The 144179-nt window shown below is 40.3% G+C and overlaps 1 protein-coding gene across 5 annotated transcripts; it reads left to right on the top strand.

Annotated features, from left to right (window-relative positions):
• Window positions 1–58624: 58624 nt before the first annotated feature.
• On the top strand, window positions 58625–138902 carry LOC126183672 (protein N-terminal glutamine amidohydrolase). 5 transcript variants are annotated; one of them, XM_049925831.1, is made up of 6 exons: window positions 58625–58901; window positions 82174–82327; window positions 104141–104286; window positions 123412–123536; window positions 123654–123760; window positions 138767–138902. In XM_049925831.1, the coding sequence occupies exons 1-5, from the start codon at window positions 58771–58773 to the stop codon at window positions 123758–123760; spliced, it is 663 nt and encodes a 220-aa protein (XP_049781788.1). In that variant the 5' UTR covers window positions 58625–58770; the 3' UTR covers window positions 138767–138902. The 5 variants fall into 5 exon arrangements, with proteins under 5 accessions (XP_049781788.1, XP_049781789.1, XP_049781787.1 ...); XM_049925832.1 differs by lacking the exon at window positions 138767–138902 and adding an exon at window positions 126449–132693; XM_049925830.1 differs by lacking the exon at window positions 138767–138902 and adding an exon at window positions 124951–132693.
• Window positions 138903–144179: the final 5277 nt, after the last annotated feature.

Below are 144179 nucleotides of genomic sequence, written 5' to 3'. Positions count from 1 at the left end.
AAAAGTAGTTTTTCATCTCATCATTTCAGCAAATGTTTGTGATCTTTGGTTCAAGGGGAGCAGGAAATGTCAGAATAAGCCTTACAAAATAAAAACAAAAAGTATTTTACTCTCAAAGACAAAATAATCAAAATAAAAGTTCATTCAAAAAAGGATGTCTTTGCACCTCTGTGAAATAAAAATCCACAGCTGGATAACATTCAATACAGTGTTGCCCCAACCCATGCACCATAACTTGATTGTCTCTTCCTTGACAAGCTGTTGACAAGGTGGTTAACACATTAATTTTAAAGCTCATCCATTCTTTGATGGCAGCCCTCCTGTAATCATTCACTGTGTTAAAAGGGTTCCTCCAACAGCACATATTGAATTTCAACTGGTCCTAAATATGCTCATTTGAGTTTGTATCAGCACATATCAAAGGAAGTGCCATTTGACTAATTTCTGCCTCCTGGATGAAGGTGTTAATGAGATGGTCATCATGTGCTTATGCATTATCATCTTGAAAAGTAAACCCATCAGTTGGGCTGTAAGGTTGGAAAACAGTTTGGAGCATTGTGTTCAGATATTGTACAGCCCTTTACAGCAATGAGAGGTGTCCAACATTCATGCATGGTACCAGCTGAAGCAAGACTTGACCCATTTCCCTTCTAAATACATAGGACTGTTTTTCTAAGACATGCATTGGAACCTGGAAGCCAGCACATTCTGTTAAGACAGCAATCAAGCATGAAACAAACATGAAACAAACAATACACTTGTTGGTGAAGAGAATGTGACACCACTGAACCAGGTTCCACTCCATGAACTCCCTTGCACATCTTCTTTGTGAGCTAGTGATAAGGGTTTGTATACTTTTTGTCATAGATGCCTAGATTCCAAATTCATCATGTGGAATGGTTGCATTCTTTCTATGACATGACCCTCTGATTCTTCCAAAAGGGCTGAACACAGTCTTTTTCACCTCAGGATACCTGTGAACCACAATTTGTAGGTAGTGGTTGTCAGCCAGTATTGTTTAGTGCAGGCAACCACTTCACAACTAAATGGTAATGCATGCATGGGCTATCCTTGAAATGACCTTTTGAAGCATTTTGACAGATACACTGTGTGCAAACTGGGTTATCTCATATGTGATAGGAGATGCAGTGTGTTCCACTGAACTGAAATGAACTAAAAATGCAAGTTTACTTGAACCACCATTATACTGTGCAGCTGTACCTAATGATTTCCCTTGGTTAAAGGTACTGAAAAAGAGCTTTCTGATTAAAAAGATGGAAACCATGAAAATATTTTTGATCATGCAAAACTTCTCTTTGGGAAGTTATTTTTTTTAAGTTGTTGTTGTGGTCTTCAGTCCTGAGACTGGTTTGATGCAGCTCTCCATGCTACTCTATCCTGTGCAAGCTTCTTCATCTCCCAGTACCTACTGCAACCTACATCCTTCTGAATCTACTTAGTGTATTCATCTCTTGGTCTCCCTCTATGATTTTTACCCTCCATGCTGCCCTCCAATGCTAAATTTGTGATCCCTTGATGCCTCAGAACATGTCCTACCAACCAATCCCTTCTTCTAGTCAAGTTGTGCCACAAACTTCTCTTCTCCCCAATTCTATTCAATACCTCCTCATTAGTTAGGTGATCTGCCCATCTAATCTTCAGCATTCTTCTGTAGCACCACATTTCGAAAGCTTCTATTCTCTTCTTGTCCAAACAATTTATCATCCATGTTTCACTTCCATACATGGCTACACTCCATACAAATACTTTCAGAAACAACTTCCTGACACTTAAATCTATACTCGATGTTAACAAATTTCTCTTCTTCAGAAACGCTTTCCTTGCCATTGCCAGTCTACATTTTATATCCCCTCTACTTCGACCATCACCTGCTATTTTGCTTGCCAAATAGCAAAACTCCTTCACTACTTTAAGTGTCTCATTTCCTAATCTAATTCCCTCGGCATTATCCAACTTAATTTGACTACATTCCATTATCCTTGTTTTGCATTTGTTGATGTTCATCTTATATCCTCCTTTCAAGACACTGTCCATTCCGTTCATCTGCTCTTCCAAGTCCTTTGCTGTCTCTGACAGAATTACAATGTCATCGGCGAACCACAAAGTTTTTATTTCTTCTCCATGGATTTTAACACCTATTCTGAATTTTTCTTTTGTTTCCTTTACTGCTTGCTTAAAATACAGATTGAATAACATCAGGGAGAGGCTACAACCATGTCTCACTCCCTTCCCAATCACTGCTTCCCTTCATGCCCCTTGACTCATATAACTGCCATCTGGTTTCTTTACAAATTGTAAATAGCCTTTCACTCCTTTTGTTGTACCCCTGCCACCTTTAGAATTTGAAAGAGTATTCCAGTCAACATTGTCAAAAGCTTTCTCTGTGTCTATGAATGCTAGAAACGTAGGTTTGCCTTTCCTTAATCTTTCTTCTAAGATAACTCGTAAGGTCAGTATTGCCTCACGTGTTCCAACATTTCTACGGAATCCAAACTGATCTTCCCCAAGGTTGGCTTCTACCAGTTTTTCCATTCATCTGTAAGGAATTCGTGTTAGTATTTTTGCAGCTGTGACATTAAACTGACAGTTCTGTAATTTTCACATCTGTCAACACCCGCTTTCTTTGAGATTGGAATTATTATATTCTTCTTGAAGTCTGGGGGAATTTCACCTGTCTCATACATCTTGCTCACCAGATGGCAGAGTTTTGTCAGGACTGGCTCTCCCAAGGCTGTCAGTAGTTCTAATGGAATGTTGTCTACTCCAGAGGCCTTGTTTCAACTCAGGTCTTTCAGTGCTCTGTCAAACTCTTCATGCAGTATCGTATCTCCCATTTCATCTTCATCTACATCCTCTTCCATTTCCATAATATTGTCCTCAAGTACATCGCCCTTGTATAGACCCTCTATATACTCCTTCAGCTTTCTGCTTTCCCTTCTTCGCTTAGAACTGGGTTTCCATCTGAGCTGTTGATATTCATACAAGTGGTTATCTTTTCTCCAAAGTTCTCTTTAATTTTCCTGTAGGCAGTATCTGTCTTACCCCTAGTGAGATAAGCCTCTACATCCTTACATTTGTCCTGTAGCCATCCCTGCTTAGCCATTTTGCACTTCCTGTCAATCTCATTTTTGAGACATTTGAATTCCTTTTTGCCTGCTTCATTTACTGCATTTTATTATTTTCTCCTTTCATCTATTAAATTCAATATTTCTTGTGTTACCCAAGGATTTCTACTAACCCTCATCTTTTTACCTACTTGATCCTCTGCTGCCTTCACTACTTCATCCCTCAAAGCTACCCATTTTTCTTCTACTGTATTTCTTTCCCCCATTCCTGTCAATTGTTCCCTTATGTTCTCCCTGAAACTCTGTACAACCTCTGGTTTAGTCAGTTTATCCAGGTCTTATCTCCTTAAATTCTCACCTTTTTGCAATTTCTTCAGTTTTAATCTACAGTTCATAACCAATAGATTGTGGTCAGAGTCCACATCTGCCCCTGGAAATGTCTTACAATTTAAAACCTGGTTCCTAAATATCTGTCTTACCATTATACAGGGTGTTACAAAAAGGTATGGCCAAACTTTCAGGAAACATCCCTCACACATAAAGAAAGAAAATATGTTATGTGGACATGTGTCTGTAAACGCTTACTTTCCATGTTAGAGCTCATTTTATTACTTCTCTTCAAATCACATTAATCATGGAATGGAAACAAACATCAACAGAACGTACCAGCGTGACTTCAAACACTTTGTTACAGGAAATGTTCAAAATGTCCTCCGTTAGCGAGGATACATGCATCCACCCTCCGTCACATGGAATCCCTGATGCGCTGATGCAGCCCTGGAGAATGGCGTATTGTATCACAGCCGTCCACAATATGAGCACGAAGAGTCTCTACATTTGGTACCGGGGTTGTGTAGACAAGAGCTTTCAAATGCCCCCATAAATGAAAGTCAAGAGGGTTGAGGTCAGGAGAGCGTGGAGGCCATGGAATTGGTCCGCCTCTACCAATCCATTGGTCATCAAATCTGTTGTTGAGAAGCGTACGAACACTTTGACTGAAATGTGCAGGAGCTCCATCGTGTATGAACCAGATGTGGTGTCGTACTTGTAAAGGCATATGTTCTAGCAGCACAGGTAGAGTATCCCGTATGAAATCATGATAACGTGCTCCATTGAGCGTAGGTGGAAGAACAAACTAAAATGAGCTCTAACATGGAAATTAAGCATTTCCGGACACATATCCACAAACATCTTTTCTTTATTTGTGTGTGAGGAATGTTTCCTGTAAGTTTGGCCATACCTTTTTGTAACACCCTGTATAAACTGTCTGATACCTTCTTTAATGATTCTTGAACCAAGTGTTAGCTATGATGAAGTTATGCTCTGTGCAAAATTCTGCCAGACGGCTTCCTCTTTCACTTCTTAGCCCCAGTCCATATTCACCTACTATGTTTCCTTCTCTCCCTTTTCCTACTACCGAATTTCAGCCACCCATGACTATTAAATGTACATCTCCCTTCAATACCTAAACAATATCTTTTATCTCATCATACATTTCATCAATTTCTTCATCATCTGCAGAGCTAGTTGGCATATAAACTGTAGTAGGTGTGGGCTTCGTGTCTATCTTGGCCACAATAATGCGTTCATTATGCTGTTTGCAGTAGCTTACTCGCACTCCTATTTTTTTTATTCATTATTAAACCTACTCCTGCATTACCACTATTTGATTTTGTATTTATAACCCTGTATTCACCTGACCAAAAGTCTTGTTCCTCCTGCCACTGAACATCACTAATTCCTGTTATATCTAACTTTAACCTATCCATTTCCCTTTTTAAATTTTGTAACCTACCTGCCCGACTAAGGGATCTGACATTCCACACTCCGATCCGTAGAATGCGAGTTTTCTTTCTCCTGATAACGATGTCCTCTTGAGTAGTCCCCACCCGGAGATCGAAATGGGGGACTATTTTACCTCCAGAATATTTTACCTAAGAGGACACCATCATTCAACCACACAGTAAAGCTGCATGCCCTCGGAAAAAATTTCAGCTGTACTTTCCCCTTGCTTTCAGCCGTTCACAGTACCAGCATAGCGAGGCCGTTTTGGTTAGTGTTACAAGGCCAGATCAGTCAATCATCCAGACAGGTGCCCCTGCAACTATTGAAAAGGCTGTTGCCCCTTTTCAGGAACCACACGTTTGTCTGGCCTCTCAACAGATACCCCTCTGTTGCGGTTGCACCTATGGTAGGGCTGTCTGTATCGCTGAGACAGGCAAGCCTCCCCACCAATGGCAAGTTCCATGGTTCATGTGATAGTATTCTGTGTTCCATTCAAATGGATAAATTGGAATACTGTGATGTCAAAAAATTATTTATTTGGCACATGTTATCACTTAAGGAAATTCATCCAAAGTTGAAGGTTTTTATGGAAACTGCACATAACTTTTTAACAGTTAAGAAAGCTAAATTCAGTATGGCAATCACATAAAAGATGCTCCAAAACTGCCATCACAGTTCAAAACACCAAAGAAGTGTAGAATATGGTATTTGAAGATAGAAAATGGTGGGAGAAGGAAATGATGTAATTCAAATACTGATAAACTGATTAAAAAAGAAAGTTAAATTTTACATGAACACATTCTGCAATGCAAGACTAAATGCTTTCACTGAAGACTGTAGTTATAACAAATAGTTAGGAAGAACATGCATGACCGGAAAGTATTGTATGCAATGACAACAAAGAGAACTGAACTTCTTGAGGCTGCCTACATTGAAACTAATACCTGTATCAGTGATCATGAAGCCATAACAGCAACAATGATTACCAAAGTACAAAAGTTATCAAAACAAGTAGAAAGGTTTAAATGTTCACTAAAGCAGATGTAGGCAGTAATATCATACTGTTAGGAGGAAATCAAAATTTTTAGTTATGGGCAAGAGGATGTAAACAAATTGTGGCTGAAATTTAGAAAAAAAGTTGACAAGGCACTAGATATGTATGTAGCCATAGATAATGGAATAGTTAATAGTGGGAGGGACCATTCATGGTAGTGTTTCTTTACAGACACTATTAAAGAAACAGCTACTATTGCACACTCGGTGAGAAACAAAGCATAGGGCCATGTGTAGAGAGGGCTTACTACATAAAATGAGTTTTGCTGGCAAAAGGGGGAGAAGACTTCAAAGATGGCCATAATAGAACCTCATAAAAAAGACCTCATGCAGAACCCAAAGAAATTTTGGTCTCACATAGTATGTAATGACATCAAAGTTAGTGTTCAGGAACTTGTACATGACACAGAAAGTGGAAACTGATTAAAGCAAAAATGCTCAATGCCATTTTCAAATGTTCCTGTACAAGGTAAGATACAAGACTGCAATCTAATTTGTCACATGACTGCAGAGATGAGGGCAATATATATTACTGCCAGACATGTTAAACAGCTGAAATAACTAAAATTGGACAAGCCCCCAGGGGCTGGCAGAACCACTTTCAGATTCTATACAGAATTTTTGACTCAAGTAATCTCCTTTAACTATAACATACACTAGATCCCTCTGATAAAAAGCTGTAAATAATAGTTGCAATAAAGCCAACCCTCGAGCCAGAACCTTCGAATACGGTTGGAAGTGACCCACATGAAGAGGTCCCCGTCGACCCACCACACGAGCCCAGGACAGAAAGGCGACAAGCCATTGAACTCCAGATCCCGGTCCACCTTGGGAGGGGCAACACCCAGTGGTGGGGACAATGGGGAAGGGATGACCACAGGTCAACCAGCCTCCTGAGAAACCGGGCCTGCGAGGGGGACCGGCTCTCGCCGGTGCATCTCTAATGATGGCGATGCTGGTGCTGGAGCTACTGGAGGCCGCCAAGACAAAGAACCATCGCAGTGTGGTGGAGTCACAGGTGGGAGGGGCGGTAGCATCCCCTGAGAAAACAACACAGGTGCTGGCAATGGGGAGGCCGGCGCCCGAGGGGTCGGAGGGTGGGTGCCCAAACATGGACATAGCTGATTTTCGTGACGACGTACCTCCCGGTCCCCTGCCTGCAAGGTATAGAGCCAGTGGCCATTGTGGCGCAGGACCACCGCCGGTATCCAACGTGTATTGTGACCAAACCCACGTGCCCAGACCGACATACCCGGTGGAAAGCCGGGTATCCCGTTTTGTGAAGACTGGCAAGGACCAGGCCGGAGGAGGTGCAGCAGAGTCCTAGGTTGGCGCCCATGGAGGAGCTCAGCGGGGCTGCGTTCTCCCATCGGTGTAGTCCGGTATGCTGTCAGGAAAAACGTCAATGCCTCCACCACAGGAAATTCATGCACATACTTTTTCATCTGCATCTTAAATGTGTGCACCATGCGCTCGGCTTCCCCATTCGATTGTGGATTAAAGGGGGGAGAGCAAACGTGCCGTATACCGAAGCACCTACAAAAATCCTGGGAGGTCTGCGAAATAAACTGAGGTCCATTGTCCGATACCAGGGTGACTGGCAGACCTTCCACAGGAAAGATTCTTGCTAGTGCCTGGATTGCAACTTCTGAAGTGATTGAGGAGCAGCGAACCACATATGGGAGTCAGAAATAAGCATCAATGACAATAAACCAAAATCCATTGAGAAACGGGCCCGCAAAATCTATGTGAACATGTTCCCATGCCTGGGTTGCAGGCGGCCATGAAGAGAATGCTGACCTGGGAGACGCCTGTTGGCTCGCACACTGGGAACAGGCGGCCATCAAGTGCTCAATTTCTCTGTCAATACCGGGCCAGTACACATGTCTGCGACCCAAGGTTTTAGTACGGGAAACACCCATGTCCCTCATGTAATAACATGAGGACCTCCCTTCGAAAACTTGCAGGAACAACCACACGAGGAGCCGTATCATCGGTAGCCAGAAGGAGAACTCCTTCCAAGACTGAGAGGCGGTCTCGTAGAACAAAATAATTACGAAGAGGTTCCGAGGCCCAACCTGGAGGTCGGGACGACCACCTCTGCTGAACGAGGCAAACTACTTGCCGGAGAACTGGGTCAGCTGCCGTTTCCCTGGTGACTCTAGAACTAGTAATCAGGAAGCCATCAACCACTTGGCGGGACACCACATCCAACTGAAAACACATAATCTCCTCCCAATCGAACTTAAGATCCGGGCCCACCAGAAGACAGGAAAGAGCACCAGCGTTGGCATGCTGTCTGGTAGGGCGAAAATGAATGTCATAATGGTACTTAGAGAGGAACAAGGCCCAGCGTTGCAGTCTGTGGGCCGCCCTATCCAGGATCTGAGAGGCGGAGCCAAATAATGATATTAATGGCTTATGATCAGTGAATAACTGAAACTTTGTGCCATACAAGAAAGGGTGAAACTTGGTAACAGCGTAGAAAATGGTCAAAGCCTCTTTTTCCACCTGGGAGTAATGGGCCTGCACGGGACTAAGAGTTTTAGATGCAAACGCCAGTGGCTGCTCGGAGCCATCCGCGTTGCGATGGGCCAGGACCACCCCCACCCCATACTGCGAATCATCTGTAGCCAGGACCAATGGCTTATTGGGGTCAAAAGTAGCCAAACAAGGCACTGGCGTGAGGAGGCCCTTCAATGAGGTGAACGCTCGCTCTCATGCAGGACCAATCAAAAGGAACACCCTTGGCAGAAGGCAGTACAGGGGGCGGGCTATGGTGGAAGCCCTGGGAATGAACCAGTGGTAATAGGCAATCTTGCCTAAAAAAGCTTGTAACTCCTTCAGTGAACCAGGCTGCGGAAGGTCGATGATACCTTGGACCAAACTTCCTAGCGGCTGGACGCTTTGCCGAGAGATGATGTAGCCCACGTACTCAATGGACGGTTGGAAGAAGTTCGACTTACGCAGGTTGCAAAGCAAGGCCCACGGACCTGATTTTGAGAAAGAGGGTGCGAAGGTTGTGCAAGTGTTCCTCCATGCTATGGCCTGTGACAATTGTGTCGCCCAGGTAATTAATACAATGAGGGATTGTCGACGTGACATGCTCAAGATAACGCTGAAATATCGCAGGGGCACTGGATATTCTGAAGGCCAACCACTGGTATTGATAAAGGCCAAACGGGGTGTTGCCGACCGCCAGCCGTTTGGAGTCCTAATCAAGTGTAATCTGATGATAAGCCTCTGAAAGATCTATTTTCGAAAAATATTGGCCTCCTGCCACTGCGGAGAACAATTCATCAGAACGAGGCAAGGGATAGGTGTCTACCACAAACTGGGAATTAATGGTGGCCTTGAAATCGCCACAAAGACGTAATTTTCCCAAGGGTTTCCTGGCAATAGCGAGGGGCGAAGCCCACTCACTAGAAGAAATGGGAGGAATGACACCGAGGGCTGTCAGCCGATCTAGCTCTGCTTTTACCTGAGGGCGGAGAGCCAATGGGATCTGCCTCATCCATAGAAAACGCAGGCAAGCCGACGCCTTCAACGCTAAGTGAGCTTCATAGTTGGAAACACGCCTCAGGCCTTCCTCAAAGACATCCTTAAAGTCAGAGGTCAAAGATTCCAATGACTGATAGGGAACGTCTTCAGAGACCAACTGTATGGTGTCTGTGATAGGAAAACCGAAAGCTTGAAAGGCATCCAATCCAAAAAGGTTAGTGGAGCTCGCAACACTGACAACAACAAAAGTAAGAGGCCAAGTGACTGATTTGTAAGTGACGTCGGTAGTGAATTGACCCAGTAGGGGAATGAACTGTTTACCATAACCGCGGAGACGCCGGTAAACTGGCGCCAACGGGGGCGACCGAAGGTCGGAGTAAGTTTCTGCATTCAACAAGGAAACTGCCGTGCCCATATCTACCTGCAGTTGTAGTCGGCACAACCAAACCAACACCTTGATAAAGAGCTTGTGTGGGCGGGTACCTGGCCCGATGATACTTCCTGATTGTCCAGATCCACATCCATATCCATGTCCTCTGTACCTGCTTCCTTCGATTCTTTTGGGCTGAGCAGCAAACTTTAGCAATGTGTCCTTTTTTATTAGATTTGCAACAAACAGCCCAATGCTGGGGGCACTCTGACTGATCATGATGTACATAGCATGACGCACAGGACAGTAACAGGGGCTGGTGGCCGGAACTCTGTTTACGCACCGTGCGGGAGCAGCCGTGACGGCCGGATTGTACCGCTCTCACATCATCCACCCCGGACGCAGTTGGTGCGGCCGCGCCGCCCTGAACCGCTGCGACGTCACACCACACCTCCAACTGTTGACATGCGGCATGAGAGACTTCATACGATTGAGCAGTGGACAGGACTTCCTCAAGGGAAGGGTGTTCCAACTGCAGGGCCCGTTGCCGGACCTCCCTATCAGGGGCCGAACGAACAAAAACGTCTTGCACCATAACGTGGGCTCGCGATTCTCGCGACTGCTCCGTAACAAAATGACACTTTCGACCAAGGCCATGCAGGGTAGTGGCCCACGCCCACTAAGACTGATGGGGCTGTTTCTTGCATTGATAGAACTCGACCCTAGCCGCCACAACATGCTTGCGGCGGCGATGATAGGAAGACAGTAATGAACACAATGCATCAAAAGACAAGGACGAGGGTTCCTGCAACAGCACTAGCTGCCGCAAAACTTCATACAGCGAGGGAGATATCCAAGACAAGAAAAGAGCATGACATGCCTCTACATCGGCAACATGAAACACCTGGAAATGCTGCCGAAGGCGATGTTCATATGCGTCCCAATCCTCCACCGTCTCGTCGTACGAGGGAAAAGGAGGGGAACGGCGCTGGAGCAGACCGCGTGACGAGCACCGCCGGAAGCGCTTATGTCATGGTTGCCATGAGCTGCTTCTGCTGCTCAACCAAAACCCACACTAAATCCTCCATGCCGCGGATAAGCTGCGAAACTGGAACGACGACGCAACATGCGAAAGAATGACCCTACTCATCACCAATTATGTAGTAACACGAGTTACGATGTCCGTCGCACTTCACATGTTGTAGACTGGGAACTGTCCGCTAGGCATGCCCGATGTAAACTGACTGGGCATGGCCCGTGCTGCTTGAGTTGTTGTTCCGCCGGCAGAGGGCGGTGGCCAAATTCTCGCGGGTCCTCTGGTGGACGGGACATCACTTGCGGCAACTACTGTCCTTGATGCGCTGTGCCGATGTGCGCCTCCCACAATCTTCCTGGTGGCTACTGCAAAAGGTTTGTTCCACCAATAGGATATAGTCATGGAAAGGCTGAGAAACTTAAGCATGGGAGATACTTGTAGAAAGACTTCAGGTGTCTGGTGAAAGCCAGCTTACAAAGATCCAAGACCCAGTACGAACTGAAGACCCTGCCAACATATTACATCCTCCTACATATAACACCCATAAGGACTGTGAAGATAAGATCTGATTAATTATGTGTACAGAGGCATTTAACTGGTTGTTCTTCCCATGCTTAGGATGTGAATAAGACTGGGAATTACCCTTGCCACGCATATGATCTGCGGGGTTTGCAGAATATGAATGTAGATGAAGACAGAAGTGCTCTGATAAAGCAGTAAGGAAGATGGGTGTGCATTTATTGAATAGTGTCAAATGCCATTGTGAATTTGTCGAGAGTGAATGGAAAAAATTAATGAGTCCAACTGATTTTGTGCAGTGGTTTATTTCTGTGAATGGGTCCACTGTTCAGGCAAGAATCAAAGCACTGACAGGAAGTCTATATTTCTTCAAAAAAAGGCAATATTGATTCCATCTTCCATAAACATTATGGCTAGTGTCATATGGTATGAAAGAGGTATTCATTTTTTTCATTACCCCACAGAGGATAGAACAATAACTGGCAAATACTGTGAATGTTGTCTGGATAACAGGAATTTAACATTGTGACAAGAATTGTAAATTACAAAAGAAAAACAATTGTCTTTCATCCTGAGAATATACCTATCCACAAATGTGCTTTTCCAATAAGAGTACTGAGGAAACTGAAGTATGAAATGATGAACGTCCTCCTCAGCAAGTAGATTTAACACCCTGTGACTTTCACCTATTCTTAGATGTAAAAAAAATTAGTCATTATTGATTTCAGTTTAATTGGTCAAATTGTTCACACACTATAAAAGACTTACAGGTATTTTTAGATTTCATCCCGCCCCCTTGCTCCCCCCCCCCCCCCCAATAATCTGAATACAAAATAACACTTTAATGGACTTCAGCATTTGTTACAAGATGTTTTACTGTTCAGCTAGCTAGCTCTCGTGCACTCTCCCTTCAGTTTCATTCAAACGTGTGCCCATTCTTTATACTGAGTGAATGACAAATGGAGTTATATACATGTACATTTCTTTTATAGTGTGCTACAGAAATTGACAATTTAAGAAATGGAAATGCTATTCTATGATCAAAGGTCATTATATAGAATGTTTCATAAGCTAAATTTCTATTATTCTTAAACTCTCTCATGTTTGCTTTGCAGTTCTCAAATAGACACACTTCTGTATTCCATAATCATACTCCACTTTCATTTCATGTTGTGACTGTGATTTTTATTGATTCTGTAAACTACATTTTGTACAGCTATGTACTTGTAATACAGGAGACACTATTGCGCTCACAGTCTAATCAACATATACATACACTGAAGTGACAAAAGTCATGGGATAGTGATATGCACATATACAGATGGCAGTAGTATCATGTACATAAGGTGTAAAAGGACAGTGCACTGGCAGAGCTGTCATTTGTAATCAGGTGATTCATGTGAATAGGTTTCTGGCATGATTATGGTCACACAACAGGAATTAGACTTGGAATGCAGAATGGTAGTTGGAGGTAGATGCATAGGACATTCCATTTTGCAAATTGTTAGAGAATTCAATATTGTGAGATCCACAGTGTCAAGGATGTGCCGAGAACACCAAATTTCAGCCATTGCTGCTCACCATGGGCAACATAGTGACCAAAGGCCCTCACTTAATGACTGAGAGCAGTGGCATTTTTGTAATGTTGTCAGTGCTAACAGAAAGGCTACACAGTCTGAAATAACTACAGAAATCAATGGAGAATGAACAAAACATATCCATTAAGAAAGTACAGCAAAATTTAGCATTAATGGGCTATGGCAGCAGACAACTGATGCAAGTGACTTTGCTAACAGCTTGAAATCACCTGCAGTACTTCTCCTGGCCTTGTGACCATATCAATTGGACCCTAGATGACTGGAAAACTGTGGCTTGGTCACACAAGTCTCAATTTCAGTTGGTAAGATCTGATGCTGGTGTTCAAGTATGATGTAGACCCTATGAAGCCGTGGACCCAAGTTGTCAACAAGGCACTGTGCAAGCTGGTGGTGGTTCCATAATGGTGTTGGCTCTGTTTGCTTGGAATGGACTGGGTCCTTGTTGTGTTCAGTTACTTAGAGATCATTTGTAGCCATTCGTAGACTTAATGTTCCCAAACAACATATGTCGTGCCACTGGACCACAAATGTTTGTGATTGGTTTGTGGAACAGTCTGGACTGTTCGAGTGAATGATTTGGCAGCCCAGATTACCCAACATGAATCCCATTGAACATTTATGGGACATAATCGAGAGGTCAGTTCATGGACGATGTCCTGCCCTGGCAACACTTTTACAATTGTGGATGACTATAGAGGCATCATGGCTCAATATTACTGCAGGGGCTTTTCCAATGGCTTGCTGAGTCCATGCCACATTGCACTACACCTGGCAAAAGGAGGTCCGACATATTAGTGTATAGTAGCTTAAACAGTATAAACATAAAATGTAATGATTTACAATGCATAATATTTTATGAGACATAATGTTATCTAACACACAGTGATTTAATACCAGGGTTTAAACATAAAATATCATATGACATACCGGTATTATTATCTTTGAGTGGTACAATACTATAAAACAGATGGGGATAATGCTAGTTCACTTTCTAATGCTAATTCACTTCCTCTAAACATGGTACATAAATTTTATTATTTACAGGGGAACTGTAGCTCAGTGTCTGTCATTTTTTTCTGCCTAATTGTAGAATTTTTTGTTACAAATTTTTTTGGTGTTATAGTTTTGAGGATTGACAGATGTGAAGGGGTTTCTCTCATGTGCATCAAAATTGTTGATCACATTTAGCTTAGTCATATCATGTTCATGCATACAGGATCTTACTTTCATTTTCATATGTTGGTACATTGTTTACAAATTTTCCCCGTTTCTGTTCTAGTTATGAATGGTTCGCAGGAAGAATGTTTGCTGGTAAGTCACATGTGGGCTGAAATCTGCTTGATTTTATCTTCATGGTCTTTTCACAAGATATATGAAGGAGGAAGAAATAAATTTGTTAACGCTTCCAGGAACATACATTCCTTGAATTTTAGGAGCAAAGCACACCTCCCTTGCAGCAACTGACACTGAAGTTGGCTGAGCATCTCTGTGATACTTTCCTACTTACTAAATTAGGCAGTAACAAAACATGCTGCTCATTGTTTGATCTTTACTGATTCCTGTATCAGTCCTATCTGGTATCAATCTCAAAGTGATGAACACTATTAAAGTACAGGTCAAACTAGAGGTTTGTAAGCTACCTCCTTTGTAGGTAGACTGCTTTTCTTGAGGAGTCTTCCAACGAATCTGTCTGGTATAAACCTTAGCTGTGGTTAATTTTATGTGGTAATTCCACTTTAAATCACTCCTGACCTATACTCTCAGCTATTTAATGTCTAAGACAGCTACCCATGATTGTTCTGCAATTGTATAATCATACAATAATGGGTCTTTCTGCCAATTCATGTGCAATATGTTAAATTTGTTTATGTTCCTACAGATCAAAATTATCCTTCCAACCTTGTACACAAACAGATTTTCCATACTTATCTCTCCAGTCCCCTACCACCTCCCACATACCCACCATCCACCACAAAGGAACTCTCTCTATGTAACTCAGTGCCACCCAGGACTGAGCAACTGAATAAAATTCTCTGCCAATGTTTTGATTATCTCTTGTGATTCCCTGAAATGAGGAATATCCTATCCAGTATCCTTCATAACACTCCCCCAGAGGTATTTACTGCCCACCAAACCTATACAATATCTTGGTCTGTACCTACTCCACCCCTGGTCCCATCTCCTTGCTTCTGCCTCATGGCGGCTCATATCTCTGCAATAGACCTACTTGTAAGATCTGTCTCATACATTCTCCCACCACCTATTAGCCCAGTATGATTACAGGCATCTCCTATCTAGTGCTGGCGTAAGCTGTTGCCAGCACACTGGTTGGCAAAGAGGTTGTGAGAAGAATTGTAATAGGTGCTGGATCAAGCATGCATATCAGGAGGGAGGCCAAAGACAAACTTGCAAGCAATGTGCTGCCAATGCCCTCTCTACTGCAAGTATTTAGATCACTGCCATGGATCAAAGGGCTCACTCAGTCACAGTCACCTCAGTCTCAGATGGAATCAGATCAGTTACTAGCTCAATCACTATTCTAGTTGGTGTCTGTCAGTTCAGGTCACTGGCTACGAGAATGTAGTGTTTATAGTGGGACTTGTGCTTCACCAGCAGTGAGGCAAATGTGAACTGATTTCCACATGTGCTTCAAGCTTTTTTCCCACTGTAGAATAAAAATTGAACACACAGACACAAAGCTCTATGATTGCTGTGCTGTGCTGTGCTATGCTGTGATGATACTGAATATTTTCTGTTTCAACCTTAATGACTGTATTGTAACAAAATACGTCTCACAGATTTCTGTAATAATTTTCCTTGTCCTCAACTTCCTTGACTTTACAAGCTTACTACCAAGATTATGCCCATGTGTGAAATCATAGAGCTTTCTGTCTGTGTGTTCAATTTTTATTCTGCAGTGGGAAAAAAAGCTGGAGCACATGTGGAATTCAGTTCTGACCTTACTGGGAAGAAATTTTTATACTGTAACTGTGTACCTAATTTATGGTCATCCTTTTAATGATAAATGCTCAGTGGCACCATAAACACAAATAATACAGAAAATTTCATACCTGCTTATATCTTACAAACTCTGCAATTTATGTCCAATAGTAAAGTACAGGCAGTGCTGTAAATCAGCAGTCTCTTAACCAATAATTGGTGCTAACACTTTTCTCAATTAACAATTTGAAATACATTCAAAAGGTAGTGAAATTGGGGTCACCAGTAATGCATTTACCTCACACGTCCATTGACTTGGTAGGTGAGTGAAGAACAGACTAACAAAAGAATGACATTGAGCTAGCCGATAACTTGGCTGAGCCAATAATGAATGTGCCAAACCATACAAGAGGCCGACTGTGGCTAGTTGTCATTGCCAACTGCCTGTGAATTTCAAATGTCATTAATACATTCACTGTTGTTTCCACCACATCACATCATACGTAACTGCTCGTATTTGACAATTTTAGAATTACCTACCTAAAAATTATCAATCTGATGAGGCAATGATACTGATTTTTTGAAACAATTTTGTTTCAAGCTGTACTGTTATCAGTCTCTTCCTGTTTTACCCCCCCCCCCCCCCCCCACACACACACCAGAAAATTTCATTTTACCTCTCATGGGGACCACTGTCACAGGGCAACAGGCTCCATAATCTTCTATGCCACACTTAGTTACAGCAGAAGTGTGTGAGGTACAATTGTGCAGGACATCAAATGAGCAATTAAAATGAATAAAATTAAAGTTATCCATCAGGCACTTACCCATTATAAACTGGTTTCTGTTTATACGAAGAGAGGTGGAGGAGGCAGTTCAACTGAAACATCCATTGGGTAATGTCCAGAAATCTGCAATGCAAGCCATACACAAAAACAACTGTGAAGATTTTTAGGGTTACTGGTTTATTAGAAATTGGCAGATTAAAACTGTGTGCCGGACTGAGACTCAAACATTTACCTTTTGTGGGCAAGTGCTCACCAATGGAGCTACCCAAGCACAACTCATGACCCATCCTCACAGCTTTAATTCAACCAGTACCTCGTCCCCTACCTACCAAACTTCACAGGCGCTCTTCTGTGAACATAGCAGAACTAGCACTCCTGGAAGAAATGATACTGCAGAAACATGGCTTAGCCACAGCCTGGGGGATGTTTCCAGAATGAGATTTTCACTCTGCAGTTGAGTGTGCACTGATATGAAACTTCCTTGCAATTTATGTCCAATACTAAAGGAGCTGTGAGGACAGGTCATGTCTGGCTTGGGTAGCTCAGTTGGTGAGCACTGGCCCATGAAAGGCAAAGGTCCTGAGTTCAAATCTTGGTCTGGCACACAGTTTTAATCTGCCGAGAAGTTTCATTTCAGCACACATTCTGCTGCAGAGTGAAAATCTCATTCTCTTATTAGAAATTCCTTTAGAAAAGGCACCAACTCAGATATCAAAGAGTTCGCCTTTTGCTATACCACATCATAATATCCCAGGTCTTAAAACCCAGGTTACAATGTTGGAGCTACTACTCCTGCACCATGAAATGGGATTTCTGGCTGGTGACATGGCTTTGAACAGTAATTAAGAAACTTTTAAAATTCATTGCTGATAGCAAATAACTTAGTTTTTTAAACTATGTAACTTGTAAAATGATATTAGCCTGTCTACCAACTTTTAAAAAGTCCAGAAACAGAACTTATTTCTAACCTCAGAAGTAGATGTACATGAAGCAGTTCAGGTTCAAAAATTATAAATGAGCCTTTACTGACAAAGTGCACATCTAAGTTCAATTTAACTGAAAACCTGAAAAGTTTTGTTTATTCTTTGATGCCAAAAGTAAACAAAATTTCCAGATTTGTCTTTTGTGAGGTGACTTTGAACACTGATATCCTGCTTTTACATACCCTCTCAGAAAGATGGTAGATTATTACATGTGGTGTGCAGAGTTATTTTGATCTAGTTATTTATCAGGTAGTTTTAATTAATTTTATTTACTTATTTATTAAGTTATATGTAATTATGGTACATAAGTCTCAGGCCTCCTTCTAAAGTAAAAACACACTCCCAGTCACACAAGCATAACTCATTCATGACCACTGTCTGTGAACACTGTGGCTGGACTGAGTTGTAATTGTACCTGATGGGAGCAGCAGTTTGGTGTGGGTGGTGGGGGTAAAGATGAAGCATGGGACAGAGAGGGGTGGGGGAGGATAGCAGGGTGGGGTGGGGAAAGGCATACTGCTGTTTGTGGGAGCTTGTGGGCACATGGCACAGGGACAGGCTAGTGCTGTTAGGGCCAGTTGCAGGGTTTGCAAGAGGGGTGAGGGGCTGGGGGGAGGGTGGGGGGGGGGGGGGGGGAAGGGGTGGGAAAGGTGAGATGCAGAGAAACAGAAAAGGACTAGTGGGTGTGTTGGCAGCATAGAAGACTGTGCTGTACTGGAGTAGGAGAAGGGAAGGGTATTGCTAAGTGGAGGACAGGGGCTAGTGAAGGTGGAGGTCAGGGGAATTAAAGTGACATATATTATATTGCAGATAGAGTTCTCACCTGAGAAATTCGGTAAACCTGGAGCTGGTAGCAAGGATTCAGAAGGTGCAGGTTGAGAAGCAGTCATTGAAGTGATGCACATTGTGCTGAGCAGCATGTTCAGCAATGGGGTGGTCCAACTGTCTCTTGGCCATAGTTTGGCAGTGGCCATCGTGTGTATAGACAACTTGTTAGTTGTCATAACCACATGGAAAGCAGGAAAGTGGTTGCAGCTTAGTTTGTAGATCACATAACTGCTTTCACAGGTAGCCCTGCCTTGATGGGGTATTTTGTGTCGTCATGGCTACTGTAGAGTCTTGTACCATGGGAAGCAAGGAGAGTATGTTGTTTGGTGGCCGGTATCCTCTTTCCGCAATACCACTGCAAACAGATATTAACAGGGTTCTTTATTCATAAGAACAAGAAGCTACTTATCTTTAAGCAAGTTGTTGCAGAACAAGCTATTCCATAACAGTCTACGTTAGCCTCAATGCTGGTGAAACACAAGTCTCGCTGTAAACACTACATTCTCGTAGCCAGTGACCTGAACTGACAGACACCAACTAGAATAGTGACTGAGCTAATAACTGATCTGACTGTGGCTGTGACTGACTCTGTCTGAGACTGGTCTGACTGTGACTGACTGGGCCCTTTGGTCCATGGTGGTGATCTAAATACTTGCAGTAGAGAGGGCATTGGCAGCATGTTCCTTGTAAGTTTGTCTTTGGCCTGCCTCCTGATAGGCATGCTTGATCCAGCATCTATTATTATTGGTGGTGAGAGAATGTATGGGACAGGTCTTGCATGTAGGTCTACTGCAGTGGTATGAGTCATGAGGCAGAGGCAAGGAGTTGAGAGCAGGGGTAGAGTAGGTACAGACCAAGATATTGAATAGGTTTAGTGGGCAGTAAAATACCTCTGGGGGAGTGTTATGAAGGATACTGGATAGGCTATTCCTCATTTCAGGGAATCACAAGAGGTAACCAAAACCTTGGCAGAGAATTTTATTCAGTTGCTCAGTCCTGGGTGGCAATGAGTTACATAGAGTGAGTTCCTTTGCGGTGGATGGTGGGTATGTGGGAAGTAGTATGGGACTGGAGAGACAAGATATGGAAAATCTGTTTGTGTACAAGATTGGAAGGAGAATTTTGATCTGTGATGGCCTCAGTAAAAGCCTTGGTAAATATGAAGAGGGACTGCTTGCCAAACAACCCCCTGTCATTTTTCACCACCTAAAGAATGGCTACATGAGTACCTCTGTCCATATAAAACCTATCAGTCACCAGCAACACCTCTACTTCTAGAGCTGCTACTTATTCCATACCAAGAAGTCCTTTCCATATAGTCTAGTCATCCATGACAAACAGTCCCTCTCCAAATATACCATGACTCACAGTAAGACCTTCCCAAACCAAAATTATGCTTCCAAATGTGTGCACAAACAGATTTTTCATACCTTGTCATCTATCCAGTCACTTACCACTTCCCACATACCCATAATCCAACCACAAAGGTGCACTCCCCCCATGATTCAGTGCCACCCAGGACTGGAGCAACTGAATCATGTTCTCCCCCAAGGTTTCGGTTACCTCTCATGTGACCTGAAATGAGGAATATCCTATCCAGTATCCTTTCCACCCCTCCAGCAGTCATATTTTGCTGACCACCAAACCTACACAGTATCCTTGTCTATCCAGACTCCTCCCCTGCTCCCAAACTCTTGCCTCTGCCTCATAGCTCATATCTCTGCAATAGACCTACATGCAAGACCTGTCCTCTACATCCTCCCACCACCACCTTCTCTGGTATGTTCTCAGGCACCTCCTGTTCCATGAAAGCAGGGCAACCTGTGAAAGCAGTCATGTGATCTACAAACTAAGCTGCAGCCACTGTGCTACTTTCCATATGAGTATGATGACTAACAAATCGTCTGTCCACATGAATGGCCACCAGCAAACTATGGCCAATAAACAAGTGGAAACTCTCCTACCAATGTATCTTATGTTCCCTTTACACCCCTGGCCTCAAAGTTCCCTAGTCCTTAGTTCTTAGTCACTTACCTTACCCTACCCCTCTCCCTCTGCACCACAACACAGTCTTCTACTTCACCAATGAACCCACTGTTCCTTTTCCCATTCTTTGCTTCTCACCTTTTCTGCTCCCCTTCCCCAACTCCCTCTCCCAAACCTCACAACTGCACCTAACAGCTGTAGCCCTCCCCCGCCATGTACCTATAAGCTTCCACAAACAGCAGTACACCTTTCTCCGCCCCACCCTGCTACCCCCCCCCCCCTCCCCCTCACTCTGCCCCATGCCTCCTCCTTACCCCCACCACCCACACCAAACTGCTGCTCCCATCAGGTGCAATTACAACTCAATCTGACCACTGTGGTCGTGCGTGTGTGTGCGTGTGTGTGTGTGTGTGTGTGTGTGTGTTTTCTACTTCAGCCGAAAGCTAAAATGTATAGCAGTCTTTCCATTGTGCCTGTCTGTGACTCATTGTATCCTCTGTATTATGAGTAGCAATCTATCCTCTTCATAGTACTGAACATATCAATATCTTATAATTGATTACAATTATTACTTTAAATTTTGTAGGTATGGTGAGGCATACCCCGTACCATGTGCTTCATGATGGTTTCCAGAGTGTAGATGTAGATGTCGAGAATATGTTAGTGTTTCAGTTTATCAAACTTAGGGAAACTACTCGAACCCAATCTTGTGATGTTCTTATAGCTAAGTTTTACAAGGAAGAGGTTGCTACCAATGGCCCTATGAGTTTTTGAAAAATGAAAAGAGACTCTGTCTAATAAAGTAAAAAAATAAACATAAAACACTTGGCAGAAAAACAGTTTTTACTAGTGATGAAAGTGTCAACTAATTTTATGCTGTTGAAACAATACCAAATAACAGTACTCAAATATGATAAACAAGTTACTTTAAAAACTGCTTTCATGCACAACAAAATACACACTTGCGTGTGGGAGAGGTATCATCAAACAACAATAGCTAGGAATCATAGAGAGTAAAAAAATTATTCCATTTTCAAAATTCCTCCAGCTGTTATGTAAATTTGAACACTGAAAAGATAAATGAAAACAAAAAAATAGTAGATAAAAAAATATTTAATGTGCTTTGTATAATCTGTAACACCTCTATTAACTTTTAAAAAAAGGTTTATGATCAAATATTTTTGTAGTTTTGGTGTAATTTTGAAAAATGTTTTTTATTTTATCAAAGGCACTCCATTTTATCATATAAACTGAACGTTGAAATAATTTGTATGACTAGCAAGCTTCTTTAGTTGGGGATCCTACAAACATGGTTGTGCTGCTACTTTTCTGAAAGAGGTTATAAATTTCACTATGGTAAATAAACATTGTATTATCCCAGTGGAACAAGGATTTTGAACTGTATGCATCCAAACTTTCAGAACTTAACTTCATAATCATTAATATATACAGTGTGTATCATAACTCTTACTTACAGGCTTTTAGAGGTTGTAGAAGAGACTTACCCATCTGTGAAATGTAGCAGTACATTTGAAGATCAGATCACTTTCAAATCTCCTGCTTTGTGATATGTGCATGGTGAAGACAACGTGTTCTGACCTCTTCAAACTTACTTAACTACTTTAATAAAGCTTTCCCCCTGCATTCATATCCATGGCATGATTAATGTTTAGATCAAACCTATTCGGGTTCCCTTCTACATGACAAAGGATGTACTTTTCAAAGCCAGGAGTGCAGCACATCTGTGGAGCACCTCAGTCAACTCACCTAGTTGTGAACATGCTAGTTTTCCAGCTTTTGTTGGATGCATACGGTATGGTATGGGATGTCATAATTACAACGGGGACTGACAACAGCAATATTTCTCAGTTTGTGTGCATACCATGAAGCAGCAGATTTAAAAGTGATATGATCCTCAAAATTATTTTATATCCAAATAGTACATTTATGGCCATGGAGTCTTTATCAAAACTTCATCTACTAAGTCCATAGAACATCTAGAAGCCTGTGATAGGAACTGTGAAACACCCTTTATAGAGTAGCAGGTACAAACTCCTATTTTTTTTTATTAACAAATTTGGACATTCTCCTAAACAGGTGCAGGCTATTCACTATGAAAATAGTGTTTTGTTGTGCCTTTAACATTATTAAAAAAAAAACAGTAATTCTGGTGGCACTTTACTAAACATGTCAGAAGCATACTATATGATGCCTAGAATGTGCTGTCTGGCAAAGTCAACAGCACATATGAATTCCACCATTGACCGAATATCTATCTTAGATTAAAAAAACTATGCCTTCATTCACAATGTACCATGAATGAGATATAGCAGCCATTAGGCACAGTTACTATGCTCAGAGATGGAAAAAGTAGCAACTGAAACAAAAATGAACTAATATAATAATATTTCACTTCCTACAAGCTATTGTAAATTAAAAAACCATTTTAATTAAGAAAAATGTTTATGGTATGTACAATAATTCCAAAGTATCTTACTTTACTACTTTAACATAGATTTCCCTCTTCAAACCAAAATGTTATATATTAAACACAAAAAGTAAAATGCACCAAAAATACCATGAGATCATGTTAGATAGGGCACTTTCTCTTAAGGAGCACATGACATGAACATCTGCTAGGCTCCAAAGTGGAAATACATCCTTCATAAGTTCTGTGGCACTATTTGGAGATTGTCAGTAGACACTCTTCAAGTATTGGCACTGTTTGTATACTCAACAGCAGAGTATTGTGTATCTGTCTAGATTCATTGTCCATATATGTAAAATACAGATGTACAAGTTAACAAACCCATGCACATTATCAGTGGATCAATATGATTTACTCTCACATGCTCATTATCTGAATTCAGTTCAGCTGAATTAAATTGAAATTGAATACTGGTTACCTATCTTGAGTCATATTCCACTGCCTGATATCAGATGGAAGAGTGTGCTACTATATGAATACCAGAAGGTTGTTGAAAACCCTGACCTTCCAATACTGAATTACATATTCACTGTGGAGCAAAAACGGTTAAAATCAAGATATCCTACTCTTCTCACTGTCAGGATTCTTACTGAAAATGGATTCATTGTTATTGATAAATGAAAACACTGTCCTGCATGAAACTGCCCTGCATCCAGGAAAATCTCCCTGGATTTGACTAGCCTTGGAATCACATCTGAATGAGCTGTGGAAGATGTGTAGACAGTCTCCTTAAGTGTGGCAAATCTCCATCACTATCTTGTGACTGTGGTGCTGAATGACAGATAGTTACTCATGTGGCATCAACATGTCCTGCACTGGCCTACAGGGGTCCTTTTGAAGATTTCCTGAGAGTGAGGAGTGGTGTGATAAACTGCATAAAATATCCTGATATTCTATAAACTGAAGTTGGGTGGGGGGAGGGAGGGGGAGAAAGGACAGCAGAGGGAGGGAAACTAATAATATCAGCTGTATCAGGACTTCAAGGAGAGTCAGGGGCGACAAGTGAAAATATGTGCCACACAGGTACTCGAAATCAGAATCTCCTGCTTACAAGGCAGCTGCATTAACTGCTGCACCACCCAGACACACTGTTTATCACAAATGTGTGGACTAACTCAGCATGTTCCCTGGCTGACCCATGCTCCCACCTAATGCCACCTATCCACAGTCCCAGTCCAGGTCCTTCAGGCTCATTAATTTTAGATTCCCACTGGATGTTGAAACCAAATGTTCATATACACTGAAAGTAGTGGATTCATTGCCCATTGAGTTGATTAAATTATATGAATGCATGTTGATATTCACCTATATCTATTGTCATTTGTATTGTATTATGCTGAAGATCTGTGTTGAAGTACTGATATGTAGTAGTTTCATAATCTTTGTATATATATATATATATATATATATATATATATATATATATATATATATATATATATATATATATATATGGTTATAATAGAAGGAAACATTCCACGTAGGAAAAATATACCTAAAAACAAAGATGATGTGACTTACCAAATGAAAGTGCTGGCAGGTCGACAGACACACAAACATACACACAAAATTCAAGCTTTCGCAACAAACTGTTGCCTCATCAGGAAAGAGGGAAGGAGAGGGAAAGACGAAAGGATGTGGGTTTTAAGGGAGAGGGTAAGGAGTCATTCCAGTCCCGGGAGCGGAAAGACTTACCTTAGGAGGAAAAAGGGACGGGTATACACTCGCGCGCGCACACACACACACATATCCATCCACACATATACAGACACAAGCAGACATATTTGGTCTTTAAATATCCAGCATTTGGTTTGTCTGCAACAGAGTGAGCTTCACAGAATTTCATGAAATGAAATGTTTCACCACATCCTTGTGGGTAATGGCTGGTCTATCTGACTGGTGTCAGCTTAACTCCTCTGCGACAATATGGGTGGTTCCCTCTCCAGATATCAAGAGACTCAGAAACCCTCAGAGCCATTAGTTTTCACGTCTCCTCTAAGGAAGAAACATCATTCATAACTCGAGAACCAATAAAACTACATTTGAGTAAAAGACACCATTGTTTTTTCTTGTGACTGGTCGATGGCACATGACCTCCTACCCATCTGAAAATTATGATTTGCACCCAAGGCAGCATAGTCCACAAAATGATTATGTTTGTAACATAGCCTCACAATTTTTCCCTACTCTCCCATCCAACACCGCTTTAAATTTTGTTTATCCACCTGTTCTTGTTTTAGAAGTGTGGTTCCAAACCTATGAATCACCGTGTATCATATGTTTTGATTTATTGTTTTGCAGCAATAAAAGTGTGAGTGCATTTGTTAATTATCTGGTTTGAGATTACATCAATTAATATAGTTGTTCCATTCAAACAACAAGCCTAAGACTCAACATTGAGTGTTTACATATGACAGCTGCCACCCAAGAACTGAATGAAAATATTATCAGGTTAAACAGTTCTTGTATTGTAATTAATTAAAGCATTGTTATGCCCCCTTTTATTTCTTAAATATATTACAGTCTCTTAAAGCTAACCTGCATGGTTCTCAAGTAGACAAGAGTGTTGTACGTTGATACACTTTTCTGACTTTCGCCTCTAGCCAGCTCTGTAATAGACATTTAATATATTTTTTTATTCCATTTTAAAAGTTGCCATCCAATTTTCTGAAATTGCAAAAATTACTCCAGACAATTAAGATTTTTTTCAGGTTGATACAACGTAGCCATGTACCTAGGAACAAATATTCTATTGAAATTTAAAAGCATTGCAGTCAGTAAAATCTTGTCAGCACTGAATTTAACCACCTATCTGTTACATTATTAGGCTAATACACACCAATAATCAGTAAGTGAAATAAAATTAAAAGAAATATTATTAATAACCAAGTTAAATACATTTTGAAATAGAAGCTATTGGAAACTAACATAAATTTCCATTTTTAAGACAGGCAAAATTTTTAAGGCACTAGAAAAACTCAGTTCATTTGCAGGTATCACATTTCCACGGTAAAAAAATTCTGTTTCAAGGTACACAATAGCACACAACTCACTGGCATTGTGTTAGTTACATAGGATCTCATTACAGTGTCATCTTTATACTCAGTGTGCTCTGAGAGCAGCCTGAGGACAATCTGAAGTGGAGCACTCAATGCAGAAGCTAAAAAAAGATGCACAGACCAATTGCAGTTGCAAGCAGCAAGATGATGTGAATTCTGCATCCTCTGGTGGCATGTGTAGTGCCACCTGGCAGCTTCTGACGAGTCTTCTATAGTAGTAGCTCATGGTAGCTGTTTAAATGTTTCTTCTGTGGAGATATGAGTAGCAAGTGATGCACCACATGTTGTTGATGGAACACTGTTCATACCACATTCATCCCCCTTCCCACTCCTCAGATTGTGCTCTGCTGTGGCATAGCATCCGTGTTGGCAATGATGCGGGGGACGTCTTCGATTCCTGGCAGGGTCAGGGATTTTCTCTGCCTCGTGATGACTGGGTGTTGTGTGCCGTCCTTAGGTTAGTTAGGTTTAAGTAGTTCTAAGTTCTAGGGGACTGATGACCATAGATGTTAAGTCCCATAGTGCTCAGAGCCATTTGAACCAGGGGATGTCTATGCTGTAGTCCTGCTGGTGGACTTGGCTGTAGTATGATGGCTGATGGCACCGACCAACCTGCATCCCGATATTTGTGTTGCGAGCCACCAGGAACATTGCTAAAATACTGGAGGTAGGACACTGATGCAACAGGAAAGGTGGGTGCAGCGTTGGTGCTCCCGTGTATGCAGGATGCTGTATGGCTGATGCAGGCTCAATACCTGTGACTGATGTTATTGTGAATGGTGGTGAATGCTGCGGCTGTGGCAGTTTCTGTGGACGTGGCACCAGTTGTCTAGACAGGCAGAGTCAAGCTCCACGACAGTGCTGTCTGATGGTGAATATGCCCAAACGGCAGGCACTGGCGAGGGCTGCTCAGGGGAAGCAGTCTGAGATGCAGGGAGTGTTTCTAAAACATGAAAATCTATGGCAGGGTCACACTAATCACGAAAACAGAGTTGACCCTGTTGCTGTTAGTGTGCCTGTTTTGCCGCAAACGCTATAATCAGCTCGGACAGTCGCCTATGTGATGATGCCAGATTCCCACTTGTGAGACTCATTAAAGACATGATTGAAAACTTTGTCTTTCACACACCTTCGTTGCAAACTTGGCATCTGAAGCAGACTGTTGAGGGTGAAATAGATGCAACAAAGTGCAGTGACGACGACTGTGTAATAATTCTGCCAGCGAAACATTGTGAAAAGGCAGAGTGCTGTAGGTGCTGAAAACAAGAGAACAGTACTTTCCCTTGAATGTTAAGCACGAAGTTTGAACATCTGAGCATTGAAAGTGCGAATGAAACGTTCGGCTTCACCATTCGATTGAGGAGTGGGTAATGCCATTTGCATATGAGGCATCCAATTCTGTTGACAGAATTGTTCAAATTGCAAAGAATAAACTGTGGACCATTATCTGAAACGATTGTCTGTGGCAAACCTTCTAAATAAAAGACAGAGGCAAGTGGAATGAAAAACGTATATCTACAGTATGCATTGATGATAATCAGTCACCGTGTGTTTCAGAAGGGATCAGCAAGATCAATGAGGACACACCGCCAAGGCGCGTCAGGTCATGACCAACTGCGAAATTCCTGGCGTGAAGTTGCCTGGTTATGCGCACATGCGTAACAATGGCCGGTCATGTGTTCAGTCTGCTTGTCAAGCTTGAGCCACATAAAATTATCGAGCGCTAACTGGTTAGTTCTAACGGTTTCCCAATGTCCTCTTCGTAATTGTTTCAAAACATATTGCTGCAATGATGGAATCATGACTCACATTTGTTCATTAGGAGTACGCAAGCAAATCACACCATTCTGAAGAGAAAAGCTGTTGCGATGCGCATAGTATTTACGTTCTATTGTATCCGAAATTCATTTCAGATTACAAGGCCAATCCATCTGAATGTAACACTTGAGCAGTCGTAGTAACTGATCCTGTTCAGTAGTTTGTGCAATCCGTTGACAATCAACTGCAGTGCTTTCGATCAGACCGATCTATTTGGAGGCAAGAAGCTTCTGATACATGGAATTCTGGATCACGTAAGCAAGACAGAGTATCTGCGTTTGCATGCTTTGCCATAAGGTGACAAAGAATTTCATACTGATGATTTGAAAGAAGTAGTTACCTACGTTGCAACTTGTGTGCTGTACGATCAGGCACGTCTTTCAACGGATGAAAAGCACAGTCAACAGCTTATGCTCCGTTACGAGAAAAAAATTTCTGTAGTGCAGATACTGATGAAATTTCATGACACCAATGATGATGGCCAAAGCTGCCTTTTCCAACTGAGTGTAGTTGATTTGAGCATTGTGATGGTTCAGTGTTTCCAGCCTTGTGAGATAAACTGCTCCCACTAGAAATGGGACGATGCGTCAGCTGCGAGAACAAATGGTTATTGCTGATCGAAATGAATAAGCAAGAACAACTAAGCAATGCATTGACAACTTCTGAAATGATTGTTCGCATTCTTCAGTACATTGGAAAGCAACATTTTACGTTGAAGGCGATGCAAACGGGTAGCTATATGCACCGAATTCGAAATAAATCTGATATAGTAGGTCAGTCTTCCCAGAAATTCCTGTAGTTCTAGCACATTTTTAGAAGAGGGTCATCTCCAGATGGTCTCTAAAAGCTTGGTTGAGGGATGAGCGCTTTGGGCGTCAATAAAGTGTCCCAAATATTCATTTTAAGTATTGAAAAATGAACATTTCTGTAAATTTCACTTAAGCCCTGCAATGTTTCAAACTTGGAAAGGAGATGCCAAATTTTCGAGATGCTGTTCTGACGTTTGTCTGGACACAATGTCATCCAAATAAGTCGAAAATGACGGAACCTCCGTTGTCACTTGTTCAAGAAAGCGTTGAAATAATATAGGACTAGATGCACTTCCAAAGGAAAGGTGCTGGTATTAATATCGGCCGACATGCGTTTTGATCACCATTCAGGGGAAGTTGAAGGCGAGCATCGGCTAAATTAATTTTAGGAAAGAATCGTCCACCTGCTAGGTGATCCACAACCTCCTAAATACGTGGAAGTAGGAAAGAACAACAACCATTTGAGCATTAACTGTTGCTTCAATGTCAACATAAAGTCTGATTTTCCCATTCGATTTTCTTGTGATAGCCAGAGGAGATGCCACTAACTAGCAGAAGTAGGTTTCAAGACACCAGTTTGCTCTAATCTGCTGAGACATGTGTTGTAAGACTTTCGTTGAGCACTGGCTTTGAGCGTAACGTGTATTTGAATATTTCTTGCGTGTCCATAGTTTTCACACAGCTGATGAATGCTGGCATGGAAAACGTGCATGTCAATAGCGTGTACATTGTCCTGAATATCTAACCCAAATAAATCAAATGCACCCATGCCAAAAATATTGGTACTAAAACGTGACTGAAATACTGTGAATGGCACTGACACAGTGGTATTTCGATATTTTTCTCGAAAAGTGCATATCCCAAGAACAGATATACTTTCTCCATTGTAGGCTATGAGGCGTAGGCATAATTTTTTGGAGCCGAGGGTGTCCCTATTACTAGCAAGTACACTCCTGTAAATTGAAATAAGAACACCGTGAATTCATTGTCCCAGGAAGGGGAAACTTTATTGACACATTCCTGGGGTCAGATACATCACATGATCACACTGACAGAACCACAGGCACATAGGCACAGGCAACAGAGCATGCACAATGTCGGCACTAGTACAGTGTATATCCACCTTTCGCAGCAATGCAGGCTGCTATTCTCCCATGGAGACGATCGTAGAGATGCTGGATGTAGTCCTGTGGAACGGCTTTCCATGCCATTTCCACCTGGCGCCTCAGTTGGACCAGCGTTCGTGCTGGATGTGCAGACCGCGTGAGACGACGCTTCATCCAGTCCCAAACATGCTCAATGGGGGACAGATCCAGAGATCTTGCTGGCCAGGGTAGTTGACTTACACCTTCTAGAGCACGTTGGGTGGCACGGGATACATGCGGACGTGCATTGTCCTGTTGGAACAGCAAGTTCCCTTGCCGGTCTAGGAATGGTAGAACGATGGGTTCGATGACGGTTTGGATGTACCGTGCACTATTCAGTGTCCCCTCGACGATCACCAGTGGTGTACGGCCAGTGTAGGAGATCGCTCCCCACACCATGAAGCCGGGTGTTGGCCCTGAGTGCCTCGGTCGTATGCAGTTCTGATTGTGGCGCTCACCTGCACGGCGCCAAACACGCATACGACCATCATTGGCACCAAGGCAGAAGCGACTCTCATCGCTGAAGACGACACGTCTCCATTCGTCCCTCCATTCACGCCTGTCGTGACACCACTGGAGGCGGGCTGCACGATGTTGGGGCGTGAGCGGAAGACGGCCTAACGGTGTGCGGGACCGTAGCCCAGCTTCATGGAGACGGTTGCGAATGGTCCTCGCCGATACCCCAGGAGCAACAGTGTCCCTAATTTGCTGGGAAGTGGCGGTGCGGTCCCCTACGGCACTGCGTAGGATCCTGCGGTCTTGGCGTGCATCCGTGCGTCGCTGCGGTCCGGTCCCAGGTCGACGGGCACGTGCACCTTCCGCCGACCACTGGCGACAACATCGATGTACTGTGGAGACCTCACGCCCCACGTGTTGAGCAATTCGGCGGTACGTCCACCCGGCCTCCCGCATGCCCACTATACGCCCTCGCTCAAAGTCCGTCAACTGCACATACGGTTCACGTCCACGCTGTCGCGGCATGCTACCAGTGTTAAAGACTGCGATGGAGCTCCGTATGCCACGGCAAACTGGCTGACACTGACGGCGGCGGTGCACAAATGCTGCGCAGCTAGCGCCATTCGACGGCCAACACCGCGGTTCCTGGTGTGTCCGCTGTGCCGTGCGTGTGATCATTGCTTGTACAACCCTCTCGCAGTGTCCGGAGCAAGTATGATGGGTCTGACACACCGGTGTCAATGTGTTCTTTTTTCCATTTCCAGGAGTGTAGTAGTCCAATGGAGCCAAGTCTGGAGAATAGTGGGGATGTGAAACGAGTTGGAATTATATTTCCATTAATTTTGCGACCTCAACTGCTGAGGTGCATTGTCATGATTGAAAAGGACTTTTTTGTGGTCCAATCGCCGGCGTTTTTCTCGCATCTCGGATTTCAAACGGTCCAATAAAGATGAATAATATGCACCTGTAATAGTTCTACCCTTTTCCATATAGTCGATGAGGATTATCCCTCGCGAATCCCAAACGACAGTCGCCATAACCTTTCTGGCCGAAGGAATGGGCTTCGCTTTTTTGGTGCAGATTCTCCCTTGGTAACCCATTGTTTAGATTGTAGTTTGGTGTCAGGAGTACAGTAATGTATCGATGTTTCAACCACGGTGATTAAACGACGCTAAAAGTCCTGTGGATTCTTCCTGAACAGCTGCAAACCATCCTTGCAACACTTCACATGATTCCGTTTTTGGTCAAGCGTGAGCAATCATGGAACCTATCTTGCGGATAGCTTTCTCATGTCCAAATGTTTATGCAAAATATTATCTACCCGTTTATTCGAGATGCCCACAGCACTAGCAATCTCACACACCTTAACTCTTCTGTCATCCATCACCATATCATGGATTTTATCAATGATTTCTGGAGTTGTAACCTCGACAAGGCGTCCAGAACGTTCAGAATCACTTGTGCCCATTTGGCCACTCCGAAAATTTTGAAACCACTTATAAACTGTCCCATCCGAAGGTGCAGAGTCACCGTAATGTTTATCAAGCTTCTCTTTTGTCTCCAGAGGCGTTTTGCTTTCCATAAAGTAATGTTTAACCTCCACACGAAATTCTTTTTCGTCCATTTTTTGGCAATCACTCGACTTCCTTGATTCAAACCTTTTTCGTCCATTTTTTGGCAATCACTCGACTTCCTTGATTCAAACGAATGCCAAACACAAAGAAATAGACCAATATGCCTGAAACTTGGTGTGCGTTCTTTCCAAAGATGCTACTAACTAAATATGACCTCGATACGCGCTGGTGGTGCGATCTCTCGGAGTTTGCATGGACTTTTTAAACGCCTCTTGTACACCCAAAAGGCGAATATTGGAGCATATTTTTATAATGATGATTTTATCACTACTGTTTATTTTCAACACTATTTTATTCCGCTGCTGTTACCAATTTGCTCTGTTTAAATGAATTTTAAACAGAACAACTGTCCATTTTTTTGAAGTGCTTGAGGAGAACACGTTTGATTTATGCTTTACACTATCTACAGGGTGACAATTATTGAACTATATGAAATAAAATTGTCACGACTTCTGAACAGTTTGCGTCAGGACGTTGAAACAGCACAGTTGGCCGTGGGGCATAATGGAAACTAGTATGCGCATGCGCACGCTCCTTGTTATTGTCGGCCATTTGCATGTGAAACTCTCATGGTACAGTGTGTCTGAGTCCATAGCTCGTGGTCCAGTGGCGAGCGTTGCTGCCTCTGGATCACAGGGTCCCCGGTTCGATTCCCGGCTAGGTTGGGGATTTTCTCTGCCTGGGAACTGGGTGTTTGTGTTGTCCTCATCATCATCATTCGTGAGAGAGGCTATATTGGATGAGGGAAAAAATTGGACTGTGTAAAAATTGGGACTTTGTACGGGTGCTGATGACCGCGCAGTTGAGCGCCCCGCAAACCAAACATCACCAACATCACAGCATGCCTGAGCGTATAGCGTTTGTGAAGGCTAACTGAGGGAGCAACAGCAGACCAACTGCGGCTCAAAGGAAATTTGCGACTGAGTTCAAGCTGAAGACAACCAGTCCAAGTGTGCTAACAATGAAGAATTTGATTTGCAAGTTTGAGAGAATGGGTAGTGTTCGTGATGACAGTTCTGGTTATGTCGGTCGTCCAAAAAGGGTTAAACGCCTAAAAATATACAGAAGACACACGGTGTGTTTCAAACCAGATCCAGGAAATCGATCAGACGAGCTGCACAACAGGTGGGGATCAACTGGGAGACACTGTGACAAGCTGTTTTTGAAGACTTGCATCTTTTCCCATACAACGTTCAAACCCATTAGCCATTAAGCCCAAGTGCCGTGGAACAGCAGTTGTGTTCCTCCAACACTATGGTCCACAGAATTGACGAACAGGATTTTGATGTGAATATGGTGTAGTTTAGCGAAGAAGCTCACTTTCATTTGGATGGGTCTGTCAATAAGCGAAATTGGCGCATTTGGGGACTGAGAATTCGCATTTCGCGATCGAGAAGTCTCTTCACCCTCAATGGGCGAATGCCTCGTGTGCAATGTCCAGTTACAGAATCAGTGGTGCCATGTTCCTTGATGGCATGGTGACTACCGTACAGTACGTGGAGGTTTTAGAAGATGATTTCGTCCCCATTGTCCAAAGTGACCCTTATTTCGACCAGATGTGGTTGATGCAAGACAGAGCTCGACCCCATCTAAGTATAAGAGTGTTTAATGGAATCTTCAAAAGTCTGAATTTGTAAACATGATTTGGAGCTTCTTAAACAAGTCAGTCAATCCACTTTTGCACTTCATGTGATTGCAGTTTCTTGAGAGAGATACCAATAAACAATAACTAAAAAGATTTTGCTTCAGTTTCTCAAAGATTGTCCTATAAAAATATATTCTAGGATAATTTATCTGTGAAGAAGAAAGCTATCATTTCACAAAATCTTTTTGAAAGAATAGAACGCGCTGCTCACTTTAACTGTTAGACAACTGCCGGCCGGGCTGGCCGAGCGGTTCTAGGCGCCACAGTCTGGAACAGCGCGTCCGCTACGGTCGCAGGTTCGAATCCTGCCTCGGACATGGATGTGTGTGATGTCCTTAGGTTAGTTAGATTTAAGTAGTTCTAAGTTCTAGGGGACTGATGACCTCAGAAGTTAAGTCCCATAGTGCTCAGAACCATTTTTTTTTGTTAGACAACTATTGGTACTTAAAAAGTTCAGACATCTACCCACAGCATCATAGTATTCACGTTGTCTCCCGAAAAAAATCTGTAAATAATGTGTTACAGGAATAAGTGTTCCAATACCTCTGGAAACAGTACTAGACAGAAACGCCTCTTACCCTGAATTAAGATTGGCTATAGCTCAGAAAGGTGGTCGAGCAACGATGTTCCCGAAAATCTATGATCATTTACACGCAGTTAAAGATATAAAATGTACGACGGGTAGTGTAGTCGTAATTAAAAAGCAAGTTGCGAACGTTCCTTCTGTGCAGTTGCTTCTATTCCACTGGTAAATAATTTTTATTTAAAAGCTTTTAGTTCGTTTAGTGGAAACGAACTTCCAGCTGTTATTAATGAAATTTTTTCAGCTATGTGAATCTTTTTTTAAATGGTCGGTGTGTAGCCATATTAAATTTGTCAGTCTCTATATGTACTCGTCCTATAGTTTTACGACATATCATACAAGTAAGTAACGAATTAATTAGGTTTTAAAGTGAGCTAGGCAAGACGTAAACAACTGCAAAAAACTTTCAAACGGTACACGCGCTCCTGGACTAGGTGTCACATGACGACATACGGTCCACATGGAATAGCTAGAGCAGAGCCCAGCAGCTATAAATACATCCTTATTTCGAATAAACAACGCAATCATTGAACGTCTGTTAACGCAAATAGCTCCAAGAAGAGTGTTTCATTACCAGCATCGTGTAAGTACCTGTTTTCGGTTATGAGTACACGATAGGGTCTTTCAACCTTATGTTATTTTACAGCACATACACTACGTAGATATATTATTCTCATGAGCTCTGCTGTTTGACAATGAAAAATGCATGTTATAGTTATCTTCATTGCTTAATAAATGTTTTAATAGTTAGTGGGGTTCCTGCAAAGGAGAATGCAGTATGCATTGTTTTGTACCCAAACATATTCAAGCATGTCTATGAATCTTTATGGGATGCATATTCAGATAAACGTAGAATATTTATACATGTTCTACATTAGAAGTAATTTTTTTCATTTTCTGAAATTCATTTCCACTTTTCAGTACTAAGTTACATAGCTGTCTTCAGACCAATTAAATAAGGGTAACAATGCATAATCTAATGCCTGTTTAAGTAAACAGATGTAAAATTAACTTTCGAAAAAGCCCGAATGGCAGCTAACCTAACAGGCACAACCGAATACACTATTTTCTGGAGTCACGTTTTCAAACTTAAAATAAAAGTATGGTATTAATTGTTACAGCATTTGCGTGTTATCACGTGACACATTATTCATCGAACATTGGACAAAAAGTCCCACAATACAATAAAGCATGAGCTTTACTTACCACTTTGTTCCTCTTGACAAATTACATGTACATTAACACTGTTGAATACATGTTATACTTAAGCTAGCAGCACTAAAAAATTAGGAGAAAACAGTACTGTTGGAGACTTTTTGTGTTCCAAGCAACAAAATACTGTGTTCCTCCTAGAAGACATATTCCTGTAGTTATTACTTTGTGCCCTTGGGAATAGCAAGAGTAAAATTTCCACTGATCAGACACGAAAGAGAGTACAACTTACTGAAGCATTAGCGAAGTTGCTGACTCTACAGAACAGTTAAAAATCATGTAACAGGACCCTATCTTAAAGCTTGCATTGCACTATACCAAGAACTGAAGCACTGAGAATAAAGCTAAGCATCAACATAATAAGTTCCAATAACAATGACTGTATGTTTATGTATATATTTCAGGAAAGTTAATAAATAGTAAGAAATAACATTAATATGAAAGATAAGAAACTGAAAATGTATAGTGAGGTAAAATTAAATTTTAATTACATTAAATGTATAGATGAGTTTTGATTGGTCATTAGCGGCGTATGAACGAAATTGTAAAGAAACTTTCGGGACTCTAGATCTGCTTCTTCGTTGATAAGTTTAACTGGTTGACTTTTTAAATGACTGAAAATTTCAGTCTCTCCCAAAATGTTCATTTTTTTCTCTTTCGTAGCGTAATGCAAAATTGGGAGTTCTCGGTAATGTTTTTGGACGTATGCTCGTTATTTAACAAACATAGTTCAAATGCACTTTTGCATTGGTATCGTTCGATTTTATATACTCTTTAAAGCATGTCCGGAAGTTGGTTTGTGCAATATACGGTTTGTCAAAATTGCCACATCTAATTTTGTATATCCCTGACATGTAATAAGTCCATTGCTTTGGCGGTGCGTCTTATAATATTACAAATATTTTTTAAATTATGAATGTCAATTTTGATATTCATATTTTTAAAAGGTTTGGCTGTTTTATTACAAAATTTACCATAATAGGGCAGAAATATGAACTTAGTCTTTTTTTTGTCTTCCTCTCTTTCTAGAGCAGTGTTGTTTGCATCTGACTTTTGCTTAACTTTGTTTCTATCTGTACATTTCTTTAATTATTTATGGTTCAAAATTATTTACTTTGGCTAAATTTTCTGGCATCGCTGTTTATTTGTTAATTTCGTCTTCATAAAGTAGAAAATTTATTATTTACCGTATCACTGAGTGAAATTATGCTTTTTTATGGATTGTTGTGTGGTGTGATTCATTATTAATGTGTCATTAGCGGCTGCTGTTCGAAAACTTGCAAATATGTGCATTTAATTTTCTTTCTGTATTGTAATTGCTTGATACTACGTTTTAATGCAATCAAGACAGACACAGAATGGTCAACGAGTAACTGGTTGGAAGTCTTAGATCTGCTCAGCGATTTTTCGTAGGACCATACTTTTCCCCGGTTATTGGCCAGATTTTTCCCTAAGGTATAACGACGGTAGTTGTGTGCTTCGCACATAGATCTTTTCGCAGGCGCACCAATCTCTGCTACGTTTGCCTGACGTCATTTACACGTTCTCTTTTGAACCGAGAGTGCAACAGCCTTTGCTTCCTCAACATTTTCCGAATTTCGTTGTTAAATCACAGTGGATCTTTTCCGTTCTTAATCCATTTACTAGGCACATATTTCTCCAGAGCACCATTTGCAGTCCGTTTAAACTTTGCCCAGAATTCTTTTGCGTCTATCACACTGGAACTAGACGATGTCAATTCATTGTCTAAGTGAAGTGCTAACAAACTGCTTATCTGCTCTTTCGAGCAGAAACACTTTCCTAGCCTTCTTGACTGATTTATTAACTCAAAATTTTTCAAATGTGTGTGAAATCTTATGGGACATAACTGCTAAGGTCATCAGTCCCTGATCTTACACACTACTTAACCTAAATTATCCTAAGGACAAACACACACACCCATGCCCGAGGGAGGTCTCGAACCTCCGCTGGGACCAACCGCACAGTCCATGACTGCAGCGCCCTGAAACCGCTCGGCTAATCCCGCGCGGCATTTATTAACCTTCTAAGATATCTCCATTGTGTGTGGGCTACTGCACTAGCTGCTCAAGACAGTTTTTGGAAAAAGTATTCAAAAGTACTTCGGAAGACTGTCTCTGTACCCCCTCCAGTGAATCCATAGTCGTCCCAGTCTGTACTCAGTAGGTTAAAGTCACCTTCAGCTAGCATTACATGTCTTATCTTAGATGTCCCCAGCGAATCAGCTGTCTGTACAGTTGTCAGGTGTTAAGATGGGTGCAGTCGTTTTCGTAACACGATATTTCGACAGTTTACCTTGCCATCATCTTCAAGTATTACCTGGAGAATGAGCGTCTTTGCTTTTTCTCCAGCGTTTCATTCTCTTCTGTGACGAGAGGAGTGGTCTGTTCTAAGACATCCTATGTACCCTATCCAGCCAAGGGGTTTTATGGAGTTTTGTTGGTTTCATCTATTTATTTTCTCTTGCAAGAAAAAGGGGTAGCTTGTTTCTCCCGGTTCGGAGTTTATTTGCAGGAATTTTGGGGACAGTCCCGGTATTCACCTTACAGCCTAAGGAAACCCATCGTTTTCCTTTTTATAGCGCGTCCGCTTGGGATGCACTAGGTTGCTAGATGACTGGGTGTTTGTGTTGTCCTCATCATTTCATCATCATCCAGGAAAGTGGCGAAATTGGACTGAGCAAAGGTTGGGAAATTGTACGGGCGCTGATAACCACGTAGTTGAGCGCCCCACAAACCAATCATCATCATCATCATGCACTAGGTTGTGTACGTCTCGGTTCGTCTGTGCTGCCGTTGTAGATCTGCGCCACATGGCGGGTCCGCTTCCTATACCGCCGTCAACGGCGGCCAGCAGTAGTGGCGGCTATTGCTGCTGCAGTCGACGCGGCGTCGGCTTTCTTCCAACTTCTTCTCACGTTCCTTTTTTTCTTGATCTTTGTTCTTCTAGATCTCCAGCCAGCTGCGTTGGTCGTCGGCTCGCTCCTCCACCTTTGAAATCCTAAGGTCCAATAAGTCGTCGTCTGTCAGATCTCCATGCCAGGTGACAGACTCCTTGGTTTGTGCCTCGCTGTCGATGCGTGTCAGTGCATCTTCTCTGGCTACGTTCGTTGTTTGTGTAGCGCCGTTTGCCTTCATCATCTTTTTCTGCGAGTTTGTTTTGCATGTCTTGGTCCTGCATGGTGTGGTCTCCTGTTTGGGAGGCTATTGTGTTGCACAACTGCGTATTCGTTTTCGCCGCCCTCGGATTCAGTCGCGGCCGGTGGAGGTATACTTCTCGCAAGGGGCGACAGGCAAACCCCATCTCCGCGTGGAGCGCCATTCTGAAGAGGCTCTCGGCCTCCCATAGAGCTGGGTCGTTGTAGTGGTGGTTGTCTTATTTGTGGCCTGGTGCTGCGCTGGTCTCTGGTGCAGCGACATTCACTAGTGTAGTGATGATCTTTGCTTTTCGGCATGAAGACGCCCACTGCCCCTGCTTGGCGGCATGAAGCTGCCCCCCGGAAATCACTCTCACTAGTGGTGTGGGCGGTGGGCCGTGCGTGGGTGCGGACTGTTGCCGTCATGTCTATATACTCTTCTGGGGGCGAGGTTGTAGTCTTCCCATTCCTGCACCTCCGGTGCTGTCTTTTTTGTGGTTGAGAAGCGCTGGCCAGTCTCTTCGTCTTCTCACTGGTGTTTCTGCACTCTGCAAAATTCTAGCGGCCGCGACAGTTTGTGACATGTGGTCCGCCCCAGCGAGTGCAGGTCAGTCGTTCATGTCTGCCTACATTACAGGTGTGGCTGTCGTGCTACCGTGCACACTTCACGCATCTTGCGGTGTTGCGACAGTATATCGCCACATGCCCTCCTTCCTGGTATCTGTACCGTTGGACCGGTGGGTCCAGGTTGGTGGGGATTGCCTCTGCCTCGACAGGGAAGATTAGAAGCTTCCTCACCACTTATGCAGGGTGTTAGAAAAAGGTACGGCCAAACTTTCAGGAAACATTCCTCACACACAAATAAAGAAAAGATGTTATGTGGACATGTGTCTGGAAACGCTTAATTTCCATGTTAGAGCTCATTTTAGTTTCTTCAGTATGTACTGTACTTCCTCGATTCACCGCCAGTTGGCCCAATTGAAGGAAGGTAATGTTGACTTCGGTGCTTGTGTTGACATGCGACTCATTGCTCTACAGTACTAGCATCAAGCACATCAGTACTTAGCGTCAATAGGTTAGTGTTCATCACGAACGTGGTTTTGCAGTCAGTGCAATGTTTACAAATGCGGAGTTGGCAGATGCCCATTTGATACGCTTCTCAACAACAGATTCGGTGACCGATGGATTGGTAGAGGCGGACCAATTCCATGGCCTCCACGCTCTCCTGACCTCAACCCTCTTGACTTTCATTTATGGGGGCATTTGAAAGCTCTTTTCTACCCAACCCCGGTACCAAATGTAGAGACTCTTCGTGCTCGTGTTGTGTCGGCTGTGATACAATACGCCATTCTCCAGGGCTGCTTCAGCGCATCAGGGATTCCATGCGACGGAGGGTGGATGCATGTATCCTCACTAACGGAGGACATTTTGAACATTTCCTGTAACAAAGTGTTTGAAGTCACGCTGGTACGTTCTGTCGCTGTGTGTTTCAATTCCATGATTAATGTGATTTGAAGAGAAGTAATAAAATGGGCTCTAACATGGAAAGTAAGCGTTTCCGGACACATGTCCACATAACATATTTTCTTTCTTTGTGTGTGAGGAATGTTCCCTGAAAGTTTGGCCGTACCTTTTTGTAACACCCTGTATGTCATCACCGTTTGCCACTTGTACAGTGGTGATGAAGAGCTGCAACTTTATCTTGTTCGTTTGGTTGTACAGCTTGGTTGCTGCATCGTGGACTCCTGCTTCCTCAGTCCTACCTGGACAGCCTTGTTGCTGAAGATCCAAGGCAGTCCCCTCAGTAGTGCCTTGGTCGTCTTCACATGTCGAGGTTTTAGCACTGTCTTCTCGCCGGGTGCATCAGCGATGTGGGCAGCTGCAGTGCTTTTCAGTATCTTGTAGTCACCCATGTTCGTCACTTGCATCTCGATTATGGTGTCGGAGTCTACCAACTCGACGCCGTCTTCGGACTTGCAGCGCTACAATGCTCAATTGTACAACTCTATCCACTTATCTCCTCTGCACTGGATGTACAGGGGAGGAATGGTTGTACTGCACTCACCTTCCTCCTCTTGTTCTTGCATTTCTTGTCAATGCTTTTGGCAGACTGGGATACCGATTGCGTCCTGTCTGCTTCGGTGTAACAGCATTTAGCCAGGTCCTGCTTCGCCATGTTACGTGCCAGGTAACACGACAATTTGCGCTTGTTGTGAGAACAGCAGCAGTTTGGCACGCTGCATAGTCTCTACCTAGTTGCGCACTGCAGTAGCTCAGTGCTCACTAACAGTCAGGCGCGGACTATGACTGCCCCAGCGGCGGTGATGTACCCCTTTATCAGTCTGACCATTTCAGCTGGATATTCATGTTAACTAGTTTGAATAGCAAGCCCTGCTGCCAAAGTTTTTTGAATGCTCATTCGATATCCATGAACACCGAAAGGGTGCACTGTCCCTGGTTGGATCCTATGGTTATTATGTCCTTTAGTTTGAGGAGTGGCTCACTTGTTGAGAGTTGTGTCTGAAACATGCTGGCATGAAGGGGAGTAGTCCTTGGTTTTCGATGTATGTTCTTAGGCAGTTTGTTAGTACCCATTCATAGGTCTTGCCTATTAAGCTGAGAAGGGATTTTGGTTTGTAGAACTTAGGATCTGTTTTAGGATTGTCTGGTTTGCGGATCATGATAATCTTGCTCGTCTTCCAGTTGGTCAGTAACATCTTGTTACGTAAGCAGTAGTTGAAAACGAGGGACCAGATGGTAATCAGGGTCGAGGAAGGGTCCTCATGAAGATGTATGCATCTAATATTGTTTTGTCCTGGGGCTGAATTGTGTCAAGAGTATTCTGCATAGGCTTCCTGTTTTTCAGTTTCAGTAATGGGTGTATCCAGCAAGTGTGACACCTGTGTGTCTGCTTGCAGCCTAAACAGGTCATCGAATTTATTATCATTGGGGAGGGAGAAGACTTCTTGTAGGACTTTCTTAAAGGCTTCTGCCTGTTTGAGTTGGTCTGTTGTTGGTTCGTTGTTCACAATTAGGGTTTTGTAGGCTGGCTGCTGTTACCCTGTTAGGGTTTAAATCGCCTCCAGAATTTACCCCCTGTTCCTGTAGTCAAGTCTGCTGCAAGTGATGTCCCATTTTCGTTGTCTATGTTCGCAAATTATTCTTTTTATTCTGGTGTTTAGTCTGTTCCATTGTCTTTTTAAGTCAGGGTTGTCATTTCGACTCATTTGTCTTTGTAGTAGCTTCTTTTGTCATGGTCCCCAGTTTTCTGCAATTTTGGTGGGGATTGCTTCTTGTGCTGCTTTTTTTATTCCTGTTTCGAGTCTGTTGGTCGTTTGTCGCATAGTCATGGAGATGGATAGTTCTTCAGTCACTATGTCCTGGTACTTGTTCCAGTCTGCACTGGCGTGTTTTAGGATGGTTCGTCTGTTGGGATGTGGGGGATGGGAAATACAGATGGAAGGTGGTTGCTGATTATTAAGTCAGCTATTCTTGGAAGATGCTTAGTCTTGTCTAGGTTGGGACTGAATAGGACATGGTCTGGGGCTGATGTACCATTGTGACCCATTAATGTCGCTTATACAGCGGTAGTCATAAGGTCAGATCGGTAGTCAACAGATCGAATAGTCTGCACCCATTGCCATTGTCCATTCTGTTACCTAGCCTTTTACATCTAGTGTTGAAATCCCCAAGCAGTATGGTGTGATCAAATGACGTGATGTATTTGATAAACTGGGTATGCAGCGCCGTCCCAGGGAGAGATATAGGCATGCAATTTTCAGAGACCTCCTGTTCATGTCAGTTATTTGAACTGCAATGGCCTCTATGTTATCCAAGGCATCAGGAAGGGTGATCTCTTTCGTTACGATACTGTTGAAGACATAGATGGCCACACCTCAGCAGCTATCTTGTCTTTCGTTCCTGAAGGTGTTGAACTTGGGGAAATCACATTTTATTCTGGTCCTGAGTCAGGTTTCTGCAATAGTGGCTATGTGAATGTTTTCCCTGTCGAACATATACGTGAGTAGTGATTTTTTCGTTCCTGATTTCCCTTGCATTTGCGAAGAGGAGAGTTAGGTGGTTGTGTTCTGTTTCATTGTCCATGGTGCAGCTTGGTTTGGGGGAAGAGGCGTAGCCCTACTGTTGTGTGAGCACTGTGTGATGTTTTTGTTGTGTGTGTAGTGGGGAGGGTTGTGGTGTGTCGTAGGGTGATGGGGTGTGGGCGTGTTCTTCTCTCAGGGCTGATTGTGTACAGTTGGGCCTCAGGATCCCACCAATCAGTTATTGTAATATGGAGTGCATTTCTGGCTTCTGTGAAAATCATTCATCTCTCAAGGAGTCGTTTCGAAGCTCTGTCGATTGAATTTCTGACTTCAGAACAGCGATCCTGGAAGTGGTCCACCAGGACCATTGTAAGGAGCCTTACTAGATCATCTTTGAGCACAACTTCTTCGGCTAGGTGCTCGCTCGAAGGGAGGGGAGTGGGGCCATCGATGGTCTTAATTGGCGTTCTGGTCTCGATGCTGGTGGCTATTTAGGCCGCTGGGGACGCTTGTATAACAATGCTGAATTGTTTCCGCAGCAGTTTGCACATTGTTCCTTTTCCTGTTGCCTGCATTGTAAGAGGGGGGATGTCTTTGCTACATCCCACCTTCCTTATACGCTTATCGTCCCACACCCTTTTCTCCACCGCACGCCATGGTGGGTGCAGTGGTGGGGAGGACGGCGCCGCCAGAAGCTGGGAACGAATTCTGTCTCCTAAATGCTCTTGTGGTCTGTGACAGGCGGGGAAATCGTTCTTGGCTGACGGTGTGATTTTAGTTGGCTGAGTTCTGGGTCCCAAGCTTTGCTGAGAGTGAACTCAGTGTCTCTGTTGATCAGCCCATCAAATGTTCAAATGTGTGTGAAATCTTAACTGCTAAGGTCATCAGTCCCTAAGCTTACACGCTACTTAACCTAAATTATCCCAAGGACAAACAGACACACCCATGCCCGAGGGAGGACTCGAACCTCAGCCGCACAGTCCATGACTGCAGCGCCTCAGACCACTCGGCTAATCCCGCGCCGCATCATCCCATCAGCCACTCGTATTTCAATAGCCTCCTTCAAAACACAGTCCAAAATGATGAGGTCTGTCTTAGTGCTAGTTCTATGTTGTGTGTGGTCATTATAAATCTTATGTTTAGCAGAAATAGTGCTTTATAGCTCCACCTCACCAACAATTTAGCACTGCTTTGTACAATGTTAATCTCTCTTTGGAATTGTCTAATGGAAAAATGAACTCTCTTTAGAGTCCATGTTGACCTCCAAATGAACACATTCATTATCCTTAAACTCATGGCCTGATTAGCCTATTAAAATTTTGCTCTTCGACTTAGTATTGACAGCATGTAAAGTATTTCAAAACAGTCACTATAATTTACTAGTAATAACTTTGTAATTAATTATTAAATTTAATATCTGCTGTATATTAAGTCCTATTATGTTACACATTTATCTTACATGCTAATAAAATGTTTGTAGGTGATAGATGACAGATGAGATATGTTAAATAACAACTGATACTAATTTAATTGCCAGTAGAAATTACACCAGAAAAATCGACTTTTGGTACCTTGAATTCAGAATGAAAACCATACTATCATTACCAGTATAGCCGAAAGCTTACACTATTATACTCAGTGACATGATACCGCTTTTTACTTTACAATGCATATACAGGGTGGAGAAAAATTGTTTCACGAAATTTTAACCCTAGATAGCTGATGCCAGTAGGAACCAAAATTACTAATGTTGTGTAGGTCGACAACGCACAATTTTGAAACTACGTAAACTTGGCGCCACACGCTCCGATTGGCCATGGGATTGCTCTGTTACGGGATGCTCTGGGCAACGCATGACTGTGAATGCTTTTCCTGCCAGAGATCACGATGTACCCATGGTGGTCCAGACAGTCTGTGGTTGCGTGCCAGCCTTCAATTCTGGTGGCCTTGGGGGTGAATCCGCCAGGGTCCCGACACATCCATTGTAGTTTCATGATAAGACGTACCGGGAATAAACCCATCAACAGCTGTTAGTCCACGTGCAGAAAATACTTCACAAATTGTGTCGGCCCTCAAAAGGGCCTTTTTTGTTGCTAGGACATTGTTTACTTAAATCAAGCGCTCAAACTGGCGACCCTCTGACGCGACACAAGCTTGGTAACGATGTTTTGTCGAACTCTTTTAAAGATGCCTGGCGTAGCCCTGATGTGATTGGCGGCATGTTGAATGCGATCCGTTAATTCCTCTTCGTTTCTAGGTGGTTGGCGTTCAGGTGGGTGAAATGGAACCTTGAAGGATCCCCACAGGAAAAAGTGCAGTGGCATGAGGTCTGGTGATCGCAGGGGTCATGTCCTATGAGCACCTCTGCCAATTACTCGGCCATCAAAGAGTTCATTTAAATACCCATGCACAGCATGACTGTTAAGTGCTGCAACCACATGCGTAGCTGTAGGTCAAGGGGAACATCTTCCAGCAGGCCGGGTAGAGTTTCTTGAAAAAGTTAAGGTAGTTTGCCCTGGTAAGTCGAGGAGATAGACGGACCGGCCCAATCAAATGGTCACATACAGTGCCTACCCAAATGTTGAGAAAAACGTTCCTGATGTCTGTGGATGTACGTGACGTGACGATTTTCCCTTGCCCAGTAACGAACGTTTCGAGTGTTGTAAAGGCCATTCTGATGGAAGGTGCACTCATCGGTAAACAACACAATGGCGGGGAAGTCAGGATCTCGTGCAACACATTGCAGAAACCACCGGGAAACCCTAGTCTGTGTTCATAGTCCACCACAGGATTTAGGTCTTGGACAGTGTGGAAACTTCATGGATGCTGGCCATCATCCCTCAAAACCTCCCAGACTAACCGATGAGTGACCCCCATGTCGTGTCCAACCACTCAGGTACTTGCCATAGGTGCTTCCTCGAAACACTCAAGAACAGTCTCTTCAAATGCAGCATCCCTTCGTGTTCGAGGTCTTCCAGCATCACCATGATATCCCAATAACGAGCCCGTTTCGCCAAGTCGCCGGTGAATTGCTGTATACGTTTGCGTGTGTGTGTGGCGTCTTACTGGGTACCGTTCCTCATACAACCGTTAAGTTTCATGTGCATAACTGTCAAATACTCCATAAACAAAAACCATATCTCATTTTTCTTGAAACCAATACTGTGCCGCCATGCTCATTCTATGAGTAAATCGCAAGTGACGTGTGTGTGCTCTGAAGCGAAGCTTACGTGTGAATGGGAATTTTGGAAATTTGTGGTAAGATGTTATGGGACCAAACTGCTAAGGTCATCAGTCTCTAAGCTTACACATTACTTAATCTAACTTAAACTAACTTACACTAAGGACAACACACACACCCATGCCCCAGGGACAGCTCGAACCTCCGACGGGGTGAGCTGCGCGAGTCGTGACAAGGTGCCTTAGACCGCACGGCTACCCTGTGTGGTACATGTGAATGCCTCTGACGTGAGGTGGAGAAAACAGCAAAACCTATTCGACATGTGTGCGTATCACGTTGGGGCAGTTACAGGGCGAGGGACGTTTGTATGTGTGAACCGACAACCACAGCACTGCCCGTCAACTGACGAACGGCAACAGGGCAATCCCACGGCCAATCAGAGCGCGTAGCGCCAAGTTTCCATAGTTTAAAAATGGTGCATTGTCAACCTACACAACATTAGTAATTTTGGTTCCTACTGGCATCAGTTAACCAAGGTTAAAATTTCGTGACACAATTTTTCTCCACACTGTATAACTGTGGAGAAAATTTCGTTTGGAAGAAGAGCAAAGTTATTTGCAAACCAAATACAAAAACAAGATTCTGTTGCAATACACGTTCATGTAACCATTTATAAGCTTTTGCCATTATGCAGTGTCTGCATAATTAAAGTTCCAGTTTTGGAAAGCTGTTCAAAGAGTACCACTGCTCAGAATGACGTCAAATTTGTACAGCATGTTATTGACGCAGGCGGAAACGTCATGGAACAAAAAAAATGATGAATTGCAATACGATGGCTATGGTTTGAAATGAACATTACACCATCCGTACTGTTTAATGTGCATGTCTGCACAAGTTTGGTAGTCAACAGTTGTGGCACTGTTTGTTAGGAAAGCCCATCCGCCACGGCAAAGTCGTATCATATCAGATGGGAAAAATCGGTGTTTAATCCTCACGAGGCCAAAAACCACATAAGAAGCAAAATGGCATTTGTTTTTAATTGGCCTGGAGTCAAAAACCATATAAAAAGCAAAATGATATCGATTATTAAACGTAGTGAGACTGGCACAGGACATACACACTCCTGGAAATTGAAATAAGAACGCCGTGAATTCATTGTCCCAGGAAGGGGAAACTTTATTGACACATTCCTGGGGTCAGATACATCACATGATCACACTGACAGAACCACAGGCACATAGACACAGGCAACAGAGCATGCACAATGTCGGCACTAGTACAGTGTATATCCACCTTTCGCAGCAATGCAGGCTGCTATTCTCCCATGGAGACGATCGTAGAGATGCTGGATGTAGTCCTGTGGAACGGCTTGCCATGCCATTTCCACCTGGCGCCTCAGTTGGACCAGCGTTCGTGCTGGACGTGCAGACCGCGTGAGACGACGCTTCATCCAGTCCCAAACATGCTCAATGGGGGACAGATCCAGAGATCTTGCTGGCCAGGGTAGTTGACTTACACCTTCTAGAGCACGTTGGGTGGCACGGGATACATGCGGACGTGCATTGTCCTGTTGGAACAGCAAGTTCCCTTGCCGGTCTAGGAATGGTAGAGCGATGGGTTCGATGACGGTTTGGATGTACTGTGCACTGTTCAGTGTCCCCTCGACGATCACCAGTGGTGTACGGCCAGTGTAGGAGATCGCTCCCCACACAATGATGCCGGGTGTTGGCCCTGTGTGCCTCGGTCGTATGCAGTTCTGATTGTGGCGCTCACCTGCACGGCGCCAAACACGCATACGACCATCATTGGCACCAAGGCAGAAGCGACTCTCATCGCTGAAGACGACACGTCTCCATTCGTCCCTCCATTCACGCCTGTCGCGACACCACTGGAGGCGGGCTGCACGATGTTGGGGCGTGAGCGGAAGACGGCCTAACGGTGTGCGGGACCGTAGCCCAGCTTCATGGAGACGGTTGCGAATGGTCCTCGCCGATACCCCAGGAGCAACAGTGTCCCTAATTTGCTGGAAAGTGGCGGTGCGGTCCCCTACGGCACTGCGTAGGATCCTACGGTCTTGGCGTGCATCCGTGCGTCGCTGCGGTCCGGTCCCAGGTCGACGGGCACGTGCACGTTCCGCCGACCACTGGCGACAACATCGATGTACTGTGGAGACCTCACGCCCCACGTGTTGAGCAATTCGGCGGTACGTCCACCCGACCTCCCGCATGCCCACTATACGCCCTCGCTGAAAGTCCGTCAACTGCACATAGGGTTCACGTCCACGCTGTCGCGGCATGCTACCAGTGTTAAAGACTGCGATGGAGCTCCGTATGCCACGGCAAACTGGCTGACACTGACGGCGGCGGTGCACAAATGCTGCGCAGCTAGCGCCATTCGACGGCCAACACCGCGGTTCCTGGTGTGTCCGCTGTGCCGTGCGTGTGATCATTGCTTGTACAGCCCTCTCGCAGTGTCCGGAGCAAGTATGGTGGGTCTGACACACCGGTGTCAATGTGTTCTTTTTTCCATTTCCAGGAGTGTACAATATGCCCTCCACTGTTTTCTGCCAAAAGTTGAAACTGATAAACAGCATGTTCCACAACAGATCAGAGGATCTCAAGGATCATGTTCCGAATGCATTGCACAATGCGTGCCTTCAATTCAGACCCGTTCATAACCGAAACACTGACTGCAACATCTTTCAAATAACCCTAAAGCCAGAAGTCACAAACATTAAGATCGGGTGATGTAGACAGCCAGGCTGTAGGGAAATGACAGCTGATAACTGTAGAATTTCCAAAATGCCTCTGCAGCAGCCACTTAGCTGGCTGTGCAGTGTGCAGAGCAGCACCATCTTGCATTAAAATGATCCTGTCCACACATCCACGCTTTTGAAGGACTGTAATGACGTTTGTGTGCAGAAGACTCGAATAGCGTTTACCAGCTATGGTAACAGGACCCGCAGGACTTATCTCCTAGAAAAAATATGGCGCTACGATAAACGATGCCGTCAGCCTGCACTGCACAGTCACCTTTGCGACGTGAAGTGGCAGCAGTTGATGTGCGTGCGGATTGTCCGTTGCCCATATTCTACAGTTAGGGCTTCATTCTATGGGCTTCGTCTGCCCATAGAATGTTCGATGGCCATTCATTGTTCACCTCTATGGGAGCAAGAAATTCCAGAGCGGATGTTGTCTTGCAGGCAGATCTTCAGGAAGCACCTCCTGGACGTGGGTGATTTTGTATGGATAGCGTTGCAGGATGTTTCATATGAGTTTATGCACTATGCTCACAGGCATGTCCAACTTACAGGGAAGTCCCTATGTAATGCATGTTTGCACGCCACAGCTCACCTCCTGCAGTGCTGTGGCCACATCTTCAACAGACATTGAATCAACTTCTTTCCTTCCTCTCCCACACTTCAAAAGAACCAGTCTTCTCGAATTTTGTAATCATTTTCTCCAGACCCTTAGCAGACATCAGACCATTGCCTTTTCCCATACTCTTGAATGTTTGAGAATTCCACGGGGCTACTCATGTGCGGTTACCCTTCTTGTGAAAGCGTTTCGCCAGTTGTGCAGAATCCTTCATGAAGACTATCACGCTGGACCTCTCGGACACAAACTGAACAACTGTATGCCACATGTCTGTTGGTGTAGATATTCTGACGCTTACAGCGCTGTCTATTGATAAGATTTTCTCAAAATTTTCTTGGTGCCATGACGTTTCCCCTCCCTCAAAAATATGCTGTTCAAATTTGACGTCATTCTGAGCAGTGGTTCTCTTTCTACAGCGTTTTGAAACTGAAACATGAAATATGGACACCCTGTACATGATTCATCAGCTCTTTTACAGATCTTCAGGTAACTTGCCGTATCTGCTCTCATTCAAGCCTCAGTGAAAGTAGCTAACTGAAAGCTGTTCATCCTTCTGAACATGTCTTTTCTTAATACAGATCTCTTGATAATTGCACTCAAGATTCACATTCTTAAGAATGAATAAATTTTACTGAATTGGTTGGGCTGATTTCTTCTTATGAGAGACTACACTCATACTTTAGTTTGCTTCTCCTACTATGATGTTGCATCTTTGTTGTCTTTGAATACTATGTTACAAGCATCAAAGTATCCACTAACACTAACCTGTTATACTTAATTTTATTGTTATACAGATTTATCGTATTTTACTTTATTGGCTGCTTGTGTTAACAGTTCTCATCTGCTCCCCCTTTCATCCCCTTTACTTTATTACCCTGTTAAGTTGATGTTGTGTGCTTCATGAGATTTGGATACTTTCACTTGGATACATCCCACATGGGCACTTAGAAGTTTATGTTTTCATTATTATAGTCCAAAAATTTGTGACTTCTTGAAATAATTTATAACTGCACTTGGTCAGCATAGTAAACCAAGTTGTCTTCACATTATGCATCCTAGAAAAATAAATTTAATCAGGTCAGTTGCGTTCTCAGGAGAAGTGTGTCAGGGACAGCTGTGGGAATCACACATTGCCATCGGAACAAAGCGCTAGTGGAGGTAGTTGTGTTGGTCCATCCTGTTATAAACTGTCAAGCGTGTTTCTGTGGCATGTGGATGACTACAATGAATAATTGTTCTGTGTAATGCTGTGTTTGTCTTGTTATGGATGAAGTGAAGGTGAAACCCAGTGCTTTAATAGCAGTATGAGAACTTTTTTTCTCATGTACTCATGTCAGATAGTTTTATATTCTTACAGAATGTAACTTTGCAGTGTTACTTGAAAATGGCCATAAGGCAGAAATTGCAATAGTAACAATAATTATTTTATACAGTCAACGGCGACTATGATGTCTTTTAAAAGATATTATATGACTGTGAATCCCAACCATGAGAAGTTAAGTATAAGAACTGTTAGTTATCAGGCACTGTACACCACTACCTTTCCTGCCATTGCCCACCAAATACTACCAATGACAATTTCTTTCACAATTAGGATTCTAGCTGGGTGCCTCTAAACCAATTGCCACTGCACAGGTGTGCGTTAGTTATTCAGGCTATGAAGGTGGGTAAAAATGCCTTTCTAGGTAACTTAATAATTTTTTTTATATTCTTTTTGTTGTATATCATAATACAAAAGTAATTAATGTTCAAGATGACTACAGGTAGTGCAAAATGAGTTAATTCATGTGGAAACCATTGCTATTATTTGGTGACACACCAGCTGAACACAGATATTTTTCAATTTAAGGTTTTGTCAGATACTTAGAAAATAAACTATTATATCTCACTGCTCCTGGACGTAAATATCATTAAATTTTGCAGGATGAATCTTTCACTCCACAGAGGTGAATATGCCGTATGGTCTTCAAAGAATAACATGTATTGAAAAATATCTTGCTGCCAGGAACCCTAGGTAATGCCAGCTATATTAACAAATAATAGGATTTTGTAACATAATTGTCAAATAAAAGAATCAAGAGAAAATAACGGTCACTAAATGCAACATTATTACTTGCATGTAAAGAGACTTCTGGTATGCTAATGATTCAGTTTCTCATAACAAATGACATTTTTAAAGAAATATAGTTAAAAATATCAGTGAAGAAACAATTGCAACCAGCCACACATTTTAAATGAATGTTTTGTTTCACCTCACCAGTTTGGGGCACAGGCCCATCGTCCGACAGCAGGCATAATGTAAGCAATCAAATAAGAAGTTGATGTGACGTCAGATTTACACATATCGGGAGAAGCTAAAGCCTCTCCCAATTTACCCAGAAGTGACATCAAAAGGGCAAATACTTGTCAAGCACATTTGTCAGCTGCTATCTAGGTTCGTTGTCACGTAGAGTTTTACAGATGTAAATTGTGTGTGAGTGGACCCTCGGAAATCACAACATATTCGGAAAAAACAGCTAAAAAGCAAAATTATAAATGACACTGTTGTTCGTTTCAGTCCCAGCTATTTAATCTTAAGTTTTTTAATAATGCTGACGTCACAAAATCGAACGAATTCACTCATAAGAGAAAGCTCTGTTATAAGTAAATATCACAGTATTGGCAAAAATTTAGTTAATAAGAAAATCTGAGAAACTTTAACAAACACGAAGAAGTATAAAAAAATATTCACATATAGCAAAGTATGAACCTGCTTCTTTCGACTCCATAACGCCATGTTTCAACCACTGCAACACAGTGCACACATACAACTTTCAACAACAGAGTCTTTTATCTTAGTATCTCCTGAAGGCTTTTATCACCAATGTGTCATTAACTGATATTTAATTATAACAAATCTCACGGATGTGTTTATGATAAATCTTCACTATGCCATTGCCTTGAAATGGCATACTGCCATAAAATGCTAGTTATAATACGAAAACAATGGAAAAAGGTGGAATCCCGTATGACATCCACAAAGTTCTTAATTTTTTGGGCTACTATCAAGTTTAATGGTCGCATCAAGTTTTATGGAAGACAATTCATTCTGACGTCACTGCCACTGGTTCCACTGGAAATCACACTACTTCGGCCTTCACATAACTGATATCAGCCTCCTTGGCTGACTTAAACACAAGTGTCCGCCATTTTGTCTGCAGTCTTGATTGTGGAACAAAGATTGAACAAGAGATCCTCAAAAGAAGGAAACAAGGCAGGAAGGAAGGAAGAATAGGTTTAACGTCATGTCGACAGCAAAGACATTAGAGACAGAGCAAAGCTCAGATTGTGTCAAGAGTGGGGAAGGAAATCGTTTGTACCATTTCAAAGGAACCATCTTGTCATTAACCTGGAGCAATTTAGGGAAATAACGGAAAACCTAAATCTGGATGGCTGGACATGAGTTTCAACTATCGTCCTCCCGAAGAAATCCTCTCTTCCATCTGACAATTGGCCTATACCAAAAACTAGTCATGGAGGTTTGACTCAAAAATATGTGGCCTGTTGCGGTTTTTCGTCAGTGATATTTCTTACAGTAGCAAACTATTATGGACTAGTAAAATTAAAAAGTTTGTAGTTTTAAGCCATAGTGATAACAGAGTGTGATTGTTCCCTAAACTTTGAGTTTCAGTTAGTTGTGTTGTTGTTGAGTTCAAAGATTTGGAGCAATGTTTATTTTTATTTTAAAATGTGGACTTCTGGGGCATTGTAAAATGCTGTAGCTCAAATTCCTTAGAATATTCCTCATTCAATTCAGTTTTCAATTGTGAAAGCATTTACAGTCTTTGCTTTCGTTTGTATGAGAAATGAGAGTTGGCCAAAGAAAGTGCTATCCTCAGCTTAGCAAGGATTAGTTTAATCATACTATCTGCTATGTTTTCTGCTGCACTATGTTCTCATAACAACTAGTTAAATTTGCACTGCAGGAATGAATAATTATGATATCAGTTGTTTTGTATTATTGTATTTATGTCTTTGTCTTTGAATGACGCCATCAAGGGTCACCATTCCCCTCCACTGGCCACTTAAAATCAGTATTCATAAAACTGCTACTACATATGACATGCTGAGTGATTGTATAGGATTAATAATGAGCGAAATTTAAAACTATATCTGGAAATGAAAACATTGCTGTACATACATTAAACTCAGTTTAATTGTTTTACATTAAAGTCGTTCTGTGATGTAGTAGACACAAGACTGTCCCAAATAAACACATTAAAATGTTAAATAATGTTGGTACCTCGTATATAATGGCTCTGATCACTATGGGACTTAACATCGGAGGTCATCAGTCCCCTACAACTTAGAACTACTTAAACCTAACTAACCTAAGGACATCACACACATCCATGCCCGAGGCAGGATTCGAACCTGCGACCGTAGCAGTACCTCGTATAAGAAATAACAAATAATTAAAGAAAAATCATGTAAAGTAATGGACAAGCATGTGGTATAAACTGAAATTTTGGTGCCTTTCAAGTCTGTAAATTAGGCATACTTCAGGAAACGTGCAACGACAGTGTCCATTTTGCAACGCCTCTATAGCATAATTCGTTAGAACACTCTCTCGGTAATACGATAAAGTTCAGTACAAAACTTAAAAAAATAATGATGGCCATCCCTTCATTGCCTATAATTAGAAACAAAAAACTAGTGATGTTTATATTGTGACAGGTGTCATAAACAAACGAAATACACTTGCACATTGCTCTCCAGAGCTTTAAGCCAAGTTTATCCGCTATTCAAAAAGTACTGCTGAAATGCTGATGAAGTGTGCTAGCAAAATTTGCAATACTTTTGAACGGAATGTCTTCATATTACCATTTATTACCAGGTCTTCGTCGTTCATCAGCCATGGCTGGACAGACTATGTCAAAGTTACAATCATGTGATTTACAATATAATCTATTACAGAATAACATCTTAACTTTATACAGGTAATGTATATAGATCATGTCATGTTTACTGTGTCCATTCGCATTCTTCACGGTCAAAGAATTCTTGGACTGAGTATAGTGGGCATTGTTTCAGGCCTTCAGCAATACGTTTCTTGAAGTTATCCAGTGGCAGGGTCTGCAATTCAACAGGTAGTTTGTTGAACATCCTCACAGCGATCACCGGAAAACTGTCTCTTGTTTTGGACAGTCGGCAGGTTGGCAGAATTATGTCTTGTTTGCTGCGGGTATTATGTTTATAGATGTTATGCCTCTTGCTGTAGGTGTCTTGGTTTTTCCTTACCTATATGAGGCATAATAATACATAGTGGCTATAAACAGTCACTACTCCCAATGTTCTGAATATTGGTGTACAGTGTTCCTGGCTGCTGCTCGATGTAGTAATTCTTATTGCCTTCTTTTGCAGTAGCAGCACATCCTTGCAGCCTGCCAAATGACCCCATACCTTTAATCCTTACAAAATGTGGCTATCGATCAAAGCATAGTAGCCAGTAATCAGAAAATGGTCTGTAATCACTTTTTTTAATCTTTGTAGGAGGTATATTACACAAGAGAGTTTCTTGCATACATGCACAGTGTGTCCATTCCATGAGAGTTAGTGGCCTGTTGCGAAGCCTAACAGTTTCACAGATTCCATATGGTCAGAGTCTGTGTTTTTTCTAAGGCTGCATACCATGTGAAGTTTTTTTCTTTGTTTACTTTCATCTTGTTGACGATGAACCATTTTTTAGCGTTTTGGAACTGTACATCAAACTAAATGACTGCTTGGGCTGAATTTTCCCCTTTGACAATAAGAGTGGTGTCATCCGCAAATTGTAGTGTCTCACCAACTTCACTTAGATCAATTACAAAAATGAGGAAGAGGAGTGGGGCTATGACCAGACCTTGTGGCATGCCGTGTTCTACCTTTTGTTCCTGGGATCTTGCTCCATGGACTGAAACAATTTGCCTTCTATTTTCCAAGTAAGATAGAAGTGTAGCTAGGGCTATACCTCCCACACCATAGCATTTTAGTTTTTTGAGTAAGATCTTATGGGGAATGCAGTCGAAAGCTTTGCTTAGGTTGCACAATGTGAGTACGTAAACACACTCTCCTCGAACGCCTGCATTACTTTTCTTAATAAGTGTAATGCTGCAGTAGTACAGAACTTTCCCTTCCGTAACCTATATTGTGCATCTTTGAAGAGGTTTTTTTTTCAAAATAATTTAGGATCTGATCTTCCATGATGGATTCAATCACTTTTGCTAGTACAGGGATGATTGATATTGGCCTAAAACTTGACACATTATCTGGGTTTCTTTTTTTGTAAACTGGTACCATCCTTGCAAGTTTCAAGAAATCTGAGAAAACTCCTGCAGACAGACAGTTGTTTATAGCTGTTGCTAATGGCTGTGATATTTCTCCAATAATTTTCTTTAGGACAGTAAAAGTCATCCTGTAGATATCTAGACTCTCCGAAGTTTTGTAAGGTTTTACTATTTTTCAGTATGTCATTTGTTTGTACATTTTTCCATGTTTCACATTTGCTGAGAGTTTTATTTGGTAAGTAAACAGCAGGTTCTATAAGCGAGTCTGAGATTTCAGCAACAGCGTTTTCTATAACTTTGTTAATGTAGTCACTGAAGTCATCTGGAGTGCAGGCATTAGAAGAGGAAGTAGGCTTCTTTCTATGTTCATTTACTAGAGTCCAGGCTGCTTTGCACGGATTACAAGCTTCTCTTATGAATCTATCATTCCCCCTCCTTTTAACTTCTTCTACTTTTTTCCCATAAAATCTCTTGGCCTCTAAGTAATTGCTGTGTAACAATTGTTTACTATTTAGATCTGTGACTGCTTTGGCGCAGTCATTCGACATTAGGACAATGTTTTTTTTAGATTGTCTAGCTCAGGTGTGTACCATGTTCTTGCATTTACTATTTACTGTTTTCCTCGTGCTTTACCTGTGTGGCTTTTCCTTGGTATCAGTGAGAACATCTCACCAAATTTGTATTTTAGTGTCTGGAAAAGAACATTTAAGGCAACATTGGGTTTTGCTTCTTTAATTAATTGCTGCCAGTTATACTGGACACTGAGGCATTGAAAGTGTCTAGTTTTTCTTTTGGCACTACTCTTTTGTGAAACACATAATCTGATTGCCATGAATTTGTCTGTTGGTTACCCAGAGTCTTCGTTTGTAGTTTTATGACTAATGCTATCATTGCATCAACTACATTTATTTTGTAACTGCAGGTATCTAAATTTGTAATAATAATGTCGTGGCAGGCATCACCTCTAGTTTGAAGTCTGTTTGCTATAAAGAGAGCATAACTATTTACTAAATTCAAGAATGCTCTCTCTTTTGTAGTACTATTTTCACCTATGTGTACATTGAGATGGACACACACTGCAATTTTTGGTGTAAGGTGTGTTATGTGACGTAAACAACTTTCCAAGTTAGTGATAAAGTTTTCGAAATTTCCATTTGGTGAATGATACACTGAAACAGTAATCATATGCATATCTACTAGTTCGAAGCCAGCCAGTTTTAAATCCATATCCGAGCAGTAATTTCTCAAGTTCACATCCCTAATGTTGAGATTTTTATTGGCATACACAAACGCGCTTTCATGAATGGTAGTTTCTCGATAACATGAGCTCGCCATCTCTAGGTATTCAATGCATCTGCAATTTTCACCCTCTTCTTTGTCGAGACGCTGCTCACATACACATATCACATCTGGCTTTGCATCTTCTATAAATATAGGCAACTGATGACATTTTGTTCGTAGACATTGAACATTTACACTAGCTAAAACTATCGGTAGAGATTTTGATTCCAGTTTTGTTGACCTGCAACATTAGGCTCTATAGTACTGATGTCTGGATGTTCTCCGGAATAAAAAACGCCATAATACTACATTCTAAAGCCCGGTCCACACGCAACGATCTGTCTGCGCAGACATCGGCGCAGATGTCTGTACATGCAAAAGATCGCTGCAAATGTGGTGTGTTCACACGACACAAACCCCAATCTACTACTCGCCCGCCATCTGTCGGTGTAGAAATGAAATATCAGTGGCAAGCGACTACGCTCCCCGTAAACGTCAAAATTTAATTCAGTTATTTGAAATATAGAAATGGAGGAAGTTCTGTTGTGGTCTGTGTTCGCAACTTGTGTTGCAAAAAACATTCAGACCAACCGCAGGAAACAGAGAAAGCGGTCAAAATGGTGTAGACAGTGGCTGCTAAAGCGAAAGCAGTTTTCTCACGTAAATTTACTGCGAGAGTTGCAGGGCGACCAGTTTTGTTTTACATTACCTCGTGTTCCATTTCCTCGCACATTGACACTCCAATTTCATCTTCAATTGTACTCCTGCTTGGTCTTGGCGTTTCTTGATCACTAAGAAAGCCAAGCAGATCAAAATACCATAACGTTGGCTGGTATACTTGATCTACTCCTACACCAGACCACCTAGATTTCTGAACTTTGGATAACTCTTTTCGGTAAACAATTCGCTGACAGACTTAATTTACTTGACTTGCCTTCATGAACTCATCCTTCAGGAAAGCGTAAATAGCTTCACATCTGTTGGGTATTATTTCACTCAATGCTTGTTTCGATATTGCAGATGAAAATTCCAAATCCTTGTAGCTCCTTCCTGTTGCTAGGAATCTTAATGTTACCGCCAGCCGTTCACGAGGAGAAATTGCCCTTCTCATCCAAGTATTTTTTCTCATAATATGAGGGGTTACAAGCTTTAAGTGATAATTATAAGTTTCGACATCCATCCGCAAATAATTTCGCCAGTTCGCAACGAAATTATTTTTTTATTACCGTCTCTCTGCTTGCCGAGGCGTCAACTGCCCGCAATTTTTCAATTAAAGCATTGTATGCTGCTGTCTTTTTATCTCGGTCACTATATTCTTTACTTTTAATCTTCCACAAACATGGGTGGTTTCTGTATATTTCAATGAATTCACTTACAAACTCTCGAGAACACTGACGAGTATCAGCCATTTCAATGCCCTGTGCGCACAAATACAAACACTAGACTGAGCAAACAGCTGTTTCGACCCAGATTTGCGGCGATCTCCTGTCCACACGCTCCAACTTGTCTGCGCAGATGTGGTTTGAACCCACAGATTTGAGAGGTTTCGCTCAAACCTCCAACTCCAACTTCCAGGTTTGCACACACCTCAGGTTGGTGCAAATCATCTGTCCACACGCAACGATCTGTCTGCGCAGATGTGATGTGCGCAGACATTTGCGCAGATAGATCGTTGCGTGTGGACGGGCCTTAAGGCCATATAGAACTGTTCATTACTTTTTCCTTTAGTTCGACGTAATGACAATTAAATTCAGCAGAGTGCCTAAATCCAAAACTATTACTATATCGGGGTCATGTGACAAGGGACACAATGCATGTTGATGACAAAAATCCGTCCTGCGCGTCTGAATGTTCACACCCTTCTTTTGGTTCGCATCAGAGAATACCTACTCCGTAGGGTAGAGATCAACGCTTCAGAGAGTGTGTGTGCCATCTTTGAGACATAACGGTGTGAAATGCTTTGCAATGCACTGCTCAAAGTAGATGCAGACGCATAAATCGGACGCTTAGTAGAGACGCTAGAACGCGTTAGAATGATCTGGTATACAAGTTAGCCTGATATTTCTCATGTAGCTTTTGTAGGAAACTTTAAGCACGGGGGACTATAATGGCAGAAAAGGTGTCCAATGCAGCCCGAGTCCAGAGACAGGATACCGGAGTGGTGACAAGTTCAACGAAAAAACCGCTTCTGAATTTATTTCCGCAACGGTCCGACTGTAAATATACACCCAGCTACTGGTAAGTATTTAGTTATGTATCTGCAGTCTCCAATTCAGTCAATTTAATAAACTGATAATTTACTGAGAGTTAGGCACTTGTTGCATTCAGACGCTACTGCAGTGAGATCAATATAATGGAACATGCTGCAGTGTGTTGATGTGGGATGATATTAGTCTCTAAATATGATACAGAATCGTAATTTATAGAATATATAAACCTTATAATCTTTCAGTTATGTATAAATATGTGTTTATATTAGAATCGTATGTAATATTAGCGCGGACATGACGGACAAGCACGGCGCTTAAATGAAACTCGGTAAGGTGCGTTACGACGAAAAATTATGTGAACAACTAATGGCAGTTTATTTTTGATTGGAAAATTTTATTATGATATATAAGCAGCGTGCATAACTAGTTGGGATACCTCCTTCAGTATTGTTTCATTTTTAAGAACATGCCCAATACGTGTGGGAGTCTTTGGTGGCGGCACTGGGATTCCCCGTTTCCAGTTTATGTTGCAACTGTTTATCGTGTTTCTCTTGACGGAAACATTCTTTCGCCTTCCATTTTCTAATGTTTTTGGCGTCCGAGTATTTAGTGTAATATTATAATGAATAATATTCATGCCGACCACGTCTGCATTGCAGTGAAGCTAGATGCAGTAGTTACATAGGTTTAGGTGATGTCAATAAGCGGCATGAGTCATGCTTCAGGCAGAATAAATTAATAAAATGACGGGCAACCATTGTTCTCACCGGGTTACAGTAGGCGGATTTGATAGACGATGGTGCAATAATCTTCGCACACCCACTTGGGTGTGGAGATTTCAATCTTTACAATAAGTAACTATTTGCTGTTTTGTTGATACGTGGGGATTGAACACAAAATCTCTGAAGAAATAGTCATGGACGATAAGAAGCGAAGTGGGTGATCTTCACCATGCTTTGCATAATAACTTCGTCGTTGCGGCAACAATTGAATGCATTATTTAACGGACGCATATGGAGAAAACGCAATTCTTGGTAAGCATGCTATAATGGTATATTGTTAATAGCAGGTTGCGAAAAATGGCGGGATTAGGAAACAAAATAAACATACAAATTGAACTCTTACCAATTTTACTTTGATGCAACGTGAGCTTCGAATACGGTAGCACCGGTAGCGGTTATTTAATCTGATATGATTACGTACGTAACTATGGGCGAGGTTTTTCTTTGAAGATTTAGTATTGATAAACGCAGCCCAGTTTTTGGCCACTCCTTTGGGGACTTTTATTTAATCTTATTTAACTTCATAACCGGCAGCAAAATTTAAGCGTTCACAAACATTACAATGATTATTTTTATTCAGTGGCAGTAGAAATGTCGGAGAATACGAACAGCTGTTGGCGTTAAATAATCCAATTTACGAAGTGGAAAAAGTCCCAATGCCAAGCCTTGTTGCATTAAGCTTTCTAGAATTACTCATTTCTTTAAAATTTTACCTAGTTATCGTTGTAGGGGCACTGTAATTAACAAAGAATTGCATGTGGTAGAAATGAAAGCTTTGCAGTATTGGTGAATGACAACAGACATTGTTGACCAAGTGTCTTGATATTTTTTGTGGAATTTTGATGTATTAGCACAGTTCGAATGTTTGAATCAAGAATGACTTTTCACTGTGTGGTGTTTTTTTAAACATTCTGGTAGATGAACACAGTGTGTTGAACTGGAATACAAATCCAGAACTTTGCATGTTGGAGGCAGTGCTAGTACAGAGTGAACCATTCAGGCACGACTCGTGACGCACTAGAAGGTGCACTTCACTTCAGTTCACACAAGCTCTCCTGTATACTTTGGCAGACCAGCACTCTCAGAAGAAAGACTACTGGGGAGAAATGGCGTAGTCGCAATCGAGGGGATTGTACGCTGAATAAATTGGAAAGTAGGTTACGGGATAATGGCAGGTTGTGAATTGTGCCTGTATATTGTAGCGAGAATGAGCATTGCCTGCAAAATGGGAGGGTCCAAGTTAGAGACCTGGTCCAGCACACAGCTTTAATTGTGGGAGTGTTGAATGTTTGAATGATTCTCAATTCAGCTGATGTTGAAAAATAATGGGAAAGGTTCTTATGGGTCATCACAACATGTTGAAGATAAGGTATGGAGTTACAGTAGAATTAGGCTATGACATTTATTTCATTAATTGTTCCACTGAATTGTGTAGAGAAATTATAAAAAAAAAAAGTTCAGTTACATTTAGGAAGTAACACGTGCTTGAGATCTTGGGTTTAAAAAGTTGTAAGGGTGGAATAGAAAAGTGTGTTAAAAAATAATGGGTTGTAATGCTGAAATGCGAAAGGTTTCCATTTGAACAGTTTTGTGAGACTGCATATAGTGCAGATTGGCTGGAAAGAATGAACTCCTAATTGGAGAAAAAAAACATGCCTGTGGTATGTACTCTTTGGATTTTCACAAAAATATCATTAAAGGCTTTTCAGCATACATATTAGATTAGTTTTGAGAGGATGAAAGGGTCTGACTGATAGAAAAGATGGGGTGAGAAGGTAGTTCATAATCATGTCACGTATTTAGTGACTGCTAACCCATAATAATCTTCCAAAATGAGATTTTTCACTATGCAGCGGAGTGTGTGCTGATATGAAACTTCCTGGAAGATCAAAACTGTTTACCCGACTGAGTCTGCCAGGAAGTTCATAATAATCTTGTATTTGTACAAGGATATTTGACATGACCTAGATTATGTTGCTAATGACGCGGGGTGTTTTTGTGGAATTGCATCAAGTGTGGCTTTATCGGACATTGAAAATGTGTGCCTGTGCTGAAACTTTCTGGCATTAAGTGTGTCTGACCGGATCTCTTTGAGTCTTGTCTTTTGTAATCTGTGCCCTACCAACTGAGCTGGTCATTTTCACTTCGTATCTCGACTGAAATTTTCAGTCTTATCTATACTTTCCTCCTCCTTCCAAAGCTTCATTGTGCATTGTAATATGATTTAAAGCACTGTAGATGTTTAGCAGCCATGTTGAGCTGTCAGTAAATAGTAATATTAGTATTCAGAAGGTCTGAAGTACTAGGATAAAATCATGCTGTGTGGATAGTTTGCATTGTACATCATCCAAACTCAGCACCCAACAGTGCAGTTATTTACCAGATTTTATCCCTTTTTGAAAAATTGGCACTCAGTTTTGAACTGTTCATTTTAGCCGTTCTTATTAAAACTGTAATCTAAAAAAATTCCTTATTAATCTTGAGAAATCCGTTCACAGTGGACTGGTATTTGTTCAGAACTCTATTTCCTATGCCATAAAGTAAAGATGGTTCTTAAATTATACTTCTCCGCTGAGAAGATATACCAAGCTATACAAATCAATGGAAAACTACAAATTTCAATAAGAAAGTACTATAAAAACTTCTCAGTAACAATAAAGGGAAGCATATACACTATATGCAGAGATGAGTCATATAATGTTCTGTGGGGTGATCAATATGATTGAAAATGAACACACTTCATACACTGCAGTCACAGTTTAGGCACTCTATTTGCTCCGAGATAATAGGTTTTGACAATCTTATGCTGCCATCATCTGATGGTCTGGAACTTGCTATAAAATTGCCATGTTACATTACATGAAGTCAAAGTATAAAAGGCACTCTCCACATATACGTGTCTTGATAAAAGTCCAGTTGATAAAGTAAACACAGGTGGTAAAAATGCACTTACATGTTAAAAAGCACACAGCTGATAACCTCATATCGTCTGTGCAAGCTGGTGGTGACCACAATTCTCATGAGCTTGCCACACAGCACCGCACTACTGTGTGTATTTTATCGACTGGACTTTTATCAAGACATGTATACATGAAGAGTGCCTTTTATACTTTAAGTTCCTGTAAAGTAACGTGGCAATTTTATAGCAAGTTCCAGACGATCAGATGATGGCAGCATAAGACAGTCAAAACTGGTCATCTTGGAGCAATGTAAGTGTCTAAATTCTGATTTTGGTGTATGAAGTGTGTGCATTTTCAGTGAACCATATAGTCACATACCATGAACTCCAGTAAAGAAAAAGGGCGTGAAGTACCTATCTACCATGAATGTGGGTGTGGTCATTGTTGTCTTCGGTCCAGAGACTGGACTGATGCAGCTCTCCTTGCTACTATATCCTGTGCAAGCTTCTTCATCTCCAAGTAACTGCAGCAACGTACATCCTTCGTCACTCCTAATAAAATTTTGATTGCCGCCATGAAAAAATAAATTTGCATAATTTGTTGTTTGCAGGTACATGTCTGCATATCTGGCACAGAGAAATCCACATGTGAAAGTGCTGATGCGTCCTGCTAGAGGAGCCAAAGTGAAATGGCCCACCCATCCCCAGATAAAGTGGAGACAGGCTGCGCCATTATGTTTTGGCCCATCTAGCAGTGTGCTGGAGTACTGTGGTGTGAGGATGTGTGTGTACACACACATGTATCTGCAAACAAGATTATGTAGCCTGACTTTGTTTTATCAAGGAGATAATTAAAATTTCCGATTTTAGTAGGTCTAGGGTTAGCGTCTTTGGTTCATAATCAAAACGTCTTCGGTCCCAGGTTCGATCCCCGCCACTGCCTAAATTTTGATAAATAACCAGCATTGGCGGCCGAAGACTTCCGGCATAAGAAGTCTGCCTCATTCTGCCAACGGCCTTGTCAAAGAGGCGGAGGAGCGGATAGAGGTTCAGGGCACTCTCTTGTCCTAGGGGTGGGAAATTGCCGCTAAAGGCGGAAGAATCAGCAATGATCAACGACATGAGGATGCAGAAGGCAATGGAAACCACTGCATTAAAGACACGTAACGTGTATCCACAGGACAGGTGGCCTGTAAATGAAGAAGTGTCATGATGATCTCTCCATTGGCAAAAGATTCCAGAATAGTCCCCCATTCGGATCTCCGGGAGGGGACTGCCAAGGGGGAGGTTACCATGAGAAAAAGATTGAATAATCTACGAAAGGATAACGTTCTACGAGTCGGGGCGTGGAATTTCAGAAGTTTGAACATGGTAGGGAAACTAGAAAATGCAAAGGGTCAATTTAGATATAGTAGGGGTCAGTGAAGTGGAAGGAAGACAAGGATTTCTGGTCAGATGAGTATCGGGTAATATCAACAGCAGCAGAAAATGGTATAACAGGTGTAGGATTCGTTATGAATAGGAGGGTAGGGCAGAGGGTGTGTTACTGTGAACAGTTCAGTGACCGGGTTGTTCTAATCAGAATCGACAGCAGACCAACACCGACAACGATAGTTCAGGTATACATGCCGACGTCGCAAGGTGAAGATGAACAGATAGAGAAAGTGTATGAGGATATTGAAAGGTATGTAAAGGGGGACGAAAATCTAATAGTCATGGGCGACTGGAATGCAGTTGTAGGGGAAGGAGTAGAAGAAAAGGTTACAGGAGAATATGGGCTTTGGACAAGGAATGAAAGAGGAGAAAGACTAATTGAGTTCTGTAACAAGTTTCAGCTAGTAACAGCGAATACCCTGTTCAAGAATCACAAGAGGAGGAGGTATACTTGGAAAAGGCCGGGAGATACGGGAAGATTTCAATTAGATTACATCATGGTCAGACATAGATTCCGAAATCAGATACTGGATTGTAAGGCATACCCAGGAACAGATATAGACTCAGATCACAATATAGTAGTGATGAAGAGTAGGCTGAAGTTAAAGACATTAGTCAGGAAGAATCAATACGCAAAGAAGTGGGATACAGAAGTACTAAGGAATGACGAGATACGTTTGAAGTTCTCTAACGCTATAGATACAGCAATAAGGAATAGCGCAGTAGGCAGTACAATTGAAGAGGAATGGACATTTCTAAAAATGGCCATCACAGAAGTTGGGAAGGAAAACATACATACAAAGAAGGTAGCTGCGAAGAAACCATGGGTAACAGAAGAAATACTTCAGTTGATTGATGAAAGGAGGAAGTGCAAACATGTTCCGGGAAAATCAGGAATACAGAAATACAAGTGGCTGAGGAATGAAATAAATAGGAAGTGCAGGGAAGCTAAGACGAAATGGCTGCAGGAAAAATGTGAAGATATCGAAAAAGATATGATTGTCGGAAGGACACTCAGCATACAGGAAAGTCAAAACAACCTTTGGTGACATTAAAAGCAATGGTGGTAACATTAAGAGTGAAATGGGAATTCCACTGTTAAATGCAGAGGAGAGAGCAGATAGATGCAAAGAATACATTGAAAGCCTCTACGAGGATGAAGATTTGTCTGATGTGATAGAAGAAGAAACAGGAGTCGATTTAGAAGAGATAGGGGATCCAGTATTAGAATCGGAATTTAAAAGAGCTTTGGAGGACTTACGGTCAAATAAGGCAGAAGGGATAAATAACATTCCATCAGCATTTCTAAAATCATTGGGGGAAGTGGCAACAAAACGACTATTCACCTTGGTGTGTAGAATATATGAGTCTGGCGATATACCATCTGACTTTCGGAAAAGCATCATCCACACAATTCTGAAGACGGCAAGAGCTGACAAGTGCGAGAATTATCGCACAATCAGCTTAACAGCTCATGCATAGAAGCTGCTTACAAGAATAATATACAGAAGAATGGAAAAGAAAATTGAGAATGTGCTAGGTGACGATCAGTTTGGCTTTAGGAAAAGTAAAGGGACGAGAGAGGCAATTCTGACGTTACGGCTAATAATGGAAGCAAGGATAAAGAAAAATCAAGACACTTTCATAGGATTTGTCGACCTGGAAAAAGCGTTCGACAATATAAAATGGTGCAAGCTGTTAGAGATTCTGAAAAAAGTAGGGGTAAGCTATAGGGAGAGACGGGTCATATACAACACGTACAACAACCAAGAGGGAATAATAAGAGTGGACGATCAAGAATGAAGTGCTCATATTAAGAAGGGTGTAAGAAAAAACTGTAGCCTTTCGCCCCTACTCTTCTATCTGTACATCAAGGAAGCAATGATGGAAACAAAAGAAAGGTTCAGGAGTGGAATTAAAATACAAGGTGAAAGGATATCAATGATATGATTCGCTCATGACATTGCTATCCTGAGTGAAAGTGAAGAAGAATTAAATGATCTGCTGAACGGAACGAACAGTCTAATGAGTACACAGTATGGTTTGAGAGTAAATCGGAGAAAGACGAAGGTAATGAGAAGTAGTAGAAATGAGAACAGCGAGAAACTTAACATCAGGATTGATGGTCACGAAGTCAATGAAGTTAAGGAATTCTGCTACCTAGGCAGTAAAATAACCAATGATGGACGGAGCAAGGAGGACATCAAAAGCAGACTCGCTATGGCAAAAAAGGCATTTCTGGCCAAGAGAAGTCTACTAATATCAAATACCAGCCTTAATTTGAGGAAGAAATTTCTGAGGATGTACGTCTGGAGTACAGCATTGTATGGTAGTGAAACATGGACTGTGGGAAAACCGGAACAGAAGAGAATCGAAGCATTTGAGATGTGGTGCTATAGATGAATGTTGAAAATTAGGTGGACTGATAAGGTAAGGAATGAGGAGGTTCTACGCAGAATCAGAGAGGAAAGGAATATGTGGAAAACACTGATAAGGAGAAGGGACAGGATGATAGGACATCTGCTAAGACATGAGGGAATGACTTCCATGGTAGTAGAGGGAGCTGTAGAGGGCTAAAGCTGTAGAGGAAGACAGAGATTGGAATACGTCAAGCAAATAATTGAGGATGTAGGTTGCAAGTGCTACTCTGAGAGGAAGAGGTTAGCACAGGAAAGGAATTCGTGGCGGGCTGCATCAAACCAGTCAGTAGACTGATGACAAAAAAAAATGTTAGCCCTCATACTGCATGAAAGTTTATGTAGATATTCTAATGTAGTTCCACAATATTTTTGCTTGGCTGAAGGCCACTGGATATATGCCTTATCTGTATGGAGTTATTTTCATACTGTTTGGTAATATCTCTTCTTGTAGTTCTGTTATTAAACTCGGGGGGACTTGAAAGCAAAAATCCTGGTTGCCCAGTTGTTGCTAATTATGTTATCAAACTGTTTGCATTTAATCACATAGGTACATATTGTTATGGCACCTAATATATTGTAGGCTTCTAATGATTGAATCACATCTTACTTGTTATGGTTTAGAATCCCAAGAAGTCAGATATATGAAAAGATATTCTGTTTATCAGAAAAGCTAAGTGTAATTCATTAGGCACATGTACTGATCAATAAAAACACACACACACACACACACACACACACACACACACACACACACACACATGCACAATATATACCATTTGATTTGGAATGTATTATAAGAATTTAAACTGATTGAAACTTGTGGTGCATCATTGTTGCTAACATCACATTTGTTAAACTGAAGAAAAAACATTTTCGAAGTTGTTCTGTGTAATATGTAGTTGAGTGATGAATGTCAGGCAACAACAACAGACTTCTCCTTATTTGTTTAATCAAAATTCTGATATCATTCTTAAGTCAGACCTGACAGTTTTTTTATGAAAGTGATGTTGTCTCAGATGGTGACTTAATAAATGAAGTATGTGTGAACAAATCAGTTTTGAAAATAGTTTATGATTATCCCATTGAAACTTGCACCGTGATGAGTAAAACAAATTGTACTAAAATGTGAGTAGATTTCTAAAAATCATTCAGTAAACACAATTATTGTGCTCTTAATGTTCATATAAAACTTCAAAAACAGTCTTAAGGGTGAAATTGCTATTGTTAAATAAAAGAATATTTTCATAGGAATATGTGTGCCAACAAGGCGCTTTCCAGGTGAGCGTATTTGTGATGGGTGATTTTCAGGGTCAGTGTCAGAGGTTTATTGTAAGCCCCCAGAAAAGCGGTAGGGATGTATTGAAACAGAGCTAAAATTTCGGGAAAACTATATGCACCTCAGTTAACAAGTGGTATCAGTTACCTGCTTATTACCTTGTGTTCAATGCGGACTGAAAGTGCTGACATTAACATTAAGGAAACACTATTCAGACAGTTATAAACTAATTTGATGAATTGTTGGAGATGGTAAAGAAGTATTCCTTAGTTTTTTAAAAAAAGGTTGTTAGGTACAGTAAAAATTGAGTGAAATGTCCATATGTGTCAGGACTGAAGCTATATTTGCCTCACCTTCCACCCTTTCCTTCTCTACTTCACTGTGTGCCAACTTTGGCATAAATCAGTGTGATGTAGATTGTGCTGTCAAAATAGATCTTTATTATGCCTGGTTTATTGCAATGGACTTATACAAATTGTTGAAGACATGTAAGAAAGCTGCTACTTCATTTTCAACAGTTCAGAGGTGGCTATGCTTCCACTGAAGATGGTGCATGTGGAGGATATTAAGAAATTGCACGATATGTTACTGGACAATCAAAAATGAGAGGTATATAAAATAGGTTATGCCATAGGCATATCAGAAGAGAGTACAGTACATTTGAATGAAGAGTTAATGAGAAGAAAATGTCAAAATTGGGTCTACATTTACTGATTGCTAACAAATATTAAACAGGATGGGACAGAAATGTTTCAACTGTTTTGGAAGTTATCAACTCGTTGTGCCGATTTGTCACTGGATGAGCCGTAGATCCACCTGTTAAAGCCGTAATGAAGCAGTGTATGGACCACTGCCAGAAAATAAGTTAGACATGTGAAGAAAGAAGGGATGGATGAAAGTAAATTCATATGTAATGTTTAAACAACAAAAAACACACTGTTTACCATAGAAATTGTAACATCAGGAAGGTTTTCCAGTTAGGAAATATTAGTTACTGTACATATACAGCATGGGAAAGAGCATACAATATTAAATTTTTAAATGATTTTGTGTTATTCAGGCTGCAGAGTTCAGTACACTGAGCTGCTACCTCTTAAAACTACAGTGGCTTTAACACGCCTGCGCATAGTCAAACTAAGCCTGACATTAATGGTAGGGCACAGTGACCAGCATTAATAGTGTTATCTACCCACATATGGCAAGGGATGGGAACATATAAAGTGCCCAGGAATATTGTCAAACATGATTGGTTTGGTGGTCCAGCTGTTTGCTGTGAGGAGGCATAATGTTTCGTGGGCATACAGAGCCCCAAATCTTTGAACACAGTACACTCAGGAGTCAACATTATAGTGACTCTGTACTACTTCCCCATATTTGTCTTTCAAGGGATGCATTTGGTCCTCACCTCATTTTTATGGACCACAATATGCAAATCCATCGAACTGTGCATGTGAAGCAGCTCCTGGAATAAGTGAATACTCAACAAAAAGACCGGCCTACTTGTTCCCGGCTTAATTCCCATCTAGCACGTTTGTTAGGGAGATATATTGCAGCACCTCACATGCACCGCCGACAATTCATTACTTCGCAACTGCACTGGTGGAGGACCGGAATGCTGTTTCACAAGATCCCCTCACCTAACCCGTGGCCAGTATGGGAGCACATTACAGAGCATGCATTGCTCTCTGGTGATCCAACAACTTGTTAAAAACCGTGGCCCCACCATTTGTAACGTTGGAGAGACCATTGTGAATTGCAGCTGTTTCAGCATACTTAAAAGTATGCGAACATTTTAGGTTAAGCTTTACTGTGACTTTGACATTAAATGAAACAAGTGTACTGTTACAGTCACAGTTTATTTATCTCAACAATGTGTTTCAAAGGTCTAAACCTCCATCAGGTTGATTTACATTTGTTACTATGATGCTGTGTGTGTGGGGGGGGGGGGGGGGGGTAAAATTTTATGGAGGAACTTGTGGCACTGTATAGTAGAGAAACAGAACACTATTTCAAAGCATTGTTTTTGATTTCTTTTGACAAAAACTAAACGTACATTTAACGGTAAAAATAAAATAAGTAAAATAAGAGTACCTCCAGTGGTCACAGGTTCCGTTCTGCCATAACCCGTGACATGTATACGGTCACATTTTGTAAACAAATATGGTATCTGGAAACTGTCAGTTGCAAGGATCATATATTAGAAGAGAAACATTGTCACAAACTACAAAGAATATACATTGTAACAACATTAGTATAGAATAAGTTTTAACGGATTGTGGAGATCTTTGTTTTAAGGTGTTGAATACATGCATTGGAATAAATATTTCATGTGGTATTTTGTCAAGTTAATATAGCTTAAACTTCATATTCATTTAAATAATCAGGTTACATGCTGCAAGATTTAATTACAATAATTACGTTGTCTCGCAAGCTGTGACATTGTCTCGAATAAAACTGTGACCCGTATACACAATACGTTTCCTTTAATTTATGTCTGTGGTCACAACTTTTTTTTAACAGATTACCGGTTTCAGTCTATAATGACCATCATCAGATTTGTTTTATAAAAACATTATTACTTTGTGTCTATAAAACAGATCCGATGATGGTCATTATAAACGGAAACCGGTAATCTGTTAAAAAAAAGTTTGTGACCATAGACAAAACTAAAGGAAACTTATTAATTATGTTGTCTACAGTGGTAAAATTTTACATAACATCTACATCCATACTCCGCAAGCCACCTGATGGTGTGTGGCGGAGGGTACCTTGAGTACCTCTATCGGATCTCCCTTCTATTCCAGTCTCGTATTGTTCGTGGAAACAAAGATTGTCGGTATGCCTCTGTTTGGGCTCTAACATCTCTGATTTTATCCTCATGGTCTTTTCGTGAGATATACGTACGAGGGAGCAATATACGGCTTGACTCCTCGGTGAAGGTATGTTCTCGAAACTTCGACAAAAGCCCGTACCGAGCTACTGAGCGTCTTTCCTGCAGAGTCTTCCACTGGAGTTTATCTATCATATCCGTAACGCTTTCGCGATTACTAAATGATCCTGTAATGAAGCACGCTGCTCTCCGTTGGATCTTCTCTATCTCCTCTATCAACCCCATGTGGTACGGATCCCACACTGGTGAGCAATATTCAAGTAGTGGGCAAACAAGTGTACTGTATCCTACTTCCTTTGTTTTCGGATTGCATTTCCTTAGGATTCTTCCAATTAATCATACTCTGGCATCTGCTTTACCAATTATCAACTTTATATGATCATTCCATTTTAAATCACTCATAATGCTTACTCCCAGATAATTCACAAAATTAACTGCGTCAAGCTACTGATCTGTTATATTGTAGCTAAATGATAAAAGGATCTTTCCTTCTATGTATTCGCACCACATTACACTTGTCTTCATTGAGATTCAATTGCCATTCCCTGCACCATGCGTCAATTCGTTGCAGATCCTCCTGCATTTCAGTACAATTTTCCATTGTTACAACCTCTCGATATACTACAGCATCATCTGCAAAAAGCCTGAGTGAACTTCCGATGTTATCCACAAGGTCATTTACGTTTATTGTGAATAGCAACGGTCCTACGACACTCCCCTGTGGCATACCTGAAATTACTCTTACTTCGGAACGTTTCTCTCCAGTGAGAATGACATGCTGCGTTCTGTTATCTAGGAACTCTTCAATCCAATCACACAATTGGTCTGGTAGTTCATATGCTCTTACTTTGTTCATTAAACGACTGTGGGGAACTATATCGAATGCCTTGCGGAAGTCAAGAAACACGGCATCTACCTGGGAACCCGTGTCTACGGCTCTCTGAGTCTCATGGACGAATAGCGCGAGCTGGCTTTCACACGATCGTCTTTTTTGAAACCCATGCTAATTCCTACAGAGTAGATTTCTAGTCTCCAGAAAAGTCATTATACTAGAACATAATACGTGTTCCAAAATTCTACAACTGATCGACGTTAGAGATATAGGTCTATAGTTCTGCACATCTGTTCGACGTCCCTTCTTGAAAACGGAGATGACCTGTGCCATTTTCGAATTCTTTGCAACTCTACACTCTTCTAGAGACCTACGGTACACCGCTGCAAGAAGGGGGCAAGTTCCTTCACGTACTCTGTGTAAAATCAAACTGGTATCCCATCAGGCCCACCGGCCTTTCCTCTTGTGAGCTATTTTAATTGTTTTTCTATCCCTGTGTCATCTATTTCAATATCTACCATTTTGTCATCCGTGCGACAATCTAGGCAAGGAACTACAGTGCAGTCTTCCTCTGTGAAACAGCTTTGGAAAAGGACATTTAGTATTCCAGCCTTTAGTCTGTGAGCCTCTGTTTCAGTACCATTTTGGTCACAGAGAGTCTGGACATTTTGTTTTTATCCACCTACCGCTTTGACATAAGACCAAAATTTCTTAGGATTTTCTGCCAACTCAGTACATAGAACTTTTCTTTCGAATTCATTGAACGCCTCTCACATAGCCCTCCTCACACTACATTTTGCTTCGCGTAATTTTTGTTTGTCTGCAAGGCTTCGGCTATGTTTATGTTCGCTGTGAAGTTGTCTTTGCTTCCGCAGCAGTTTTCTAACTCGGTTGTTGTACCACGGTGGCTCTTTTCCATCTCTTACGATCTTGCTTGGCACATACTCATCTAATGCATATTGTACGATGGTTTTGAACTTTGCCCACTGATCAACACTAGCTGTACTTGAGGCAAAACTTATGTGTTGAGCCGTCAAGTTCTCTGAAATCTGCTTTTTGTCACTTTGCTAAACAGAAAAATCTTCCTACCATTTTTAATATTTCTATTTACAGCTGAAATCATTGATGCAGTAACTGCTTTATGCCACTGATTCCCTGCTCTGTGTCAACTGTTTCAAATAGTTCGGGTCTGTTTGTCACCAGAAGGTCTAATATGTTATCGCCACAAGTCGGTTCTCTGTTTAACTGCTCAAGGTAGTTTTCAGATAATGCACTTAAAAAAATTTCACCGGATTCCTTGTCCCTGCCACCTGTTTGTCCGTCTACATCTGGCAAATTAAAATCTCCATCCAGAGCTATAAAATGGTTGGGAAATCTCTAAATATTTTCCTAACTTTCCTTCAGGTGCTCTACCACAACAGCTGCTGAGCCAGGGGGCCTATAGAGACATCCAATTACCACGTTTGAGCCTTCTTTAACCATGACCTTCACCAAAATTATTTCACATTTCGGATCTCCATAAATTTCCTTCAATACTATTGCACTTTTTATCGCTATAAACACGCCTCCCCCTTCACTGCCCAGCCTGTCTGTGCGGTATACATTCCAATCTGAGTTGAGAATTTCATTACTGTGTACATCTGGTTTCAGCCAGCTTTCTGTCCCTAGTACTATGTGGGCATTGTGACTGTTTATTAATGAGAGCAGTTCTGGGACCTTTCTATAGACGCTCCTGCAGTTTACTATTACCACATTAATATTGTTATTCCCTGTTGTTTTTTGCCTACTACTACCACCTTGTCGCGTCTCAGGAGGCGTCTTGTCTGGCATAGGGAGGAAATTATCTAACCATTGATAAATTGTTAGCTGAAATATTTAAAAGTAACTTAGAAGAAAAAATCCTGAATTCTAATCGCTACCTCCTCAAAAATATCTACTATTACAGATATGTAGGTGATACCACCATTTTAATCAATGGCACGAAAGATGCTATATTGAGTTGAACCAATTATTCAACGATTCCCATGAAAACAAAATGCACAGTTGAACACCAAGCAAGTGACTATATACACTTTTTACACCTTATCATTAAAATAAACAACAGACGACATAAGTTTGAAATTTATTGGAAGCCTAACCAAAACACATACTACCATTCACAGCTCCTCTTTTCGCCCTACAATCCACAAGATGGCAACATACCGGTACATGGCCAATAGGGCTATCCAACTACCACACTCTGTTGACAAATGTGAACAAGAAATTTAAATAATAAAACAAACAGCTATTGCAAATTGTTATAACAGCTGCATGGTAGACACCCTAATACGCTCAATAGTGGCAAAGCAATAACATCACAAAAAACAAAAATAAAACATTTTCAGTACAGTCCACTTTCTAGGTAATATTTCATATCAGATTTCAAACGTCTTCAAACCAAAAGACGTAAACATATCCTTTACCACAGACAATAAGATTGGACAGAAGCTACCTCACAATATCCACACATGAAACCCACTCATCACATACGTGTGTACAAAATCGAATTTTTGGACTGTGATTGCTTCTACATAGGCCAGACAGGCAGATCATTTGAGATTAGATTCAAAGAACACATGGCAGCACTAAAAAACAAAAAAATAACACATCAGCAATAGCCACCCACCTGCATAAAACAAAATGCCATGTTAACAAAATAAGTATCAGTATCCTGCATGTCCAACCTAAGGGTAAAACACCAGACATCCTTGAAACACTCCAAATAGGCAAACATCAAACAAAACAACCTGAATCCATCTTAAATGACAATATTTACAATAGTATCATCTCTGTCTTTAGCAACTGGCTATGTTGTTAAATTTGCAATGCGCACGCGCGCGCTCACACACACACACACACACACACACACACAGTAATATTTACCATAAGTATTTCATTTTGTTACCATGATACCCTCAAAAGTAAAAGGGATTGACCTCATTTACAAATATACCAGCAGCCCAACAGCTTATACCCCTTGTCAGCTTGAAACTATATGTACATCAACTAATGGCACAAATTGTGCATCCATCTGCATATTTTAAAGCGTTAAACAATGTATTAACCCAACCTAAGGCAGTTATTACATGTAACAGATATAATCTTGAGAAACCCCTACTTTGGAAAGCTTGCTCTCATCCAACCACTCCTTCCACCATCTCTCTCTTCCCCTTCTCTTCCTTTGCTTCTGCCTCCAGCTTTTCATTCCTATCAGTGAATCCCAACCAAAATTGTTATTTATGTAAAATTTTACCACTGTTGTTGTTGTCTTCAGTCCAGAGACTGGTTTGATGCAGCTCTCCATGCTACTCTATCCTGTGCAAGGTTCTTCATCTCCCAGTACCTACTGCAACCTACATCCATCTGAATCTGCTTAGTATATTCATCTCTTGGTCTCCCCCTACGATTTTTACCCTCCACGCTGCCCTCCAATACTAAATTGGTGATCCCTTGATGCCTCAGAACATGTCCTACCAACCGATCCCTTCTTCTGGTCAAGTTGTGCCACAAACTCCTCTTCTCCCCAATCCTATTCAATACTTCCTCATTAGTTATGTGATCTACCCATCTAATCCTCAGCATTCTTCTGTAGCACCACATTTCGAAAGCTTCTATTCTCTTCTTGTCCAAACTATTTACCGTCCATGTTTCACTTCCATACATGGCTACACTCCATACAAATACTTTCAGAAATGACTTCCTGACACTTAAATCTATACTCGATGTTAACAAATTTCTCTTCTTCAGAAACGCTTTCCTTGCCATTGCCAGTCTACATTTTATATCCTCTCTACTTCGACCATCATCAGTTATTTTTCTCCCCAAATAGCAAAACTCCTTTACTACTTTAAGTGTCTCATTTCCTAATCTAATTCCCTCAGCATCACCCGACTTAATTCGACTACATTCCATTATCCTCGTTTTTGCTTTTGTTGATGTTCATCTTATATCCTCCATTCAAGACACTGTCCATTCCGTTCAACTGCTCTTCCAAGTCCTTTGCTGTCTCTGACAGAATTACAATGTCATCGGCGAACCTCAAAGTTTTTATTTCTTCTCCATGGATTTTAATACCTGCTCCAAATTTTTCTTTTGTTTCCTTTACTGCTTGCTCAATATACAGATTGAATAACATCGGGGAGAGGCTACAACCCTGTCTTATTCCCTTTCCAACCACTGCTTCCCTTTCATGTCCCTCGACTCCTATAACTGGCATCTGGTTTCTGTACAAATTGTAAATAGCCGTTCGTTCCCTGTATTTTACCCCTGCCGCCTTCAGAATTTGAAAGAGAGTATTCCAGTCAACACTATCAAAAACTTTCTCTAAGTCTACAGATGCTAGAAACATAGGTTTGCCTTTCCTTAATATTTCTTCTAAGATAAGTCGTAAGGTCAGTATTGCCTCACGTGTTCCAGTATTTCTACGGAATCCAAACTGATCTTCCCCGAGGTCGGCTTCTACTAGTTTTTCCATTCGTCTGTAAAGAATTCGTGTTAGTATTTTGCAGCTGTGGCTTATTAAACTGATTGTTCGGTATTTTTTACATCTGTCAACACCTGCTTTCTTTGGGATTGGAATTATTATATTCTTCTTGAAGTCTGAGGGTATTTCGCCTGTTTCATACATCTTGCTCACCAGATTGTAGAGTTTTGTCAGGACTGGCTCTCCCAAGGCCGTCAGTAGTTCCAATGGAATGTTGTCTACTCCGGGGGCCTTGTTTCGACTCAGGTCTTTCAGTGCTCTGTCAAACTTATTCTGTACTAATGTTGTTACAATGTATTTTCTTTGTACTTTGTGATAATGTTTCTCTTCAATTATATAATGCTTGCACCTATAGACAACATAATTATTGTAATTAAAGCTTGCAACATGTAATCTGATTATTTAAATGAATATGAAGTTTAAGCTATATTAACTTTACAAAATACCACATGAAATATTTATTCCAATGCATGTATTAAACGCCTCAAAACAATGGTCTCCAAAATCCGTTAAAACTTATTCTGTACTAATGTTGTTACAATGTATTTTCTTTGTACTTTGTGATAATGTTTCTCTTCAGTTATATAATCCTTGCACCTAATATTTACCAGACGCCATACTTTTTTACGAAATATGACAGTATATATGTCATGTGTTCAGACGGTGAAAGAAACCTGTGACTGCTGGAGGTACTCTTATTTTATTTTTCCATTAGATATATGTTTAGTTTTTGTCAAAAGAAATCAAAGACCATGCTCTGAAATAGTGTTCTGTTTCTCCACCAGACAGTGCCATAAGTTCCACCGAAAAATCACCACACACACACACACACACACACACACAATAGTAACAAATGTAAATCAACCTGATGATGGAGGTTTAAGGGGAGATGGTGGCAGAAATAATGAAAAATTTACAAATTATTTTTCTTTGCTTATTTCATAATAAATATAATTGAGATTATTATCCAAAAAATTTTCCTTGAAATTTGAACTACAAATGGCATAAAAAACATTAAAACCCAAAGCAGTGTAATGCGCCAAGCCCACTTTTCAATGTACCAAATGGAGGAAAAATTTTATTGCAGAATTTGGCCTGTTAACCTAGAAAATGAAGCTTTAGAAGGCTGTGATTTTTTGTATACGTAACAGCAGTGTTGTACTGAAGGCTGTGGAGCCATTTTCTGGTTCAGTGTGGTGTAGAAGGGTGGGGAGTGCTGTAAAAAAGTTTTGTGCTGTTCAGTGGAATTCGGGTGACGCTTGATTTTTTGTGCCATTCGTTGTGCAAGGTTGAATCTGTTGATCCCTTTTTACAATGCCTAGGCCTGGTAAAGTATTTAAAAAATATAGTAAGTCCCATATTTCCAATATAAAGCGAAAAACTGACATTGAGGTTAGGGTCGGGCATACAGATGCAAACATTAGCTTGTCTCCAAGTGCATCTAAAATAAAACTTGGAACAGGGATTGTGTCAGAAGAAACAAATCATGACAGAAATACAGGTTTCAGAATTGTGGATATGGAAATGTGGCAGAAGCACTTAGAAAAGCCTGCAAGTGCTCTGTTTGTGGAGGAAATGTGGATTTGGTTGATGATGATGGAAAGAGAGAAGGTCTGGTTTGCACATTGCACATTTTGTGTCAAAACTGTGATACTGACAGACCATTAAAGACATCAGAGGTCAGTAATAGAATCTATGAAGCCAATATGAGATTTGCTTATGGACTAAGATGTATAGGGATTGGAAGAGATGGTGGAAACCTTTTATGTGGTATTATGAACATGCCTAGTCCACCCCTAAAATTTTCTGCAATGAATACTGCTCTCCTCAATGTAGTTGCAGAAGTAAGTGAAGAAAGCATGATAATGGCAGTCCTGGGGGCAATTCAAGAACATTGTGAAGCAATGATATAGCAGTCACCTGTGACAGTTCCTGGATGTAGAGGGGGGCATACTTAACTGCATGGAGTTTCAACAATCATTAGTGTCGACACTGGAAAAGTATTAGACTTAGAGGTGATGTCTAAATATTGTTCTGCATGTTCCTTGCACAAGAAATATATTGATGCAGGTAAAGGAAAAGAGTGGCAAGAAGCCCATAAAGCTGTTTGTAGCAGAAATTATGCAGGCTCCAGTGGCGGGATGGAAGCTGCAGGTACGAAATTCATTTTCCCTAGATCATTGCAAAAGTATGGAGTAAGATAAGTACAGTATTTAGGAAATGGAGACTCAAGTGCTTTCAAGAATGTAGTTGAAAGTCAGCCCTATGGAAAAGTTTGCGCTATTGAGAAACTGGAGTGCTTAGGCCATATTCAGAGGAGGATGGGTGGACGACTCCATAGACTTGTTGCAGACAATAAAGGCAAGCTACTAGAGGATGGGAAGCCACTGGGAGGTAAAAATAGACTTACAAAAAAGAGAATTGACAGCCTACAAGTCTATTATGGTGCTGCAATTAGAAGTAACCTCACAAGCTTGGACAGTATGAGGAAAGCAGTATGGGCCATTTGGTTTCATTACTTGTCAACAGACACTACATCTCAACATGGCCTCTGTTCTAATGAATGGTGCAAATTTGTGAAAAGTAAGGGAAGTGGGGAAGCTTATACCCATAAAAATAACCTTCCTTATAAGGTTTCACTGGCCGTTAAATCAACTGCTAGAAAAATGTCTGCATGGGAAAACACAGATCCCAAATGAAAGTTTCAATGCTCTTATTTGGAAAAGATGTCCAAAGACTGTGTTTGTTTCCGATTTGGTGGTGAAGATTTCTGCTTTGGAAGCTGCAGCATTGTTTAATGATGGGAATGTGGCAAGACTTCACATCCTCAGCAAGTAGGGCTTTACATCTGGAGTCTTCACTGAGCAGATACTGCAGATCGATAAGGAAAGAATTGTGAAGGCGGAGACTTCAGTCCAGAACATACAAAAAATTGCTAGGCAAAGGAGCAGAGAAGCTAAAAGAGCTGTAGGGGATGATGAGGAAGAAATGGAATATGGATATGGGCAGTTTTAGCTAAGGTAGGATAGATTTTTTTACATGTCATCCAAACTTTAAAATGATTTTTCTGCAACTGAAGGTTTTCTGCTTTCAGGAACACATATATCAGAAACTACTGGAAGGATTGCAATTAAATTTGGCACACCTATTCTTTTACTTTGAAGCAATATTTAAGTGGAACAAAATTTTAATCGAGATACTATACACCGTTTTGTGGTTGATAATATATTGAAAAGTTTGCTTGTAAAAAATGTTCGAATCCAAAATATCGCAGAAAATAATAGTATTAATTTACCAAAAAGTTACTGCACTCAATTGTACACCTATTAGTGTAAATTATTTTACCATTAAAAAAATTGCCAAATTTGCCCCAAAATTATGAAAAAGTGTACCTTAAAATAATAATGCAATAAAAAATTCAAAATTATCTCACTGCATTAGATTGTTAATAAAAATTCTGAATTTTTTAAAAAATCATATTAGATTTCTATGTGTAAAATTTCAATGAGATTGAACAAAAAATGGCAAAGATATGGATTTACAAAAATATCAGTGCAAGACTGCCACCATCTCCCCTTAAACCTTTGAAATGCATCGTGAAGATAAACAGGGACTGGTAACAGTAAATTTGTTGTTGCATTCAGCATAATTATTGTGTTTGAGTAAAAGTATTTGTCTCATTGCAAGTTTTTGATACTTACTTTTACTATACTGTAGCAATTCTTCCCTTGTATGCTTCAAGTTTCATTGGGCTATGTCACTTTGTAGTGACAGTGTGTGAAAGTTAGTTTCATCCTTAATGTTTTGCATACCAGTGTGTTACAGAATGATGGGATGAAACCATTTTTATATATTTTATCTAGTATCATTTGTTCATTCATCTGTAGACAGATTTCTTAGTATAGGTATCATGGTTAAACATACATACATACATGGATTGTTTATTGAAGTATTGCATAAAATGATGATGGCAGAAACAGGACATACATAAGCATGTCATGATATGACGTAGACTATTTGTTACTGAATTATATAAGGCAAAATTAAAGGAACAGAAAAAACCTGATTCAAACAAGAGTTTGTACATGTGCCCTTGCTTTAGACACATTTATCTATAAGCACATACCTTTTGTGTGTAGTTGCTGTCAAGTTTGTGTAGGTTTCTGATATATTGTAAGGAAATACTAGTCATGTAAAGGTTAGTTTTCATTTCAATGCTGATTTTCACTTCAATATTGACAGCCTTTTTATTCTCATTATATCATATGGGAGACTGTCGTAATCTTTGAAGAACTGTTGGTAGTTGGTTTATTGATAACTAAAAGTCTATTGAAGGTGTGAAACAAGGTAAATGGGGGGAATGTGAATACAGAATCTAAAGAGATAAAAACACAGAGAAGACACCATAGGAATATTACACCGAAGCACCAAAGAAACGGGTATAGGTATGTGTATTCAAATACAGAGATATGTAAAGAGGCAGAATATGGCACTGTGGTCAGCAACACCTGTGTAAGACAAGTGTCTGGCAGTTCTTAGATCGGTTATTGCTGCTGCAGTGGCAGGGTTAACAAGATTTAGGTGAGTTTGAACGTGGTGAAGTCGGCACATGAGCGATGCAACACAGCATCTCCAAGAGAGCGATGAAGAGGAGATTGTTCCATACAACCATTTCAAGAATGTACTGTGAATATCAGGAATCTGGTAAAACATCAAATCTCCATCGCTGTGGCTGGAAAAAGATCCTGCAAGAATGGGACCGACGAAGACTGAAGAGAATCATTCAACATGGCAGAAGTGCAATCCTTCCACAAATTGCTGCAGATTTCAATGTCGGGCTGTCAACGTGTGTCATCGTCACCAGGGCCCATCAACACCGACATTGGACTGTTGATGGCTGGAAACATGTTGCCTGGTCAGATGAGTCTTGTTTCAAATTGTATCGAGGGGATGGACGTGTATGGGTATGGAGACAACCTCATGAATCCGTGGACCCTGCATGTCAGCAGGGTACTGTTGAAGCTGGTGGAGGATGTGTAATGGCACAGGGTGTGTGCAGTTGGAGTGATATGGGACCCCTGATACGTCTAGATATGACGCTAACAGGTGACATGTATGTAAGCATCCTGTCTGATCACCTACATCCATTCATGTCTATTGTGCATTCCGATGAACTTCCGCAATTCCAGCGGGACAGTGCAACACCTCACACATCCAGAATTGCTATAGAGTGCCTCCAGGAACACTCTTCTGAGTTTAAATGCTTTCACTGGCCACTAAACTCCCCAGACAAGAACATTATTGGATGCCTTGCAAGGTGCTATTCAGGAGAGATCTCCATCCCCTTGTACTCATATGGATTTACTGACAGCCCAGCAGGATTCATGGTGTCAATTCCCTCCAGCACCACCTCAGACGACAGTAGAGTCCATGCTACATCGTGATGCGGCACTTCTTTGTTGCGGGGGCCCTACACGATATTAGGCAGGTGTACCAATTTCTTTGGTTCTTCAGTGTATAATAAGAGGTTTGGTAAGTTCTGTGAAGTAAATACAAAATTTGTAGGTCAGATAGACAACAATTCACTTTAGTTTCTGTTGTGTGCTGCAGAAACACATTGAGTGTCCCATGTCTCCTGATGCTTTGTAGGGGGTTAAAGAGTTTTGAACAGTGTTTGTGATACATGATCATATTTCATATGAAGGAGGTATTTTGGTGTGATTAATACTCTCATTTTTTTCTACACTCATGTTAAAGTGACAATAGCTTTTTTAGCTTAATAGTAAACTTCAATGACATTTGGTGATCCTTGGAAACAAGTGTCATGTAGGATTTATAGTTGTTTGCAAAATAAATAAATAAATAAAAACTCATAATTGCATAATATTTTAAGTGTGAGAGCTAAGACATTAAAAGGAGCCTTCTTAGTCAATGAACACATAAGAATGAAGGTGAAACTGTAATCTGACAGCAATTTTGGTGCTCTCATTCTGATCATACTGGCTGCTGTTATCATGAAACTGTTTCATTAAAAACATTAATCAGCATCACATCATTGTATGTGTCTTTCTATAGGCTCTCACGCACTGTTGAAATAGCTTTTCCAAGTGATAATGTGCTTCTATATCTTTATAGAAAAAAGATGAAGTAATTTCATCTTAGATGTGTTTATCATTAATACCTACATACTGTATAGGTCATTAAATGTTAATTCTAGTTTACCGGTTTTACCTGCTTATTTTCAGTGAAGAAAATGTGTGGCATTTATGTCATGCTGTAAGTAATCACCATCCTAAGGAACTCCAGCACTGTTATGTAGTATTTGTGTCAAACGATCACCGTACTGTCCCATTATGGAGGCAGAAAGCCGGGCATGAAGAAGAAAAACTTGTCATATGGGTAAGTTTCTTTCTATTATGTTGTTCTGTAACTAGTAAACCTTATTCAGAACATAAACTGAGAAACTGTGTGTCAACATATTGTTTAATTAAGAAACAACAATCTGATTTTAAACATTTATGAGTTTTAGTACAGTCTAAATTGTAAATGGTAATTTACAAATACATTACTGAGACCTGCTCGTAGCCCTGTTAAGATATCAGTATTATACTCTGTCACATTGATTCGTCAAAGTGCAGGAAAACTTCACCATTCACTAAACAATATAGTGAGTGGTTCCCACTTCACTAGCAGTTTTATTAGCACACTTTTGTTTAATCTTGTTTCAGTACTTCTTACAAATCACTTCATGACAACTAGTATAATATAGCCACATAAAAAGGCTATAACTAGCTGAAACTAGCAATAGGGTCATTCCATGCCAAGTGGTCTAGAAATTTGTGCATGACCATCACAGATTTTGATGAAATTTCGTATGAACAATCGCACTTGTCCCTAACGACCATAGGTAGTCTCACAATCATTAATTAAATACTCCCAGAGATATAGTCATTTGTTTGACCTCATAGTGCAGCTGTCAACTGTGCACCCATGAGTTTTTGGTAACCTTAGAGACATAATATCTCAGCTAAATTTTTGGGAAAGAAACAAAATGAGTTCATTTTTTACTTTTTGTGCTCTCTTCAATGAAATAATAAAAAAAAGATTTCCGAAGTGATTTGCATACAGCCAAGATCCGGAAAAAGACACTTGAAAATAATGTGAAGTTAGTCAATTTTTCTAAAAATGCCAAAAATGGCTATTTTTGGTGCACTTATTACAAAAAAGTTTTGGTGCAAACTTTTACACTGTTTTCATTAGAAAGGCTATGTCATCAATCACCAAAACTACATTTTGTGTTTTGTTTTTCCTGTAATGTGGCCAAATAAGGCACCGGAGATCATAGTGGTAAAATCGTTGCATAACAGCTGCAGCACACATCGTATAAATAGCCTTCAAGTTTTACGCCATTGCCACATTGTGTAAATACTGGAGAAGTTCACAGCAGAGTTCCTGACATTTCTTGAAATGGATTCGTGTTAGAGAATTATTGGTATGTCTTTATTGTGTAATGCTATTGATGTGCTACTTTAATTCCAGTTTAAGGTCTAGCGTACTTGGTGTTTGCATAGTTCGCAGTTAATGCGGAACATTAGTGTACACTTGAAAAATTGCATAAATTTGTTGGTTAGGTCTATGGTGACGTAAACACTGCTGGTTCCTTTTAAAGTGAGAAAACCAGCATCCCCATCACCATAGGGACCATGCCTGATAACTGTGCACCAGCAGCCACAGGTGAGTTTCTTTAGCACAGATTCCCAAACATAAGGGTCTCTTCACACAGGATCCCAACCAGGTGATACATTTCTATAAGTCTAAGAGGCTAAAGCTAGAAGAGGTCTCATTCATGATCCTAAGCGTATGTTTTCTACAATTTTTAAAATTTTCATTAGTTTGCTGTAAAATGTCATGACAAAAACTACAGTATTGGCCACATGTTATCACTGACAGGATTATTTGGGAAGAAATTTTTGTAAGACAGTATCCAAAAAATTACACTTTCCAAATGTGATTACCTTAAATTATTAGAGGCACAAAAAAGAGAAATCTGTTATTTTTATTGAAGTCCTTATTCTATTTCATTTTTTATAAAAGATTTGCATAGATGTCAAAAGATTACTGCCTTGCAGTTAAGCTCATTTGCTAGTGATCAGGACTTTCAATATTATTTTCCACAGAGAATACAAAACAATTGCAGAACATAACAGATGTCAGATTTGATTTGAGTACAAGCGGGATATGGGCCAATATAGTTTCATGTATATCCCACAATTACTTCCACAAATCTCTAGACCACAGAATTACGCCCCAGAAAGAGATGGGTGGATAGAGTTGAAGAAGATATGAAAAATCTGGGTGTCAGAGGATGGAGGCTGAAAGCCATGGATTGGATAGAATGGCAGGATATTGTGATGCAGGCCAAGGCGCATCAAGGGCTGTAGAGCTGAGGAGTTAGTAAGAAAGACCACTTGGCATGGAACGACTCAATACTTTTATTATCCTGCATGACTGTGACTGAATGATATAATTTTAAATACATTCACATGCAATTTTAATTAAACGTAAAGTAAAATCTATAGGTCTTATGGAGAAATTCTTTTAAAATAGCTGGGATTGCATTAGTTTGTTGGAATAACTATAATTGTGCAACTTGTTTTTTCTCTATCCCTTAACTGACAATTAAGATTAGTAGACAAGTTAGGTTTCAGTTCATGCTACAATAATAGCAATAGATTTTGTTCACACCCAATTTGTTGACAAAATTGAAGTTTCAGTAATGACGGAAAGAATTTTTTGTGAAATAATTGAACACCTAAAACTAATAGTTTTGCATCCTACTCATGATGGGAAATATGTTTGACTTGTTGGCAACAGTCAGACACAAAATCTTTGGAGGACATTCATAATGAGACTTGGATCAGTAATCAAGAAGTAATTGTGGCAACAAAGTACAGAAAGCTGTAAAAGTAAAATGGATCTGAAAGCACCCATTTAATTTGTTTGTTTCAAGTAGCATTTGTGTAGCTATATTGGGGTGAATAGGGACAAGGCGAAAAATACCGGAAATAGTTCTGGTGACACATGTAACTTAAAAATATTTAATTTGATGATAGACAAAATTTACTTTTAACAACTTTATTTACTTACTGGTTACCCTCATTCCAGTGTTTCACAATGCCTAGGACATATAAAAAGAGATCCTCGATCGAACATACATCGTCCTGTTGATGAAAAGATTATAAAGCAGGCAGTTCAGGCAGTTGCTCGTGGAATGTCTATAAGAAAAGCAGAAAAAAAAATTGAAATTTCTTAATCTGCCCTACAACGTTATGTGAAGAAATCAAGAGACACGCTTGCTAGGAATGTTGAGTTCAGGGAGAAAGGTGGTCAGACTTGCCTTCCTAATCATCTTGAAGAACAACTTGTTGAATGTCTTACAGTTTGTGCAGGTTGGGGATATCCATTAAGTGCCTTTGGCTTGTGTTACTTTGTAAAATATCACTTGGACAGAGAGGGCAAGAATGTAGCTAAATTTAAAGATAACATGCTTGGATATGAGTGGGTGCTTGGCTTCCTCACTAGACACAAAACAAAACTCTCCCAACGATTGTGCCAAAATATTAAAAGGAGCCAAGCACAAGTGTCCCCAGCAGTTATCAACACTTACTTTGATGAGTTGACAGCATCAGTGGAAGATACTGGAGCCAGTGTACCACCACATCTGATAATAAACTATGATGAGACTGCTCTCTCTGATGACCCAGGCTGACGAAAACTTATTTTTAAAAGAGGTTGCAAATACCCATAGAGGGTGATGAATCAAAGCAAGTCCAGTGTATCTGTCATGTTTGCAGCATCTGCTTCTGGGATGCTGTTACCCCCCTATGTAATCTACAAAGCAGCTTATATGTATGACTTGTGGACTGAAGGCGGCCCTCCAAGTGCCTTTTATAACCGCAGTAAGTCTGGCTGGATGGATGGAAATTGCTTCCTTGACTGGTTCCGGAGAGTTATAATACCTTACTGTCGGCAATTTGAGGGGAGGAAGCTCGTGACAGGTGACAATTTAAGTTCTCACTTATCACCAACTGTTATCAGGCTATGCGAGGACCATAACATCTCGTTTGTATTCCTTCCCGCAAATTCGATGCATCTGACACAACCATTAGATATCACCCTATTCCGACCACTCAAGATAAACTGGAGAAAAGTTCTCGAGAATCCAAAGCAAATGACAAATGTAGAGCATTTGAGAAAAAGTATATTCCATCTCTTCTGAAGAAAACATTAAATTTAATGGAAGAAGCATTGGAAGATAATATCCAATCTGGTTTTCAAAAGGCAGGTATATTTCCTCTTAACCGGGAGAAAGTACTTGACAACTTGCCAATCGAACATGAAGAAAATGAAGGAACTGCTGCCCCAACCTCTACAACAGACAGTCTGACAGAATTTTTAAAAATAATGCGTTATGGGAATGATGACACAGAGCAGACAAGGGGTCGGAAAGAGAGACTGAATGTCCCAGCCAGTCGCAGTGTTACTCTAGCAGACTTTCAGAAAACTAATGTAGATGACCATGAACAGTTATCAGATGAAGAAGAAGAAGAAACCATTCCAGATGACCTACACTCTTCTGTAGAAGATGCGCAAAATGGTGATGCAGCCACTGCAGATGAGATAAACAATTGAAAGGAAGGAGACTGGGTTAAGGTCAAGTTTTCTTACGATAAGTGTGTGAAGGTGTTCATTGGAAAGGTTCTTCAAATTGATAAAGAAAATGGACAATACAATGGAACATTTCTTCGCCAATCGAACAAGTGCTCCAATGTGTTTGTTTTTCCTGATGTGCCCGATGAGTGTGTTTTCTCAAAAGCTGATATTCTTGGTATTTTGAAGGCACCAACTGTGCGAAGAGGACGTTACACCTTCAAACCAAACCTATTTATGTAATGACTGATTTCTTTGGATAATCGATTTGCTCATTTTTTGTTAGCCCTTATGTGTATAATTGTAAATTGTATTGTAAAAATTATAGTTATGGGTTTAAAATAAACAAAAGTTCTTTTATACTGCTACATTTATGTAATAAATATCATGAAATTCATCTTCAAAAGAAAAATTATGTCCCTATACAGCCCACCAGATATTTGGACAGGGAACACAGTGGTAAATAAATACATGTCCCTTTTCACCCCAACATTGGGGGAATAGGAACACAAACAAGAGAAATATATACATGTGTAAGAAAAAGGAGAACAGATTTTTATTATATGGCATGGATTGCATGAACAGTGTTACACAATATAAAAATATTACCTTCCGTACAGAAGTTATTTACTGTTCACAAGTGACAAAAGAAACACAAAACTGTCCCTATTCACCCCAGTTTACGGTACATGTATTTGTAGTTTACAACTATAAATAAGAAAAGCACCATAAGTGGCAGTGTAGCTTTGCAAACGTGTAAATCAGTATTGTTTCTGCTCAGTTCGCTTCTGTCAGCAAATCATAGCCCAAGATATGAGACATCAAGAAAACATAACCATCATCGCATGGGATTGATGGAAGAATTTAAATCATGCTGTGTGAGGAGTATGGGAGCTTCATATGGAATCACTAGGGTCTTCTCCTATTCACAACCAAATTATCACCTTCTTACATAAACTTGACATCGAATGGTCAGGCTGTCACTACAAACTTACTCAACAAATAGTAAAATAATACTGAATAAATATTGAAATAAAAATCGCTGTGTTCTGTTGTATCATCAGGAACATGTTTGTGTAATGTCACTTATCCTCTGCTGTGATTGGTTGATAGAATGAGCCCAAAATGTTTAGTTGATGTAATGAAGTTAAAAATTAACAATAATTACTTTTTGAGAATGAAGTGACAACATATTGTTGCATTAAGAACTGCAATAAAAAAATTAAAGTTAAGTAGTTTATATATGTTTCAGGGAATTGTGAGAACTTGACACTAACTAAATCTACTTAATGCAACAAAAAGTGCGCACACACTTATATGAATAGTTAAATATTCCCGGTGTTTTATTAGGTTCAAAATTAACTACTTAAAATAGATTAAGAAAACAAGTGTGCATGTCCGCAGCTCGTGGTCGTGCGGTAGCGTTCTCGCTTCCCACGCCCGGGTTCCCGGGTTCGATTCCCGGCGGGGTCAGGGATTTTCTCTGCCTCATGATGACTGGGTGTTGTGTGATGTCCTTAGGTTAGTTAGGTTTAAGTAGTTCTAAGTTCTAGGGGACTGATGACCATAGATGTTAAGTCCCATAGTGCTCAGAGCCATTTGAACCATTTTGAACAAGTGTGCATTATACTGATGTCCTTTGTACGTCTAGGAGTAGGTTAAATATAGCATAATGATCAGTCTTATATTTAAAAATGAACTGATGAAAAGGGAGAGATTACCTATTATCGATATCATAATAGCCATAATACCCTCCTCTAGTTGCTCATACTCGCAAGAATCAGTCATGAGACAAAATAAGAATAACATAGAATTGCTCCCTTCAGCAATGGGGTGTTGTAGGAAGTGCATGGATGCAGAAAAAAAGTCTTCAGCTAGACCAATGGTAGTTTGCATACGAAATCAGAACATTCGTAGGTCCCTTTAGATAAGCATTATATGCATTCATTGTCTGAAAAGGTAAGTATAATATGCAAGGAACACACTAAATCTCCTTAGTCAAGGAGGGTTGGAGGAACTAGATATGGCTAGCTTAGTTGTCTGCTGCACAATGTATGTTTTTGACAGATTTCTCAAATGGGTGCACTTGTGAAATGGTGCAGGGTACACGAGTGTAATACAGCACAATTTCTTTAACAGAGATAAATATATATGGGGAAGAGTCCCAAAATGAAGTATTCAGTAAAAATGTGTCTTTCAATTGCTACTACTAATACATATAGAATAAATTGAAATTTGGTGCCACACTTTACAAATCTTGTACTTACACTCCAATAAACATATAAAATACATGCAATCAGTATGCACTTACGTAAACATAAACAAAACTGGAGTAATCATCCACTTATGTCAGTATCTACAGATTCTTGGGAGCTATAATTTCTTTCAGTATGTGGGTTAGGCAGGGCAGTAGCAGGAAATAAGGTATCCTTCTTTCTGTAGTTTTTCAAATATACTCATTATTAATAAAGTTGTGATTGTAAATGAGGTAAATTGGATTAAGCATTTTGTTGTGATAATGCAACTTTGTTGTGCAGAGAATTGCTTTCTCTAGTGAAACTTGCTATTTCTGTTGAACTGTAGCTGTTCCAAAAAGTAATTAATTCATAATTAGCAGAATTAGGGCACTTCCTGCAACAGGTCAAGATGTTCTAAAGTGGACGTTAAAGTGGGGGAGGTATAGCAAAGTGTCAAATGACTAGATAGAAAGCATGTGAAAATAAAATTAGAATTGGTGGCTGTTGGTGATAACAGAAGAGTGCATAAGACAGAAGACGACCTGAGCTGGGACAAGATGTAGCCAGTGCTCCAAGTGACAAGAAATTTGCATGTGTCGGTGCAGACATTTGCGGTCAGCTTGTTTACGCTAGTGGTTAGATTAGCCCTACTGTGGATTTGACATAATGCATAAAGCAGAGGTTATCAACAGAATATAAATATAGGAACTAAGGGTTCTGTTTCTGCGAAAAACATTTCAGAAAGGGAATAGATATACTGTGCTAAGGATACTAGTAGGATATGGAAGATATCCATTGCATACATGAAATCATGATAGACTAGGAAAAATAGTCTCACTGGCTAGTTGGGCCACTTTCTTTTTGTCAGGAATGTAAGATCATGCCACAGCAGAAAAAAAAAATTATCTAGTTGTAGTGGATAATCTTGATTTGTGGTTTGACTCCAGAAAGCACATGTGTCTGTCACTTTATTATAACCATAGCATGTTGATATCATCCTGGAGTCCTTAGAAACTTATGTACTTTCCAGAACAAGTGGAAAGCAGTGGATACACTGAAGATATTATATAAGGCTTATCTCTGAGGGTAAGGAGAAATCACAAGCACACAAAGCAGCTGTGAGATCATCCTCCTCATGGCAGATTACTCCCGTTAACAGATTACAACCCAAACAAGATTATTTTTTTCTTTTTAATAGAAGAAGAGGAAGTTTGGTCTGCTCAATTCTCATTTCTACTACAGCCACTTTGCAAGTGTTGCATGGCTCCACATCCTTCTGACAACATATGCACTAAGATACCACTATCTGTCACAAAGCTAAATGATGTACTGTTGAACCCTACATCAATACATGTACTAAGGTAAAGGCATTCATTATATTAGCCATTATGTAACAAAGCTAACATTATTGATCCCATCAATTGTAGGCATCGAACATAAAAGTAACCTACTCATCAGACATAAAACATCAGGACATGTTACCATGCTTAACTTTCTTTATCAGTGAGAAGGCTAACAACCACATTTGTAACATTTTCATTCAGTGCACATAAAGACAAGGGACAAAGTGAATAACACAAAATTTTTCTCATGTATATATTAACCATTAATTAAATACATTGGAAACAGTAGCTCTCCTGGCGGCTACCAGTAACTGTTTTATTCTTTTTACTCTCACACTTCATAGCTGTTCATTTTCCAGCAATTCTTGTATACTTGGTAAAACTGTTCCCTTGGGTGTCGTGGCATCTGTCCTTCCAAAATTATTAATACTAACTGGCAAAAAATATTTCTTCATTCCTTACAGCTGGTTGACAAATACTTCTTTTCACGTGCACTTGCAACTCGTTGAGCAAATTGTTCCTGGGGTCAGGTCCACCAGAATAAATGAGTGCATGGGATTTTATATTTGACCTTCACCCACAAAATCCTTCCCATTCTACTGTATATACAGGGTGTATACGACCCGGGACAACCGGGAGATCCGGGAAGTTTTTCATCCGGGAGAAAACCGGGAAAAACCCGGGAATTGTTTAGAATTCCGGGAATTTTTCATTGTTTTAGTTATCAGTTAAATTCTTGTGATTTTGACTGGTAAGAACCAATACTCTATCAAAGGATATTACTGCATCCCGCTACTGCAGAATAATACTCCAGCAACAAAATATGAACGCGAGGGGGAGGGGGGGGAAACGAAAATAAAACTTAAGTTGCAAAGAAATGCGCCTTAAACAACAACAACACAGTGCTCATACAAGCATCTGCCAACAGCAAAGTGTCAAAGGCTTTAGGAAGACTATGCATTGCCTCCGATGAGTGTGACGTGACAACTGTTCAAATTAGATTTGTTTGAGCAGTTGTGGGTGGGCTCTTGCGCAAGCGCAGTTGAGTCGCGTATGAGTAGTACCTTCTCCCGCTTCTGGTTACAGAAGTGTGGCTGGGCGCCACTACATAATATTGCCTCGGTTTGGAAATATAGTAAATCTGGGGCTGATACAATAATAATAATAATAATAATAATAATAATAATAATAATAATATCGTGTAACAAGTGCCTCCCGTCGGGTAGACCGCTCGCCTGGTGCAAGTCTTTCGATTTGACGCCACTTCGGTGACTTGCGTGTCGATGGGGATGAAATGATGATGATTAGGACAACACAACACCCAGTCCCTGAGCGGAGGAAAATCTCCGACCCAGTCGGGAATCGAACCCAGGCCCTTAGGATTGACAGTCTGTCGCACTGACCACTCAGCTACCGGGGGCAGACTGAGTTGTGGCGGGGAGGTTGTTTGTCTCCACGTGACCTATGTTTACGTTCAGTGATTTTGTTGTTTTCGTTTATTGCTCTCACGTTAAATGATAACAAAACGGATTATTGTGGCCGGGAGCTATCAAATGAATTAAAATACGTTCTCATAATTACTGAAGGCTAAAATATGTTATTAGTTTGAGATTTTATTTCCACCTTTCTGATAGTCAAGCATTACTCGCCTTACAGAACAATGAAGTTATTTTTACCGGTTTGCTAAAGAGAATAGGCTTTTATTAATCTTTTCTGCTGAGGCACTCAATTTATTTGAAATGAAGTATTTAATTTCACACTATTGGCTAGTTTCAACTGTTCGCTGCATTTCAAGTGCACGTATGGCATTATGCCATAATAAGGAACCAAACATGAGATAATACCCTATTGGTACTCTAAAAAGATTTTCATACGAATGTGCATTTTAAGCCGAATTATGCATTTCAGTATGGTTCACGAAATTCAGACGCTCTTGAAGTATTCTCTTTTGTCTTGTTTCTTTTATGACATAATGTAAGATCTTTTTTACACATGTGAACATATGGGCTTCCTGAGTCATCGTAGTTGCGCAAGCGCGGTGACGCCTGTTATCTGGCGCTCTCTTGCAACTACTGAAACGAACCTATTTCTAACAGGTCGTGGGAAGATATTGCTAATGGCGGTTTGAAAAGCATTACATTCAAAGCAGATTTACTTTTACACAAGATGAACTATGTGCGAGAATGTACGATGAATTTCTTAAATCACAAAACGTTTGACTCTCATTTAAAAATCAACTCTTTGAGGACGACCATTTAGAAGAATTTCGAGCCCAGAAGATCAAACATTTACGTCATTATTAAAAATTTCACTGGCACATTTGTGTAATGGAACACGCGCAAAAAATATCAACATTATATGTGGAAGCTTAGCGTCTCTTCCAGCTTATTAATCTTTGAGACCAATATTATATGTGAATGCTATTTATATTAATTTAAACCATTAACTTATTTGTGTGTTCGCGCTACTTAAGACTGATCTTATGCTGTCATCAGCTGGCGAGATCATATGACATGAGCTGTGACTGGCTGACAAAAGCGCATCGCAATCTCGATTTCAGTGCTTCGGAAAGTGAGATGCGGTTTTTGGTGGAATTCAAATTTATACCTTAGTAATACGAAAATATGCAGCGTACATGTTGCTGCACATCAAAGGTCTTTCAAAACGTGTTTTTTCCCCCCTGAGTTTCGTTTTCTAAAGTACCGGGAAATTGTACGTCGGTATATAAAACCATAAACATTCAAAGGATTGATGAGTTTTATAGTGCCGAGGAAGAGTATACTGTCACTTAACGTGGAAAAAGTGTATTTTTCACCCGGGAGAAAATGTATTTTTAACCAGGAAATCCGGGAAAAATCCGGGAATATTTTTTCCTTGTCCACGTATACACCCTGATATAGTTCCATAGTCAGTTGACTTAAGCACAGGAGTGCATCAATCCTCTGATAGGACAGGTCCTTTCCTGCCATTCTCAGGTGCCTGTATAGTACTCTCTCTGCCAAATAGGACTGTTGGTCACCTATTCAGACACTATGCGACCCAAAGTCAACTGCACCAGTAATGCAGTGCAAGAAATCACTCCCTAGGAGCATGTTAAAAACCTGGATTTTCCCATGACAGCACAACTACTGTAAGTGCCAATACTTCTTTATGAATCTTCAAATTAACCTTCTGTGAGTCTACAGGGTTTATTATTTCATTTCCTAACCGACTCAGGTGATGTGATGCTGCCACAAGGCATGCCTGTTGGTGAGGTGGGATAATAATTGGTATCAAAAGTATCTTCACTTTCTTCTCATTTAATTCTCCTGTCATCATCACATTTACCATGTTTCCTAATTCTTGATTCCTCACCAGATTAACCTGAGTCAATGGGAGATGGGGGCAGTGGCTACTCTGGCTCCCAATGCGTTTCCTGCATTTTGGCCTCTATTATTACCTTTGCAGCGAACTCTAACACCCTGTAAATTCCTATTTTGCTCATATCATAGCCTATGACATGCCTGTTACCTATGTCCTATCCCTCTGAAACACTCATACATACGGTGTCCCAGTCATCGGTCACAACTACTTGGTGCGCCACTTACGAAAAAGTGGCGTGCATCAGTCTCACGGCTTCCAGTTGTTGCAGATTGGTTTGCCTCTGCTGTACCACTTCTTTCTTGTAAGGTATTAGGAGACACAACTTTTATTTCATTTCCTATTCTAGGATCAATCCTTTTTACAAAGCCATCAGTTGTGGTCACCTATGCCTTGTGCAACTTCTTATCATTGTGTTAGTGGCATTCTGTCTGCAAATGATTAAAATGTCTTTGGCAGGTTTTTTCCTCAACATGCATAACTTATCCCAATAAAAACTAACACTTGCTTTGTCTTGATGAAACATTACACCAACACATGTGTAAGCATTTCAGAAGAGGTAGCCTTTCTGAGTGGATTTACTGACTCAACATAGCTCTTGGCATCACCAGACAATTTGTGTGATATTCAATTGAAACTCTCTCCATCGTGCATACAAATGACTCGCATCTCTAATATTCTGTAGAAGTGTGTGCAAATTTTCATTCAGCTTTCCTTAAAACGGAATGTACAAAATTACTCAAGGAAACATCTAATAGATTAACTACCATTGCCACAGGTGCTTGTGGGTTTGACACAGTTGCTATAGGGGGATTGGCTTGCATCTTTTTGTCCTCATTAGATGCTGCTGCAGTTGCAACTGCCTGGTTTAAACTTTCTTTCCATTGTTGGCTTTCTGACATGAGTGCAGCAATTTTCTGTTGCAACAGAGTGATCTATATTTGCCTCATCCAGAATACAATAATAATTCCCTTTACAACTAAAGTTCTTGGGCAATGTGCATCTTTTCCCTGAGCTTTATTCCTAACCATTCTTTGTTACATTCTAAAAAATTTCCCGTCTTTTACACAATGAATAGAATAATAAAATAAATAGCATAGTGCCACACTTAAGCTACACGAGACAACAAATCACTAATAATTATAATAGACAAATATTGTCAAGCAAATGTTGCCTCAATGAAGGTGGATATAGCCAACCTTCATCTCATTACTCTGTTAAGCTCTAAATGAAGCTTCAGCAATCAAGGTGGCTTAGAATAATGACAGTTAATCACTCATGGATGTTCTCAGGCTGGGATGAGGATGATGTGGCGGAGCACAGTCGGCTGGCGATACATAATCAACTTGTGACAGTGAGAAACAACCTCATGACCCTCCTTTACAGCAAACAGGCTGGCAGGCAGCTAGCTGTCCTGGTGGTCTGATACATGCATCCACGAGGCGTGCACACAAGATGGGGTCCCTGTATGCAGTGTCATACCTGACAAATTCGAACAGCAAACAGCACGATACTATGCCAAATGGCCTCAACCACATAGAAACAAGAACTGATTACTTCTTGCAGGGCTCACACAAGTGTGCGTGACATAGTGAAATCAGAGGGCTTTGAAAGGGTGATGCAAAAGGGCTGTCCAGCATGCTCTTGCATTGTAAAAAAAATAGTGTGTTTGGTGTGAATGTATTTTCCTGGGTGTACTTTAGTAGCAAAGAACAAGCTAAAAGGTTATAGATTTAATCCCACTTCTGACTCTGTTGTACTGAATGTCCAAGCTAGGTGTGTGGGTGACAGGATAGGCTGTGACTTCATGAGTAGTAAGATGAAGGCATAGTTGACAGCATAGTGATTTATTGGAAAGAAGGGAAGCAGAGTTCCAACATTGGGGCACACATAGCAGAAAACTTCAGTCTCCAAGATCAGTTGGACATGTACAGAGGCCAGTAATAGTGAGAGCAAGCTGCCTCCTAGATCCGCTATATGTAAAACTGGGCCAGTCTGATTGGGAAAAGCTCACTGATGACCTGGGAAGTGCTGCAGAAACAGGGCTGACATCACAGTCAGCACTGGTGGTATGACATGTGGCCCCTTGTCTCCCTGCCCCAGCCTCAGAAGAAGAATCTAAAATATTGATTTAATAGTAGTTACACATTGTACAGGAATACAAACTATCTAAGGTCAGGGTGTTAATACTAAAGTACATAAATTAATTGATCGGACACACACCCTTATGAAATAAAAATGGGTAAGAATCGATACTCTAACAAAGGATATTACTGTGTCCTGCTACTGCAGAATAATACTGCAACAATAGAACAAGAAAAAAATATCAAAATAAAACATAAATTGCATAGGAAATGTGCCATATGCAACAACAAAACACAGTGCTCATACAAGCTGTTTGCCAACAGCAAAATGTGTCAAAGGCTATAGGAAGACGATGCAATGCTTAATAACAACAAATTGCCTCCGATGAGGGTGACGTCACAACTGTTTACATTAGATTCGTTTTAGCAGTTACGAGCGGGCTCATGTGCATGCACAGTTGAGTGGCGTATGAGTTGTACTTTCTCCCCCTTCTGGCCACAGAAATGTGGCTGTTGGCTGTGTAAGCAGTCACAGCAAGCAGCTAGATGCAGCTGGGAAAAATCTTAGTATTGCCCTGGTTTGGAAATATTGTAGATCTGGGGCTGATGTACAGAGCAGTCTGAGTTATAGTGGGGAAGTGGGTAGTCTCCACGTGACCCGTGTTTACATTTAGTGATTTTGCTGCTTCCTCTTTGTTTGCTGCTCTTGCGTCAAATGAAAACTAAATGGATTTCTGTGGCCGGGAGCTATCAAGGGAATTAATGTACATTCACATAATTACGGAAGACTAATACATGTTATTAGTTTCAGATTTTATTTTATTTCCACTTTTCTGACAGTCATGCGTTAATCGCCTTGTAGAACAAGGCAGTCAATATGTTTGAAACGAATTTTAGTTCCATACTATTGGCTAATTTCAACTGCTCGCTGCATTTCAAGTGCACGTTTTCATCTTCTAGCACATATGGCATTATGCCATAATAAAGAATCAAAAATGAGTTAATACAGTACTGGTCCTCCAAGAAAATTTACATCCCGAAACCCACACTGAAAAGCTTAATATCAGGTCAAGGCCTACTTCATTGGGAATCTGGATATATGAATGTGCTCCTTAAGAGTGCACTTTAAATGTGCCATTTTAGTATGGTTCACGAAATTCCAATGCTCATGGAGTATCCTCTGATGTCTTGTTTCTTTTATGACATATGTAAGATCTTTTAATGTATTACACGTACGAACATACGGGCTTCCTGCGTCATAGTAGCTGCCAAAGCGCGGTGGCGCCTGTTATCTGGTGCTCTCTTAAAACTGCTGAAATGAGCCTATTTCTAACAGGTTGCGGGAAAATATTGGGAATGGTGGTTTGAAAAGCATTAATTTCAAAGTAAATTTCCTTTTATGCAAGTTGAACTATGTGCGAGAATGTACGATGAATTTCTTAAATCACAGAGCACTTGATGACAAGCCATTTAGAAGTATTTTGAGCCCAGAAGATGAGACATTCATGTCGTTATTATTGGCATATAGATGTAATGTTACGGGAAGCTCGCTCTCCTCTGCGGTAGCTAATTTATTTGTGGAATACTTTGAGGACAAGTCACTGGACTCTGCTAAAAATTTTCCTGGCACATTTGTGTGCTCTATCTTAAAGTGCAACATGCGCAAAAAATATCAACATTATATGTGAAAGCTTAGCTTCTCTTGCAGCTTATTAACCTTAGAGACCAATATTATATGTGAAAGCTTTGCTTTTCTTGTAGCAACACTATGTATTTTAATTTAAAACATTAACTTTTCCTGTTTGTGTATCCACACTACTTAACAGTGATGTTGCTACTAGCTGACTCCATCATGTGTCCTGGGATCTGAATATCCGCTGTCATTGGCTGGTGAGATCACGAGACATGAGCTATGACTGGTTTACAAAAGCACATCGCAATCTCGATTACAATGGTTCGGAAAGTAACATGCGGTGTTTGGTGGAATTCGAATTTATACTTTCGTAATACGAAAATATGCAGCGTACATGTTGCTGCACATCAAAAATCTTTCCAAAAAAGTGTGTTTTCATCCAGGAGAAAGTGTATTTTTAACCGCGAAATCCGGGAATTTTTTTTCTTGTCAGCGTATACACCCTGTAACAGTATTTTTCGTGGAACCACTGCACAAGCACTTGCTGTTACGTTGTTGATCTGACTCGTAGAGACATGCAGCTGGGGCCTGTCAGACTCTTGACATTCATTCATACATACATCAGGTGGCATCCTATTGAGAGTACTTTTGATGTGGATATAAAATGAAACAATCAGGACAAAGAGGCAAAACAGTCGTGTCGACACCTCTGAATCTCACAAGGTGGATAGTACGGGGCAGGTGGGTTGCTACAAGGTGCAATATGTTTTATCATTTCAGGAAAAGCAGAGAAGTTCCATTGCAATTTGTCAGGCCTTTCTGGGGCCATTTTAGACATTTAAAAGACATTGCTAAAAGTCTGCTGAGCAGCTTGGGAAATATCAAAAGTGTAGTCTATGTGAAAGCTCTGCCAACAACACATCTGATGTAAGGCTTGTGTGTGTGTGTGTGTGTGTGTGTGTGTGTGTGTGTGTGTGTGTGTGTGTGTGTGTGTGTGTGTGTACCTCTACCAGGGGCAAGACAAATTACCACATCCCTAATTAAACTTCCCATGAGTAACCGGCCACAAGCAAATGGAAATTCACGCATCATATTACAATAGAATAGAAGAGAACAGAAGTTTATTGTCTAGTAACAAACAACTTCGTCATTGACTTAATGTACAGGAGACTCATCAGAACACAAAAACTGGTCTACAGTTTTCCTTATATCAGTAATATAATACACTATACTGAATAATTACGAACTTTCAAAAATTAAGTCATAAATACTGTAATTCCTTCAAGAGATGAAATTCATTAAACATATGTTTCAGAGTATGGTTTATGATGCAGATTCGAATCGAGCTGCTGTCACATGCATTTTAGTAGGAAAATGTTCTGTCAGTGAAACATAAATGTCAGAAACAGGTAACTCTTAGGCTTCAGACAGTGTGACCAGTTTCTGTACGAGGTAATCACTTGTTTTAAGTGTAGTGCAAAATGCTTCTGGTAAATGTCCCAATTCTCAAATTTGTCATTAAAGGGCTAGAAAGCTGGAATAGCTTGGCCAGTTTTATAGACCCCAATTCAAATCGCAAAAGTCTTCTAGTAAAACTTGTTGTTTACACTGGACACACAATAAATGACACATTGTTCATAAGCATTACTGTTCGTGTGAATTGTCCAGGACTACTGATGAAATAATCGGCAATAGCACAATTTGAATTACTGTGGTGACAAACTTGTAGGGAAGGCTTAGACTTGTCACTTAGCCAAATGATGTTACAGTCAACTGAAGTAGAAATTAACAGAAATAGTAGACAGCATTAAACTCTAATCAGGCTCAGTTAAAATGAGTCCAAAGAATAACCCATGTTTTGCAGAGTTACCATCAATATTTCAGTTGACTGTGGAGAGGAATTCTTTATGTAGTGGACAAAAGTGAGACTGGGCCTGCGCCCACTTTTCCTTAAATTGGCTTGCTGATGACATGCTGGCCGGAGATACTGTGCCGGTCTCTGTTCACTGCAATTCTTCCTTATCATGACATCAACCATTGATACTTCTGACTGCATTACAAGTGTTAAAACTATTTCAAAATACCTGTGTCATTCACAGCAGTAATTCGTACTGAGTATAATATGTGTTCTTACTACTATAACAAATAAATCAAAAGTAAAACTGCTCATAGTAAATTTACGGACGGGAAAAAGTTTCTTAGAATAAAGCTGTGGCAGCTCTTGTTTCTGGTTTAGTGCACCATTCTGATGGCAGAAATTGTCATTACAGGCAGAGTAAAAAATGGACTACAGTGAAGTTTACCGATATAGAATTGTGACACTGTATCAGTAGCTAGACACCAAAACAGTGAAATAAGCAAAGACTGATTTCCAATTTTCTTGGTAGTTCTGTAAGTTACAACTGGATCAAGTGAAATACATGTTTGATATAACTAAGGGAATTTTTGACTTACGGTGTGCCACATGGCCAGTAAAGGTATTGTGTTTTCAGTTACAACTGTGTTTATAGGAAATAAGAATTGAGAGTAATGTTCGTTGTGGTTACTTCACAGTGAGGTACTGCATTTGAGACAAGGTTAATTATTGAGTGCAATAAGGTTTTGTGATAGTGAAATGAGTGTGGCTTCAAACACCTCTGTACAGTTTACTGATGAAACGCAATTAACGTGCTGTTGCAAATAGTCTACCAAATTAAATGCAGAGGCTTAGTTTCCTGAGATACTAACTTTTGTTGTAATCTTCTGTAAAAAAGAGAGTTGACTGTTGAATATCAAATAGTTATGATCTGAGCAAACAGGTTATTAGTTTAAATGTTACGAATATTATGAAATTTGTAAATATACCAACATAAGATGAAATGAGTACAATGAGAAAATCGAAGAAATTAATTCATATGGAAGCACACTGACAGTTATTCTCTTGCATGCCTTTCGTGAATGGGACAGGGAAGGGGGGAGTGATAATGGTACCAATAATACCCTCCACCACTCACTGTAAGGTGGCTTGAGAAGTATAAATGCAGATGGAGCCTCAGGAACTTGCACTCTGATTTCTTCTTGCTCCATGTAATAGTGTGTTTACATTTTGTCTTCGCTACCAAAATGATTTAGAGTTCCCTGCAACTGTTACAGATATTTCCATCTTCAAATCAATAATGCTAATGTTACAAGAAAACTGTGGAATAGATAAATAACTGGAATAGCAGATGAGGTTTCTAATGTGCTCTACCAGCCCCTAGTTGCAGATTCCGATTTTAAAATACAACCTTAACCAGATGACTGTATAACAAGTTTCACCATGCTAAGCTCTCACTTGGATGTCTTTCTTTCAGTCAACATTGTCTGACATTTTCAGGCAGATGATAAATGGTAACCTAATAGCAAGTTATTGTGTAATGTCTTTCAGGACAAGAGATAAATGGCACAGGATCACACCATGAGAGAATTGAAAAGATAATGCCTTTCTCAGTCTTCTTTTGGCATTAGGCTCTCTGTAGCCATGACCATATATTGAAATCTTCACATGGAAGAAGTGGATAGACTGTATGATTAAGTGGGTGAGACACCAGGTCTGGTTTTGCGGCTGTCCTAAGTGTGGGAATGAAGGCTTACCCTGTTTTGCATATGCAGTAATCTTATTCTTAGGGAATGAGAAATTATTTTTAACAGAATCAACCACCACTTGGGTGATGTTTGATTGCATCCATAGGTGTCTTAAGGTCTATGATATTTTATTAGTGTGTGGCCAAGTAAACTCCTCATACTGAAATTAATATGAAAGTCAGTACTAAATGTTCTACACGCAATCTGATGAGCATGCTACATGGCAGACCCTATTGACTGGAGTGTCACGTGGTACTACTCCTTGCCACTGTGTGTCATCCTCCCACCTGCCTTTTTATGTGCACACCTTTTTAGTTCAGTGAGAAACATATAGATGCAGAGTTCAAATTCATGAAACCACGGGGACCTTCCTCAGTTATTTGTGGCCATTTCATGCTGATGTTTGCTGGACCTTCTATGAAAATATTTTAATGACATAGCCTCCTCCTGGTACAAGCACAGGTTCCTTAAAAACTTTTGGTTCAGACACAGTATTCTCCATTGATAACTTGTTTAAAAGTATGGACAATTTCTAAAATGTTATGAATGCAATTTTATTGAATTGCAGATCATCTGTTGTACTCTAGCTAAGAGCAGCAAAATGAAACAACTATATTTTTATGTTCTAATAGATTTGTGTCATTAAATATTATTATATTGAAAAGTTTGATAATAGGCGTTATGCAAAACAAACATTGAGATGAAACTTGTGATTTTTGGTGAAAAAGTTTCTGAAATTTAGAAAAAATAGATGTGTAGAAATGACTTTCATTTGGCATTTGTTTATATTTGTATGCATGACTCCAGCATTGTAATAATTTTATATCATAGGTGATTCTTTTATCTTTCCAGTGACATAAAATTAAGTTGTAGTTGTTACAAACAAATCATAGTTTTGTTTCCGAAGTGGCAAAAATACGGAGTCAGCTGTAGTAGAATTTACAAAAGTTGTACTTGATGCTCTTGATAAAGATGAGTGTGTCACAGCCATATTTTTGGATCTTTCTAAGGTGTTTGATACAGTTGACCACAAGATTCTATTAAATAAATTAGAAGCATTAGGAATAAGAGGGGTAGCTAACAACTGGTCTTGATCATACCTAACAGATAGGGTACAAAGAGTAGAGATAACACATACTTCAAATAGATCCAAACATTTAGTAAAACACTTCTTAGAACCAAACTACATTAATATAGGTGTTTCGCAAGGTAGCATATTAGGATCAATACTGTTCCTGATATACGTCAATGACTTTCCCAGTAGTGTTACTCATGGTGAAAAAATCCTCTTCGCTGAAGACAGCAATATTATAGTCACTGAGAAAACAAGAGAATTCCTTGCCAAGAAAGCAAATGAACCTCTCTGAGAAATTTATGATTGGTCAATAAGTAATAAAGTCGCATTGAACATAAAGAAAACTAATGCCATGAATTTCAGTTTGGAAGAGGAAAAATGACAATGAACACAATTTTCAAACTCCAGAAAAGAGCCATAAGAATTATAACCAAAAATAATAGCCAAGCTCGTTGTAAAGATCTGTTCAGAACAATGGGGATTTTAACTGCTCCATGTGAATACATTTACCAGTCAGTTGTACACATCAAAAATAACATTGGTGATTACTGCACAAACAGCTCTGTCCATGACCATGCAACAAGAGATAGACTCTACTTACATTTACCAAGAAAAAAATAAAGATAAAACTCAAAACAGCATTTTCTACCAAGGAATAAAACTATACAATAAATTACCAAAAGAGATTAAAGAAATTGCCAAAATATACTTATTTAAAAGGCAGCTAAAAAGGATTACTTAGCTAAAACAGAGTAGGGGTTTGATAAAAAATGTTATACAAATAAATAAATAATAATAATAATGATAATGATGATGATGATGATGATGATTACAAAATATCCAACATTCCACATAACACCTTCACTTCCCCCACCCCCTTCTAGAAATACTTACCCCAAGCGATGCATAGCACAAGACTAACACGTATTCCTCTTTCTGAGCTCAACATCTCACTCATTATGGAGAGATGCTGACTCAGTTTTCCAGGATAGCAAATGGGAAGTTGCGTTATTATTTAATAAGTTATTTCTAAAAAAAGTATACCAGGAGTAAATCTAATGATAGTCTCTAACTAGAAGTCTGTAAATATATATGTATACGAATTAGCTTATTTTAAATTGATCTAAATTTGTAAATACTTTGATGTGTCCTATATCCTTGTAAAAAGAGATCTATGGATGAATAAAGCTACCACAACTACTACTTTCCTACCAATGTGAAAATGACCCACTGTCCTAAATGGCCTTCTGACTAGTCTTGATAAAATAATCTGGAAAAATTATTTTATCTCTCTATCATTTACTTCCTTACACTTTTTCACAAATGTCTGTGACATGAGGGCAACAAGATTTATTCTGTTTAATTTTAAATGAAATTAGTTTGGACCATATTGTAAAAAATAATGCTGTTATCTGTATTTTGAAACTGCCCATTTTGTAACAATCAGAAAACAATTGAAATTTGAAAAATTAACAGAAATTTCTATTGGTACTTGGCTGAACATGACAGCAGTATTAGAGAGGAACACTATTTCGTAATGTTCTGCAAAATTATATTTAGTAGGTCATAAGCTGGCTTTCAGCTTCTTTGGTCACCATCAGGTCATAACTGAATGTTGCAAATGCAGATAAAATGACATGAAAATTACACATATTATTTGTACAAAAGATACAAAAATGTCATGTACAGTGTTTACAAAGGAAAGTTATAAATTTCTGTGTCACATAGAAACAGTCATGTGTAACTAAAAATGAAAAATAATTTGTAGAGTTACATTCAACAAAAGAAGAAAAGCAAAGCTGCTTTTACAAGTGTAACCTAATATCCGTATAACTTAAATCAACAGACGGGAAAAATTAAATTAAGTTTGTTCATTTAATACTAAGCTAGCATTCTGTTAGGTGGCTACTGGCTTTCAGTATTCCTAATAGTGATCTTCCTATTCTTAAAATGTAAAACATCACAACCTACATCATGTGCGTGGTTTTCTGTGAAAGATATGCGGCAAAAGTTGAAATCTGTGAATGGAAGCAACAAAAGGTTGAACCATTTTAGTGGATTTTGAATTAACAGACCTTTAACGATGGAATGCAATGACGTATTTTGATATTTTTTATGGCTGTGAGTTTGAAAGTGCTTGATTTATTTAATTTTCCATGTGTTTCAGGATTATCATGTACTCTTCCTGTACACTCCAGATGACCGTTGTTTGGTATATGATTTAGATTCGGAGTTACCATTTCCGACTTACTTCCACAAATATGTTACAGAAACATTCCGCACAGATCATATTCTGAAGCCTGACTACTTCAGGTATGTTAATCACAAATAATTAGGGAATAAAACAAAAATTACATGTTTTGAGATTGTTGTAAGTTGTTAATTTTATTTTGAGTTTATGCATTTGTATCTCAGAAAAAAAATTCTCTCAAATATACTTCATTCCGGTACTGATACTCAGTAATATTATTGTATATGTTGTTTGAGGTATACACTTCAGACACACTCGATTTGGATAAAAAGTGTGTACTGGACTTCTGTAGCATAGCATTTTTATGCAGTTGTAGTGTGTAATGCAGTGTGTGAAAAAGGAGCTGCAACAATTCTGTGACTCTTGGTGTGGATGGTAAATTTCAGTGTGTTCAGTTTTTTAATATGCAAATGATTTTCCACAGTGTGAACAACTGACAGGCATAAGTATAAGAGTTGCAGATGTAGTTAAAATGCCAAATAAGATATTACAGGAACATTTTATATTACATCTCCTCCAACTCCAATATTCTTTTTATCAAAGTCTTGGTTGTTATATATAGAGTTATTTAAACTATATAATCATAATGCATTAGCAGCTTGTGAGTTTGCTGGGTTGTATAGCTGTGGTCCATGAAACTTTCCCTTATTTAACGTTTCATCCAGAGCTGTGCTGGACATCTCCGAAAGTGCCCCCGGTTCTGCTGGTTCTTGCTGACTAGAGACTGTGGAACCAGGAGCATCTTTGAAGATTTCCAACACAACTCAGAACGAAATGTCAGGAACAAAAACGCTTCATGCACTGCGACCGTATAACCCGGAAGGTTCACCAGCAGCTAAGATATCTGATCATGAAAGCCTTCAATAAATACTGAGCTTTTATATTGTTTTCTTCATTGACAGGAAATGAATTTGACAAACTGTTTGAATGTAGTGTGATATTACTCAGTGATAAATGTGCACACCATGGGTAGTGCTGGAAGATGAAGACAGCACTAACATGTAAAAAAGGCTGTGTTGTGTCCTACTTGGACTCTGTACACTCTCCAGTAGTAATCTTTGCTTTCTGTCGATCTTCACCCCGCGAGCCACCGTACTGTGCATGGCGGAGGTACCATGTGTCACTACTTGTCATTTCCTTTTCTGTTCCACTCACAAATGGAGCAGTGGAAAAGCGACTGTCCATATGCCTCATATGGGCCCTAATTTCTCATATTGTATCGTCATGGTCCTTATGCACAGTGTATGTTAGCAGCCGTAGAATCGTTCAGCAGTCAGCTTCAAATCCCGGGTCTCTAAATTTTCTCAATTGTGTTTCTCGGAAATAATGTCGCCTTCCCTCCAGAGACTCCCATTTGAGCTCCTGAAACATCTCCATAACACTTGCATGTTGTTTGAACCTGTGGTAACAAATCTAGCAGCCTGCCTCTGAATTGCTTTGATATCTTCCTTCATTCCGACTTGGTACAGATCCCAAATACTCCAGCAGTATTCAAGAATAGATCACACCAGCGGCCTATATGCGGTCTCGTTTACAGGTAAAAAACGTTTCCCTAAAATTCTCCCAATAAACCGAGATCGATCATTCACCTTCCCTACCACAGTTCTCACATGCTCGTTCCACCTCTTATCACTTTGCAACATTATGCCCAGATATTTAAACAACTTGACTGTGTCAAGCCAGACACTAGCAATACTGTATCCATACATCACAGGTTGAGTCCTCCTACTCATCCAAATTAACTTACATTTTTCCACATTTAGGATTAGCTGTCATTCATCACACCAACTGAAATTCTATTGTCTTCTTGTATCTTCCTACAGTCACCCAACTTCTATAATTTACCGTACACCATGGCACCATCAGCAAACAACCACAGATTGCTGCCAACCCTCTCCGCCAAATCAGCATACTGTGTTCTCTTATTTAAGAAGTCTTCAAGCCACTTTAATATCTCTGAACTCACTCCATATGCTTGTACCTTCATTAACAGCCTGCAGTGGGGCACTGTTTCAAATTATTTCCAGAAATGTAGAAGTATGGAATCTGCCTGTTGCCCTTCATCCATAGTTCTCAGTATGTCATGTGAGGAAAGGGCAAGCAGAGTTTCACACAAGTATTGCTTTCTAAAACCATGCTGGTTGGTGGACATATGCTTCTCGGTCTCAAGAAAGTTTATTATATTTGAACTGAGGATTCTGCAGCTAACAAAAGTTTGGGTTGTTTTTTGTTGTTGCTGTTGTTGTTTTTGTGGTCTACAGTCCAGATACACGTTTGTTGCAGTTCTCCATGCTACTCTTTTCTGTGCTAGTTGCTTCATCTCTGAGTAACTACTGCAACCTACATCTTTCTAAATCTGCTTAGTGTATTCGTCCCTTGGTCTCCCTCTACGATTTGTACCCTCCACGCTTCCCTCCAATACTAAATTGGTGATCCCTTGATGCCTCAGTACATGTCCTACCAACCAATCCCTTCTTCCAGTCAAGTTGCACCACAAGTTTCTCTTCTCACCAGTTCTATTCAGTACTTCCTCATTAGTTACATGATCTATTCTCTTCTTATCTAAACTATTTATCGTTCATGTTTCACTTCCACACATGTCTGCACTTCATACAAATACTTTCAGAAAATACTTCCTGACACTTAAATCTATACTCAATGTTAACTAATTTCTCTTCTTCCGAAACACTTTCCTTACCATTGCCAGTCTACATTTTATATCCTCTCTACTTCGACCATCATCAGTTACTTAGCTCCACAAATAGTAAAACTCATCTACTACTGTAAGTGTCTCATTTCTAAATCTAGTTCCTTCAGCATTGCCTGATTTACTTCAACTTCATTCCATTGTCCTCGTTTTGCTTTTGTTGATGTTCATCTTATATCCTCCTTTCTAGACATTGTCCATTCTGTTCATCTGGTCTTCCAGGCTCTTTGCTCTCTGTCAGAATTACAATGTCATCAACAAACCTAAAAGTTTTTATTACTTCACCATTTATTTTAATTCCTGCTCCAATTTTTTTTTCTTTTGTTTCCTTTACTGCTTGCTAAATATGTAGATTGAACAACATCAGGGATAGGCTACAACCATGTCTCACTCCTTTGCCAATCACTGATTCCCTTTCATGCCCCTCGACTCTCATAACTACCATCTGGTTTCTGTACAAATTGTTAATAGCCTTTTGCTTCTTGTATTTGAACCCTGCCACCTTCAGAATTTGAAAGAGAGTATTCAAGTCAACATTGTCAAAAGTCTTCTCAAAGTCTACGAATGCTAGAAACATAGGTTTGCCTTTCCTTAATCTTTCTTCTAGGATAAGTCGTAGTGTCAGTATTGCCTCGCGTGTTCAAACATTCCTATGGAATCCAAACTGATCTTCCTCGATTTCGGCTATCAGTTTTTCCATTCGTCTGTGAAGAATTTGTGTTAGTATTTTGCAGCCGTGACTTATTAAACTGATAGTTTGGTAATTTTCACATCTGTCAATACCTGCTTTCTTTGGGATTGGAATTACTTTATTCTTCTTGAAGTCTGAGGGTATTTCTCCTGTCTCATACATCTTGCTCACCATATGGTAGAGTTTTGTCATGGCAGGCTCTCCCAAGGCTGTCAGTAGTTCCAATGGAATGTTGTCTACTCCAGGGCCTTTTTCGACTTAGGTCTTTCAGTGCTCTGTCACATTCTTCATGCAGTGTCATTTCTCCCATTTCATCCTCATCTACATCCTCTTCCACTTCCATAACATTGCCCTCAAGTACATTGCCCTTGTATAGACCCTCTATATACTCCTTCCACCTTTCTGCTTTCACTTCTTCACTTAGAACTGGTTTTCGATCTGAGCTCTTGATATTCATACAAGTGGTTCTCTTTTCTCCAAAGGTCTCTTTAATTTTCTTGTAGGCAGTATCTATCTGACCGCTAGTGATATATGCCTCTACATCCTTACATTTGCCATCTAGCCATCCCTGCTTAGCCATTTCGCACTTACTGTTGATCTCATTTTTGAGACATTTTTATTTCTTTTGCCTTCTTTATTTACTGTGTTTTTATATTTTCTCCTCTCATCAATTAAATTCATATCTCTTGTGTTACCCAAGGATTTCTACTAGCCCTTGTCTTTTTACCTACTTGATCGTCTGCTGCTTTCACTATTTCATCTCTCAAAGCTACCCATTCGTCTTCTACTGTATTTCTTTCCTCCATTCTTGTCAATCATTCCCTAATTCTCTCTCTGAAACTCCCTACAACCTCTGGTTCTTTCAGTTTATCCAGGTCCCGTCTCCTTAAATTCCCACCTTTTTGCAGTTGCTTCAGATTTAATCGATAGTTCATAACCAAAAAATTGTATTCAGAGTCGACATCTGCCCCTGGAAATGTCTTAACATTTAGAACCTGGTTCCTAAATCTCTGTATGAAACTTTCCAGCGTCTCCAGGCCTCTTCCACGTGTACAACCTTCTTTCATGATTCTTAAACCAAATGTTAGCTATGATTAAGTTACGATCTGTGCAAAAGTCTACCAGGCGGATTCCTCTTTCATTACGTACCACATTCCATATTCACCTACTACGTTTCCTTCTCTTCCTTTCCCTACGATCACATTCCAGTCCCCCATGACTACTAAATTTTTGTCTCCCTTAACTAGGTGAATAATGTCTTTTATTGCAAATTTTTTTATTGAACCGTGGTGGGCCTTTTCCATCCTTTCTCTGCTTGCTAGGCACATAACTCTCCAGACCATGATTTACAATCTGCTTAAACTTTGCCCATAATTCCTCTACATGCATCTTACCAGAACTAAGTGATAACAATTCACTGTCCAAGTGAGATGCTGATAACTGCTTATGTGCTCTATCTAGTAGAAACACACTCCTAGCCTTCTTGACTGATTTATTAACTTTCGTAATTGTAGTTGCTATAATGACATGACTGCTAATCCCCATTTCTATACTGACATTGTCAATAAGGTCCAGTCTGTTTGTAGCTATAACGTCTAAGATATTTCCATTGCATGTGGGCTGCCAAGCTAGCTGCTGAAGTCAATTTTCAGAAAACATTTTCAGAAGTATTTCACATGACTGTCTGTCTGTCTGTACTGCCCCCTCCCCCCTACACACAATGGACCCATAGACATCCCAGTCTATACGTGGCAGGTTAAAGTCGCCTCCAACTAGTATTGTAGGATCTGGGTATTTACACAATGCTGACCGTAGACCTTCTTTGAATGACTCTGCAGTTGTCACAGCAGAATCAGGTTGTCAGTAAAAACATCCAACAATTAACTTCATTTCACACGCACCTGTTAGACGCGACCATATGACTTTACTGTCACACTAAACTTCGATCTCAGAGCCTTAGCAAAATGTACATATGAAGTGCTAGTTTGAGAAGTTCACTAGCAGTAACACCTACACCCATATTCTTCAAGCTACCATGTGATGTGTGGTGGAGGGCACCCTGTACCACTACTAGCCATTTCCTTTCCTGTTCCACTCACAAATGCAGCAAGGGAAAAACAACTGTGTGTCTGTCTCCATATGATCGCCAATCTTTCTGATCTTATCTACAAGGCCATTATTGGAAATGTTCATTGCAGCACTAGAATCGTTCTGCAGTCAGCCTCAAATGCCATTCCTCTAAATTTTGTCACTCGTGCTCCTTGAAAAGAACGTCACCCTCCCTTCTGGGATTCCCCATTTCAGTTCCTGAAGCACCTTCATAATGTGTGTGTGTGTTGTTTGAACGTACTGGTAACAAATATAGCAGCCTGCCTCTGAATTGCTTCGATGTCTTCCCTTAATCTGACCTGGTGCAGATCCCATATACTTGAACAGTACATAACAGTTTGTCACACAGGTGTCGTATATGCAATCTCCTTTATAGATGAACCAACCGTTCATAAGTTTCTGCCAATACACTGAAGTCAACCATTCACCTTCCCTACTACAATCCTTACATGCTCATTCCATTTCATACTGCTTGCAACATTGTATGTAGATACTTAATCAAAGTGACTGTAGCAAGCAGCAAACTACTAATGCTGTATTCAAACATTATGGGTGTGTTTTTCGTACTCATACACATTAACTTTCACTTTCCTATATTTAGAACTAGCTAGCACCAACTAAAATTTTGTCTAAGTCATCTTGTACTCTCCTACGGTCACCCAACTGTGGCACATTCCCATACACCACATCATCTTCAACAAACAGCTGCAGAGTGCTGCTTACCCTGTCCACCAGATCATTTATGTATACAGAAATTAACAGCTATCCTATCACACTTCCCTCGGGCCCCCCTGCGGGTCCGGGGTATTCCTGCCTGTCGTAGGAGGCGACTAAAAGGAGTCCCTCCCCCTCAAGGTGGTAGGTGGTAGTTTGCTCCTGCGTCCGGAAACGGACGGTTCAACGACTTACATTTGTGGTCATTTTGGTTTTTCGCTTATTGTGGTTTCTTCCTTCCTTTGTTTGTTCCTTTCTTTGTCCTTCTCCCACTCTCACTGTCTTCCTTACTTTTTACCTTGCCTTCTTGTCCACCTTATGGTCTCCGCCTCGGCATTTGAGACAGTCTGTCCTTTGTCTCCCTCTCTCCTTTTTTTTCCTATTCTTCTATCCTCCCTGTGCGTGCCTGAAGGCTGATCCACATGTTCGCACGCGTAGCCGGTGACGGGGTAAAGCGTTATACCCCGCCCTGAGTAGACAAGTAGGGCCCGTGCGTACCTCCTGGTAAAGGCCAGGCCTGGGGAGGGGTGATTACCCGAGCTGACACCTTCCGACCGTGCCGATTGGTCCCTCCGCCCGTTTCTCTGGAGGTGTGACCTGAGGTGTAAACATTCACCTAAGGCGGGAGCGCCCTCCGAGAGGGACCCCACAAGGAAGGAACGCGCCATCGGTGACGCTGGCAATCATGGGGGGATTCATCCGCAATGGTATTCTCTTCATCTTCTCTCTCGACTTCTGCCCAAAAACGGAAACTTGACCAGCCACCAGTGACAAAAGTACTACCGCCTGCCCCAAAGTTCCTCATAGTTTCTAGATCTGAGGACGGAAAGGATTTTTCATCTGTCAACCCTTTCGTTATTCAGAAGGGCGTAGGTGCCATAGCCGGACCTATCAAGTCTTGTACCAGGATGCATAACGGTACCTTGTTGTTGGAAACTGAGAGCACCTTTCAGGCACAAAAACTCCTTTGGGCCACACTCCTGTAGACGTTCCCTGTCCGATTGGAGGCTCACCGCACTTTGAATTCGTCATATGGTGTGGTATCTGCTAGATCACTCGACGGATTGACTGACAAAGAGATTGTCTTTCCTCGCTGAGCAGGGCGTGACGGCTGTCCATAGTCATGAACAAGGTAGACAATGACCTTGTCCGACCTGGGCACTTTTCTTGACCTTTAATAGTGTTCAGCTGCCGTCGCGCATCAAAATGGGCTATGAGGTTATTTCTGTTTGCCCCTATGTCCCGACACCTACGCGCTGTTACCAGTGTCAGCGTTTTAATCACATCTGCCAGTCTTGCTCTAATGCAGCTAAATGCGTCACTTGTGGCAGGGACGCCCTTGAGGGTGACTGTCTATCTCCATCTCCTCATTGCGTGAGCTATCAGGGTGACCATGCGGCGTCCTCTCGCGACTGTCCCATCTACATGGATGAACGCTGTATACAGGAAATTCTGGTCAAAGAGAAAGTGTCCACCTCGGCTGCTCGTAAGCTTTTTCCTAGTAAGAAGCCCACACTGCTCCCAGCGGGGAAATGCAGTACCCTCCTCGGCTCTCCTCACCCTACCAGGGAAGTATTGACGCAGACATGCAATCTGACCTTCAGCACTACGGTCGTCTGTTCGGCCAGTGCTAAGATCACCCGGTCAACGTCTCCTCTTCCTCCCATCATCCCTAAGACACAAGCACCTTCATCAGCTTCTGCCAAGACTCTGACCCAGAAGTCAGATGCACGGGCCTTCAAGAAGGAACCGTCCCGTGAAGACTCCTTACATACCCCGAACTCCCAGCCTTCGACCAGTACTTTGACTAAACGACCTTCCAAGAAGGCTCATAGGAAGAAAAGTTCTCCTTCTCCACCACAGCGTGTTTCTTCTCCTGCGCCCCAGGCCGTCATCCGTTTTGCCTGGCCGCACTGCTGGTAGCCGAACATCTGGCCGTTCACCGGCAGAGGAAGCTCCCCCTCCCGACCATCTTAAGATGGTGGCCGACGAACCTCTTGAAAAAATGGACGCTGACTCTCCGCCTATTGATAGCAGCAGCAGTGCTCACTCGAAGCCAGGCCCTCACCGGCCTTCGAGGTGACCCCTTCTTGCTTCTCCTTTTTCTTTTTCTTCTCACGATGGCACTTCTTCATTGGAATATTCGTGGCATTCACTCCAACCAAGAGGACTTAAAGTTGCTGCTATGCTTGCACTGTCCACTCGTAGTAGCTCTCCAGGAAACGAAGCTACGTCCATGTGATCGTGTTGACTTTCCACACTATACCTCTGTGCGTTTTGACCTACCCCATGTGGCAGTTATTCTGGCTCATGGAGGGGTTATGTTGCTGGTCTGGGATGATATCTACTATGATCCCATCACATTGCACACCAATATGCAGGCAGTTGCCATCCGAATTACTCTCCCCACTTTCACATTTTCCATTTGTACTGTTTACACTCCTTCGTCGTCTGCCGTTATTAGGGCAGACATGATGCAAATTATTGCTCAGCTACCTGCACCACTTTTGTTGACTGGAGACTTCAGTGCACACCATCCCCTTTGGGGCTCTCCAGCATCCTGCCCGAGAGGCTCCCTGTTAGCAGACCTTTTCAACCACCTCAATCTTGTCTGTCTCAATACTGGTGCCCCTATTTTTCTTTCGGACACAACTCACACCTGTTCCCATTTAGACCTCTCTATATGTACTACCCAACTTGCACGTCGGTTTGAGTGGTACATTCTTTCTGATACGTATCCGAGCGACCACTTCCTCTCCTCGAATCATGAAAGTTATAATGCCTCATTCACCATGTGGGAACTAGAAAGTGCATTTGCCCGATCACAGTCCTCCACTCCAGGGCCTGATTCTATTCATATTCAAATGCTGACAAACCTTTCTCCTGCGGGTAAAGGTTTTATTCTTCGTATTTATAATTGTATCTGGATTGAGGGTCATGTTCCCACATGTTGGCACGAATCTATTGTTGTCCCGATTCCTAAGCCGGGGAAGGAAAAGCACTTGCTTTCCAGTTATCGACCCATTTCCCTTACCAGCTGTGTCTGTAAGGTGATGGAATGAATGGTTAACTCTCATTTGGTTTGGCTGCTCGAATCTCTACGCCTACTTTCCAAAGTACAACGTGGATTTCGTAGGTGCCGCTCTGCTGTTGACCATCTGGTTACCTTGTCGACCTCCATTTTGAATAACTTCTTGCGGAATCGCCAGACAGGGGCTGTGTTCTTTTATTTGGGGAAGGCTTAAGACACCTGTTGAAGAGTGGGAATTCTCCGCACCATGCATGCATTGGGCCTTCATGGTCGCCTCCCTCCTTTTATTCATGCAGCTTTAGTGGATCGAAAGTTCAGGGTATGTGTGGGTTCTGTCCTGTCCAATTCCTTGAGAATGGAGTGCGACAGGGCTCAGTTTTGAGCGTCGCTCTCTTCGCCATAGCGATCAATCCAATAATGGATTGCCTCCCAGCTGATGTATCAGGCTCCCTTTTTGTGGACGATTTTACCATCTACTGCAATGCGCAGCGTACACGTTTCCTGGAGCTCTGTCTTCATCGTTGTCTTGACTGTCTTTACTACTGGAGTGTCGCCAATGGCTTCCGTTTTTCTGCCGAGAAGACGGTCTGTATTAACTTCTGGCGCTACAAAGAGTTTCTCCCACCGTCCTTACATCTCGGTCCCTTTGCTCTCCCATTCGTGGAGACAACAAAATTTTTAGGTCTTACATTTGACAAGAAACTTAGCTGGTCTCCACGTGTGTCATATTTGGCTGTCCGTTGTACCCGTACCCTAAATGTCCTCCGTGTTCTCAGCGGTACGTCGTGGGGAGCGGATCGAACCATCCTACTTCGCCTATATCGGTCGATCGTCCACTCAAAGCTGGATTATGGGAGCTTTGTATTCTCCTGTGCACGACCGTCCATCTTACGCCGCCTCAACTCTATACAACATCGGGGGTTACTAATTGCGATCAGAGCGTTCTATACTAGTACTGTCAAGAGTCTTCGTGATATACTGCTTTGTCGGTATGCCTGTCGGCTATTATCTATTCCCGACCACCCGTCTTATCGTTCCTTTTTTGACGACTCTTTCTACCATCAATACGGGTTGTATGTATCTGCCCTGCTACCCCCTGGAGTTCGCTTTCGTCGCCTCCTTTGGTAACTTGATTTTCCACTCCCTGCAACCTTTAGAGTGGGCGAGAGCCAAACGCCACCTTGACTCCAGGCTCAGGTTCACCTTGACCTCAGCTCGCTCCCAAAGAAGGTTACCCCAGCTTCGGTATACCGCTCGCGGTTTGTCGAACTTCGTTCGAAGTTCCTTACTACGATCTTCATTTATACAGATGGCTGTAAGACCAATGACGGTGTCAGGTGTTCTTTTATTGTCGGAGCACACAATTTCAAATACTGGCTCCATGGCCATTGTTCAGTCTTCACAGCTGAGCTATTTGCCCTCTATCAGGCTGTTCTTTACATCTGCCGCCACCGACATTCTGCTTATGTAATCTGCTCTGATTCCCTGAGCACCATCCAGAGCCTCGGTGATCCGTATCTGGTTCACCCTTTCGTGCACCTCATCCAACGCTCCCTTCAGCAGCTGGCGGACAACGGTTCTCCACTTACCTTTATGTGGGTTCCTGGCCATGTCGGTATCCCTGGGAACGAAGCTGCAGATGCTGCGGCCAAGGCTGCGGTCATCTAGCCTCAGACAGCTTCTTGTTGTGTGCCTTCATCTGATTTTAGCAGGGTCATTTGTCAGCACATTTTATCGCTGTGGCAAGCCGATTGATCTACACTTACCGAAAACAAGCTTCGGGCCTTGAAACCTCTGCCCACGGCTTGGACGACCTCTTCACGCCCTTCTCGGCGGGAGAAGGTCGTTTTGGCCCGGTTACGGATTGGACACTGCCGGTTCAACCACTACCATTTGCTGACGGCTCTGCCAGCGCCCTTCTGCCCATGTGGGCAATTGCTGACGGTACACCACATTTTAACATCCTGTCCGAATTTTAATACACTGTGCATTGATCTTGGCCTGCCATGTACTCTGGATGAAATTTTAGCAGATGACCCAGGAGCAGCTGCTCGCGTTATTCGTTTTATCCATTTGACAAACCTGTCTAAGGACATTTGATTATGCTGTTTTCGTGCCTTTTATAGTGTTGTCCTTTTTAGTTGCTGTTTTACCATTGTGCCTCGCAGTGCATTCATAATTTAGTCTGGGCGCTAATGACCACTGTAGTTGTGCACCCTTAAACAAAAAAAAAACAACAACCAGGGAGTCACACTCAGCAGAATTTGCACTAAATTATTCTTCTTCATCTTTGTAAAGGGCTTTTTCATGATCATCCTCTTTGTGTAGTTCTAAGTTTTCAGTGACATCAACCTTATTATCGTCATCACTGGAAGATTCACATTCACCAGGTGGGTTTTCAGAATCAGAAGGCTGCTCAAATGATTCCCTTATCTCCTCGTGTGATAGTCCTCTTCTCCATAACGTTTTCAGTTTATAGAACAGACAACTGTTATGAAATAATGCACCACAATAAACATGTGGTTATCACAAGGAGGACTGTTGAATAGTGAAAGAACAATAGCAGGAGTCAACAGTGGCAAATGGTGTAACAGACCCTGCATACATAGACATCTGGATGTTGAAAAATTGCTTCTGATCACACTGTCTGTGATGCCCATGCAGAAGGAAACATACACCAACACTTTAACACAAAGCCATGTGTAAATTTTTATAATTTTTTTCCAAAATTATTACTAATTTGACAAATTAGGGAAAGTCATAAAATTTCATTGAAATAAAATATATGGTTACTAATAGAGACAATATTAAACATCACGGACAGCCCTCTGAGGCCTCATAGTAGGTAAAGGGTTAAAGATATTGGTCTGTAATTTTACGGGTCCAGTCTTTTACACTTCTTTTATACAGGAGTCACCTGTGCTTTTTTTTGGCAATGGCTTGGGACTTAAGCATAAAATTGTAAAAATGTATACAAAATAGATAAAAACTGATGTTTATTGTTGCAAATTACATATTGAGCTAGTTGGCCTTAATGCAGAATCACTGTCATATAATGAGGTTGGTAGTTTGGACTTGGATCCAAGGGTAATCCAACATTTCAGGTCAAATAGACAATTCTTCATGCATGAGGTGGAGAGATCCTTAACCGAGCTTAATATATATTCATGTTGTTCTGTAATTATGTTCTTTCAATTTATTGTAAGAGTGTTATAAGTGACACAAGTATCTCAGGATGTTATAACTGAGATGCATGTCGTTGATATAGAGATTAATAATGTTGGTAGATTTAGGTTTCTGCTGTCATGTATACAATTTTCCTGTTCTAGATGTAGATACACATGCAATTTTTTGGTATCTCATTACCAGATGCCACTGACTGCTGGGTTGTACACATGAGTACTGGTTTGGCTAATAAATGTTTAAAGTGTGCACATGGTGTTTGGAAATTGTCCTTTAACAAATGCCAAGAACGTTAAAACTTTTTTCTAATAGCGAAGGATGGTGGCATGTACTCAAATTGTTAGTCAGAGTTAGCATATTATCATTGTTATTTGTTATTATTCTCATCATATCAGCTAAAGGTATATATGACAGCTTCAAGGACTGTGACTTCAAATTAATAGCTACATAATAATTATGCTTACCAGTTCTGCACAGGAATGAAGAGAGCATGTCTGATACAGTCAGTATGGAGACAGTTTTACCATTTTAGCCACAGTACTAAGAGGAAAGTGCCACTAACCCACACTCGTAAACATCATTACTTTTGTTCCTGGGGCTCCCTGTTCTCAAAAAGTGGAAAACGAGTCTCCACTTTATTTGAATACATTTAATAGCCCACAGTTTTTCTTTTTTTTTTAAGTGACAAATTACATTTCATCCTGCAATTTGTATTATTAAATACACTACCCAACAAAAAAGATGAAGCACCCAGAGGATAAGGTCCAGTGTCAATATAACTAAGTGTACTAAGTACTATCCGTTAGTTGATATTTAAATGATTAGAAGTGCAATTTTCTGTAATAGGTAGAATGGCTACCAGAGTGCATTAGTGTTGTATGTGTTTAGTAGGGAATGTAAGAGGTGTGAACAGCATGAGATGTGGGATTATCACTGTGAAGGACACACAGATGCCACGTAATTGTGTGAGACAACATTAACAGCATCTGATAGAGACTGAAAAGGGTCCTCCATTGTGGGTCTCTATTTGACCAGCTGGTTGAATCATGCAGTATCCAGATTTGTGGTGAATTTGGATGTGACAGTGGCACCATGTTGGACTATCTCGTGTGTAAGCTGCTGTTAATATCACACCACAAATTACTTGTATTCGGAGTGGTGCATCACTGGGAAGCATGGAATTTTGATTAGGGTGTCAAATTGTGTTCAGCAATGAGTTGCAGTTATGCACTACCTTAGATAACCATTGTCAGTGAGAATGGTGGCAACCTGGTGAAGAGGTAACATTCTTCCAATGTTTTGGATAAGCACAATGTTTCATGGTGTGGAACACCATTGGGTACGACTTCAGGCTGTGGCTGGTTGTGACTATGGGATCGCTGATGGCACAACAGTATGTTACAGACCTACATCCTCACCTGTTACCTTTGATGCAATGGTATCATAGTGCCATGTTTCAATAGGACAGTGTTCATTCACACATACCATGTCTCTCTATGAACTGTCTGCATGATGATGAAATACTCCTGTGGCCAGCAAGATACCCGATCTTCCCCAGTATAAAATCTGTGGCACCAGCTCAGCCCTCAGATTGGTCCCAGTGCAAGTGTCTGGGACATTGAGGGCCAGTTACAACAGGTGTAGGCCAACTTGCCTCACTAGAGGAAACATTGGCTTTACTATACCCTTCCTAACTAAATTGGATCATGAATCCAGGCCACAGGGGGTGCAATACCATATTGGTAAGTGAGCTCGTGCTGCTAAGTCTATCTAAATTTGACTGGATTTCGTAATCATTGAAATAACACCACATACCCTCTCAACCCATGTAGTTTCATTTCCTCCTCTCCTTCTGGATACTTGACTTGTTTTGTTGGGCAGTGTGAATGCGGAAAGGGTGTGTAAGTGCCTGATTACAAATCCAAAGGTTCATGGTTAAATACACTCCTGGAAATGGAAAAAAGAACACATTGACACCAGTGTGTCAGACCCACCATACTTGCTCCGGACACTGCGAGAGGGCTGTACAAGCAATGATCACACGCACGGCACAGCGGACACACCAGGAACCGCGGTGTTGGCCGTCGAATGGCGCTAGCTGCGCAACATTTGTGCACCGCCCCCGTCAGTGTCAGCCAGTTTGCCGTGGCATACGGAGCTCCATCGCACTGGTAGCATGCCGCGACAGCGTGGACGTGAACCGTATGTGCAGTTGACGGACTTTGAGCGAGGGCGTATAGTGGGTATGCGGGAGGCCGGGTGGACGTACCGCCGAATTGCTCAACACGTGGGGCGTGAGGTCTCCACAGTACATCGATGTTGTCACCAGTGGTCGGCGAAAGGTGCAGGTGCCCGTCGACCTGGGACCGGACCGCAGCGACGCACGGATGCACGCCAAGACCGTAGGATCCTACGCAGTGCCGTAGGGGACCGCACCGCCACTTCTCAGCAAATTAGGGACACTGTTGCTCCTGGGGTATCGGCGAGGACCATTCGCAACCGTCTCCATGAAGCTGGGCTACGGTCCCGCACACCGTTAGGCCGTCTTCCGCTCACGCCCCAACATCGTGCAGCCCGCCTCCAGTGGTGTCGCGACAGGCGTGAATGGAGGGACGAATGGAGACGTGTCGTCTTCAGCGATGAGAGTCGCTTCTGCCTTGGTGCCAATGATGGTCGTATGCGTGTTTGGCGCCGTGCAGGTGAGCGTCACAATCAGGACTGCATATGACCGAGGCACACAGGGCCAACACCCGGCATCATGGTGTGGGGAGCGATCTCCTACACTGGCCGTACACCACTGGTGATCGTCGAGGGGACACTGAATAGTGCACGGTACATCCAAACCGTCATCGAACCCATCGTTCTACCATTCCTAGACCGGCAAGGGAACTTGCTGTTCCAACAGGACAATGCACGTCCGCATGTATCCCGTGCCACCCAACGTGCTCTAGAAGGTGTAAGTCAACTACCCGGGCCAGCAAGATCTCCGGATCTGTCCCCCATTGAGCATGTTTGGGACTGGATGAAGCGTCGTCTCACGCGGTCTGCACGTCCAGCACGAACGCTGGTCCAACTGAGGCGCCAGGTGGAAATGGCATGGCAAGCCGTTCCACAGGAATACATCCAGCATCTCTACGATCGTCTCCATGGGAGAATAGCAGCCTGCATTGCTGCGAAAGGTGGATATACACTGTACTAGTGCCGACATTGTGCATGCTCTGTTGCCTGTGTCTATGTGCCTGTGGTTCTGTCAGTGTGGTCATGTGATGTATCTGACCCCAGGAATGTGTCAATACTTCCTGGGACAATGAATTCACGGTGTTCTTATTTCAATTTCCAGGAGTGTAGTTAACTGGCCTTCTGATTGTTTTATGTCATTCATCTCTTATTTCGTCTCTGGTGAATGCAGTTAACTTGCATTTCTCGTGTATCTAAACTGCCTGATAGTAGACAGTGATCATAGACATGTCACTTGCTGAACCTGTATGGTGCTTTTTATGTCCTACATATGTGGTACACACATCACCAGAATTAGAGGTCACGTCTTTTGAAAAATAATGCCTATGGGCTGCAACTGTTGTAAGCCTTTAGGTAGAGTTACAAGGTGTCAGATGAGTGATTATGATTGTGTAAAGACAGTTGATTTGTGATGAATTAGTCTTGCCAACATTTCAAGTGCAGTGAGAGTAGCAAAAAAGCCTGGTCTTTTGACAGGAGGAACCTATTGTAGTAGTAGTAGTAGTTGTTGTTGTTGTTAGTTTCCAAATGTGTGCATTTGTGTCTGTATGTTTTGGAAGGTGTACAAGAAGCAGAGGTGATCCACAAATGTTCCAAGTACTCCAGTTGAACAAGCTTGAGCCCAAAATTGCTACTTTTCACTCACCCATGTTTTTTTGTAGAATTATTTGACAATGACTGCAAAATGTTGGACAGTGTTCTGTTGATCCCATCTGCCCATACTGTCAGATTCCAGAGATATACTGCAAATTGTTATTGGAAGAAATGGCACTGAACCAGGGCTACATTCCCAGATGAATCTTTATGTATGACTAACCATATTCCTTTGTGGTAATAATGACAAACATTTTACCCTTTACAAAAGTAAAATGGAATGAAAATTGTGGTGAATTTGGGGTCATTATGTGAGCAAATATTGTGCACAGTGCACAAATTCTGTTGCATATCTTCAGTTACAGGCAAATGGTTTCATGTTTATTAGAATTCTTATTATGTAGTGAGCCCTGAATTATTTATCTTGGGCAATAATATACATCCTAATGAATTTCCCGCATTGCTGAGATACTGGAGAGTGAGGCTATCCTGTGAATGAGCTAGCTTGCAAATTTGTTGAATTAGGGCCCAGTAGATGTTCTTTAATAAGCCAGGGTTGCAAAATACTAACATGAATTCTGTATAGAAGCATAGAAAAATTGGTAGAAGTCAACCTTGGGGAAAGTCAGTTTTGGTTCCAGAGAAATGGAGGAACACAAGAGTCAATACTGACCCTATGACTTATCTTAGAAGAAAGAAGGTTTAGACAATGTTGACTGGAGTACTTTTCTTGAAATTCTGAAGGTAGCAGGAGTAAAATAGAGGGATTGAAAGGCTATTTACAACTTATATAGAAACCAGACTGCAGTTATAAGGGTCGAGAGGGCATGACAGGGAAGCAGTGGTTGAGAAGGGAGTAAGACAGGGTTGTAGCCTATTGCTGATGTTATTTAATCTGTACATTGAGCAGGCAGTAAAGTAAACAAGGGAAAAATTTGGAATAGGAATTAAAGTTCAGGGAGAAGAAATAAAAACTTTGAGGTTTGCCTATCACATTGTAATGCTATCAGAGGCAGCAAAGAGCTTATAGGAGCAGTTGAATGGAATGGACTTTCTCTGGAAAGGATGATATAAGATAAACATTAACAAAAGGATACTGGACTGTAGTTGAATTAAAGAAATGCTTATGGAATTAGATCAGGAAATGAGATATTGAAAGTAGTAGATGAGTGTTGCTATTTGGGCAGCCAAAGAACTGATGTTAGCCAAAGTACAGAGGATATAAAATGAAGACTGGCAATAGAAGTAAAAGGATTTCTGAAATAAAGACATTGGCTAACACTGAATATAAATTTAAATGTTACAAATACTTTTCTTATGGTACTTGTCCGAAATGAAGTGAAACATGGGCAGTAAACAGTTTTTGCAAGAAGAGAACAGCAGCTTTTGAAATGTGATGCTACAGTTGAATGCTGAAGATTAGATGGGTAGGTCATGTAACCAATGAGGAGGTACTGAACAAAACTGAGGAGAAAAGAAATTTGTGGCACAATCTGACTATAAGAAAGGATTGACTTATAGCGCAAATTCTGAGACATCAAGGGATCACCAGTTTAGTACTGGGGGAAGTGTGGCGGGTACAAATTGTAGAGGGAATGAATACAGTAAGCAGATTCAGAGGGATGTAAGTTGTGTAAGTTATTTGGAGATGAAGATGCTTGCACAGGATTGAGTTGCATGGAGAGATGCAGCAAACCAGTCTAAGGACTGAAGAAAACAACAACAACAACAGATCTAACACCCACTCATCCTTCCAGACACAAAAATTGTGCTCAGATGGTGTCATAGCAAGATGGTTTGTAGTACTTATCACTTGAATTTTCAGGATTCATCACTTAAGAACAGAAGCACTGCAATTCAACTAGTCTTGTTATTCCTATTAATATTATGTCATACAACTCCACATCATATGCCACTAAGCAACTGCTTAAAAGCAGAGCAGCTTTCCTATGAATATTTACAAGGAGCATGCTACAGAAACTGATTCTTACATTAAACTGAGAGCGTTTTGGGCCAAGACAACACTCCGTGAAAGCTGACCTAAGAGAGCTTGAATTGAAGTGACACTGGCATGCAGTAGCATTTCCCATTCATATGCTCCTGCATTGTTGACACAGCTAGTTACTTCCTGCATTGTTGAACAAATGAATCTTGTCTCCTGTGCTATAATAAGATTGTGGAGATTAAGGTACATATCTTATTTTGAGTATGCATGGCATGTCCTGGACATAGATATTACTAAGAGAAATTACAATTCGTGTTGAGAGAGCAGTTGGGCTGTGTACATACAAAACTTGTGAACAGCCTCAAACGATATTCTGCATGGCTGTTTGTGATGTACATACTCCTTGACATGTCAGTATGCATGGAATAATTACAGTACTTACAACTAAATACTGCTCAGAGTATAGCTTTGTAATTTTCGTTGTTCTGTGGCCATCCAAGTTGGGGTACTCATGCCGTATTATATGAGTATATGGCAAGTTCATATTCTGGATAGATGTCCTGTATTGATGTTAACAAAAACTAACATTCAATATATGGTCATTCTTTGTCATCTTAAAGTTAGTGCAGCTGATTGTGTTTAATGCCATTGTAAGAGTGGTTGCATGAGTAAATGAAGGCACAGAGGCCGGTCAAAATGTGTAAACTGCTTGTTGAAAGTAAAATTTCGATTGAGTTGTGGTCATGACAGTGATGTCTGTCTGAATAGTAGTTTTATATTAAGTTACAGTTTTCACATTGCAAAAAAAGAGTTTGAGCTGAACATACAACGACCCTCTCTTCTGTTATTTTTTGAACAAATTGGCCCTTCCTTTGGCACTGGTGTTCAATTTATTTTGATATTTTTGTCATTGTAAACACTTTCAGTTGTGTCATTTGTATTGATAAATTTTAATCAAATCTATTATTTGTATTAGGTATTTTCGTGTTGTGCCAGCACCAGTATTTTTGCAACACTTTGCATCAGACAGAAGACACATGAAACGTTTGGATGGTGCTTGGTTGAAGGCTCCACCTGACTATCCCCCTATCACTACTCCTTGTAAGTTATTTTCTAACAACAGCAATAATTTTGTAAAGTAAAAGTATTGGTTGTTATAATGAAGATAAAAAATGTGAACAGTTATTTTGTATTGTCATATTACATTCTATCTTCCAGCTTGTTCTCACAATCTTGAAGAATTTATTAATATGGATCCAACAAAGGGTCATGGAGAAGTCATGAATCTTACACAACTTGTTCGCAAGTTCTATCAACAGACATAGGTATGGCTTCCGTACATCATTGTAATTAAGTTTTATACTAATTTTTCTACAAGAAAACCACTGGAATTTACTGTTTACTCTCTGATATTCTATTAAATGATGTTGAAGTGTGAAACCTGTAATAGTTGCATCTTAAATTGTTACAGTTTTGAGTGTGTCGATTAACTTAAGGGAAGTTTGCTTGTTGGCACTGAAAACTATTTGCTGATGATAAAGTGTGCTTGAGCATAATATGTGATATTCTGTTTGTGAATGCTTCCTATACATCAAATGCTCATTGCAGAGTGGTATGGCATGGATAATTTGTCACAAGTTGCTGTAAAATGCAGATAATATTTTGTGAATTTGTTGCCTGTTAAATACGCTGTTGAAACTAAAGTTTCCTACAGTTTCTGTTAGTATATGTCCATTACCGTGTTTTTACCCCATACCCACATCCTGCCTCATTTCTCATTTACCAAGGCAGTTGTGAACCTATTAATTTCTTTACAAAATTTAAGCGCTATTTATATCAGCTTCAGTAGAAGTTTTTGAAAATTTTCATAAAAGACATTTATAATCATAACAAGAAGTTCCGATAAATATTTGTAAGGGTTATAATGTAATAATTTGTTAAATTTGAATATGGTAGTATTGAAGTGAGAAGTTATACAGATGAATAACAGTTGCTGCATTTGTTTGCAGCTGTCCTAGTTCATAATTCATCTGCAAAAATTTTTATAGAGAAATCCTAGATATTTCCTTTACCTGTATAATTTCTTGGTTACTTCTACATGACTAGTAGTCAAATCAAATAGGATGGAAGATCTTTGTTGAGTCTGTCTGTCTGTCTGTGTGTGTGTGTGTGTGTGTGTGTGTGTGTGTGTGTGTGTGTGTGTGTGTGTGTTTTTTCATTTTTGTCCCTCTCTCAACCTCCTTCCTGTGCTTGGGTGGTCTGTAGTTTCACACTAAATTTTGTAAGTTGAAAGTTTGTTCAGAAAATTTGTGTATCTTCAGTGGGTAAATATTTCATATTGACTCTGCATATATATTTCTGTTACTGATCTTGTGTATCCTTAAGGCTTACTATCCGTAGTACTTCTCAAAAATGTAACAATTGATTTGTTTTTAAGTGTGATGTGCTAAGATGCACTATGTGTGGTGTGAAATGGAAGTAGGAGCTGATTCTTGTCTTCTTTCTTCCCTTGCAGACTTATGCTACAATCTCCAGATTTGTAATAAATTCTGAAAGATGATTTCTTGCATGTAATTCCAAATCACATATGTATCAGAAATCACTGCGAAATACTGTAAATTTTAAGCTTGTACCAGGTGCATATAGTTGATTATTACAACTCTAACCTGTCCATTTACAAAGGTAATGAGGACATACCGATAAGTGCCCAGAATCAAACTCAAAACAGTTTTTATCAGAATTTTGTTGTTGCAGTAAAAAATCTTAGTCCATAAATAACTTTGTCCATCATAACCACAACCACATCATGTAACTGAAAAATAGGAGAGGCAGCAGTTGGTGTTTTGTAGTTGTACATAGTCTATAGATTTTGTTATGAACAAGTGTTAATGTATCTGTAATGTAAATTTATAGTGAGCTTCTCTTTCTATCTTTATTTATAATTTTGAGTGTTACTAGCATTTAATATTTTTCTCTTCATCTAATATATTTTCTAACAAATCTTGTGAAGGTGTACTGAAAGGAGAAGGTATAGCTTTCAAAGAATAAGTGAAGGTTGCTACAAAACTGTGTATTATGTTTTGGTGTTATGTTTCAGCAGTTTTGAGGTGAGATTGACTTTACTTACTCTGCTTTGTGGTTGTCATTCAGAGTAAACTTAGATATTTTGTGACCATTAGTCATTTTGTAGTTCCTATGTAAAAGTGTAATTGCAAATAACCTTTTATTGTCCTTGGTAACATTGCATCAATTAGAGAAGTAAGCTCCAATTTGTGGTAGACAAACCTTATATAATCTTGCGATGTATTAATTCCATGGAAACATCTTAATTGCTAAAAACATTATTTATGACACGTTTCGGGTAGTCATCATCAGATAAAATATGCTTAAGAAAGCTCATACAAGTGATCAGTACAAGAAAAACATACAATCTCTGTGCAATTGCCATTTGACGTATTTGCAAAAGATGATGTGTCTCCATATAACATCTTTTGCAAATATGCCTAACAGCAATTGTACACGAGATTGTACAATTTTTGTGTATTGCTCAGTTGCTTGAACTTTCCTAAATATATGTTATCCGATGATGATTACTCGACCACTTAATGAATAAAGTTTTTAGCGATCAAGACATTTTCATGGAATTAATACACATAGTCCAGATGGTTGCCTATCTTACAAATGGAAGACCTTACCTACTGTTTGGAAAATTTGAATGTGGCAGATGGTAAAATGATTCGTGAAGTGTGACAAAATTCTTTTGGCTGCAAAAGGTGGTTTGCTATATCTCTTGAAATTTTTCTGTAACAAACTTTTGTATTAATTTTTAGGGCTTTACATATACTTGATGTGTTAGTTAACAGTTCTGATAAAGAATGGCAGTGATCCACGTAAAATACCTTTAACTAGTAATTGGTCTCTTTCTTCTGGCGTTATAGAGAAGTTGCTGTATATATTGTAATTTTCTTTCACTAACTAACCTTTCCTCTAATTTTCTGATTTTTAATTTTCAGTTGATACGTTAGTTAAAACATAATGGCATAGTATAGGGGAAGTGAGTCATTAGTCCATTTTCTTGATAAACAGATGGCAAGAGGTTCAGTGAGTAATAACATTACACCATTTTGTTGAAGGACAAATGGCATGTAATACTCCTTTAGGCACTAAATGCCTTCTGGACTTTGACAGTTTGCTGTGTGTATTTTACTTTTCTTTCACTAACCAAATTTTCTTCTAACTTTATAATTTTTAACTTTTAGTTGATACATTAGCTAACACATAATGACATAGTATAGGAGAAGTGAGTCATTAGTCCATTTTGTTGATTAACAGATGGCAAGAGGTTCAGTGAGTAATAACATTACACCATATTGTTGAAGGACAAATGGCATGTAATACTCCTTTAGGCACTAAATGGCTTCTGGACTTGTAGAGTAGTTTGCTATATTTATGTTACTTCTCTTTCATTAACCAAACTTCCTCCTAGTTTTATGATTTTTCCCTTGTAGTTGATATGTTCACTAACATAATGATATAGTATAGGGGAAGTGAGTCATTAGCCCATTTTGTTGAAAAAAAATGGCAAGAGAGCCAGTGAGTCATAACATTACACCATTTTGTTGAAGGACAAATGGCATGTAATACTCCTTTAGGCACTAAGTGCCTTCTGGACTTGTAGGGTAGTTTGCTATATGTATGTTACTCTTCTTTCACTAACCAATGTTTCTTTTAATTTTATGATTCTTCTCTTTTAGTTGATATGTTAACTAACGGATAATGATACAGTACAGGGGAAGTGAGTCATAAGCCCATCTTGTTGCTCAATAGATGGCAAAAGGAGTAAAGAGCAATAATATTACATCATTTTGTTGATGGAGAAATGCCATGTAATATCCCTTTAGGCAATAAATGCCTACTGGTCTTATAGGGTAGTGTGACTGTATGTGTTGTATTTGTCTTTCACTTTTCCACCTTTCGCTTTTATTTAATATCTTACTAGACACATTCTGACAAAGTATAAGGAAAGTGAGCTGTAAGACCAAATTTTGTGATATCCCTGCTTATATGTGTAACAAACTTATTTGTTTGGTGATATGTTTCACGGTTACTATGTATTAAGCTTTCCCTTTCATATTGCACTGTTTAATGTTGCTGCCCTGCACTGATGGTAACCATTAGAAACTTATTTTAATTTTCTAGTTTCACAATAATTTTTATCATTGTGATCTGTGGTTACTTGTCCATAAGCAGTTTTCTTAAAGGCTACTCATTAGTTGTTTTGTCAATGTCAAATGGCAATCCCTGAAAGTTGTTTCCTTCTTCAAAATTAACCAATCGAAGGACTGCATAAAAGTATTGAATTACAGTACAGTTAAATACCAGACATTTCAGTATAAATGTGTTATTGTATTGAAACATGCAGCAGTGGAAATGAATGTTTACGTTAACAGCAGTTATGAAAGTCCTTCTATGCAGGATAGCTGTGTGTTGGAATTAAAAGAGAAAAAGAGTGGAGCTGTAGGACCTGGTTGGTGTTGTGGTTATGGTGGTGGCCAGGGATAAATGATCTGCTGTTATGAAAGAGATTACCTATTTCTGTGCTACCTCCCTTCTTCTTCTTCTCTCTCTCTCTCTCTCTCTCTCTCTCTCTCTCTCTCTCTCTCTCTCTCTCTCTCTCTTTAAATATCCACTCTTCTTCTGATTTGTTGAGATTTATTCAAAGGTGATTTTAGTTTCTTCTTGTGTTTACGTTGCACATGACATTGTGTGAAATAAATTGACAATATTTGTAGTCTAGTTAAATGTGTTGTTCTTTAATTGTTAAATTATTTTTAATGTTATCAATGTTTATGAAAGAAGTAGTAAAATTACATTAGTCTAACAGTCTTTTATTTTCGGTAAAAAGGTGGAAAAGGAAAAGGTAATCTGTATAGGAGTTTCATTTTTAAGTGTTTTGAGTTTGATCACTGGTATTGAGGACATTGTAATTCTCCTAAGGAATGCGTACTTTTTCTAAAAAAGAAAATAAAACATTACCCCACTTAGCTTGCTTATCAATAAAATCATACTTTCCACCTTATATTGGTGTGCTTTTTTGTGATCAGTCTTTTTTTTAACTAAGACACATTTTTGTGATTTGTACAAAACTTCTTAAAACTTATATACAGTATTTTGAAATTACATTTTATACAAAGTTTTAAACATCTTACTATAAAAATATGTAATCAATACAGTTTTTGAAACCTCAGAATTTGTTATTGTTTAATAATGGTTTCAATATTTTTTCCATGTATAAGTAAATGTAAGGATCAATAAACTAAAATTATAAGGGATTGCACTATCCTTATAGCACTTTCTGACATACCATGCTTACTTTGTGGTTCCTCTATGTGTGGTTAGTTAAGAATATGTTGTAAATATCCCTCTATTGCTTTCAGAAGATAGACCTTGAAGAAACTTAATATGATACGCTTGTATACTGATTGGTGTTTGGAACACAATTTGTTTAATACATATGTTCATAAATTGTTGTCTGCAGTAAAATTGACTGTTGTATCTTGAAGTAAAATACATATATACTACATATTCTGAACCACACAAATATTGCTCTGAAGTTGCTGGCAGCTACATTCATTTTGCAAATGCCAAATGCTAATTTTTGCAATTAGCAAAGAAATAACCACATCCAACAGGTTATCTTGATAGACAATAAAATTCAGAATAAGACAGTAGCTGTCATAAATATTGACTAGTTGAGTGGGCAGAAAATAAGGTTTTAATCATGAAAGTTTGAACAGTAAAAAGAAATATGTTGTGCTTAATTGGATTGTCTTCCTGTTGAAGATAGCTTGCTCAAATGTTCAGGCCTGACAGCGATGGCCATGTTCTTAGTAATAAGTTACATGCAAAGTTTGGCATATATGTATGTAGCTTATTGTAAGGCATTGCTTTTCAAAACATCACTTTTAGACAATATTAGGAAAATAAGTATCCACAGTAATGCAGTTGAAATAAATGGCACACTCCAAAGAACAAGTTGAAGTACCATGTTCCTTATTTGTGCCTATATTCAACACGATGCCTCTACCATATAGTGAGTGGTTATTTTCACTCATTCTCTTCTTCATATTTTACTCAACCTTTTCTAATATTGTATCATTCATTGTAACTTCTGTGTGTAATTGAATTAAACAGTTCACGTAATTTGTCACTTAATGCCCATATACTATGTAAAGAACAGTGCATGTATATTAAACTTCACTGCTGTTTCACACTTAATTAGTAGTATGATTCAGACAATAATTACAGTTGATACACGAGATTTTTAAAAGGCTTGAAAAATAATTTGAATACCTCAGGTGAAGGAAAGGCCATAACAAACAGAAAAAGTGACAAAAAAAATCTAAGAAACCTCTACCTTGAGTGTTACATTCTCAGTTCCAAACTTGCATCTGCTAAGTGTGCTGTGATTTGTTTGTTCATTCTTTTTTGAAATGATATGTCAAGATCATGTTATCGAAGACCAGTGTAAGTTCAGTTTTTTTTTCCCCCGAACTCTGAAATTCCACACTATGCAATCATAAGAACACGTAATGTACTAGAATTATTGTGAAGATAATTTCCCAGCATTATTTCCAGAAAATGATAACATGTGCCTAAATGAGTGATGTAACAAATGGACTTGCATTTTCTGTAAATCTTACTTAGTAACCTACTACATTTTTATATATCTTTCTTACCAAATTTTTTATGAGAAAGGACAAAGTAGGTATCATTCCTCAAAATACCCCCTGCACTTATCTAACGGAAGGAAGATTAAGGAAAGGTCACAGAACCTACCCTGCAGCTTCCCAGTTGGACAATAGGTGATGGAGTGTTGAAGGAGACTGATGCGACTGTGGTGCATTGGTGCATACATAGACTCAAGGTGTTAGAAATGTTGTGTGTCAGTAATAATAATAATAATAATAATAATAATGGAACAACAAGGAAACCATGTACAATGTTCTTCAAATTAATAATGACTGCTAAAGTAACTATGTTCACTTCAATATATATGTGCAAATGGCCATTCTTTTTCTGTCCCATCATTTTTGCTATCTAAGCTTAATCTTCAGAAGGAGAAGAGGAGGGAAGGAGGTGTTGTAGGACAAGAAAAGAGATGAGCAAGTCACTCACATGATTAGCCCAGATTAGTAACAACAGCAATGGTAATTATGCCATCTGAAGAATTGCAGTAAAAATGTAATGCAATTTGTGACTGACCTGCTCCTCAATTTTGCTGACAGTGCCTTTCCTTTTTTCTTTGCTTTCTTTTTTACAGTTATCAGTCTATAAATTAGGCTATTAGTGTTTCAGTATTTGTTCCTGGTAAGTGTTAATCATTTATTTTAATTTGCAACATTACACATAATGAAAGCTTTTCAAGGTCTATCTTCTCTACAATTCAATTTGTGATATAACATGCAAGGGCAAATATGAAAATGTCATTATGTGATATTTATGAAGTATAAGACTGCAGAGTTAGCCTTCTCTATCTACTATTGTCTTTCCACCTTCTCATTTTGGAAACTGTAAATAGATGTATATAATATATATGAAGACCAAAAACTGAAAAATGTAACTACATGGGTTGCAGACATGGGCCCCAAAAAGAAAACATGAAGAAATTGCTTCATAATTGAAAGTCTGAGACATTTTTCATCTGAGGATAGTAGTGTTCATTTAATTGGGATGTTGACCAAGAGCACAACTATTCAAAACATAAGACTATTCCTGATATAATCAATGCATTTTTGCAACTGTCACTTAGGTGAAAAATTTATTATAAAAGCTTAATTTGTATGTGGTAAAATAAGTTTCTTGTGTGTCTGCAAGTTTCATTAGCATTAAGTCTTTAAATGTGAGAAGGGGCCCATTTCTCCATCCATTGTCTGTATGTAATAATTAATTTTTCACCTTGGGGCCACAACTTCACTCCATTCTTTTATGAAATTAAATTCTGTTTGATCATTATATGTAATTTGCTCAATACGTCAATTACTACACTGAGATATAGTGAATATCTGGGTAGTGTTATTGACAACTTACGATTTTCCATACTAACTCTTTTTTAGAGATTTATCCACTAATATTTTATGAGCACTTGTATACTGTAGTCATTCATGTAACTCTTATAGAGCTCCACAAGGGTGCCATGTTGTTTATCAAATTTAAAGAATGTTGGTCATTTTTTCCATACTTGAAGATGTTCTCTCTCTTTCTGTGTGTGTGTGTGTGTGTGTGTGTGTGTGTGTGTGTGTGTGTAAAATTACCGTTTTTCTGTTAAGACAAACTCATATTGATAGTGCCTTTAACACATCTGAAATGTCTTGTCATTTCTGATGTTAATAACAGCTGCCTAGAGTTCCTCAAATTACCTGTGATTTTCTTGAAACCAGCACATCTCTACATTTATCCATACTGGTGTGAACTTTCTTAAACCAGTTGTATGTTCTATCCATTTTTGTAAATACTTTGATTGGGTTGGCAGTAATAGCTTGAACTATTCATATGTGGTAGTTGCCTTGTAACCATAAATTTGTGAAATTCCTGTTCCTTGATATGTACATAAAAATACTTTGAAAGAGAACCATTTCAAAGTAAAAAAATCTAGGAATTCGTGTATAATATTCTCAAAGTTCATATGGAAAAGGAAATATTGTGAATCTAAGAAGTTGTGGCTCCAGTGGTAAATGCTTTAAATTTATTGTAATATTTGTAATATGGGTTGTTTCATCTGTTTAAGATTCATTGGAATCTTATGCAGTCAAGTTTCCAAATTTTCATAGATTTTTAATTCAGTTACATTGTTCTGATAAAGTTACGGGTATAATCTTTGTAATTAACTTTGTTCATAATCTTTGTTTTTTTTTTTTTTTTTTTATTTTAAGAATAAACGAAAGGAGTTAACTAGCTTTAAGTATGGAGTGTGGAGCAATGCTCCGGTGTGGACATTTGTTCATTGGATTTTTTCATTGTGCCATTGTTGAGGTATGTTTATTGCTTACCTGTAATAATAAACATTTGTTAACATCTACAGCATGTGATTCCCTCATCTTTTACAAATTTTATATATCAGTCATTTTGTACAGAAATGTAAATTACATAAAAAAAACTTATTTTCAAACTATTTGATCAGTATCCCACTCTGTGCACTTAAATTCTCTGAGAACATTGTTATTGCAGTGTTGATGCTTAAATAAATTATTTGAAAACATTCCTAGGTAACTCTGTCCCTCTTCACTCCTCAATACCCCATTATGCCCAGATTTTTTAAAACTAGTACCACATTTTATTTAGTTCGTAGCTACAGGAAATGGATCATACTTGTGAGTGCAATCTGGTAAACCCTTTGTGCGCAGCAATACATCTTTGTTGAGACACTCGACTGCTTTTGTAAACTTGAAGTGAAGTAATAATTTTCCCTGTGAGTGAAATGGAGTTAAGTCACTCCAAAGCATGTACAGGAGTTAAATAAAATTATGTAAAAATTGATAACTGTTATGTACTTTAGTGTATTTTTGTGCATTGATTGAAGGATATCTGACCCAAACATCTTTGGTTCCATTTCATACTTCCAAAGTTTTTCATGCAATTTGAGGCATGGAAATCATTATAGACAAGCTAAGTTTCATAGTCCACATGACATGAATGGGAACGACCACATCAGTAACGGCAATTAGTAAGCTGTATTAGGAGGCCTACCAAAGTGCTAATAGATATGGCGAAGAAGGTGTTTAATTTATTTTTTTGTCCAACTGAGCTACCATGCCATGCCTGATGACCAAAGTGACAGATGTATACTACACTCTCATTATTGCAGCTGGTATTGCCCTGCTGCCTCCCCCATACTTTTCAGTCCTAAGTAATTCCAGTATTTGCTGGTTCAGGTAGCACAAACTTGTGATTTCTCATAATTTTTTCCCTTTGTATGATTTTCTCATCAGTTAAGTCAACTATTTGCCCATATGATACAGACTGTTAAAAATCCACTCCTGTCAACCTTTCACATCATATTACAATTGACATCTCTATAGCTGTCTCCTCCACTGAAAATAATTTATGTAGATGGATTGTGTGTTGATTAGCAAATCTGCATATGTGTGTGTGTGTGGAGGGAGGGGTCTCTCTCTCTCTCTCTCTCTCTCTCTCTCTCTCTCTCTCTCTCTCTCTCTAGGCATTCTTGACTATACACACACTCTTTGCATTCTTTCCTAGTCAATTTCTATTTTAATCCCATGCAAGTAAATGTGTCCTATGTTTGACAATGTGGAACAGGTTGTGTATATTGTGGATACCTTAGGCAATGTTTGTAAATTAATTAAACCATTTTAGGTCTGTGCATGCATCTAACAAAAATGTGTATTTCACCATATCCTTTGAGTTTTATTAGATTAAAACATCAGTGGCTACATCTTTGTTTTATGCTTGTATCAGGATGTCACATGCATGCGCATTTGTCATTGTCTTTTCAGCCTTTTTCCACCCTCATTTTTGTCACTACCCATTTACTGATGTAACACATGACCAGTAAGCACGCAACAGCATGTGATACCAAATGCACTGCAAATGGCTGAAATTTTTATGATATGTTCATAAGATCGCAACCTCAAGCGACCTTGAAAATTTTCTTCACGTCTTTATCCATTTCTGAGACACAAAGGTTCAAATTTACCATACTTACACATGCAAAATACACACACAAAATCCAGTGTGAGGTGAAAATATAGTTAAGAAAGTGATGTAGCATGGAGAAATGTGCTGCAAAGTGTCTTTGTTATCATCTGTGAACTCCATGTTGTAGTGCTGAAGCACATGCAAATTTTTTTTGCCCGTAAAATTAGTCCTGCATTATTTCAGTTTCATATAACAAAACTATCTAAATTTTACTGATTTTTTTTTTAATGAGTTACATGCTCTGCTGCAGCAGAAAAAAAGAAGGGAACCAGTGAAGAAATGCTCCTATTGAGGCACAAAACATGCAGATATCTGCCTGTTTACTTTAAAGACTGACTGAAAAGTGTAGTACCACCTTCCTCATTCTATCTTCCTCAACACCATTAGAAAAATGTTCCCAAAAATTTGTGAACATATGTGCAGTTTTTTATGCTGAGAGAGGAGAAAACTGGAGGTGGCAGACAGAAAAGTAATAAATACTGGAAGATAATACAGAGGTTGTGTTATAAAAAGAGGGAGGGAGACAATGGTAGTATGAGCGAAAGAGAGGGACACAGTGGCAGTGGAACATAGTTGACAGTGAAAGAAAAGTGCTAGGAAGAAAGTGATGGAGACAAGTGTCGGGAGGTGGGGTGGGAAGGGGAGGGGAATAAACACTGTGGAAGTGTGTGTGAGCCAGTGATAATGAGAGACTGTAAATATATGTCAGTGAGAGTGGGGAAGAGAGAGAAAGTGACAGTGAGAAGAGACAGCAGCAGCAGAAAGGAAGGAATGAGAGATTAACAGTAAGAGAGAGAAAGATGGTGAGTGGTGACTTAAGTAGTAGCACAGAACAAAGGGAACTGTGGCTGTGACACAGGAGACAATGACACACACACACAAAGACATAATAACAGTGTGAAAGGGCAACTGGGAGTGGATCGGTATGAGTGACTCTCGGTGATAGACTAGAAGGTGTGAGTTATAGTTAGATGAGCTTGTGGGCATTTGAAGTGAGTTGCATTTACAAAAAGCACAAATATGTCCGCATGCCAAAATTTTTCGTAAAAATTTTAAAGGTGCTGAAGAAGGTAGAATGAGGCAACTGGTACCCTACTTTTCAGTCAGTCTTGTAACTAAACAGGGTTGTCGAGCAGATGCACAAAACTATAGACCTATATCTCTGACATCGATCTGTTGTAGAATTTTAGAACATGTATTTTGCTCGTGTATCATGTCATTTCTGGAAACCCAGAATCTACTCTGTAGGAATCAACATGGATTCCGGAAACAGCGATCGTGAGAGACCCAACTCGCTTTATTTGTTCATGAGACCCAGAAAATATTAGATACAGGCTCCCAGGTAGATGCCATTTTCCTTGACTTCCGGAAGGCATTCGATACAGTTCCTCATTGTCACCTGATACTCAGAGTAAGAGCCTACAGAATGTCAGACCAGCTGTGTGGCTGGATTGTAGAGTTTTTAGCAAACAGAACACAGCATGTTGTTCTCTACAGACGTTAAAGTAATCTCTGGTGTACTACAGGGGAGTGTTATGGGACCATTGCTTTTCACAATATATATAAATGACCTAGTAGATAGTGTCACGAAGTTCCATGCGGCTTTTCGTGGATGATGCTGTAGTATACAGAGAAGTTGTAGCATTAGAAAATTGCAGCGAAATGCAGCAAGATCTGCAGTGGATAGGCACTTGGTGCAGGGAGTGGCAACTGACCCTTAACACAGACAAATGTAATGTATTGCGAATACATAGAAAGAAGGATCCTTTATTGTATGATTATATGATAGCGGAACAAACACTGGTAGCAGTTACTTCTGTAAAATATCTGGGAGTATGCGTACAGAACGATTTGAAGTGGAGTGATCATATGAAATTAATTGTTGGTAAGGTGGGTGCCAGGTTGAGATTCATTGGGAGAGTCCTTAGAAAATGTAGTCCATCACCAAAGGAAGTGGCTTACAAAATACTCGTTCGGCCTATACTTGAGTATTTCTCATCAGTGTGATCTGTACCAGGTCAGGTTGACAGAGGAGATAGAGAAGATCCAAAGAAGAGCAGCACATTTTGTCACAGGGTTATATGGTAAGCGTGACAGTGTTACGGAAATGTTTAGCAAACTCAAGTGGCAGACTCTGCAAGAGAGGTGCTCTGCATCGCAGTGTAGCTTGCTGTCCAGGTTTCGAGAGGGTGCATTTCTGGATGAGGTATCGAATATATTGCTCCCCCTACTTATACATCCCGAGGAGATCACGGATGTAAAATTAGAGAGATTCGAGCGCGCACGGAGGCTTTCCGGCAGTCGTTCTTCCCGAGTGGAACAGGAAAAGGAGGTAATGACAGTGGCACGTAAAGTGCTCTCTGCCATACACCGTTGGGTGGCTTGTGGAGTATAAATGTAGATGTAAACTTATTGACAAATTTGTGCTCCAGTAGGAGCATTTTTCTGGTGGTTAACTACTGCACCTCTATTATTCTGCAACTACAAACAACATGGCAAGACAAATGAAGATTTCTGAGAGCAACAAGCACTCAGACCTTTGTGTGATGTAAATTCATATTTTTGTTTACGTTCTTGTGGGTCTTGAACATTTAGCTTAATACTCTTCCTCAGATTCATATGATGTTACTCCAAATAGAATGTCATTTTGTTACAACTCTTCACTTTTCTGGAGACAGCTAGTACACTTCCATAAAAATTATGCTGAAACTAATACTACTTGACAATCACTTTTTGTGGCCATTCATTAAAAGAATATATGTGGCAGTCATATTTGCACTTCAAATATGATACTACTATTAACCTGTTTCCTTTACATCTTTCAATGTCTTCTGTATTGTGTTCACACTCGGTTCCAAATCACCTCCCTTTGTTGTATACAGATTAGATTAATTCTTACCCAAGGAGCATTTCTTTAAGTTTTCCATAGAAGTGACCAGAGTCCACGCACTTCGTCTGATAGGATTATAGCTATTGTAAGCTACTGCATGAAGGGAGATAAATGCTATCTAATATTCTGACCATAGTTACTTACCGAAACTCAATCTTTTCAACATTGTTGTGCCTAGGTAACTACCTGTTTTCTCTAGTATTCATCTTCTGTGTTTATTACTAGTACTCCTCTTGCATATGTATGTATCATACCTGCTCGGGCAAGACCTAACACTGGAAAATGGATGTGAAAGAACTGTCAAATCCTGCATAGACACTATCCAGTGTTCTGTGTAGAAGTAGTACTAAACAATTTATAAGAAGAAACAAGTGCACAGGATATGATGATCGAATCATACTGCAACTTAGTAAGAGAGATTAACACACTTGTATGCCTGCTTTGATCTTGCTGTCTGGTAAGCTATTAACACACTGACTACTGTGTATCCATTGCTGGCCACAGCAGATCTACGTGCCTGACACCTAGTTGAAGCCAGCAGTCGTGCTGTGTGCTTGGCCTGGAGGTGAAACATCCATCACTAAGCATGTGGCAGTCAACATATTAAAGCAGGAAAAAGTTAATTTATAATATGGACCACCTATTAATTATGGAATACAGTTCTGCAGGTGCGTTGTAGATTTGCTAGACAAGTTGAGACAGATTTTTGCACCAAGAAATAGATCAAAAGTAAGTGAAGCAGCCATAAACACAGTGTCCTTGATAGTGTTGTGTCCCTGTGAACATCCATCATTGCTGTTCCACTGAACTATGTGACTTCAGTGAGATTATTGATGAGCTAATGAGGAATGATAATCAAGCAATGAAAATTCTCCAACTTTGTAATAGTCTTAGAGATATAACCTAGCTGTAATAAGTCTTCAAATCTAATACTAGATAATTTTATTACATTTACACCTGGAAGACATACTGGCCACTACATTAATGTGCTGCACTGCATTGACATTGTTAATAAAAGGAAAGCGTTGGCAGTGGCTAATGTGAGTGGAACTTGACCCTATACCATACAAACTGGCAAAGTTGTTCAGATCACTTGAAGGTCAACATCAGTGACAATGATAGAAGAGGTTTTGTATATTGGTATTTCCATCTAGTGTCTTTAAGACACAATGATTGATGTTTTGTTAAATACCAACTATAGGTCTACATGTATAGACTGCAGCTTCTCAAAGAGTGTTGTGGACAATTGGGCTTGATATTTTGCATACTACTGTGCGAAAGGGCCATTGTTCTGAGCTGCTTTCTGCCAGGAGATAATCACAACAGATTGCAGTTCATTATATTTTGTTCCATTCTTTGATAAGAATGTAATTTGGTACAGTTTCACTAGACTTGGTTTATCAGAAGAAAAACTGTGGGGTAAAATATCTTAGTTTTGCGGATTTCATAGATATGCTTCGTGTTTATTTCCTGTATACCAAATATGATTGAAGATAAAAGTTGTAATAAAGCTTCAATATTTTTTGTATTACTATCTTGAAACATCGTCATTTTACAATGCTGAAAAGTTAGAAATTATTATTAAATTATCTGCATGGATGCAATGATCAACAGACTTGGCATTTTCCTTAGCTCTTGTATTATGTAAAATACCCACAGATGGTGTAAAGAAACTTAATACATGGTGGTGATTTTATTACATCACATATTGCTGTCTTTTCAGAGTGAAGCTGCTAGTCGTTTATGGTACATCATAACGAGACGACTCCTCTCAACAAGGAGTACAACACGATAAGCCAGATGAAACCCATTCTTGAATTAAATCATCTGTGATTACCATAAAGTAAATGACCACATGGATCTGTTGATAATTCATTCAACTTGACCACAATATGTTGTGAGCTGTTGTGCAAACTAAAAATATGCTCCATGTCTTTGTCATCAATGTAGTAAATAGTAAGAAAGAAAAAAGTAAATATGTGGGGACAGTATAGTCTGTCGGCAAACTCATGAGTGAGCAGCACACTTGGTGGGGAAAGTGGCCTTTCGGGGAAGGACCCTGCAGCTGACCTACAGGCACAACCAAAATTGATCGCCGTTTTCCTGTCCAAATGTGTTGTGCACAACGATTCTGCTCATGCGATTTTAGTTACTAGCATGAGTCAATTCAGTCTGTGTATTTTGTGATGTACTTAGTTATTCAGAACCCATGGATAAACGTACTACATCGTAAGAAAATGTACACAATACAAAGAGGATTGTTTTTTTTTTAAGTGTAGAGTGTGTTTAATCGCCTCTAACATAATTACAGCTTGTATCAGAGTTGAAACAAAAGCAACTGTTGGCTAATGTTGCCAGTCCCAAACAAGTGGCTGCATTTTATAAAAAAAGTCAGCCTTGCCACAAGATGACGCATTAGAAAGAAACGCGAAAATAAATCCCACGGTTTACAAGAAAGCACACTAAGGATTTTTGAAGAAACCCATCACTACAGACAGCTATAAAGAATCAGTAATTAGACAAATGACTGAGAACTTTTGCATCAATCAAAAAATTTTTGCCGGCATTACGCAGATGACGTATTCCAATAAAACTAAACAAATCCAGTTTCCTTGGCAGAAAGTTGGTTCGCGAAATACAGTGCGGGAAATGGGACTTCACTGGAAGAGATCTGTAAGTAAAACAAATAATCTGGTAAAGAGAACTAATGTAACTGACTGGCAGTACAAATACTTGATGCGTCTTGCCACAGTTCGCACGGCTCCCCCCGTCTGTGGATCAAGTCCTCCCTCGGGCTTGGGTGTGTGTATTGTCCGTAGCGTAAGTTAGGTTAAGTAGTGTGTAAGCTTAGGGACCGACGACCTCCGCAGTTTGGTCCCATAGGAACTAACCATAAATTTTCCAAATACTTGATACAAGTAAGACGGAAAGTTATTTTATATCGATGAAACATTGGTGAAAAACAACTTTACTTTTAGAAAGTGTCTGGGTCCTGTCACTGACGACGTAATAGACAACGTTATGTAAAAATGGCAAGAACTATGCCCCTTACATGAAGTCATTAAAGATCACCTAACTCACGTTGAGCGAACAGTAGGGCTCAACAAAATTCACTGACAAGGCACAATGCATCTTATAGAGGGTATAGTATGGATGTATTGGAATAATTAGTGTCGGGTTATGGTTTTAAAGTAATTCACACGACGTGAAAACTTTGTGGAAACACGTCGATTTACTGGAGACTAGTTTATCCCAGGGAAGTATTCGAGTTGACCATGGCCGGCTGGGGAGCGGCGAAGGGAAGCGACAATAGGCAGCTTAGGGTGGCTCAAGCTCTGATAAAGTGGTAACAGGGCGCAGCCTCCAGCTGGCTTAAGATGAGTGGCAGTAAGTGGGTGGTTGGCCCCATGTTGGTGTACCGGGAGGCAGACGGAGAACTTGTATGCCTGTTGATAAATGTCCATCGTCCCGTTTTCAGTGAAACATGAGAGTAAGCTGCGCAAAGCTACGGTGGAGCGGTCAACAGAGGCCAAAATACGCGTGTTCGTGACTATAGCAACTTCACGCTGAATTCACAGTCCGCAGAATCTGAAGTAAATCAGGTGAAGAGCGACAGAATGAAATAAGCCGGCCTCCAATGGGAACATAGGACCAAGGAATTTGAAGTACTCTCCTGAGAGTCAGAATTCTGGAAAAATTGGTGTTTTGTGCAGACTCTAACCTTGATGGGTGGCCTGGGAGGAGCTAAATAGCAGAAGTTGAGAGGAAGGGAAATTTTGTGGGAATTTGTTCACTTCCCAGAGCAGGCATTGGTCGGCGCTGGGAAGTGACGCATAATTAACGTGACTTGCTCTGCAATTGGTGTAAGTGATTTTGCTGGAGGGGAAACCGAGGCGAAGAGCGGACTGGGAGAAGTCACCGTAGTGGCCTTCCGTTCCCAGCTTGCCTAGAGTGCGGACGTGGCGTTCTTTACTCAGCTTGCCTGAGAAAGAGTGAGCATCTCTGCAGTTTAGGACTTAGCAAATGGAACGATTGAGCTTGGAGATAGGAAGTTTTGGTTCAGCTATGTACTGAGCAAGATAGCTAGGAGTGAATAGACGAGCGCAGCCTTGCAGCACTACGAGGTCGGCCGACGTCCGCACAACGACGATGCTCCGTCACGCTGTATTCGATGATATGGCGCCCGTTCCGGCCACTGATTAATTCGTTGGATCACGTCAGCAAAGTTTCCTCGAGGGTTTCATGGGCCGTGTATTGTAGAATTCTTCAAGCACTTCGCATTACGCCTGGGTCAGTCGATAGGAATTACTTTTGAGTTATCACGCTTTACTCCATGCAAACTCAATTTATTACCACTGCCTGTAGGAGAGTCTTGTAATGTGATGATTGAAGGTCAGGAGTTAAAATAAATTTGTGCTAATCGACTGCATCTGTTTTCAATCAAGTAGTTGAAACCCCAGTTCACTTTCTTAATTAATTTTACGTTCAACATTTGCATCTGGTGTTCAATAGCTGAATATAACATCAATGTGCACCCCTTTTTAATTAAAAGTGATCAATTCTGAATGAATTAATGTCAACACCGCCACCACAGTTCAATCAGGAGGCACAGGGCCTTATTACTTTTTTTTGCATTATCCGATATTGTGGCAGTTTTGCATTCTGTGTTGATGTCAGTCAATTAGCTGGGGCGAACAGACGCCAAAACCAGATAAGTGATGGGTGGGGTGTTACAGTTTGTTTAAACTAAAAGCAATAGGATTATTGTGGTGAACATTGAGTCTAAGGCTGGCCTTGTTTATTAGTGTTACTCTGTTCAAATTATTCCCCATTACATATTGTACACTCATGCCAGCGTCTTCCAAAACCCGAAACACATCTAGAAGTAACGTTGAGACGGCTATTAGTCTTCTCAGCATTGCTTTTTTAGTCTTAACTATACTTATAAAAGACTGCATTTAAAGTTTTTTTGTGGGGGAGAACCAAATTGTCACATGGAACGAGGGCATCCTAAGTATTGTTTTTGGGCAAAAATAGACGAAATGTGAGCAGGTGCATTATCATGGTGCAAAAACCATGAATTCCTCTGTCACAGATCCAGACTTTTTTTACAGACTGCTTCACGCAAACAACATTGAACTTGTAAGCAGTAGGTGCTGCTTATTGTTCGTTTCACCTTGTGGTAAGAGGTCATGGTACACTGTAAATGTTAGAATCGAACACTCTTGAGCATAACCTTTACATTTGGCCGCACTTGTCGAGCTCTTTTCGATCTTGGCGATCCAGGTTGCTTCCACTGGGACGACTGAGCCTTATTTTCAGTGTCACATCCGTTAACTTATTTTCCATCACCTATTATGACTCGTTTCAATAGTTCTATATCACTGTTGATTTAGTCTAGTGACTCCTGAGCAACTGCTGTTTTTGTTCAAAATTCAAAAATTTCGGAACAGATGTATCCGAAACACCCACAACAATTTTATGGCGTAAGCCAATTGACGTCCCACATCATCATCACTGACTTTTCTGATTGCGGTCTTTTAGAGTAATTTCTTTCACTTTCTCCACGATTTCATCGGTTGATGTTCTGGGGCGTCCGCCATCTTCAACGTCCTCGCGGCCTTTTTCTTAGAAACAATTATACTGCTTCTAAACTCTCCTTTTGCTCGTAGCAGAGTCACCAAAAGCAACATGTACCATTTCTAAAACTTCGACGCTCTTTATTCCGTTCTTAGAACAAATTTAGTACAAATTCTGATACATTTTTATATAAAATAAATAATCGCTGATACTACCATAACAGTTGCAACAACACGTGTAAACTTTTGGTTACTGACAATAGACTAAATATCCAATATGCCTAACAATATACACATACGTTTCATACATGTTTACCACTACAATGACAAAACAGTGGTGCGAATCAGTTTAATGCAACACGCGAAATTAAGAATTCCTCATTACTTTTTAGACACATGTAGCAAAAATTGAAAGTAACACGTAAGAATAAGACATAAATTCTGCTGCGTAATTGCACTATGTTTTGCTGAAAATTCTGTAAGAATATATCCATTATTTTAGAAGGAGATGGTAGACAAACATGTATTCTAATTGCATTCGGTTCTATATTTGTAATAGATATATGAATCCTGACTTCCATTCCTATGTTAATATAATTTTCTCTATGATATTCTGTTTCGGAAGAAGGCAATTGTATTTTGCGTTTCGTAAGGTGGTAACGCGCATTTCTGTAAAAATAGATGTCGCACAGGCGTATCAACACACTTCATAGTTACAGATTTAATGCTCTAATCGCGCGGCAGCAGAGAGCGCTACAACTACCGCTGTTGTAAAATGTCGATATATCGATACGTCTATATTTTTTCTAACAAATACCAATATATGACGACAAAAGTCCACCACGATGTATCAATATAGAGGCAATATCGAGTGTCGACACTTTTATATGTTCTCGCAGTTTCTGGTAAATATTTGAAATTTTTCTTTCGAAATTGCAGTAGAACGTAATGTGGATCAGACTTACTACTTTTTGAGCTTCCATCGCGTCCAGTCTTTCTCTTTGACAGTGTGAAGCAAGTATAGGTGGCACAAGGAAGCAGTCCGAGTGCAGTGGAGGGTTGTGGTGAGAATGGAATAGTAATATTTCCGACGTGAAGAAATAGCACACCAATTGCGTGAAAAACAGTTTTTAATGAAACTAATGTGTTATTTCTTCACTTAGGCATTCTTCAAAAATAATATTTTTTTTTCTATAGCGTTTAATGCTCTTATATTGTACAGTACTGATATTATACAAGTAATAATACTTACAAAAATATGTGGATCATACCATTTTGGAAACGCGGCTGCCAGCTGTAGCTCATGAGACTGTGACATGCGTGGTATTTACAGGGTAAATGCGCGCACCACGGAAAGGCCGCTGCAATTTTGTTAAACAGCCTATAGAAGTGCCTTGTGATGTAGTTGATGGGCAGAGTGGGGACTCGCTCGCTCATGAGTTTGCATACGGACTACAGCAACGATTGCTTTGACAAACTGGTAGTCACATATTGCCTGTTAGGTTCACATTCATCTGAGGGACAACTCAGTGCACCAGCAGTGTAATAATGTCTGGA

This window comes from Schistocerca cancellata, chromosome 4 (assembly GCF_023864275.1).
Source record: "Schistocerca cancellata isolate TAMUIC-IGC-003103 chromosome 4, iqSchCanc2.1, whole genome shotgun sequence".
Classification (NCBI taxonomy): Eukaryota; Metazoa; Arthropoda; class Insecta; order Orthoptera; family Acrididae; genus Schistocerca; species Schistocerca cancellata.
The sequence above is the reverse complement of the archived record's forward strand: the minus strand, read 5'-3'. Positions and strand labels throughout refer to the sequence as shown.

Bases quoted from the DNA above. Each gene is read 5' to 3' on its own strand.
- LOC126183672 (XM_049925831.1), top strand. From the start codon at position 58,771: ATGGCAGAAAAGGTGTCCAATGCAGCCCGAGTCCAGAGACAGGATACC. The intron at 104,287-123,411 runs GTATGTTAATCA...TATTTGTATTAG, and splicing joins CTGAAGCCTGACTACTTCAG to GTATTTTCGTGTTGTGCCAG. The intron at 123,537-123,653 runs GTAAGTTATTTT...TCTATCTTCCAG, and splicing joins TCCCCCTATCACTACTCCTT to CTTGTTCTCACAATCTTGAA.